The sequence below is a fragment of the Lacerta agilis genome, chromosome 6 (genome assembly GCF_009819535.1).
Source record: "Lacerta agilis isolate rLacAgi1 chromosome 6, rLacAgi1.pri, whole genome shotgun sequence".
In the NCBI taxonomy this organism is placed as follows: domain Eukaryota; kingdom Metazoa; phylum Chordata; class Lepidosauria; order Squamata; family Lacertidae; genus Lacerta; species Lacerta agilis.
The window spans coordinates 6,149,361-6,293,539 of record NC_046317.1 but is presented as its reverse complement, the minus strand read 5'-3'; the positions used below and the strand labels follow the sequence as shown (position 1 = coordinate 6,293,539).

Genomic DNA, 144,179 nt, shown 5'->3' with positions numbered 1-144,179 from the left:
ATCCCCTTCTCCTTGTGCCCTCCATCTTTCCCAACATCAGGATCTTCTCTTCTCATGAGGTGGCCAAAGTATTGGAGCCTCAGCTTCAGGATCTGTCCTTCTAGTGAGCACTCAGGGCTGATTTCCTTCAGAATAGATAGGTTTGATCTTCTTCCCTTCCATGGGACTCTTAAGAGTCTCCTCCAGCACCATAAATCAAAAGCACCAATTCTTCGGCGATCAGCCTTCTTTATGGTCCAGCTCTCACTTCCATACATTACTACTGGGAAAACCATAGCTTTAACTATACGGACCTTTGTCGGCAAGGTGATGTCTTTGCTTTTTAAGATGCTGTCTAGGTTTGTCATTGGTTTTCTCCCAAGAAGCAGGCGTCTTCTAATTTCGTGACTGCTGTCACCATCTGCAGTGATCATGGAACCCAAGAAAGTGAAATCTCTCACTGCCTCCATTTCTTCCCCAGGAGGTGATGGGACCAGTGGCCATGATCTTAGTTTTTTTGATGTAGGTGCCCTATGAATCTTGAAAGGAAGGCACAATTGTGATTTGTCCACCTTGTTTGGTGTTCCACTTCGGTATCACGGCTAGTAGTTCCTGATAGACTGAACCTTCCTGAATTTGTCTAATCCTTGTAAAAGACTTGTAAATTAGTTTTCTATGCCTGCACATCCATAGAGCAAACCTTACTTGCCTGGCACGGGTAACCAACCAAATGGCTGCATCCAGTATAGTTGAAAATAAATGTCAAACCACAGTGGGATTAGACCCTGTGCAGTAGAGTTTCCTGAAGATTCAGAGATCCATGGTTTACAATGAAAGAATAAGGTTTCAGATCTGCTCCTAAGTAAATCCCAGTGTGGCTGCAGACCCTGAAATTATCTAATCTGATTACAACATATCCCTGACCATCTCAGTGCATTTCCGGGTTAGTAATTTGCCCTCTGTTAGGGCTACAAAGGTTAATGGTCTGGATGATTATGGGCATTAGCATCTGCCAACTATTATGATAAACGGTGTGCTTATTTGTATCCTGTACATTTAAAATCCATGCATGTTTTTAGATGGCAATGCATTGTTTGGATTAAGATTAAAAGCTCTCTTTCCCTGTCTTTTGCAGCTGGGCTTTTGGGCAGGGAAATGTAACTGAAGGCCGCAAGAAAGGCATTGTTTTAGAATACATCTGTACAATGCAGCAGTACTTGAAACATTACCACTAAAAACTGAGGTGCGCAGGAATCAATCTTTCGTGTCAGATATCAAATTGCATGCAAAATTGTTTAGGTGTAGAGTCATACATGTTTGTATAGCTTCATTGCCATTATCTCCCTCTGTTCAAATTATTCTGAAATTGATTTCTATTTCTCTACCATGGGAATGTGCTTTATTCACCTTTATGCTGTGGGCCTCCTTCTTACTGGGGTGGGGAACTTCGCTCTTTTATTTTCCAAAAGATGACCCCCCCACCCACCCCCTACTCACTGCGTGGAACAGCTCTACGTGGAACGGAGACAAGGCAGCAGTTAAACATTAGGAAAACCCACTCTCCAAGTCTTTCATTCAAGGGCTTCCTAATGGAAAAGGTGTGGGAATGTTTAGGAGTGTGAATGAGTATATATTATTTATATATCTCAATCCCAGCTTGTGTGAGCAAGCTCCAAACTTAGCAGAGTTACATTCCCTTCTAAAACACAGCAGAAAACGGTTACATAGGCTTACTAAAGCCTCTATAAGAAATATATATTCCTGGTATATCCCCCTTCTTCCCTCTTAAAAGCAAAGACACAATACAGTACTGATTATTAGATATAAAAGAGTTTACTTACAGACATCCAAGAGTCACAGTACAGGCTGAAAGAGGCAGATAAACTTAGATAAACATATTTACATGTGGTGAAGCTGATTCCATAAGGAAAGAAGCTTCACTTCTGCTCCTCTCAGCTGCAGGCTGAGAGAGAGCATCCTGCTTGTTCAAAGGATGAGGCAAAAAGGGAAGGCTTCTTTTGGGATCTGGTTCCCAGGTAAGACCACACCTACATCTGGTTCCTGTAACTTAGTCCAGGTAAACAGGAAGTTAAGCCTGGAGGACTGAGTTACCTTCATGTCCTCTCTAGCAGTGTTGGGTTTGGCTGCTCTGTGTTTACATCCCACAAAATGAAGTACTGTACTCACTGGGGCATCAGTGGGTAGGACAATCAGCCAGCCAGCTCAGGAGCATCAAAGCTCACGACTCTTTGCTCAAGTCAACCTGAGGGTCAAAGCATGCCATCAGAGCACCCAGAGATCGAAACTCCGATCCACCGGGAATCGACCCGCAGCCTTTCCAAGCATGGAGAGATCTAGAAGTCGCCTCTCCAGGGGAAAGGAAAACCACAGTGTCTCTCCTTTTTGGCAAGAAGCAGCATCCAGCCCTCCCTTAAGTGCATTAAGACATATTATATAATTCTAATTTATCTCTTTCTCTCTCGCTCGCTCGCATGCACATGCTACCTGCAGCGAGGGTCGCAGCTCTCTCTAAATGCAGCTGCATCTTGGCAGCAGAGCTGCAAATCAATCACCTAAAAGCAATCCAAGCAACAGCTATGAGAATCAGACAGCCACTCGAGAGCCATTGTTGCCTTAGGAGCATATGCCAAGCCACTATATACAATTGCTTAAAAATTAAAAACAAAAGTTAAACCAAAATTCTACACCCAAGGCCATAGCCAAAACAAATCATACAAATTAAGAACATTTGCATATATGTGCTTATGCAGCTTATTTTATTCTGCTAGCTGCGAGGAGGAGCAATGAGCTGAAGCCAGGCCCCTGAGGAGGAGGAGGAGGAGGAGCTTGGATTTGATATCCCGCTTTATCACTACCCGAAGGAGTCTCAAAGCGGCTAACATTCTTTTCCTTTCTCCCCCACAACAAACACTCTGTGAGGTGAGTGGGGCTGAGAGACTTCAGAGAAGTGTGACTGGCCCAAGGTCACCCAGCAGCTGCATGTGGAGGAGCGGGGACGCGAACCCGGTTCACCAGATTATGAATCCACCGCTCTTAACCACTACACCACGCTGGCTCTCAATGACAGGAAGCTGCCTCCACTTCCTGGCTTCTGAGTTTTGTTTTGCTTTTAAAAAAGGGATTTCCCCATATGTCTGAGGCTCCTAAGGTTCCCTCCAAACTGAGCTCACAACCATGAACACTTTGTGAAGGATGGCAACTGTGCTTTCAAACTTCCATGCATTCCCCAGAGGAAGCTTGGAGAGGCATATCTAACTTTACATACAGTCAGGGGCGTGGTAAATTGGTACCCAGGGACAAAAATTTTTTTGTCACCCCCCCCCCCCCGAGGAGTAGGAAGGTCAAGTGGTTCCCGGTGCGGAAAATTTCTTGTCACTCCCCCCATTGATTTCCCCCCCTGCAAAAATGGTTTTACATTATTTCATATTTTCTTGCAAAGGAATAATAACAAGTAATAATAATAAAAAACTTTTATTTATATCCCGCCCTCCCCGGCCGAAGTCGGGCTCAGGGTGGCTAACATCAGATACATAACACTGGTATAAAATCAAACAATAATTAAATTACCTCCTAAAAACATCGCAGAATCAAATTAAAGTCTAATTAGATGGCTTTCTACAGGGTTAGGGTTGGGAACAGTAAGCCTTCACGACATAGGAAAACAGCCAAGTGAACAGCTATTTTGGTGGAGGAGGGTCAAGATATTAACTGATATGCATGAAATTTCATATATAGCTATATAATCCCTAGTATAGTAAGATAAGACCTTCGGAGCAGGCATTTTTTTTAAAAAAAGTTTTTTTTTAATGAACCACCCTAGTAGGGCAGTAATTGTTCCTTGATAATTTGTCACCCCCTCCATTATGGAACCTGGGGCGGTCCTACCCCTACGCCCCCCCTTGCTACGCCCCTGCATACAGTACCCCAGGTCAGAAGAGAACGAAGCAATATTGTATATTTACAATTACTATAAGAAGATCCAGTTATGTAGAATTTTCATTTCCAGTTTGAAATAATAATAATGCAGTCTTCAAAGGAAGCAAATCGACGACAACAACTGGGTAACAGGCCAGTCATAGAAACCACCGTTTAACCTTTTTAGCTAGTGTCTTAACACGGAAAATGCACTTTCAATTGTTGAATCATTAGCCTGTTTTTAGCCTGACCATTAGACAGAGTGGCCTTTATGAGGAGTGACAAACCGGATCTCACAGCAGCACAGCGGTTCGTAAATATATATAATCACTCTTGACCTGCCTCATTTTTTTCTTTAAACTACAGTAATCCAAAGGAGTCCATATAGAGGTAATGCATTTTACATTTTGAACTTCTCTGTCTATTTATCCCACATAACTTTTGAAGAGGCGAGATTTTGGTGTGTGTGTGTGTGGTCCTAGGCCTAAAAGTTTCCCCAAAAGACATTGGGGAAATGTAGTTCTTGGAATTCTTTATTTTTACCAGACCAAAATCTCCTTAAATAAAAACCTTTATATTTTCTTAAACAAAACCACCCTATGAACAGGACCCAAGAAATTACCTCGTGAAGGAGGTTCAGGGGTGACAGTTTGAGGTAAGTAGGGCAGAAGGGGGTTTCCACAGCAGTTTCCCCGTTCTTTCTAAAGGGAACGTTGCTGCTGTTTTCTTTTGTATGGGAAAAAAGCTCCCTTCGGAGATGGCTTCTGTGTTGCTCTCCTTGCTCCTGCATCGCAGCACAGCACTGAGTAATATGGACCAGGGCAGAGGGTTTATATCAATCTAGCAAGGCAGAAAAATGAATGAAAATTGAATTCCCTGGGGAGGGGGGAGGGAGAGCTGTGCTCCAGACAGAAAGATAAATCAAAGGATGCCGGGGAGGAAGAAGAGTGATGAACCAGCTCTCCGTCAGAATGGAATAATTAGGGGAACAGGTTGGAAAGGCGAAGGGTGCACGAAAGTGGAGAGATTGGGAGGACAGCCTATCCGTGTGCCACAGAAGAACAAAACATGTTTACCCAGGAGATTCCAGAAGCCCCTGTTTTTAGCACATATTAGACCCACAGGAAGCGATTCCCCAAATAAGCAGGTAAGGCGTACCAGGGCACACACGCTGCCTCCGCCCCCCGTTATATTATGGATGGAGAAGACTGAAAGGCAAGCTATTCTCCATACACGTTGATCACTTTGTTTCTGTGCTGATCCCAGACAATAGGGGACTTCCTGTCCAGTTTCCATGTGTGTGCAATAAATGCGCATTTATTAAGGCCGTCCCAACATCCTGTCTTGATGTTGCGTTCCTGTTCTGGCTATTAGGCTGAGAAGTAAGAAATGTACTTCGAGGGGAGAATCTAGAGCTTCTCTCATTTGTGCCGGAGGACGGTTTTGCCCCCACAGAGGTAAAGAGAAGGATACTAATATGTTGGTCTTTCAACAATGTCTCTCATTTCCGGAACAGCTGTCTGCCAACACTTTCGCGGTAAAGGAAAGGCAAAGCGAGCCCTAATTTGGCTACAGGAATCAGGATGAGAGGGGAAACCACGGACATAATAAGGAGTGTATTGACAAGACAGAATAACTGCCCCAGGAATAAATCAGGTTCCATGACATTGTTACATTGGGAGAGTTCACTTCCACAATGTATGTTAATGGCAGCTAGGTAAGACAACATGAATCCATGGTGGTAAGTCGGTCACTGGCTATTTGCCATGTTGGTGAAAAAGGAAACCTCCACAACCAGAGGCAGTTTACCAGATGCTTAAAACTTAAAATAAAATAAAACAAAACAGTCACCCTGTTTTTGTGAGCTGAGGTATTTGACTGATAGGGTGGCCAGGTGAAAAAGGAAACACAACACGTTACACCTGCTGGAATTTCCTCTTCTCCACAAACTATTAAAGGTGAAGGCGGCTGCCCTCTTTTGCCTCAGTCCACCATACTGTCTGGAAACTGGATGCTGGCTTAAACAGGCCCTGGGTCTGATTAAGCAAAGCTGTTCTCTAGTTCCTAAAAGGAATCAGCTCTTAGCTCTTGCTAAGGAGAAACCATGCAGACAACAACTTATTTGTAAGCAATGCTGCTTTGTATTATTTCTGCTTCTTTCTAAAAACAAATATTAGCTGGAAGGGCGGGGAAAGGAATTGGCAATAATGGGAATCGCAGAGGTTTGAGTAGGGGCGCATGACCGAGGGCCACAATGGAATGCACTCACAAACTCTAAAAACCACTGGAATCTTTTGCAAGCATCAGTTACATACAGTGCTGTTTTCATAGAAAAAGAAGTGCTGGAACTCACTGTGAATGCCTCTCTTGTTATAATGGCAATGGCGCCCACCTGAGGGGCCAGTACCGAGTTCCAGCTTAAAAAAAAAAGAGCCCTGTTTACATGATGTAAAATGAATCTCCCCAGCCACAATTTGCATGCACTACTTCCTGAAGAATCTAAATTCTGTGCCAGGGACATAATAGACTCTTGTCTATTTTACCTAGAGATCCAGCAGGAATTAAAGTTCAAATGTCTTATTTACTCATCATTGCACACACACACACCCATATCTGGCCACAGTCTTGTATCATTTACATACACCCATGTTCAAAATAAGCAGTAAATACACACACACACACACACACACACACACCCTTTTGGGACCAACTATAAATCTCATAGTTTATTTATTTAAGGGTGCAAATCTTGATTTTCCCCTCTCTTGTAACTAGAAAGTATATTTTTTTAATTATAAAAAAGGAGTTAAAAAGTGAAGCTGTCGCCTTTTTAGAAGTTGGGGTGCCGAAGATCTGGTGTTATGATTAAAAACTTGCAATCAAAGCATAGGAACTAACAATGTGTCCACACTGAGAAATCAAACCAACGCATACCTAGATTCTACTGGGGTTGCAGGAGAATCTCCCGCACCTAACAGAGGGTGCAAGTCCTGAAATGGCTATAGGACAGGAGCTCCTGGTCTTTTAACAGCTGCACAGAAGAGGAAAGGTTGGTAGGCAATGCTTTTCCCACTCCTGTAGTCCTGTGGCAGGAGAAGCAGCAGCATCCGACAATGTTTTTTCACTTTGTGTCATTCTCGAAAGCACTGTGTCTCACTTGCCAAATCCAGCGACCACACTGGACATAGAAAGGCCCTTTTTAGTCCTAATGAGAAAGCTCCTTCTGCCTTGATGGCTAAGACCTGGGGGCACAAGGGTGGCCCAGTGGAGGAAAGGTCTGGGCAACCTTTGACAGCTGAACTGAAGTCAGCGGGAAATCCCTGCAGCAGGTGTGGCTTCTCATGCAAGCTACACCCCTTGAAATTTCCTCTGACTTTATGACATCTTCCAAAAGAACAGCAATTATCAACACCAAGAGAGAATTTAGAAAGACTTGATACAAAGGCCTTGAAGCCAGTGGGATCATTCCAGCACTTCAGTTGAAGAGATGACCTTTTTTTTCACTCTTAGGCAGGGGAACCAAATAAACCGAGTATACAGTATGCAAGTTGTGCAGTTCTGGTGTGGAGAAACAGAAAAAGATAAATCCCGGCTGTTAGGAAAAATCAAAACTGCCCAAGACTGTGCATTCCATGCCCAGTTATCAACAGCCGTACCAAAATCAAGGAACCCCGATCCGCAGCCTTGCCCTTTTTCATTCTGCTCTTGTGATAATATATATGGGGATTTTATTTCACAAAACAGGAAGCAATACAGTAGTTGCACACTCACAATGCATTCAGGAATTATATATCGCTAAGTTAATACAGCATCCGTCTTTCTTCGTAATAGAGGAATATACCAGATGTGCAGTTACAAGCTGATGGAAACAGGGGACACAATCCACCAGAAAGTTCAGCAGCACAAGTCCCATCAAAATGCACAGGAGCTGTGCAAGAGTGCGATTGCGTGATTGTGCTGAACTCAACAGCAACTTCAATTCATTTTAAGGGGGCTTGTGCACCCAAGAACCTCTTGGCAGATTTTTTCCGTAAATATTTACACATAAGTAAGATTGGCTGTACTTACCAGAGGCAAAAGCAAGATGGGTCTCTCATTTCAAGACATGGAGAGGAAGTTAACCTGACCTGAAAACAATGAAACCCATTTGTAACCAGCTGCACCCACTGTCTGGCATCTAAGTCCCCTTCGTCCCCTGGGCAAGGGCCTGTTTCCGACGGGAGAATGAATGGAAGGCAAAATAAATGCGTAAAGGAGATTCCCAAACGGGAAAGGGAAGAGGAACTGAAAAGAGCAGAAGTGAAAGGGGAAGAGGCTAAGGGTGCCAGATCTCTTGAGCGGAGAAGGTACTGCGATCTCTACAATGTGGAGCCGAGAAAGTGACTCTGTGTGTGGGTCAGGGGAGGAGGGGGTGATGGTGGAAAACAACCTCAGAGAAAATTAAATTGCACTTGAGGGCAAATTCTATTAGGGAATAGCAACTGTCTCTCAACAGCCTGCGTCCATTTAGGTAATTAGCTGCAGGATAGGAATCGCCATGCAGGAGCAGGACTTCCTGCAGGTCTGCGTCGACCCACCTCCTTTCCCACTGCAGACAGCAGAACCAGGCTTCATCCAGTTACAGGTGGGTAGCCGTGTTGGTCTGCCATAGTCAAAACAAAATCGAAAATTCTTTCTAGTAGCACCTTAGAGACCAACTGAGTTTGTTCCTGGTATGAGCTTTCGTGTGTATCTGAAGAAGTGTGCATGCACACGAAAGCTCATACCAGGAACAAACTCAGTTGGTCTCTAAGGTGCTACTAGAAAGAATTTTCGATTTTGTTTAGGCTTCATCCAGAGGTTCCTCACATAGGGGGTGCCCAGGTGGCTCTGGTTTAAAGCAACCTTTGCTTGTGGGTTGCCCTCCAGATCTTGTGTGCTGCTGCTGAGAGCTGCAGCCCCAAACACCTGGAGGGCACCAGGTAAAAGTTGGCTCGGGGAATCAGGTGCGGCCATGTCGGCATTAAATGGTAGGTAGCCACGTTGGTTTGCCATAGTCAGGGCCGTCTTAGAGGGATCGGCTGCCGTGGTGCGGCGAGCCCTCGGCACCCCCGGCGTGCCGCCTCTCCGCCCGCTGCCCCTCGGGAGGGGGGCTGGGCGAGCGGGGAATGAGGGGCGTGGCGCTGGAGCGGCGCAGGGCTTTGTGCGCCCTTCCAGAGCTCCAGCTGGGGCTCCAGGAGGCGAGGCTGGCTGGCATTCAGCCCGCCCGCCCATGGGGGCGGGGGCGGGTTGGGGAGGGGGCGCCCGGTATGCCGGCGGGCTCGCGGGGGCGCCCCTGGGGGGCCCGGCACCCTGGCGCAGCGCGCCACCAGCCCCTATGGACGAGATGGCCCTGGCCATAGTCAAAATGCACACAAAAAGCTCATGCACACGAAAGCTCATGCCAAGAACAAACTTAGTTGGTCTCTAAGGTGCTACTGGAAGGATTTGGACTGGATGGCCCTGGGTTGGACTGGATGGCCCTTGTGGTCTCTTCCAATTCTATGATTCTATGATTTTTTTTTTAAAGCATTAAATGGGAAAGGCTTAGAAGCACAGAATTGTCAAGTTGGAAGGGACCCCAAGGATCATTCTAGTCCAACCCCTTGCAATGCAGGAACCCTGCCCACGGCTGTCCCTGAGTGGGCATGAACCACCAACCTTCCAGTTAACAACCAGACGCGCTGGCCCATTGAGCCACAGAGACTATCGGGGAATGCAACACTCCTGGTAGGTAAGGAAGAAAGACAGGCATCTTCAAATATCTTAGGGGCTGTCATATGGAAGTGGGAACAAGCTGGTTTTCTCCTGAGAGCCAGTGTGGTGTAGTGGTTAAGAGCGGTAGACTCATAATCTGGGGAACCGGGTTCGCGTCTCCTCTCCTCCACATGCAGCTGCTGGGTGACCTTGGGCAGCTGTCACGTGAGCTACCCTGGTTGATATTTCCTCTACTGTGTCACTATTAAAAAGTGCAGGAACTTGTTCATACCAAAGTGAGGCCATGTCTGGACTGTACCACTTCCTGTCGTGGATGGAGGGTGATCTGGCCCTGTTCTCCTGACCCAGATCAGGTCTCTATGCCAGTTCCTGGCCAAAATTCCTCCCTGCCAGCTGCTGTTTGCCCCCAAAGGCACTATTGAGTGTGAATAGAAAAATCCTGCAAACAAATCTTCGGAGAGCTGCAAGTTCGTTCTTGGTATGAGCTTTCGTGTGCATGCACACTTCTTCAGATACCATGTGCATGCACATGAAAGCTCATACCAAGAACAATCTTAGTTGGTCTCTAAGGTGCTACTGGAAGGATTTTGTTTGTTTGTTTGTTTTGACTATGGCAGACCAACACAGCTACCTACCTGTACCCTTACAGAAATTGTCTTATTGACAAGATCAGTAATTCTGGATAAGCTTTCCGGAAGTAAGTTTGTCTACTGCCTCCTGATCTGCTACAATCAGAGGTGTAGCGAGCCGCTTTGCCGCCCGGGGTGGCAAACTTGAAGGCACCCCTCCCCGGGGGGGGGGGCAGTGCACCGCTCCCTAGCGCACGCGCTCTGACGTCACGATGCATGCGTCGTGACATCACAACACGTGTGCAGCCTCCTGGGTGGACTGCGCATGTGTGGACATGCGCAACCCACCCAAGATGGCGGGCGCGATCAGCCGGCACCCCTTCCGTGAGGTGCGGCAACCTTTAAGGTTGCAGGGCGTGAACAGCAGCACAGCGCGCGTTGCAGCCTTTAAAAAGTTGCCGCGCCGACGGTGTCAATCGCAGGGGTGGGGCCTGCTCCCAGAGTGTCACCCCCCAGGGTGGTACCCAGGGCGAACCGCCCCCCCGCCCCTTGCTCCACCCCTGGCTACAATCCTCCATCACAGGTGAACACCAAATCCAGAAGAGGAGAGAGTGAATCCCAAAAGGTCCCACGGTTCCTTGGCAGACAGTTCAACAAAGAAAAATATTCCCTGAAGGCGGAATGTTAGAAAACCACTGCTTTACACCCGGAAGAGCGCCAGTTGTGGGTGGAATGAAGTCGGAACAGCTGAACTGTGGTTTGTGGTCACCAGAGCCTGAGTCAACGCAAGCCTGCAGCATGGATAATAACTGAAATACTAACATGCAGAATAAAGAAGGGCCTGTCAGTGTTTGTGCACTAATATGCTGGGAGCAAAGACCATGACAGAAATAATAATGAAAAAATAACCCCTGAGTTGCAAAACGGGCTTGGCAGTGATGCTGAGCCTGAGAGCTTGCTGTTCTTTAATGTAAGAAGTATTAAAATGAATGACAGCTTTGAGAGTGTTGGGTGGGAGGGGCCACTTCTTTGAATTCCACCCGGTTTTATTTTAAATATACTATCGATCTCTCCTGCTGTAGTAAGCAGCAGCAAGCATCCTTCCTGCTTTTACGGGCTCTGGATATTTTTTTCATTATCACCATTATTAGGATCTCTCAAAACATTACATAGGAAAACACCCTTAATGTTGGGTGGGTGTTAGTTGGCAGGGCACACATTTGACATTAAAAAATTAAAATATCACATTAAAGCATATTTTTTCAACAGCCAACCCAACCATATAATGGTATGAAGAGGGCACCATCGCATGGAAATGCAAAATCCTAGGCCAATGTACTGGGGAAAGAGACAATTTGAGGATGTGAACAGAAGCATCTTTGCAGCTTGTGGGGTGGGGTGGGGCGAAGGGATACACCCTGCATTCCAGCTGGGGCTGCAATGATTGCCATGACATAGATGAGCAGCCCACCTGAAAAGGTAAAGGTACCCTTGACTGTTAGGTCCAGTCACGGACGACTCACATTACTGGCCGAGGGAGCCGGCGTACAGCTTCCGGGTCATGTGGCCAGCATGACTAAGTCGCTTCTGGCGAACCAGAGCAGCGCACGGAAACGCCGTTTACCTTCCCGCCAGAGCGGTACTTATTTATCTACTTGCACTTTTTGGGGTGCTTTCGAACTGCTAGGTGGGCAGGAGCTGGGACCGAGCAACGGGAGCTCACCCCGTCATTGCGGGGATTCGAACCGCTGACCTTCCGATCGGCAAGCCCTAGGCTCTGTGGTTTAGACCACAGCGCCACCCTAGAGGACTGGAAATAAAGACGCAACAGTTGTTTGAAATGAAAATAAATGAGGAAACATCATCCTGGTCAGCTCTTGAGCTTCAAAAGTGGCATTGTTAATACTGCTTGGCATAGGAAAAGCCCACAGCTTGGGGTGGAGTGGGGAGGAACAGTCCTTATTGATAGAGATCTACATTGGCTCCCAGTACGTTTCCGAGCACAATTCAAAGTGTTGGTGCTGACCTTTAAAGCCCTGAACGGCCTCGGTCCTGTATACCTGAAGGAGCATCCTCCACCCCCATCATTCAGCCCAGACACTGAGATCCAACGCCGAGGGCCTTCCCTCACTGCGAGAAGCAAAGCTACAGGGAACCAGGCAGAGGGCCTTCTCGGTAGTGGCGCCTGCCCTCCCATCAGGGGTCAAAGAGATAAGCAACTACTTGACATTCAGAAAATACCTAAAGGCAGCCCTGTTTAGGGAAGTTTTTAAATCTGTGACATTTTAATGTATTTTAATATTTGTTGGAAGACACCCAGAGTGGCTTGGGGGACCTAGCCAGATGGGCAGGGTACAAATAAAATATTTATTATTATTATTATTATTATTATTATTATTATTATTATTATTATTAGAGCTATGGCAGCAAAAGGTCACAGGGGGCAATCCTGCTGCCACCATCTGCACAGAAGAGAAGATATGCATGTGGCTGGATCTGAAAGCGCTCTTGGACCAGACCAGGTGTTCCAGAGGATTGGGAATGAATGTACCAAACAAGATTACCGAAAGGCCACTTACGGGACATTCTTTCTCCTGCCATTCCTGGCAGCTGCAGCTCCCGCACTCTTAAATCTCTATACTCTGCCAGATTGTTGTTGCTGTTGTTGTTGTTCAGTTGTTCAGCCGTGTCCGACTCTTCGTGACCCCATGGACCTTCATGGATCACTGTGGCCTTGTCGTTGTGAAGGGGCTTGAATAACTCAGAAAAGCTATGAGCTATGCCATGCAGGGCCACCCAAGATGGACAGGTCATAGTGGAGAGTTTAGACTAAACGTGATGGAACTGGCAAGCCACTCCAGTATCCCCACCAAGAAAACAACATGGACAAAGACAAAGACTCTGCCCGATAGGAAAATACAAATCCAAGCCACCTTCCCGGATGATTCAACTGAGCTGCTTTGCCCAGCTGTTGCTTCACACTGCTTGGCTCACCCCCCTTTTCGTTAAGTAGGGCCACCCCTCTCTTAATCTGGATCGGGACAGCTTGGCCGCAATGGTTCACGCAGTGGGAACTGCACGGTTGGATTACTGCAATGCGTCCTATGTGGGGCTGCCCTTACGGTTGATTCAGAGGCTGCAGCTGGTGCAGAACATGGCAACTAGGTTGCTTGGGGTTGGGGAGAACTAGCACCAGCATTTAACATCTTGCCTGCATCATTTGCACTGGCTCCCAGTTTGCTACTGGACCTAGTTCAAGGTGCTAGTACAGTGGTACCTCCGGTTACGAACGGGATCCGTTCCGGAGGCCTGGCCGCATCCCGAAAAATTTGTACCTGGAGGCGAGTTTCTGCACATGCGCGCTGCATGCAGAGCACTTCCATGCGTGTGCATGCGGCGAAACCCACACTTCTGGGTTGGCCGCATTCGCAACCTGAAGTTTACGTATCCAGAGGGACACGTAAGCAGAGGTACGACTGTACTAAGAAACTACTCTGTTCCCAACTTTAGAATGGAAAGCGAAATGCCAGTTTAAAGAAACTCTCGAGGCAAATCTATGCACAGACAAGCCTGCAAGCGCTCCAATTGGAGAATAGCCTCTACCCAAGGCACCATGGACTTTGAAGAAGCACAAACTCAGGACGAAAGGGAGAAAGGCACATTTGGCAAAACTTCACAGTGATCAACTCCTGCCCGGAAACCTCTGTCCACACTGTGGAAGGACACGTGGATCCAGAATTGGCCTCCACAGTCACTTACGGACTCACTGTTAAGACTGTATTCATGAAAGACAATCTTACTTGGCTATGTAAAGGTAAAGGGACCCCTGGCTGCTAAGTCCAGTCATGGACGACTCTGGGGTTGTGGCGCTCATCTCGCTTTACTGGCCATGGGAGCTGGCGTTTGTCCTCAGACAGCTTCCGGGTCATGAGGCCAGCATGACTAAGCCGCTTCTGGCGAAACCAGAGCAGCGCACAGAAACACTGTTTACCTTGCTGCCGGAGTGGTACCTATTTATCTACTTGCACTTTGACGCGCTTTTGAACTGCTAGGTTGGCAAGAGCAGGGACCGAGCAACGGGAGCTCACCCCGTCATTGCGGGGATTCGAACCGCCGAACTTCTGATCGGCAAGCCCTAGGCTCTGTGCTTTAGACCACAGTACTGTGGGATGTAAACAGAGAGCAGTCAAACCCAACACTGTGGACATGAAGGTAACTCAGTCCTCCAGGCTTAACTTCCTGTTTACCTGGACTGAGTTACGGGAACCAGAAGTAGGTGTGGTCTTACCTGGGAACAAGATCCCAGGGAACAGTCACCATTTTGCCTCATCTCTTGAAGAAGCAGGATGCTCTCTTGGCTTGCAGCTGAGAGGAGCACAGGTGAAGCCTGTTCCCCTATGGAATCAGCTTCACTACATGTAAATACATTTATCTAAGCCTGTCTGCCTTTCTGAGACTGTATGCTGTAGCTCAGGATGCCTGTAAGTAAACTCTTTTATATCTTATAAACAGTACTGTGTTGTGTCTTTACTTTTAAGAGGGAAGAAGGGGAATATACCAGGAATATATATTTCTTATAGAGGCTTTAGCAAGCCTATGCAAGCGCGTCTGCGGTGTTTTAAAAGGGAATGTAACTCTGCTAAGTATGGAGCTTGTTAACTCAAGCTGGGATGAGATATATAAAATAATATATCATCATCCACACTCCTAAACATTCCCACAAGTACCACCCTTACTTGGCTACGAGGGATCACCAAAGAAGATAAGTCCTGATACAGCTCAGGACTGGGTTACTTGAGAGGCACCTCATCGCAAATACACCCAGTAATCCACTGTGGACTGAAAGGACTGTCTCTCCAGCAAGTTCCAAAGATCTTGGAAGGGTGGACCAAAGGAACTCAGAGCAGGGCTTTTGGTGTGGCTGTCCCTGTTTGGTGGAATAGAATTCCTGTCGAGAAACAACAGGCGTCCACTATCTGTACTTTCCGGAAACAGTTGAAGACATTTTTGTTCCGACAGGCTTTCCCAGCTGGTTAAATGGGATTTTACCCCAAGCGTCCAGTTGTTAGGGTTTTAGTCATGTTTTAAATGTACCGGTTTTGCGTTTTTAATTGTTCTTAGTTATCCTACGTGTAAACCATCTTGAGATTGCGCTTTAATTCCCCCCCAATAAATTTCATTAAAGTTTGAAAGGAAGGGTCAATATCAAATATTATCAAAGATAAAAGAAACTAATATAAATAAAAACAAAAACCGAAAGGAGGAAGAGAGAAAAAAAAGAAAAAACAGAACTTCTCGTTCTTTGTTTGCCAGTTATATATACAAAATTATTTGAAACACCCACTCCAAACAACCAACAATTCCACTTTCTATAAAACCAGTATTTTCTTCGATTCTCAAACCCAGATATTCTAATTACAGGTAGGTAGCCGCGTTGGTCTGCCATAGTCAAAACAAAATCAAAAATCAAAAAAATCCTTCAAGTAGCACCTTAGAGACCAACTAAGTTTCTAAGTTCATTTTCTTTTTTAAGGAAAAAGTCTAAAGCGTTTCCAATCTTTAGAAGATATTACCAATGATTTTTCTCTGATTGAACATCTCAACTTTGCCATCTCAGCTAAATCCAACAATTTTTGCTTGATTTAAAATTATTGTGAAAATGATTCAGATGGTGGTTTAGTTAGAAGAAGCAGTTAATAATAGGCTAATTGTAAATTACAGTAAGAGCAACTTCAGCGCACTCAAGGCAGCTGTGCACATAACCAACACAGATGTCACACATGTGCACGCATACTTTCTGGGAAATCAACTGGGGAAATTCTGAACCAAGTGCGGCACCAAGATGCACAGATTCAACTGTTTACAGGTGAAACTCGAAAAATTAGAATAGGAATAGGAATAGGAATAATTTATTATTGGCCAAGTACATTTTCCAACATACTTGGAATTTGTTTCGGCTACATTGCAATACAGACACTGTTCCTCTCACAATACAAAGAAGCAAAGAAACCCCACCCATATTTTACCTCCCCTTAAGCTATACAACTACGAATTTAACAATTTAATGGCACAAGGAAAAAAACTATTCTTGTGCCTGGCCGATTTTGTATATGAAGTCCTGTAGCGACGTCCAGATGGAAGTAAATCAAGCAGATGATGACCGGGATGTAAAGGATCTGCTACAATTCTCTCTGCTCTCTTCCTAACTCAGGTAGCATAAATTGTCTCTATTGAAGGCAAGCTAACACCAATTACCCTTTCTGCAATTCTTACAGCTCGTTGGAGCCTTTTCTTGTCTCTCTTGGAGGCTGTACCGTACCAAGCTGTTATACAATTACAGAGAACAGTTTCAATGATGCCTCTGTAGAATTGGATCAACACTTCCTGGGACAATTTAAATTTCCTTAGTTGACGCAGGAAATACAGCCTCTGGTGGACCTTTTAAATAATACTATTGATGTTGCTTGACCAATTTAAGTTATAAGAAATTATAGAGTAATAGAATATTGTGGAAAGGTTCGTTTCTTTCAGTAATTCAACTTAAAAGGGGAAACTAATGTATGAGATAGACTCATGACATGCAAAGCGAGATATGTCAAGCCTTTATTTGTTATAATTGTGATGATTATGGCGTACAGCTGGTGAGAACCCCAAATTAACAAATTTCAACTTTGGGGTTCTCATCAGCTGTACGCTATAACCATCACAATTATAACAAACAAAGGCTTGACACCTCTCTCTTTGCATGTCATGAGTCTATCTCATATATTAAACTCCAGTAGTTAATGAAAAAAATTGCTTACATAAATGGACTTTTCCACAATATTCTAATTTTTCGAGTTTCACCTGTATATAGATAAATATCCACACACATGTGGGGGGAACAAACTTTGCAAGTTTACTGCAAGAAACACCGGTGGTTTCTAGCACTGACTGGAATGCGTGGACATGCAGGCCTCCGCCTTTGGTGACAAGAAAAGGAGGGGGAGGCAGCTCAATATTTGAAGTGGGGGGGGCAAAGTTAAAGGGGGATAGACTGGATAGATCAGAGAGGTTTGGTAATGAGATCTAGTTCCCGGACCTTTTAGGTTGCTGGCTCAGAGCCAAGCTGGGTTATTACTGAATGCAAACTGTCGCTTGGCAGGTGTCTGATGGTCTGGGGGGTAGGGAGAAGGGGGGAAAGAAAAAAAAGAAGAAGGTTGACTTTTGTTATTTGTTCATTTCCTAGTTGACAAGTGTCCAGATTTTCACAGGATACGTGCCCCCTCCCCAAATAGGCAGCACCCTCATATCATCATTACTAACGCAGCACAGATCTATGCACATCTACTCAGAAGTAAGGCAATTTAATTTAATTTAATGGGGCTTACTCCCCCATACGTGTGATTAGAAGCACAGCCTGGTTGTAACAGAACAGTAATTGGAAAACCCTCATTCTGAAGTTACAATGTCCAGTTCTGGGCACCACATACTACTTTGAGGGATGTAGACACACTGGAAAAAAGGCTCAGATGTCAGCTGCAAGAAGAAGAGGGTTTAAAAATTTGTAACACAAAGAAAAAAATTGAAGGGAATATGCTTTGCTTAGAGGAAGGAAGGTTATGGGGAAGGTATGGTGACATAATTAAAATAGTTGTTTTTTTAATGCAAGAAAGAGGAGGAAAAATTGCTCACTGCAAGTTAGAACAGAAAGTACACATTTAAACTACGTGGAAGTAAATGCAAGTCAAAACTTACTATGAGAAGCATTTCAACAACAGAATTAACTTATTCATTTTTTTTACATAGCCTGACATACCTATTTATCTACTTGCACTTTGACGTGCTTTCGAACTGCTAGGTTGGCAGGAGCTGGGACCGAGCAACGGGAGCTCACCCCGTCGCGGGGATTCGAACCGCCAACCTTCTGATCAGCAAGCCAGAGTCCCACTTGGGTCAGGTTACACTGTGCTAATTGTATTTTAATAATGTATTATTATACCATAAGCCTCTCTATCTCCAGGGGAGAGACTGGTGGAGAGTGCCCCAGGGAGCAAATGGCTCTAAGTACCATTTTGTAGCTCTTAATTATATCCACACACATACACAATCCCCAACCCCATTTTTTCCCCACATCACACACACACACAGCACCTCCTAAGAAAAGTGGCTGGGTGGGGGTGGGGCAAAAAGGGTACTTGCCCCATTCATTATGCCTCTCTTGCCCACTCCCCACCCCCCAAGCCACCCTACACACCAGCACAAAAAAATTAGAAACAAGACTTGGACAATCATGTCACCGTTATGAAACTTTAAAAACAAAACAAAAAAATGGCACCCCCATGTGCTTTCAACCACCCAAAATACAAGAATTTGGCACGTTACATGGGTTAAACCACAGAGCTTAGGGCTTACTGATCAGAAGGCCAGCGGTTCAAATCCCCGCGATGGGGTGAGCTCCCATTGCTCGGTCCCAGCTCCTGCCCACCTAACAGTTCGAAAGCATGTCAAAGTGCAAGTAGATAAATAGGTACCACTCTGGCGGGAAGGTAAACGGCGTTTCCATGCGCTGCTCTGGTTCGCCAGAAGTGGCTTTGTCGTGCTGGCCACATGACCCGGAAGCTGTACGCCGGCTCCCTCGGCCAGTAAAGCGAGATGAGCGCCGCAACCTCAGAGTCGTCCGCGACTGGACCTGATGGTCAGGGGTCCCTTTGCCTTTACCTTTTTATGTTTCCATGCTTTTAAGCATCTCCTGAAGAAATGTCTGTGTGCCAAGCTCTTGGCAAAGGCTTAAGTGTAGAGGGAGTAGAGGGAGTGAGGCGTTGGGTTATCTTACTGACTTGGACCAATAGCACAACCCCCCCCCCCCCCGCGCACGCCACCCATATCATTCATGGTTGTGCAGAAGAGATCATGTTGGCAGGTGTAGGTTTTGTTTTCTTCAACCTCTCTCTCTCCCTAAGCTGTGTGACGTGGCAAGCAGCCCTTGCCAAATTTCCTACCCAGCTATGAAAGGGACAAGATCCTCAACCACTACTTCCGTCAACAGGGTTGCCAACATATGAATAGGTCACTCTCTCGTTTAACAGACAGTGGTTTTTATCTCCTTGCCAAGACAATCTGCATCTGCTGCTTTTTTGCCTTCAAGATGCTGTTGAAGGAAACTCCGAGACCAGAGGGAAGAGAAGGTGCAAGAAGATTGGAAGAAATTTAAAGAATATCTGAAACGACGTGAAAAGTTAAACGTCTGAAATTGAAATCAGTGGATATTATAGGTGATAGCATTAAAATGTTAGTTTAAAATAGAACATAAGAAGATAGAATTGTGATTTTTTTCATTTTTTGTATTTCTGTTAAGAATAAGACGATAGACATAAAATGATAGATAAGGATTAAGAATAGTTGTAAAAGTAGAGTTAAAGTAGTTATAAAGTTACTACAGTATATTTGAAATGAACGCAGAAGAGAGGACGTGAGGAAGTCCCCCAAGTAAGATTTTAAATAAGATTAAATTAGTTAAATGGGTGTTTTGTTGTTTTAGGTGTGTTTTATGTATTGCATAAGTCTTTTTTTGTTTTGTATTTTGTAGTCTGTATTTTGTATGTACCTTTTCTTTTTCTTTTTCTGTATTTTCTCTAAATACCAATAAATTTCATTCATATATATATATATATATATATATATATATATATATATATATAAAACAAGATGCTGTTGAAGGCGCATGAGCAGGCCAGGTCAGCCGCCAACACCTTGCCAATCAACAATTCTACTTACTACCTGAAAACACATTGCATGTTTTATCCAAGGCGATCACCGTCAACAAAAGGTGAGGGTATCCTCCCAGGATTCTCTGTGCTGTGTGCTCCCTCTCCACCCCCTCTTTCTCCCTCCCTCCTGTCAATCCTCAAAAACCAGAAATAGGATGCACAAGAGAGAAGGGACCCTGTATTTTCAGTAGTTTGGCAAAAGAGGCCATTCCGACAACTATGGCTGTTCTCATCCCTGCATGACAAGCTGTACCTGCCAAAATATTCTCTTCTAAATAATTCCAGTTACAGGTAGGTAGCCGTGTTGGTCTGCCATAGTCAAAACAAAATAAGAAATAAAAAAAATTCCTTCCAGTAGCACCTTAGAGACCAACTGAGTTTGTTCCTGGTATGAGCTTTCGTGTGCATGCACACTTCTTCAGATACACTGAAACGGAAGTCACCAGACCCTTATATAGAGTGAGAGAGTGGGGAGGGGTATTACTCAGAAGGGTGGTGGGAATGGGTGATTGGCTGATAAGTCGTCAACAGGTTTTCCCGCACCTAACGACTGCAATTAGTCTTAAAGGAAAAAGCAAGGGGTGAGATGGCTAAAGATAGCTTTGTCATGTATAATGAGATAAGAATCCAATGTCTTTGTTCAGACCATGGAGAGAACTGGGCTGAACAAACACATTGGATTCAAACACATCTCGCCCCTTGCTTTTTCCTTTAAGACTAATTGCAGTCGTTAACAGTCATCAACAGTTTTCCCACACCCATCATATTCTTTTTTAAGGAAAAAGTCTAAGGCGTTTCCAATCTTTAGAATATACTTACCAATGATCAGGTATCTGAAGAAGTGTGCATGCACACGAAAGCTCATACCAAGAACAAACTTAGTTGGTCTCTAAGGTGCTACTGGAAGGATTATTTTATTTTATTTTTTATTTTGTTCTAAATAATTGTTAAAGGTACAGGAGAGACACCTCTGTATTGCCAACTCAGTCGCTCTCGTTATTTCCTTCTGCGTTCCTTCCTCGCTGCTTTGCACATCCATTTTAACATTTGGTCAAAAAGGGGCAGATGCCTCTCTGGGTTTCTGCAAGTGAGAGCAGTTCAGTGTGGGGGGGTGGGGCAGGGCAGGGCAAGGGGCAGGACGCAAATACGGAACAGGGCAGGCAATTGTGAAAGGGTCCAAGAGGGAGAGGCAAAAGCAAGAGCGGCAGTCGGTTGGGTTGGGTAGCGGAGCTGGACAAAGATTGATTGGGGTTAAAATGGCAGGACAGCTGGGGGGGGGAACACAGAACTCAGTCAGGGGGAATGTGTTACATCTGGCCCACAAAAGTGTAAGAAAGAGAGAGAAAGAGAAAGAGAGAAAGAGAAAAAGAGAAAGAGAAAGAGAGATAGTCAGGTTTTTGAGGAGGACCTGGATGTTAGGGTAAAAGATCAATATAGGGGTGATGGGGTACTGTGTATGGGCCTGTGCTGTGAATGTGACAAGGAGAGAAAAATAAAAGACAATTAAGAACACAATCGAAAGGGCAGTAAGACTTTTTTCAGGGACAGGCATGGACTGTGGCCTCAGAAAGTTATTTGTGAAGGAAGCAGCAGAAAGATTTTGTGTGTGTGTGTGTGTGTGTGTGTGTGAGAGAGAGAGAGAGAGAGAGAGAGAGAGAGAGAGAGAGAGAGAGAGAGAGAGAGGAGGGGGTTGAAGAAAAACCCACATTCTGTGAACCGACAATGATGCAAATGAGTACTATACTATTCCATTTCTAGAAAAAAAGTAGCAGCTGGTTTTCAATTTCTTTTCTTTTCTTTCTTTTTTCTTTTTTGCATGAAACAGTGTCACGCCGGTGAGGGAAAGCAACATGTTTTCCGAAGTGAAAAAGTGCATAACTGAGCAGGAAGAATGAAGAACCAGCACAGTTAAGATGGGCAGGGCCTCAGAGGAAAGAGGGCAGTGAAGGGATGATGGGCCGGTGTGGCATACTGGGACACTACTGGAGAGACTCCGCCATGAAGCTCACAAGCTGACTTTAGGCCAGTTGCTGCATCTCGATGGAAGCAGCAATATAGGGTTGTTACGAGGCTAAAATGGAAAGGAGGAGAGAGGTATGAACACTGCCTGGAGTTGCTTGGAGGAATGGCAAGATATAAATGTAACATGCAATACATTCCAGGAATTATCACATGATGCAGGGTAACATTAGTGTGCTGTAGAAGAAACTGCATGCTGTTAAGATGTTCGCGAATGAAATAATTAAAGGCTTCTGTCAGCCCAATTCCCCACCCACAGAGGAGACTGCCCACTGTGTCTCTGTAAGATTTATTAGTCTGGCCTTGACTCTTTCCAATCAGATTCTGCACAAGGGGGGAAATTGTGCTGAGTCTCTGCATCAGCCATTGGGAATGATCGGATCATTCAATCACTCTCAGGGCAGAGTTGCAGCAGAATTATTCACCCTCAAAAGGGGCTGTCATTGTGCCTCTTTGTGAATCTCTGCTCTAGGCTTGTCTCCATCTGCTCACGTGATTCACCCAGTTTTATTACCCATTGTGGGTGGATATATCCTTTTGGGTTATAAGAATGAAGCATGCCTTAAACAATAATTGAGGGGGGGGGAAAGGTGTGCAGGAATATTTTGAAATTGTTTTTACAAAGGGTCTCCAAATATCTGCACTCAAAACAGTTGCTCGTTACTTCCTTCGGCTAAAGCCTTTTTGCAATAATTATGACCATTGTCAGACATCTTTCTTATTTATTGTGCGTTTATGACAAGCCTCAGGGACTGTGTCCTCTTACAGGTACTTGCAAAGTTGCTTGTATAGTCATAGAATCATAGAGTTGGAAGAGACCACAAGGGCCATCCAGTCCAACCCCCTGCCAAGCAGGAAACACCATCAAAACATTCCTGACAGATGGCTGTCAAGCCTCTGCTTAAAGACCTCCAAAGAAGGAGACTCCACCACACTCCTTGGTAGCAAATTCCACTGCCGAACAGCTCTCACTGTCAGGAAGTTCTTCCTAATGTTTAGGTGGAATCTTCTTTCTTGTAGTTTGAATCCATTGCCCCGTGTCCGCTTCTTTGGAGCAGCAGAAAACAACCTTTCACCCTCCTCTATATGACATCCTTTGATATATTTGAACATGGCTATCATAGCACCCCTTAACCTTCTCTTCTCCAGGCTAAACATACCCAGCTCCCTAAGCCGTTCCTCATAAGGCATCGTTTCCAGGCCTTTGACCATTTTGGTTGCCCTCTTCTGGACACGTTCCAGCTTGTCAGTATCCTTCTTGAACTGTGGTGCCCAGAACTGGACACAGTATTCCAGGTGAGGTCTGACCAGAGCAGAATATAGTGGTACTATTACCTCCCTTGATCTAGACGCTATACTCCTATTGATGCAGCCCAGAATTGCATTGGCTTTTTTAGCTGCTGCATCACACTGTTGTCTCATGTCTCTGCTTTCTTGATAGATACTCTTTTCCTGTCCAAAACTAAAATTTCTACTCCAGTTTCACAATGCCACCCTTTCTCTTTTACTGTCCCCTTCATCTGAAGTCATTACCACCCTAGACACACACCTCTTCCCCGCCTAGGTGCCTATAAACAGGAAGCACCAGACAACATCTATATTCTCCTTTAATCTCTAATCCAGGGGCGGCTGACCTGTGACTCTCTAGATGTGGCTGGAGATCCAACTTGCATCAGACCTACCCAGTATAGCCAGTGGCCAGGGCTGATGGGAACTGCAGGCTAGCGATATCTGGAGGGCCAAAAGTTCTACACCAATACTCTTAAGGCCCATTTAAAGCAGTATCCTGCTTCCCCAAAGAATCCTGGGAACTGGAGTTTGCCAAGGGGTGCTGAATCCCAGCATACCCGGAGGTAAATCCTGTTAGTATACACAGTCCCTGGGGCACCGCTAGAGGGTACAGGCAACGACTGTTTTAGGCGCGTCCACTTGACATGTGACCACACATGTGTGCATTGGGCCAACCCTGTAAGTGGCTGGAAAAGGAAGTGGGGCAGGCTTACACGGCCTCCAATGACAGGCGTGGGGCTCAGGAAAGCTACCCCCATGGAAAGCGGTTGTTACCTGTAGTCATAGAATCCTAGAGTTGGAAGAGACCACAAGGGCCATCCAGTCCAACCCCCTGCCAAGCAGGAAACACCATCAAAGCATTCCTGACAGATGGCTGTCAAGCCTCTGCTTAAAGACCTCCAAAGAAGGAGACTCCACCACACTCCTTGGTAGCAAATTCCACTGTCGAACAGCTCTCACTGTCAGGAAGTTCTTCCTAATGTTTAGGTGGAATCTTCTTTCTTGTAGTTTGAATCCATTGCTCCATGTCCGCTTCTCTGGAGCAGCAGAAAACAACCTTTCACCCTCCTCTATATGACTTCCTTTTATATATTTGAACATGGCTATCATATCACCCCTTAACCTTCTCTTCTCCAGGCTAAACATACCCAGCTCCCTAAGCCGTTCCTCATAAGGCATCGTTTCCAGGCCTTTGACCATTTTGATTGCCCTCCTCTGGACACATTCCAGCTTGACAGTATCTTTCTTGAACTGTGGTGCCCAGAACTGGACACAGTATTCCAGGTGAGGTCTGACCAGAGCAGAATATAGTGGTACTATTACTTCCCTTGATCTAGACACTATACTCCTATTGATGCATCAGACAGTCAGACAGTCCAAATGGTCAAATACCGGCACAGGTCTAATCCAAAGAGCATGATCCAAAGTCAATCTGTAAGGTCGGGTTCCTACCTCTGCAGAAGATCCAGGGTTGGGACACCTGGGGTCCCAAAGTCACCGTCCAGGGCAGTTCCTGAAGCAGGAAGTGGAGCAGATAGAGAGTTCGCTTTTACTCTTCCCAGTCTGGGATGATGCACCTGAGTTTGCTCCAACTGTGCCTCTTTACTTGATGAAGCCTGAGATCCCCACCTGCCTTGAGCCTGATCTCCACCCAGACCTAACGAGCCTCATTATCTTCATCTGGTGCACTAGTGAGCTGGGCTGTGTTCCTTTGCCTGCCTCAGTCTCCTGGAGTGCACTTACTGATGCCTCAGAGCCCGCTGTGTCCACAGAGACAGGGGCCCCTCTGATTCTCCTGCTATGTCTCCTTCCCCTGGCTCCGATGAACTGCCCCCTGCCCCTGCAACATCCTCTGAGTAACTCCCAAGTCCCACGTCTTGAACTTGTCCCGATGTGTACCAATCACGGCTACACCCCTTGCTGGGATCCTCCTCCCCTTCCCCGGTGCCCTGCCAACTCATGATCTAAGTGTGCTGGGAGTTTTTAGGAGACCCCCTGTTCCCCTCGCAGGGCTGCAACGCTCAGAGTGGTTTAACAGCCAATTCCTCTTCCCAGGGAATTCTGGGATCTCGATCCACAACAGTTAAGCAGTTAAGAGCCAGTGTGGTGTAGTGGTTAAGAGTGGTGGACTCGTAATCTGGGGAACCAGGTTTGCGTCTCCGCTCCTCCACATGCAGCTGCTGGGTGACCTTGGGCTAGTCACACTTCTCTGAAGTCTCTCAGCCCCACTCACCTCACAGAGTGTTTGTTGTGGGGGAGGAAGGGAAAGGAGAGTGTTAGCCGCTTTGAGACTCCTTCGGGTAGTGATAAAGCGGGATATCAAATCCAAACTCTTCTTCTTCTTCTTCTTCTTCTTCTTCTTCTTCTTCTTCTTCTTCTTCTTCTTCTTCTTCTTCTTCTTCTTTAAATGTTGTTTTATTACCCACTCTTCAGTCCCAGAGCAGGTTACAACAATTTAAAATGCAGCATTAGGAACAATTTCGAACATACAAGGAATACAGTCACAAATACATCCGCCTCTCAGGTGTCAGAAAGGCCAGTGTAATCCCTTTTATGATGTGGGTTCTGTAAAAAAAGACATTCTAGCAAATATTCTCCACCTTTGCATTGCCAGGGGTGGTGGTGGTTGTTGTTGTTGTTGTTGTAAACTTCACTGCTGGTGGCGGACAATGTAGGAGTTAAGGAAACTAAAACCACGTACAGCTAAAGTTGGGGGGGGGGGGTTTATTATCATTGAGTTAATTCTCCCCTCCCCCCCCCCGCACCATTTTTTATGGAGAGCTGGGTTGGGTAGGGGAGGAGACCAGTTTGCTGAAAGGAGGACAGTTGGGTGGGCATGTAAAACCCTTAGGCTCATTATTACAATTTCTAACATGTGCCCAGGGGAAATCAAGGTGAAAGGCAGCGGCGGAGCTTTGCTAATGAGAAGGAGGAACAAACACACACACACCATTTATCAATCTAAGGGTTGAGGAGGGGACAGGGCACTTCAGAGTCCGCAAAACAACCCGTTGTACAATGGGAATTGTCGCAAAGATATTGGGTGCTCACCACATTCCCTCATGCAAGGGAAGCACTTGAGGACAGCCTTGTCTAAAGGGAGGGCAGTTCTGAGTGCCAAAATATGAGAGCCAGTGTGGTGTAGTGGTAAAGAGTGGTGGACTTGTAATCTGGAGAACCGGGTTCGCGTCTCCGCTCCTCCACATGCAGCTGCTGGGTGACCTTGGGCTAGTCACACTTCTCTGAAGTCTCTCAGCCCCACTCACCTCACAGAGTGTTTATTGTGGGGGAGGAAGGGAAAGGAGAATGTTAGCCGCTTTGAGACTCCTTCGGGTAGTGATAAAGCGGGATATCAAATCCAGACTCCTCCTCCTCTTCCTCCTCCTCTACCTGCCAGCCACAAATGCAGCTTTCTTTTTTAAAAGGAATGCAGTACCTTCTTTCCACTTGTCAGGCCAACACACAACATTAAGCAAGTGAAGCTTTCCCCACTACTTACCCTTTTTTTGGGGGGGGGGACACCCTTCATCCGCTGATTTTTTGTGAGCCAGACTCTCTGTGTATATTGGCAACCTTGGAGAGAAAATATGCCAAGCTGGCTAGACTGTGGCGCAACGGGTCAGTGCACCTGGCTGTTAACTGGTGGTTCAAGGGCGCTCAGGGACGGCTACGGGCAGGATTCCTGCACTGCAGTGAGTTGGACTTGATGACCTTTGGGGGGGGGTCCCTTCCAACTCTATGATTCGATGATTCTCAAGCTACAACAAGAGCTGCTGTGGCCTTTAATATCAGATGTAGCAAATTGCTCCCTTGCTGGAAACTAACAGGTGAGGCTTCCTGGTAAGTCTACAGCACAATGCATCCCATTTTATTTATTTATTTATTTATTTAAAAAAGGGATGCTGTATTTCATAGAATCATAGGGGTGGAAAGTACAAAAAGGGACCTTCCAACCCAACTGTCAAAATGCCCAGGACCATACAGCATCAATTTATACCTTATTCAGTTTACTTTATGGGGATGCAGGTGGCGTTGTGGTCTAAACCAGTGTTTTTCAACCACTGTTCCACGGCACACTAGTGTGCCGCGAGATGTTGCCTGGTGTGCCGTGGGAAAAATTGAAAAATTCGAAAGATTTTTAAAAAACCAGCCAAACAGACCCAGGTTGCGCACTGAATAAAGTATTTTATAATTTTTCATATTTCTGTTTACTTTCTATTTCATAATAAAGTAATTATAAAATACTTTCTTTGTGTTTATTTGATTCCTATTCAAGAGAATTACTTTATATATAGTCAATATATAACAGAGTTAAATTTTTTAACATTTTCTAATGGTGGTTTGCCTCGTGATTTTTTTCATGAAACAAGTGTGCCTTTGCCCAAAAAAGGTTGAAAAACACTGGTGTAAACTACCGAGCCTCTTGGGCTTGCCGATCGGAAGGTCGGGGGTTCGGATCTGCTTGACGGTGGTGAGCTCCCATTGCTCTGTCCCAGCTTCTGCCAACCTAGCAGTTTGAAAGCACACCAGTGTGAGTAGATAAATAGGTACCACTGCAGCGGGAAAGTAAACGGCGTTTCTGTGCGCTCTGGTTTCCGTCACGGTGTTCCGTTGCGCCAGAAGCAGTTTAGTCATTCTGGCCACATGACCCAGAAAGCCATCTGTGGACAAACACTAGCTTCCTTGGTCTGAAAAGCGAGAGGAGCATCGTACCCCGTAGTTGCTTTTGACTGGACTTAACCGTCCAGGCGTCCTTTACCTATACAGTTTATAAAAGCCAGGCCTCAGTATTTCAGAGGGTAATATCAGATCAAATGAACCCAGATGAGTAGCCCAAGTCATAACACTACAGAAGAGGGGGGAGGGAGAGAGAGAGAGAAAGGATGTATGTTTGTGGTGGGGGCACATTCTCAGGTTGTAAGAGGCAAAATTATGGAAGGGATCTATTACAGAGAAAGAGACAATGGCAACAGTTCTGGGCAAGGAAAATGTACATCTCAGCTTCTTCCTACTGGTGCAGAATTTCAGCTGTTGGCTTCCAACAACCCTCCATCATTACACAGTCCCTTCTTTGGCACAGATAAACTCAGGTCAGAAACCCAGCCAAAGCTTCTCCTTCTGCCACCTACACAAGAATTTGTCTCTCTCTTAAAGCTCCTTCGAGATCTAATGCAAGGGACAAAGTTGTAAGGGGGGGAAATCGCACATCTCCCCATAGAATTCAAGGTTTCCGATTAGCTATGCTTTAATGAATTTTTATAGTTTTAGGCTGCCATAAGGCTCCGGCAGGAAGGTAAACAGCATTTCCGTGTTCTGCTCTGGTTCGCCAGAAGCGGCGTAGTCATGCTGGCCACATGACCCGGAAGCTGTACGCCGGCTCCCTCGGCCAGTAAAGCGAGATGAGCGCCGCAACCCCAGTGTCGTCCGCGACTGGACCTAATGGTCAGGGGTCCCTTTACCTTTTCGGCCCTTTACAGTTTGATTTCAAGAGAGAGTGCGCATCATCACCTCATGATATTTTGGAATTGGGCAAACTCAAATCCCAAATTGGCCACAGACTCAGGGAGTGGCTTGTTACTGTCTCCCTCAACCTCTCATTCTGAGTGTCTGTAAAATGCGAATAATATGTCATAGTGTTTCAGGGGTGATTAATGAGATACAGAATATGGTTACTTTTGCAGAGACTTAGGGGGAAAGCCATGGTGCAAATCTTTATGTAACATTGCTGTAAAAAAGAAAAAATCACCTTGCAGAACACAGAACTCTTACAAAATGCACAAAAGTCCTAAGTTATTACTTACCGCTATGGGTAGGTGGGAATTAAGATGTTTGATATTAACTTCTCCATGACCCAGGGCTGTCCTCTTCCTACTCACACATCTGGCTTGGATTTAGACAGGTTGGCTTTCAATAACTGCTCCCCCTATCTCAATATTATCCCTTGTGTGCCCTTGTAGCCACCCTGCTGATAAAAATGGAAGCCACAACAGCAGCATGGTTTTTCAGTGTCACCAAGAAAGAGAAAATGCCCCCACCTGTCAAACAGATGAGTTGGCCATTATAATGCTTGGTGAAATGTCTCTCTTCTGTGCTGCTTTGGATTCTGTCGTGGTTTGAGAGACCTACTGTATGGTCAAATGCCTGCTCAGCCACAAATGTGGGGTTTTTTGGGGGGGTGGATAGCTGTTACTCCTTAGCGTAAGCTAACTTCATAGCGTTGCTGCAAAGCTGCATGGTGGCCTGCCTTGACACTGTGAAATGGAGAAAAGGAAGACATTGAAATGTTGTTGTTGTTCAGTCGTTCAGTCATGTCCGACTCTTCGTGACCCCATGGACCAGAGCAAGCCAGGCACCCCTATCCTTCACTGCCTCTCGCAGTTTGGCCAAACTCATGTTAGTAGCTTCAAGAACACTGTCCAACCATCTCATCCTCTGTCGTCCCCTTCTCCTTGTGCCCTTGTAGCCACCCTCGGATTGACATCGAAATACAATACTTAGAAAGGTTTTACCGATGGGAGTCTGAACCGCAGCACTGTTAAGCAATTGTTTTTAGGATTATGAATAGCATAAATTGGAATTGACTAAATCCTAATATATGTATGTATGTACACACACACACACACACACACACGTTTGATTTGATGTAGTACATGGGTGTGGTCAAGATATATGGGAAGATCTTCTTTGTATCCTATCCTATATCATGTCAGGCCAAATCCTGAAATTTGGCATGCCTCCCCGCTCCAAACAAACAAGTCTGTGGCAGAGAGCCATGTGGGATTTTTTAAGTACGGGTGATGTTAGTTAAAAAGATGAGGAGGATGCAGAAAAATATGAGGGAAAGAGAAATAAAAACGCAGTCGCATAATTACATAATACCACCACTCTGAGATGCATCAAAACTTTACTGAAACCAATTTAATTGCCTCAAAATTTGCCTTAGGAGAAATTTGGTGGCAGATTTTAGAAGGAAGGAATGGGGAAGACATCTAAACCTTTCATTGACACCTGGTCTTTTCTTTCTTTCTTTCTTTCTTTCTTTCTTTCTTTCTTTCTTTCTTTCTTTCTTTCTTTCTTTCTTTCCTCCCTCCCTTTCCAGCATTTGATGGCTGAAATGCATCAAAATATATCCCTCTAAACAGGGGCAGTGAAATCTCCCTTGTTGTCTTGGTACATCTGGGTCTCCCGATGGCCCCCTCCCCAACTCCATCCTGTAAAGTGAAGATGTAAGGTGGGGGGGGGGAGAGAGAGGCCAAATCGGATTGACACCCACTACCCCCCTTAATAAAGTTTATTATCAGCGGTCTGTAATCCCTTTAAATCCCCTGCAGCGGGGGAAGGGCTGGGATTAGGGGAGGTCAATGTAATCCCAATGAATTGGTTACAGGAGGATTTAGCTAGTGCCAGGGGAGCAGATGGCCAAAGTCCCAGCTATGGAAAACAACCATTTTCTTTAATGATTTGTAACAAGGATAAAAGGACAAGAGAAATGGGAGCAGCGGTTCTGGATTTTGTTTTGGGGGGGTGGGGTGGGATGGGCGTGGGGGGATTTAATGAAAGGAGGCAAGCTTTTGCCATATCCTCAAAAAAAAGAGGAGGAAAAAAGAAAATAAAAAGGCGCTAACCTTTGCATCGTTCTTGTAAAATGGGATTTGGGTCTAGTTCTCACTCTGGCGTCAAACCTATGTCACTCCGGCCCCCTTGTAAATGTGGGGGGTTCTTATGATCCAAAGCGCCTTTGTTGGGGCTGGGGAGAGAGAATAGTCCATGCACACAAAACTGGTGCGTTATGGAGAAGGTCATTTCTATATCTTCCCCACAGCCGGCCCCCCATCCATGAAAGGCAAGGTGAAGCAAATGCCTCGGGCGCAGGATCCACAGGGGCAGCAGATCCTGATGTAGATCGCTATTCGCCCCTGTTCCTGATGTAGATCGTCCCTAACCCCTTCTTCCCTGGTGGAGTGTGGGGTGTGTTTGTGTGCCATTTTGAGGTCTGCCTCAGGTGCCAAAATGTCTTGGGCGGGCCCTGATCTTCGTTAATATACCAGTTCTCTCTATGGATAAAATTCTTTTGGGCATTCCAATTTTATTTTTTATTAAAGATTTTCTTGATTTACAAAAGTGTGTGCAATGTGTCTCTCCTGTTTTTCCCCACGTAACATTTTTACAAATCAGTTTTGGTTGTTGAGACATTAGGGAGAGAAGGGGGAAAGAGGTGGGTGGGGATGGGTGAGGTAGAGTGACGATGTTTCTGTTTTACTTAATATTTTATGTAGGGTTTGGTGTCAGCGTTGTTTGTGTAGGATCTCTGTTTTGTTTTTTTTTAAGATTTTATTATTTTTCCATATGCATATATAAAGAGAACAAAACATACACCAATACACTAAAAATACAAAATACAAAATACAATACACAATAAACAACTCAAACAACAACACAATAAACATAAGAAAAACACATACAAACCTGTCTAAACACTAATCTTTATCTCATTCTTCTTTTTTCTTCTAAGCATAAGGGGACTTCCCCCACACCCTCCACTGCATTGTTAATCCAAATATACTTTAAGTAGCTATATATCTACTTTCATAACTAATAACCATCTTAATTGTCCTTAGATTCATTTACTAAAAACATAGTTCTTAATCTATTCCCAAAATCTTCAGACACTCTTATTTGTATCTTATACTGTAAAATTCTTACCAAAATTTTAACTTATATTAATCAAGCTAAAGCCTATTCAACAGCTAATTCTGCTCAAATATTCAATTTTACACTATTAACTAAATAATCCTTAAATTTCTTCCAATCCTTCGACACCTTCTCCTCCCTCTGGTCTCGGATTCTCGCGGTCAGTTCAGCAAGCTCCATAAAGTCCATTAACTTCATCTGCCATTCTTCCACCGTTGGGATCTCTTCACCCTTCCAGTTTCTTGCCAATAAAATCCTAGCTGCTGTCGTGGCATACATAAAAAATACTCTGTCTTGGCTGGGTATCTGTTCATTGGTCATGCTCAAAAGGAAAGCCTCTGGTTTCTTGCTAAAGGTAATTTTCATTACCTTTTTGAGTTCATTGTAAATCTTATCCCAGAAGGCTTTAACCCTTGGGCATGTCCACCACATATGATAAAAGGTACCTTCCACTGATTTACATTTCCAACACAAGTTAGTCATTGACGGATTCATCTTAGCAATTTTAACAGGTGTTAGATACCATCTATATAACATTTTCATAATATTTTCTCTTAAATTATTACAAGCTGTAAATTGGATACCTTCCTTCCACAATCTTTCCCAGTCCTCTAACATAATGTTATGTCCCACATCTTTTGCCCAATCTATCATTGTTGATTTAACCATTTCATCTTTCGTATGCCACTCTAGCAGCAAATTATACATTTTGGAAAGGTTTTTTGAATTCGATTCTATTAGCTCTGTTTCCAGGTTTGTGTAGGATCTCTGTTGTTCCGCTTGTGCTTCTTTGGCGGTGAGAGAGGTCGGGATTGGCGTAGGGTGTGATTGTTCATTTGTGGTTGGCTGTGGTGATCTTTGGTTTCCTGTGTCAGTGGGGTGGATGGGTGGTTTTGATCAGGTTTTGTTGTTGTTGTTCAGTCGTGTCCGACTCTTCGTGACCCCCATGGACCAGAGCACGCCAGGCACGCCTATCCTTCACTGCCTCTCGCAGTTTGGCCAAACTCATGGTAGTAGCTTCGAGAACACTGTCCAACCATCTCATCCTTTGTCGTCCCCTTCTCCTTGTGCCCTCCATCTTTCCCAACATCAGGGTCTTTTCTAGGGAGTCTTCTCTTCTCATGAGGCGGCCAAAGTACTGGAGCCTCAACTTCAGGATCTGTCCTTCTAGTGAGCACTCAGGGCTGATTTCTTTGAGAATGGATAGGTTTGATCTTCTTGCAGTCCATGGGACTCTCAAGAGTCTCCTCCAGCACCAGAATTCAAAAGCATCAATTCTTCGGCGATCAGCCTTCTTTATGGTCCAGCTCTCACTTCCGTACATTACTACTGGGAAAACCATAGCTTTAACTATACGGACCTTTGTCGGCAAGGTGATGTCTCTGCTTTTTAAGATGCTGTCTAGGTTTGCCATTGCTTTTCTCCCAAGAAGCAGGCGTCTTCTAATTTCGTGACTGCTGTCACCATCTGCAGTGATCATGGAACCCAAGAAAGTGAAATCTCTCACTGCCTCCATCTCTTCCCCTTCTATTTGCCAGGAGGTGATGGGACCAGTGGCCATGATCTTAGTTTTTTTGATGTTGAGCTTCAGACCATATTTTGCGCTCTCCTCTTTCACCCTCATTAAAAGGTTCTTTAATTCCTCCTCAGGTTAGCCATATTGATTTGTATGCTGTCGGTAGATTTTTGTCATTGTTGGGCCTTCCATTTGATAGGAATATGGCCTACTTCCGGGGGGGGGGCACCCATGTCCAGGCCCTTCCACTTCAGATGGGCGGCGGCGGGGGGCACAGTTTGAAGTGGAAAGGCCTGGATATGGGTGCCCCCCCCCCCCGGAAGTAGGCCATATTCCTGTCAGAAGTTTGAGAGCAGGGTTCATGCTCGGCTTTGCAATAGCCCGAAGGGAGAAGGGCCCGACCAAACACAACAGGCTATGGAGAAAAGGTTGCTTGTCGCCAAGAATCTGAATGCCCGTGGTAGAACCTGCATTTGTGGCTTGAGTTTGGAGTACAAAATATAGCAAACGGAGCTGGAACGACTCTGAACCGGTATTGGAAGTCGGCATTTGTGAATATAATCCTCTGTGTTGAAATACAAGGTGCAAGCAAAAGAACCATCCTATTAGGGAGAAATGTTCCAAGGCATGTCAACTGCTGCTGTTATTTTTCAACTTACCAGGAATTCGGTTTTTCCTAACCAGGGGAGGGGGGTCGATATAAATTGTGTTATGTTTATTTGTATTAGGAATAAGATTATAGGTATATGATGTTTATGATATATAAAGATTAAGATTAGCTGAGAAGGAAGAATTTACAATGTTATAAAGTTACTATAGTTAATTAGAAATGAACGCAGAAGAGAGGACGTGAGGAGGTCCCAAAACAATGTGATGAATAAGATAAGAATAGGTAAATCAGTGTTTGTTTATTATGTTTTTTGTATTTGTATTTTTGTAGTATTGTAGTTTTGTTGTAGTGTTTTGTTTATTTTGCATTTGATATTTTTTGTTATATTTTGTTAAAATTTAATAAATTCCTTTTTAAAAAATGATATAAACTTTGTTTTAAAACGGTGAGGCAAGCTTTTTAAATACAAGGGAGTAATGTCCCCAATGACTGATCCCACGGTCACAAGTATCACGTGGCACAAGCTGTTTTAAGCTAGATTGTGTGGTTCACACTGCGGGCAGCTCAGATTTGAAATGGTCCTCCCCCCCCCAGCCACTTGTTTTACCAAAACAACAACAACAGCAAAAACCCTCACCCTTAACATGTCAATAAAAGGGGGCTAGGTGTTCCCCCACTGCTGGAAATATGGCAAAGGTATTTCAGTAGTGTCTAGAGTATTGGCTGAAGAATGGCTTAAGTGGTGGGGAATTTTCCCAAAAAAGGCCCAGAAAGCAAACCAACACTTGGCACTTGAAACCTGCCATGAGAAAGGCAAAAATATCCAAAACAGGATGTGACGCCCCACCCCCCCAGAACACTTCCAATATATTTTACTAATCTTGCTGAAATCCTCTTAGCATTCCCCAAAATTCCTACAAAGGTTTCAAAGGAGCAAATTCACTTTAGGAAAAATTGCAAGGCTATTCCAGATTTATTTAAACAGTTTTAAATAAATCGCGCCCCCCATGCATACTTAGAAACAAAAACTTTTGGTCAGACGCACACCAATATTTATTAGCAAAAATAAATTTATTCCACTTATGTAGTTAGACACAATGACAGCACGAGAGATCAGATGCTCCTTGGATCATTCCTGTGCAGTAGCAGAAATGGAGAAAGACGGAGGAAAGGCAGTGTGCCAAACTCATTTGGATCTAAAGAAGTGACAGCAAACTTTCATTTATTTAAAGAAGCTGGTTCTTCGCTGTTCCATTATAAAATGCTTTATGGGTTTGGGGTGCAGAGAAGGGGGTACAGAATAAGTAGCATATGCATTTATTAGCATGGTGTAAAACAGGCATAGGCAACCTTTGGCCCTCCATATGTTTCGGCCTACAACTCCCATGGTACCTAGCTAACAGGACCAGTAGTCAGGGATGATGGGAATTGTAGTCCAAAACATCTGGAGGGCCAAAGGTTGCCTATGCCTGGTGTAAAACAAGGAGGGGTAGCCTATTTCCAAAATGGCTTCGGGGTAAACTGCTGGAAAAACATGTCACCAGTTCATACCCTCCCTTTCCCCAGTTCAGAGTGTGGTCCAAATATATAGGTCTGGGTTTTCTCCTTCTCCCCACTTTTTGTTAGAAGTCAGCACATGAAAAGTAGGTCAAAAGGAGGTATCACCAACAGGCCTGACCCACTTGGGGCAGCAAGTTTCTCTCATGTAGTATTATGGTAATGAAGTGGGTCAGACTTGCCCCAAATGAATTGTGGAGTTAGTAGCCACTCATTCGGGCAGATGATGGTTGGACAGTGTTCTTGAAGCTACTAACATGAGTTTGGCCAAACTGCGAGAGGCAGTGAAGGATAGGCGTGCCTGGCGTGCTCTGGTCCATGGGGTCACGAAGAGTCGGACGCGACTGAACGACTGAACAACAACAACATTCGGGCAGATATGGCAAAAGAAGACTGAGCATGGAGATGGGCGTACGTTCCTACTCTTAACTAAATTATTTTTCTTTGCGATGGGGACGAAAAGGCACGAAGCTCCTCACTCAAGGATGGCCAACTGGCAGGTCCACTGAAATAGTATTTATCAGGCCTCTAGTGGCATTAAACCAGATTTCAAAGTCATCTGGAGGGAGAATGCCTCTGGTTTCACTCATAAGGACAATAACCACCCCACCACCTTCAAGCGGTTTAGTAGGAGATAGAAGCAAGTCCCACACTATATATCATCAGATTTTGTACATATTTTAACAATCGAATCATACCAAATTGCATAGAATCATAGAATTGTGAAGTCGGAAAGGACCCTGGGGGTCATCGAGCTCAACCCTCCGCAATGCTGGAATATGCAGCTGTCCCCTAAATGCTGCCAACTTTATTACAGAGTCCGAGAAACTATGATGTCAGTTTGTGCAGTGAAACACATTTCTAGTCTCTTAGCAGAGCATCCCACATGCAATTCCTTTGCAAACTACTACTAAGAAAAAATGGCCAAAAGACACTCCTTGTTAATGCCATAGCCTCCTCCATCTTCTCAAAGCTGCCATTTAAACACAAGCAATTTAATTTGAGAGCTGGACCATAAAGAAGACTGATCACCAAAGAATTGATGCTTTTGAATTATGGTGCTGGAGGAGACTCTTGAGAGTCCCATGGACTGCTAAAAGATCAAACTTATCCATCCTTAAAGAAATCAGCCCTGAGTGCTCACTGGAAGGGCAGATCCTGAAGTTGAGGCTCCAGTACTTTGGCCACCTCATGAGAAGAGAAGACTCCCTGGAAAAGACCCTGATGTTGGGAAAGATGGAGGGCACAAGAAGAAAGGGACGACAGAGGATGAGATGGCTGGACAGTGTTCTCGAAGCAACTGGCATGAGTTTGGCCAAACTGCGGGAGGCAGTGGAGGATAGGGGTGCCTGGCGTGCTCTGGTCCATGGGGTCACGAAGAGTCAGACACGACTGAACAACTGAACAACAACAACAATTTAATACTTAAGGCCCTGCAATTGCTGTTAAAAGACATACAAGTACATTTTTTGGGGTAGGGTGCAGAGATCCTTGTAGCAATAGGGCTAGGGCACGCAGAGACATTCATACAATCTGAAAGAAAACCCCAGGTCCTTTTGAAGAGAGAAAAGGCAATCTAAGGCTTTCGGGGTCATTGATAAGCATACTTAAACGTGAGAGAATCTAAAAGCAGCATACAGGCAGGGATAGACAATCCTGTTCTTTTTACACACAAATGTAGCCATTTCCCCAACCACACAGAAAAGCTTCTCTGCACAACCTGCAGCCCAGAAGGCCTATGTTTGCGTTCTGCCTACTGACTAAATAGGCAGATCAAGGGAGGTAATAGTACCACTATATTCTGCTCTGGTCAGACCTCACCTGGAATACTGTGTCCAGTTCTGGGCACCACAGTTCAAGAAGGATACTGACAAGCTGGAACGTGTCCAGAAGAGGACAACCAAAATGGTCAAAGGCCTGAAAACGATGCCTTATGAGGAACGGCTTAGGGAGCTGGGTATGCTTAGCCTGGAGAAGAGAAGGTTAAGGGGTGATATGATAGCCATGTTCAAATATATCAAAGGATGTCATATAGAGGAGGGTGAAAGGTTGTTTTCTGCTGCTCCAGAGAAGCGGACACGGGGCAATAGATTCAAACTACAAGAAAGAAGATTCCACCTAAACATTAGGAAGAACTTCCTGACAGTGAGAGCTGTTCGGCAGTGGAATTTGCTACCAAGGAGTGTGGTGGAGTCTCCTTCTTTGGAGGTCTTTAAGCAGAGGCTTGACAGCCATCTGTCAGGAATGCTTTGATGGCGTTTCCTGCTTGGCAGGGGGTTGGACTGGATGGCCCTTGTGGTCTCTTCCAACTCTATGATTCTATGATTCTAAATATGATTCAGTTAATGCTCAACAGGGTTATTTGTTCCACAAAGCTGTCCTTTTCCTTCCTTTTTTTTTTACTGCATTGTTATCTCAAGCATCCTCTGGAAAGGCAAATGACTGCAGGAATGGCCAGTCTTTTTTCAAGGGAGCTTGAAAGAAGCACATTAGTTCCTTGAGATGCACGCACACTGCTTCAAAGGTTTCGTATAATTTTAGCTATCGTATTATCCAGAAGGGGGTTAGACCAGTCCAGTCCCCACGTCTAGGGAAAGCTAAGTGATGATTTACCCCCTTCGGGTGTTTTGTCAGGATATCCCTCCTTTCCTCACTTTTTCCCAAAACATTTAGATGCCGTAACTGAACATAATGTGGCTGAATAAAATTGCCGGCACTCAAGAGAGAAACAAAGGAGAAGGGGTCAAGCCGAACACCAACAGGTAACAGGAGGGAGTCTCCCAGAAATGAACAAAAGCATTTAGATGCATCTGGAAAAAATAGGTCAGTCCCAATCATATTAATGCACATCTATGTAAGTGGGTTTCAAGTGTTCAAAGCATTTCACATACGTTAAGCACCTCAGTAATCCTGACCAGTTTTTGTAAAACAAGCCGGTATTACCATTCCCTAGCTGCAGGTGTTGGGGGTTGAGGTTCTGAGAAGACGGTTTGCTTAAGGCCACCTTGCAAGTTCTGGTGGAACAAGAAGAAGAAGAAGAGTTTGGATTTGATATCCCGCTTTTCACTACCCAAAGGAGTCTCAAAGCAGCTAACATTCTCCTTTCCCTTCTTCCCCCACAACAAACACTCTGTGAGGTGAATGAGGCTGAGAGACTTCAGAGAAGTGTGACTAGCCCAAGGTCACCCAGCAGCTGCATGCGGAGGAGTGGAGACGCAAACCCGGTTCCCCAGATTATGAGTCTACCACTCTTAACCACTACACCACACTGGCTCAGACTGGACTGAGGCAAGATGTGAATCGTGGACTTCTAAGCTCACCCCTTGGCCACTGAAGCGGCCATGCTGCCCAATAGGCCAATGGGGCTATTCGAAGGCGGGATGAGATGGTGCAAGGCACTTGCGCGGGAAAAAAAACGAGCGGCTCAACTTTCAAAGGAGAGCGGGGAGACACCAATGAAAGGGAGTGGTGGCAGTAATGCAACGTGGGGTGAAGGTGGGGCGGTTGGCGGATTGCGGTTCTTTTGAGGAATGAGTCTTCTTCAATTATTTGCCTGTGCTTTATTTCTACGTGGCTCTATCTCCATACTTCTCCAGAGCAGAGCTACCTGCTATTCTCACCAGTAAGAAACTGGGTATCTACCATGTCTTATTTGAAAACCAGGTTCTGTTATAGGGGTGACGGTTCTGCTGCCATTATCTCTGCTACCATTAACTTCGCCTCGCAATTCTTAGTGAACAGCCAGGCTCGTTCACTTGTTACGTTTCCACTCTAGGTGTTGAAACCGCCAGTGATATACGTCCAGTAGCACCTTAGAGACCAACTACGTTTGTTCTTGGTATGAGATTTTGTTTGCATGCAGACTTCTTCAGATACACTGAAACAGAAGTCACCAGACCTTTAAATATAGTGAGGGAGTGGGGAGGGGTATTACTCAGAAGGGTGGTGGGAATGGGCGATTGGCTGATGGGTGTGGAAAACCTGTTGATGACTGTTAACGACTGCAATTAGTCTTAAAGGAAAAAGCAAGGGGTGAGGTGGGTAAAGATAGATTTGTCATGTATAGTTACAGGTGGGTAGCTGTGTTGGTCTGCCATAGTCGAAACAAAATAGAAAATCCTTTTCAGTAGCACCTTAGAGACCAACTGTGTTTGTTCTTGGTATGAGCTTTCGTGTGCATGCAGTTGGTCTCTAAGGTGCTACTGAAAAGAATTTTCTATTTTGTTTCGACTATGGCAGACCAACACAGCTACCCACCTGTAACTATACATGACAAATCTATCTTTACCCAACTCACCCCTTGCTTTTTCCTTTAAGACTAATTGCAGTCGTTAACAGTCGTCAACAGGTTTTCCACACCCATCAGCCAATCACCCATTCCCACCACCCTTCTGAGTAATACCCCTCCCCACTCTCTCACTCTATATAAGGGTCTGGTGACTTCTGTTTCAGTGTATCTGAAGAAGTGTGCATGCACACGAAAGCTCATACCAAGAACAAACTTAGTTGGTCTCTAAGGTGCTACTGGAAGGAATTTTTTATTTTGTTTTGACTACGGCAGACCAACACGGCTACCTACCTGTAACTAATAATATACGTGTCAGGGATCTCTTCCAGTCTCTAAAACTGAAACCCAGCTGTTTTCCCCTGCATTCAGGAGCCTAAGCAGCTAAGTTGGAAAAGGCATGCTAGTTCCCCAAAAGGGATGACGTGGACCAGAGCTGGCGGGCTCCCGAGGAGTCTGAGGAACTGGTCAAGAATGGCCTGTTCAGTCAACAGCCCTCCTATGTTTGAAGTCTCTTCCCTTCTGAACAAATGGAGATAGTTAATCTGCGTCTCAGAACCAGGTCCACACATGCAACTTGTCCTGCTACCACTTCCACCTTTTCTCTTTTACTGGCAATGAAATCATAGGCCGCTGGGTGTTGATAGTGACAAGCGCGGCTTGGAAGACAGGGGTGTCCCTTTGGGGCGACGGTGAGGGTCTTAACGTCACAAGCTGGCTTGGAAAGAAAGCGAAAGGGAAGCAGCGGGCAGGCTGGCTGGTGGGGAAACAGGAAAATGTGAACAGGAAAATGCTTGCTGTGAGGTTCTTTGGCGTGGGATCTGCACTCTCCTTTGCTCAGCTGTGACTGTTAGGAATAGCATTTCTGCCTGTTGCCATCCCTAGCACCCTTCCATTTCTTTACAACATCGTTCAAGTCCAAGACCAAGACCGTATGAGGCAGTTTTTAGCCTTTGCTGTACTAATCCAGGGAACAGGAGGTGGTGCTGTGTGGGTGAGGCAGACAAGCCTGGCTATGCCCTTCCTCATAGGAAGGGCTGCAGAAGATGGAGACAAACCTTTAAAATGCCTGTGCCACTCATATATACCCAAAACTACAGGTGAGTTCGAAAGCACGTCAAAGTGCAAGTAGATAAATAGGGACCGCTCCAGCGGGAAGGTAAACGGCGTTTCCGTGCGCTGCTCTGGTTAGCCAGAAGCGGCTTTGTCATGCTGGCCACATGACCCGGAAGCTGTCTGCGGACAAACGCCAGCTCCCTCGGCCTATAGAGCGAGATGAGCGCCGCAACCCCAGAGTCGGACACGACTGGACCTGATGGTCAGGGGTCCCTTTACCTTTACCTTTACAGGTGAGGTTGGTGGTAGAGATAAGAGTTCTAACTCTCTCTCTTTTTTTTTAAACAGCTGCAAACATTGGCTTTATTGAAGGTAGTTTCACAATGGCTCAGAAGCTTTGGAATCCAGTTTAGTAAAAAAACAAAAACAAATCAAGGTTATCTCCCGGCGGACTATCGTGGAAATGAGCTTCTTACGCCTAAATTCAAGAAATCAGGGCTGAGTTTTCTTCCGGGTAGGAAAGGTCTCAGAGATACCTCAAGACACCAGGCACAAAAAGTTCTGCTTCATATCCGCAAAGTCCATCATGTCAGGGAGCCACTTTAACCTGGAACAAAACCAGCTTTTACAAATCATACAGGTCTCCGATTCATATTTGAAAATAGTCATTTTGCCGCCGCTGCCAAACCAGCCACATAAAAACTCCGCAAGGACCTTGTTACAAAACTCTGATATTCTGAAGGAGGAATATGCTACATTTCCATGGCGGGGGTCAGAATGTGTTCAGCTAAAGATCCCACAAGGAGAGGCCCCCCCACCCCCTTTTAAAGCCTGTTCACTCCCCAGACAATCGCACTATCCGTACGTGGTCTGAAATGGAAACCAACACCCCTTTCGACAACAAAGTCAACGTGTTGCTCAACAATTCGTACTCCGTTATAGATACAGAAATGAAACACACACAGATATACACACTGCGGAAATGGTGGCATTATGAGCAGGCCTGTCTATCTTGCCGTGGGTGGCGTTCAACTAAGTTTTACTCAGAACAGACCCAATTAAATGAATGAACAGAACTAAGTCGCGCCCATTAATTTCAACAGGTTTACTCTGAGCAAAACTTTGATTGAATACCACCCCTTACTTCCCTCCATACACAGGCATGCCAATTCTTTACCTGCCGGTTGCACACTCGGTAGGGTCAAGCGCCACACCGCATGTATGTGCTTTTACAGCTGAGATACCTGCGTGTTTTTCCGCATTTGTGCATCCATAAACCAGAGTATGAATTGTTGCTGAGGAACGAGCATAGTGGGCATGCAACCCACCCACCCACCCACCCCCCTTCTCCAACCCGCTACCTGCTGCCGCTCTGCTTGTCTCTCTCAGGCTTGGGTGAAGCCTGGGCGGCCCTTGCGGTACCTCATGCGCATGCGGAAGAAAGTGTACATGCCCAACAGGCACATGGAGGAGAGGAAGTACAAGACAATGCACAAGCTGACGTCCAACCTGGAGAAGCCCGCCCCCAAGATGTGGAACCACTGGCTCCTCCTCCAGGTGACCCCGCCCTCCTTCCCAGACTCCTCCATGATGCCCACGATCTGCTGGGCTCCCAAGCCCTTCTGCTGCAGGAGCCCCCAGGCGGCATCATAATCATGGGACTGGTGGCCCCGGTCTTCCATCAGCACCAGCCCAATGTCCCTCTTACTGCGGCTGTGCCTGCCGCCGGCCTGGCCCGCCATCTTCAGCGCCTTGCTCCTGAAGTGATGCTCGCTGAACGTATCCAGATCGACAATGTTTTCCTCCAGCTCTTTGGTCTTGGTGTTCATCTTGACGATGGAGGGTTTGTGTGCCTCCAGGGAGCCTGAACGTTCGAAACCAGATTTCCTCCTCTCTGTCCTCTTCTTCTCTTCCTCGAAGGCGTCTTCATCTCCTCTGCCAGTCTCCTGTCCTCCTCCTCCTCCTTCCAGCTTCCTGCCAGCTTCGTAGTCTCTCTCCTCAACATCTCGGCCCTGTCTGACCCGAAGCCCTTTCTCGGCTTTTAGGAAATCGAGGTAAATGTTGTGCCGCGAGAAATGACTCTTGAAGAATCTCAGGATGGCCCTCTCGTCCCACATGAGCCTTCCGTTGACGGTTATCTGGCACGACCAACACAAATCTTTGGGAGGCCACTGGATCTTGGGGAATTTGGGGTCCTCACTTGCAGTGCCTAAACAAGGAAGATAACAAGTGAAGTCTTAGATATCCTGACAAGACAGAAGTACTGTTTTTGGGGGACAGGAGGAGGGCAGGTGTGGAGGATTCCCTGGTCCTGAATGGGGTAACTGTGCCCCTGAAGGACCAGGTGCGCAGCCTGGGAGTCATTTTGGACTCACAGCTGTCCATGGAAGCGCAGGTTAATTCTGTATCCAGGGCAGCTGTCTACCAGCTCCACCTGGTACGCAGGCTGAGACCCTACCTGCCCGCAGACTGTCTCACCAGAGTGGTGCATGCTCTGGTTATCTCCCGCTTGGACTACTGCAATGCGCTCTATGTGGGGCTACCTTTGAAGGTGACCCAGAAACTGCAATTAATCCAAAATGCGGCAGCTAGACTGGTGACTGGGAGTGGCCGCCGGGACCACATAACACCGGTCCTGAGAGATCTGCATTGGCTCCCAGTACGTTTCCGAGCACAATTCAAAGTGTTGGTGCTGACCTTTAAAGCCCTAAACGGCCTCGGTCCTGTATACCTGAAGGAGCGTCTCCACCCCCATCATTCAGCCCGGACACTGAGATCCAGCGCCAAGGGCCTTCTGTCGGTTCCCTCACTGCGAGAAGCAAAACTACAGGGAACCAGGCAGAGGGCCTTCTCGGTAGTGGCGCCCGCCCTGTGGAACGCCCTCCCATCACAGGTCAGGGAAATAAACAACTACCTGACATTCAGAAAAAACCTGAAGGCAGCCCTTTTTAGGGAAGTTTTTAATGTTTGATATTTTTGTATTTGATTTCTGTTGGAAGCCGCCCAGAGTGGCTGGGGAAATCCAGCCAGATGGGCGGGGTACAAATAATAAATATTATTATTATTATTATTATTATTATTATTATTATTATTATTATTATAATATTACCATCTGTGCATATTACCAATAAACTATATTGGAAACTAGCAGTATCTATAAGCAATTTTGCTCTTAGGACAAAAGGAGAGCAGCAAGTTTTGAAAATCAAATCATTAGTTGTCTAGGCTCTGCGGAAGAGGAAAAAAAAATAGGTTCAGCTCAGTTTTTAAAAGTTCATTGGATACATGATATATCATGAGTTAAGAAAAATGTTGAAATATAATTTTGTTAAGAAACCTGAAGCCTTTTTACTAGGTATTGTAGGTACAGACATTGAAAAAAAGGACATTAAGCTTTTTCAATATGCAGTGACTGCAGCTAGGATTTTGCTAGCACAAAGGTGGAAACAAGAAGAATGACCGACGAAAGAAGAATGGACAGTGAAATTGATGGAATATGCAGAACTGGATAAAATGACGGGAAGAATCCGGGAACAGCGGGACCAGAAATTCATCAAAGACTGGTTAAAGTTTACGAACTATTTGAAAGACAATTTGCAATTGAATACGCTAATAGGACTTCAAGAAGTTTTGTAGTTAATGTGTAGAAATATTATTGTAAGTATGGTTTTTAAAGTATGCATGAGATTTACGATAATGTAAGCAATGGTTGATTAAAGAAGTATATTACTAAGATAGAATTTTGAAAGCCATGTGGAAGGTCTGAGGGAAGTCACGGCTATGTTAGCCCAAACTGGAAAATGTATGTGAATGTATGTTTGATTTTTTGTTGTTGTAGTATAGTATAAAATAATAAAAATTATTATTTTTTAAAAAAAGTTCATTGGATACAATGCCAGAAATTGTTCAGCAAATGGTAGCACAATGACCACAATTCTATATGTGCACGTGAGCAGTACCCCATAGTGCAGGCATGTCCAACAGGTAGATCGTGATCTACTGGTAGATCACTGGACGTCTGTGGTAGATCACTGGTAGATCAGTGGCTCCCCCCAAAGAAGCTAAAAAACTTTGGCTCCCCTAAAAAACTCAACATGTTTGTCCCCCACCCCTAAAATGACCCGACCCACCAAAAACAGGGCTTTCCTTCCCAACACAAGCTCAATGTCACTTTCCTCCTCCCTAAAGAAGCTCAACAATTTGTACGTGAACCCCCCCAAACAGGGCTTTCCTTCCTTAAAAAAAAGCTCAACAACTTTGACCTGAACCCCCGCAAAAGGAGGTAGATCACTGCCAGTTTTTAACTCTGTGAGTAGATCGCAGTCTCTTGGAAGTTGGCCACCCCTGCCATAGTGCAATCCTGGCCATGTCTACTCATAATTAGGTACTATTTAGTTCATCAGGTCTTACTCCCAGGGAATTATGTACTGGATTTCAGTTTTAGTTATGAATGACACACCTCGTGTTGGCTTGATCACCAAGGACCACTGAGCCCAGTATTTTGTTTCCAATCAGTCAAATTGCCTCTGAAAACTCACAAGCACAGGGCATGCAGGAGATGGCCAGCCCTTGTCATTGGTCCCCACACAGCTGATATTCACAAGCAGACTGTCTTTTAAAGTGCATCCAGTTATACCAAGTCAGCATTTAAATCCTTAGCACAAAACACTGCCAAGACTACGCTAGGAGAGGCAGAGGAATCTGCCTTCTAGGCGCTTCCAATTTTCTGAACCAAGTGGAAGGTTAGCGCGAAAGTATGGAGGCAGGTATGCTTTTACATGCATGCATGGCTGTGTTACAGATCGTATCCTAAATGTGGACTCCGCTGACAACCACAAAGGAACGCCAGCAGCCTGAAGGGAACGTCTGAGATTACGGTGTTGCCGCAGTAGTGAATGTTGACAATGGCGACTTGCCCATGTTCGCTGCGTTGTATTTTATGTTTTTAGACAGATGTGCCCTTGCACTTGTTGACAGTCCCAGCATTTAGAAGATTAACCAAAACACGCAGCCACCGAATGCCGCGGTGAAATTCCGAAGAGGATTTAGCATGTTTCAAGTGGCTGTTACCTACCGTGGGTATTAAATATTCAGGAACAGTCAGAAGCCCAATATAACTTCGTTTATTCAACAGCTCACTTCCATATTAAAACAAGAACACACTCTGAAAGCCCAACAAGAAGAACTGCCAGTTGGCAGTTGACAGTTGACAGAGCTTGCCATTAGAACTTTCATCCACCTACGCTCTGCAATTGGTTAGAATCATAACGTGTTAAACCCAATACATAACACTCCTCCCCCCAACTTCCTAACAAAAGGAACAAACATAGTCATCAAAGTGTGCTGGCCTTTTCCGCTCCCGCTGGGACCGTCGTGGTTCCTGTGCCCGAATAGGTGACCCAGGAGGTTCCTCCTGTACCTGCGGTCTAAGTGGGGAGGCCAGCTCTGAAGGGGTAATGGCCAATGGCACCATTGAGGACTCCGGCCTGAAGTCACCTTGCTGGGGTAACTCGGTCACCGGCAACCCATCTGGTTCCCACCCTGGCCTGGGCACAGATTCTCCCAAAGTACCCATTTCTCTGTACTCTGGTTCCGCTTGAAGTTCCCTGTTCGGAGGTGTCCTGGTTCTGATCTGGTCAAGGTGTCTCTTCCAAACCAGACCCCCCTCCAGCCCTACCTCGTAGGAGACCGGACCTGTACAGCGGGCAATGGTACCTGGGACCCAACCCTGTCCGGGCCCATAGTTCCGGACGTACACAGTGTCCCCAGGGAAGAACCCTCTAGGAGCCCCCCGCACCACAGTCGATGGCCGTTGCTCAAGAGCCCGGTCGGGGTGCATACGATCAAGGAGGGTAGTGAGCCTCCTTCCCATAAGCAACTCCGCTGGGCTCCGGCCAGTCACTGCGCTTGGAGTGGTGTGTTGGGCCAATAAGAACTCCGCTAACCGGAGAGTCCAGTCACCATGCACTATGCGCCTCAGTGCGTCTTTGGTAGTACGGACCATGCGTTCAGCTTGGCCATTAGTGGCTGGGTGAAAAGGAGCGGAACGAATGTGGCGGATTCCATTCTTTGTTACAAATTCTTTGAATTCCCCCGAAGTAAAAGCAGTCCCATTATCACTCACCAGTGTGTCTGGCAAGCCATGTGTTGCAAATAGCTTCCTAAGCGCGTTTATAGTTGCTCTCGTGGACACGGTTGAGGTAGGCACCACCTCTAGCCACTTGGACTGAGAGTCGACCACTATTAGGAAGAGTTGGCCCTGAAAAGGCCCCGCGAAGTCCACGTGCACCCGGGACCATGGGGACTGTGTGGACTCCCAGGACTGTACTGGAGCCTTGGGTGGATCCGGCCGGGAGACCTGGCAGGGCTCGCAACGTTTCACCCAACCCTCTATCTCCGCATCTATGCCTGGCCACCACACATAGCTACGGGCCAATGCCTTCATCCGGACAATTCCCGGGTGAGACACATGCAGCCCTTCTAAGACTTTTTTTCTTAACGGGGTGGGGACTATAACACGGCTACCCCATAACACGCATCCTCGGTGAGTAGACAGCTCGTCTTTGCGGGCTGTGTAACATGAAAATTCTGGACCCGGCTTCCCGGGCCACCCCCTCCCCACCCAGTCCGAGACACGGGCCAATAGTCTGTCCTTCGCGGTTGCGGCAGCAATGTCCTTCACATGCAGGGGCTGGTCAGGTAAGTCTTCCAGGCGCAGGATCTGGTGGGCAGGAGCAGGGTCAGGGCCGCTCTCCGGCAGTGGCAAGCGGCTGAGCGCGTCTGCGTGACCCATGGCTTTCCCAGGTCGGTGCTGTAGTGAGTATTGGTACCCGGCCAGGAAAATGGACCAGCGCAATACTCGTGGCGAAAGCATCTGGGGTGTCTGGCGGTCGGGCGCAAAGAGTCCCAGGAGTGGCTTGTGGTCTGTAATGAATGTGAAAGGCCGACCATAAAGGAAGTCATGAAACTTTTTGACTCCTTTAACTATTGCCAAACCCTCCTTGTCGATCTGGGAGTAGTTGCGCTCTGCCGACGTGAGAGTTTGGGAGAAGTAAGCCACTGGAACTTCCCTCCCATCTGGGAGCTGGTGGCCCAGTACTGCGCCCACTCCATAAGGGGAAGCATCGCAAGCCAACACCACCGGAAGCTTTTCGTCGAAGTGTGCCAACACTGAGTTGGACACAAGCAAGTCTTTGACCCCTCGGAAAGCCTTGGCCTGTCGAGGGCCCCCAGATCCATGGTGCTTTTTTGTCCAGGAGCCTGTGCAAAGGCTCAGCTACGGCTGCCTTGTGTGGCAGGAATGCATGATAAAAATTAAGAAGTCCCAAGAAGGCTTGTAACTCTGCCTTGTTCTTTGGGTCTGGGGCATCGCAAATGGCGCGCACTTTGTCCTCTGCTGGATGCAGGCCATCCGCGTCAACCCGGAACCCCAGGAAATCCACACTGCCAACTCCCAACAGGCACTTTTTCTGCTTTACTTTAAGTCCTGCTGCCTGGAAGCGTTGGAGCACTGTCCGTAATCTGGCGGTAAAGTCCTCTTTTGATGATGCGGCAATCAGCACATCATCGAAAAACGGTGTGACTCCGGGAATGCCTTTAAGGAGACGATCCATTAGGCTCTGAAATAACCCTGGGGCCACGCAAACTCCAAACTGTAGGCGTTTGACCCTGAAAGCACCCCTGTGAGTCACGATTGTCTGGGCGTCTGCGGTAGCCTCATCAACGGGCAGCTGCTGATAAGCTTGCGCTAAATCTAACTTCCCGAAAATCTTGGCCTCAGCCAGGGTCGCTAACACGTGGTTCACTACTGGAACCGGGTATGCGTGATCCTGTAAGGCCCGGTTCAGGGTGCATTTGTAATCACCACAAATACGGACTGAGCCATCTGGCTTAACCGGTGTGACAATTGGGGTTTCCCAGGTTCCCGAATCTACCGGCTCTAAGACCCCTTGTGCGACTAAGCGATCAAGCTCCTCATCGATCCTGGGTTTCAGCGCAAATGGGACTCTACGGGCCTTGACCCGGATGGGTTGCACTGTGGGGTTCAGCCGTAGGGAAATCGGGGGTCCTTTGTACAGGCCCAGGGTTCCATCAAAGACTGATGGAAACTCCTGGCAGATTGATTCGAATTCTGCCCCTGGGGAAATCTGATTAAGCCCTGAAATGCTTAAGCCTAATGGCCCGAACCATGCTAGGCCTAGAAGGCTAGTGAATGGGCCTTTAGTTATGATGAGGTTCAAATTCTTGGTGTACTTCTTAAACTGGACCTTGAAGGTGCCCATACCCTTTAGCTGTATTCTTTTCCTCTGGAAGTCCCGCAGAACTATGGGGGCCGGGCGGAGAGGAGGACCGCCGTCAGGACAAAGCTCTTTCAGAGTCTTAGCAGATATTATGGAGTAGGATGAGCCGGTATCCAACTCCATAGTACACGGGGATCCCTCTATCTTGAGTCGCACCCTAAGCTTATTGGGCCCCGGGGACGGAAGTTGCAGTACCCTGGCTGAAGAGGTGGACTGTAACTCCTCCTCTATGTAGGCCTCATGGACACGTTGCTTGGGTCGTGCTCCGAAGGTCTTGGAGCGGCAGACTCGACCAATGTGCCCAGTTTTCCCACAGCGGCGACATGAGGCATTCCGAAACCTGCATGTCCGCCGCTCGTGGTTTTCTCCGCAGCTGGCGCAGGTCCCTTGAGGTGCGTCAGATGATCGCTGGTTCGACAATGTGCTCGTAGCTTGAGAGCTGTGGTGTCGGTCGGATCTGTCCGAAGCTCGGTGGACATCCCCATTGTGGGAATCTACTGAAGGTGACCGGTCTCGCTGTATGCGGTGAGTTCTCACTTCGGCATGTAGGCTGTAGGCCGCCTCATGGGCGTTATCCTTCTCAAAGGCTGTGGCCATATTAATTGCTTCCATCATTGTGATGTCATCTTTTGCCAGCAGCTTGCGGCGGAGACGGCTGTCTCGCACGCCAGTGATGAATCTTTCGAGAAGTCGTTCCTCGATGTCCGTGAATTGGCAATACATCGCAATTGCCCGGAGCGCGGTGATGTATTCACTCGCTGACTCTTGCGCTTGTTGCACTCTGTGCGCCAAGTCGTAGCGGCAGTGGTTCTTAGTTGGCTGAGGCGCGAGGTGTCTTGTCATAGCCTGTGTCAGCTCATCGAAAGTGCAGGCCTCTATGTCCCTGGGTGCCATCAGACCTTCCAGTAGAGTGATGGCGGAACTTCCCAGCACAGTGAGAAGTACATCTACTTTATCAATTTCCCTAGTAAACCCTTGAAGCCGAACATAGCTCTTTATTCGGCGGAGCCATTGTGGCCATTGCTCGGGGTGGCTCAAGTCGAAGTCTGGTGGTGGCCTAGTCTGCCCAGTGGCCATTTTCGTACCTTGAGCTGTCGCTTGTGTTGTGCTGGTTGATTGCAAAGGCGCTGCTGGCCCTTCCTCACTACCGGAGTTCTCCGCAGAGTCCAGCGTGACTTGATGTCGCACTCACTATGAGTGGCAGGGCGGTGCTGCAGTGCCAACTCAGGCCTCAAATCCAGGCCTCCAACTCAAGTTCACTGTGAGTGGCAGGCCTCAAAACCGGGAGGGCCAGCATCCCATCCTCGTCGCCAGTATTAAATATTCAGGAACAGTCAGAAGCCCAATATAACTTCGTTTATTCAACAGCTCACTTCCATATTAAAACAAGAACACACTCTGAAAGCCCAACAAGAAGAACTGCCAGTTGGCAGTTGACAGTTGACAGAGCTTGCCATTAGAACTTTCATCCACCTACGCTCTGCAATTGGTTAGAATCATAACGTGTTAAACCCAATACATAACAGTGGGCTTGAAGAAAGAAATAGGTTTTGGGGGGGGGGTTTGGTAGGAGAGAACCATATCGGATAAACAAACGTCAGAAGCATTGTGAAGCTGGAGTACATGCTTTAGAAAAAGGGGGATTATGTCCCAGGGGGAGGGAAGAGAAGGTATAAAATCCCAAGAGGGACAAAGAAGGAATAATTCCTTTGATTCCTTGGCTAGGCCAATGTGCCCCCTCCTCCCTGCCACAATCATCTGTCAACAGGAATCACCTCCTCCTCCTCCCCATGTCAAAGGAAACAGGCCCGGGGAACAAGGGATTGCATCTGTCTGCAAAAAACTGAACATGTGGGCAGCCGTCTCGGGAGGAGGGTCCTCCCAGGGCACGTGTCGGCCTTTAGACGCCCCCCCGCAGCAGGAAAGGCAGATTAGATATAGTAGCTACATTGCTACCAGCTGCTTGTCCAAGGACTGCGGTTGGCCTGCATTTCTGCCTCACAATTGAACTGCAAAGGCCTCCAGGCTGGTTAAGACGCAGGGAGTTATAGGGACACCAGAGCCAGAAATATGGCACGTCGTTGAGTGTCTTTTCTTCAAAAGCGCGACAGAGTAAGTACAAACTACTGAGAGAAAGAAAGGCTAATTTGCTTCCATCAACGAGGGGCGATTTATCTTAATTCAGGAACACTTTCTCCCTCAATCAGTCACTGACTGCAACACAACAGAGAAGATGAGGGTATCTTGTGTGTGTGTGTGTGTGTGTGTGTATATATATATATATATATATATATATATATATATATATATATATTGCTCCTTCTTTTTACTTTCCCCCTTTACTTTCTCCAGCTGCCCACTCCCCACTCTCTGAATCGTGGCCCAGTAATTGCAGCAAAGAATCTGGCCAGAAAAGGCCGGCGGCCTTAACAACCAAATCTGTGGGCGCAAGGTCGGTTTATAAACCTAAGCTGCGGTCCAAATTTATCAGCAAGTTTTGAACATAAATGTTCTTTCTGGAAAAGAAACCACACTATCTATTTATGGGAAGTTTCCACCTTCAGCAGTTCTGAACCTGTCAGCTGCATTTAGGGTTCCCAAGTATTTTATTTTAATTTACAATAATTTATTATATTTGCATCCAACCCCTTTATCCGTGGATCTCAGGTCTAGTTCATGATGTAAAAATACAGCATAAAAAACACAGGGTACATAATAAAAATAAGAACAAAAACAAGTCAATAACCCCACCCCACTTATTTAGAAGTGCTAGATGTTAATCAACCAAAGACCTAGTTAAAAAGGAACGTTTTCGACTGGCGCCTAAAGGTGTGTGATGAAGGCGCCAGCCGGACCTCCCCTAGGGAGAGCATTCCACAAGTGCGGAGCCACCACAGAAAAGGCCCGCCCTCATGTTGCCACCCCTCTGGACCTCTCATGGAGGAGGCACACAAAGAAGGGTTCCAGTAGGTTCATATGGAGAGAAGCAGTCCTTGAAGTATTGCAGTAAAGGAAAGCTACTCATCAAATGTGGAGACAGAGCAGCTTTTCTGTAATGCAGCAAACCTGCAAATTGTTGACTAGTTCTTTTACTCTGAGGTAAGCTGTGGAAGATGGAATTCAACCAGAATACTGGGATTCTGAACACTCATAGCCTAAGCATTCATCCTCCTGTTTCTCAGTGCCCACTCGGGAGTGACTTAATGAAAAAGCAGGTTTCTATTTCATTTTCAGGTTTCTATGCTTGTGAAATATGGCCCACTTATAAAGGCCATCTCCAACTCCTCGAAAGATTCCATCAACAGTGTCTCCGGGGGGAAAATTACACCTCACTTGCGAAGACAGGTGAACTAATGCCAGTGTACTGGAAGAAGCAAAGATCACCAGTGTCCAAGCAATGATTCTTCAACATCAACTTCGTTGGACTGGTCATGTTGTTCGGATGCCTGATTATCATCTTCCAAAGCAGCTACTCTATTCCGAACTTAAAAATGGAAAGCGTAATGCAGGCAGTCAACAAAAGAGGTTTAAAGACTCTCTCAAGGCAAACCTAAAAAAAATACTGTATACAGGGGCGTAGCAAGGGGGGCGGTCCACCCTGGGTTCCATAATGGAGGGGGTGACAAATTATCAATGAACAATTTTTTAAAAAAAATTCCTGCTCTGAAGGTCTTATCTTACTATACTAGGGATTATATAGCTACCGTATATATGAAATTTCATGCATATCAGTTAATATCTTGACCCTCCTCCACCAAAATAGCTGTTCACTTGGCTGTTTTCCTATGTCATGGAGGCTGAAATTTCAGTTCAGGGAGCACTTACTGTTCCCAACCCTAACCCTGTGGAAAGCCATCTAATTAGACTTTAATTTGATTTTGAGATGTTTTTAGGAGGTAATTTAATTATTGTTTGATTTTATACCAATGTTATGTATCTGATGTTAGCCACCCTGAGCCCAACTTCAGCTGGGGAGGGCGGGATATAAATAAAAGGTTTATTATTATTATTACTTGTTATTATTCCTTTGTAAGAAAATATGAAATAACATAAAACCATTTTTGCGGCCAGGGGGGAATCAATGGGGGGGGGGTTTTGACAAGAAATTTTCCACCCCGGGGAACCAATTTACCTTGCTACGCGCTTGACTGTATATTATAAACATCGACAATTGGGAGACACTGGCCTGCGAGTGCTCCAACTGGAGAACAGCCTTTACCCAAGGTGTCATGGGCTTTGAAGACACTCGAAATCAGGACAAAAGGGAGAAACGTGCTAAGAGGAAGGCACACTCGGCAAACCCTCACGGTGATCAACTCCCGCCTAGAAACCCATGTCCCCACTGTGGAAGGATGTGTGGATCCAGAACTGGCCTCCACAGTCACTTACGGACTCACTGTTAAGACCGTGTTCATGGAAGACAATTTTACTCGGCTACGAGGGATCGCCAAAGAAGAAGAAGAAGAAGAAGAAGAAGAATGAAATAGTAGGTTTCTGTTAGTCTGCCAATAGGGGGGGGGACTCTTCCGTGTTGCCCTGAGACAGACAGACAGCAGCCTACATGCAACCAACCAGCAGCCGTGCCCTTACCTGCCAAGCGGGCATTGACTCTGTTGTGCCTTGACCAAAGCCAGAGGATACTGCCATCTTTGTTCCTCACTTTGTTCATGGATTCTGCCGCCATGGCTTCGAAGTGGTCTGCGCACTGCCGGCAGCCAAAGAAGTAGTGGACGTACCCTCTCATTGTAGGGAGGACCTCCGGTGGTGCTGGGGGGGGGGAAGAGAAGCGGAACCGTTAAAATGCAAGGGGGCAAAACACCCAGACCAACCGCATGCACCCTGAGCCCTCTCGAGATGAATTCAGGTGCTGTTTTCGACCCTAAAGCACAGCTGCTTACTACAGACCACTGAGCAGGGGCTGCGTTACTCACTGTGAGGTTGAGGGCTAAACAGTGCTTCCTGCACCGTCAGGAGATGGAAGAGAGTCCAGAGGCCACACGGGTAACCTCTCTGGCTACCTTGACATCCTACCCAGGTTGGATTCTCTGGCAGCCAGGCATTTGGAAGCTGAAAGAGAGAATGCAAAAACAAGGTGAATATTAGACATCTCTCTCTTTCTCTCTCTCTGTGTTACTATGTATAGGGAAGTTTTTAATGTTTGATGTTCTACTGTGCTTAATGTGTTTTATTTGCTGGAAGATGCCCAGATGGGTGGCATATTAATAATAATCTTGATACTGAGGGATGACTTCCAATCATCGTGGGGAAAAGAGACTTTAAACGAAGTGCAGACCTGCGGACTGTCACATCTCTTCCTGGAGTCTATGACATTCAGTCAAGCTAAAGTTGTGATCTCTCAAAGACTGAAGGATATTGCTAGACAAGAGGACATTGCCCTTGTGAAACCTGGGACGTTTTTTGGGGATCAGATATTCCAGATTTCACCAGCCCCTTATCTGGCGGAAATCTACTATGTGGAATACCATAGACTCCTCACAGCCGCTAGGTTAAATGTTCTGGAATCGGTGGTTTTGTGGGGAAGATTCAGGGGAGTCCCATATGCCCAGAGATCCTGTCCCTGTGCCCAGGGAGCAGTTGAGTCAACTGAACATACCCTTTTGACCTGCCCATTTTATGCAGATCTTAGACAAGAACTTATAGCTCCACTCCTAGGCCAACTTAGCCTAGTAGACAGAGAAAGACAGGTTTTGTTTTTGTTGAACAATTTCACTGGTACCACAACTTTCTTGGTGGCCAGATTTCTTTTTTTTGGCCCGTAAACTTCCATAAGGTTGAAATCGACAGTATTGACATGGGTCTAAATGTATAATCTACCTCTCATTGTATGTTTTAGTGTTAAGCTCCTTGAGATGTTTAGACGTTTTAATTTTTGTATGGATAATGATTGTGTACTGACTGACGGTCAAATAAATTTTATTGATATTGATAATAAGAAGAATGTGTGTCATAGCTGTCAACCTTTCCTTTTTTGTGGGAAATTTCCTTATTATAGCATTGGGAAACAGCAGGGAGGGTTGACAGCTATGGTGTGTGTGTACGCATATGTGTACACACACTCTCTCTCTCTCTCTCACTCACTCTCTCTCTCACACACACACACACACACAAATCCTATACTAAGATTATGCAAAACTAATACAGAACAAGGCAATCCCGGTCTTCTAATTCTAACCCATTATTGACCACTGACTAGCTCTTGGAAAAGAAATATTAGCTATTTAATCTCCTACGCAGGAATTAGAGACTGTTTTACATAATGCGTCCAATTTTGTCCCTCCCCTGATGGAAGGGCTCTTTGATCCAGCAGAGGCTTTGGGAGAAGCACAATTTCTGCAGATTCTCCCTTCCCTCTACTCTACCCCCGAATGAGGGGGTAGCAGCAGTGGCACAAACCATCTCTCCCCTCTCACAGGCGCTTCTGCTGGATCAAAAAGCCCCCCAACAGCAGAAGGACACAACTGGAAACAAACCCATGTTTATTTTCACCATAAATGATATAATTCCATAGTTTCTACACTTTTGAAAAATAGTAAAGCCAACTTCGCCCGCCCCTCCATCCAAATGGAGGCTATGTTTAATTTTGAGGCTAACAAACTTAATTTAACATCCAACGTTTCAGTAACCCCTTTTAAATAGGACAATCTATGGATCACGGAGAATATCTAAGCTAGCCATACATTCAAAGTTGCCCAATGAATTTTAATCATGAGACCAGCTCCCCCAAAAAGTGATAAAGAGAAACATGAATTGCATTGACAGTGTATGTATACTTTAATCTATGAGGAAAGAGATACCACTTAGTGCTCACAGAATCGTAGTTAGAAGGGACCCTGAGGGTTATCTGGTCCAACCCCATGCAATGCAGGAATCTCAACCTGTGGTCTCCCATCCAATTAGAAACCATATCGGACCCTGCTTAGCTTTGTAAATGTGTCAGCAGTTTTACTGCTGCACCACCAGGTCATTTTTTTTTTAAGAGCCAAATCTCCGGGAAGCTTCTAGTTATGAGTTCCCCAAAGTGATGCCTATGGGCACCAATGCACCCCTAGACACCTCTCTCGACGTCCACCCAATCTGTCTATAACATTTTCCTCTCTCTTTTACCTTTGGCAGCTGCTAAGTTTAAACCAAAGTGATGTAAAAAATGAACATTTAAATCTCCTTGATTGTAACCAGAAATGATAAGAAAAAGAGGTTCACATAAATCCAGAATGAGGCAGCTAGACTGGTGACTGGGTGTGGCCGCCAAGACAGTATAACACCGGTCCTGAAAGACCTACATTGGCTCCCGGTACATTTCTGGGCACAATTCAAAGTGTTGGTGCTGACCTTTCAAGCCCTAAACGGCCTCGGCCCAGTATACCTGAAGGAGCGTCTCCACCTCCATCGTTCAGCCCGGACACTGAGGTCCAGCTCCGAGGGCCTTCTGGTAGTTTCCTCACTGCGAGAAGTGAGGTTTCGGGGAACCAGGCAGAGGGCCTTCTCGGTGGTGGCCCTGTGGAATGCCCTCCCATCAGATGTCAAGGAAATAAACAACTATCTGACTTTTAGAAGACACCTGAAGGCAACCTTGTATCGGGAATTTTTTATGTGCTAAGATCATCATCATCATTATTATTATTATTATTATTATTAAATCATTGAGCCATTTTTTGTTGGTGCCTGTGGCGTTTCCTTAGATTTCAAAGTGTGCCCACAGGTCCAAATGGGTTTGGGGTTATTCTAGATGCACATTCAAGCCACTCAGGGCAATGGTCAGCCCCAATGGACTTGAGCCCCCGCCCCGCCCTGCCCCCCCCCAGCATGGACCAAAGACACCTCAGAGCCTGCCCTTGGGGTATTCCACGGCAGACCTGGGGTTTTTTCACAGCTTAGTGTGGACGAAGTTCCCAGAAGACAGAACATTTCAAAACCACCTCAGCAGAAAACGGAAGAGACCACCCATGCTTTTGAGGCAGAAGCAAGGCCAGTTAAACATACCTCGTTTTTATTCCTCAGAGCTTCCTCCCACTCGCTCTTGGAAACGTTTGTCTTTGGCTTCAGCCACCAGTCCAGGTTGCGAAGGTAGTTCATGATCGGCAGGCGTCCAGGAAAGTACTGGTGTAGAGAAGAGGGAAAATGCAGACAGGAAACAGGAAGGATAAGTAACAGAAGCCAACTAATGTCTATTTGTGGCAGGTGAAAGCGAAGGGGGTGGCCACCGACCACAACGCTCTGTGGGCCAAAAGTGTATAATACCAACCATGTGGTAGTACAGACTAAATAGTATGGGGGGGACAGAATTCAATTCTCTTACATCTTCTTTTTCATGGACAAAAAAAATGGATCAAACTTCCTCTATCCCCAGGTACAGAATTATATGCACAGGTACAGAGGAGGAGTAGATTACTCGTGCAGTTTGATTCAAGACAGCAATTCCTCTCAGGGGAAGTCTCTATAAGGCAAAAGGCAAAGGTAAAATACCCCTGGAAGGTTAAGGCCAGTCAAAGGCGACTACAGGGTTGCGGCACTCATCTCACTTTTCAGGCCGAGGGAGCCGCGTTTGTCCATAGACAGCCTTCCGGGTCATGTGGTCAGCATGACTTAAACTGCTTCTGGCGCGATGGGAAACCGTGACGGAAGCCAGAGTGCATGGAAACGCCGTTTACCTTCCCGCCATAGTGGTACCTATTTATCTACTTGCGCTGGTGTGCTTTCGAACTGCTAGGTTGGCAGGAGCTGGGACAGAGCAACAGGAGCTCACCCCGTCACGAGGATTCGAATCGCTGACCTTCTTAAGGCTCGGTGGTTTAGACCACAGCGCCACCCGCATCCCTGGAAGTCTCTATAGCTTTGCACTGAGAGCCAGGTCAATGCACCAGGTGACTGAAATGAATATATGAAGCGAGGCAAGTTCCTTTGCCGTCCTTTGGTTTTCCTGTTGTTGTTGACCTTCTGGGATGACTTGGAGAGGGGAGGAGGTGGGTTATACATAACAACCCCAGCCCCCAACATCCCCCCAGCACTGACTTCGCTTCGCACCCTCCCGTATTCATTGGGGGTGGGGCGGGGAGCGCCTGAACGAGGTTTCTAAGTTCATCAGGATGAACATGGACTGCTCTTTCAAAAACCTAAGCTCCACTGTGCAAATCTAGCTTGGATCAATGGGAGGTGTGGTCATGCCTAATAGCCGTATTCCAGAAATTGACCAGAGCTTTGCCAGGTGTTAAAAAGGAATCTCCCCAACAGTCGTCGGGAGTCCTCGGGCTCCATCTGCCTCCACATCATTTTCTCATGCATGCGCTCTTGGGTTGGGGCAACTGGCTAAAATGTTTTAAAATAATTCGAGCGGTTCTGATTTTGGTTCCTCGGGGTTTTGTTTTCATCAGGTTAATGTTGGTTAAATGTTTAGTTGGGGTCGGCGGTTATTTTAATCTGGGTATAACTGTAAACTGTTTATTATTATTATTATTGTTATTACTGTTGTTGTTATTGGTTTCTACTGATTTATTGGTTTGTTTGTTGCTCGTATAGGATATTTTGTTTTTCACTGTTTGATGTTTTGTTGTTTTTTTTATATATGTTGTAAGGCGCCCAGATTGGCTGGGGAATGGGCAGGATATAAATTTTAAAATAATAATAATTATTATAATTATTATTATTATTATTAATTAATTAATTAAATGCAGACCAAACAGCAGCAGTGAGATGGAAAGTAGAGTTGTAGTGACATCCTCCCAACAGCAGGGGTGCTGTTTTCAGCAGGAAGGCAGGGAGGCTGAAGATACAGAAGTCGGAGGAGCTCTGGGTTGGCGGCATCTGGGCCTGCAGTTTCTGCCAGCCCAGAGCTCCCGTGACCTCGCTATGGTGCCCCCACTGGTACTCCATCCCCTCACTCACTGCTGCTGCTATCAATCCAGTTGCTTTGCATCGTCCCGGCAGGGGTCAGAGGTCTCCTTGATGGTGAAGGAGCCCCAGGCTGCTTGCAGCTGCTGTTTACTCCCAGTGTCAGATATTGCAGAGGTCCAGCTACCGAGCCCTGCCAGTCACAGCAGAGGTGACGGGCAGTTTGACTCCACAGGTCCGGATACTGACAAGCTGGAACGTGTCCAGAAGAGGGCAACCAAAATGGTCAAAGGCCTGGAAACGATGCCTTATGAGGAACGGCTTAGGGAGCTGGGTATGTTTAGCCTGGAGAAGAGAAGGTTAAGGGGTGACATGATAGCCATGTTCAAATATATCAAAGGATGTCATATAGAGGAGGGAGAAAGGTTGTTTTCTGCTGCTCCAGAGAAGCGGACACGGGGCAATGGATTCAAACTACAAGAAAGAAGATTCCACTTAAACATTAGGAAGAACTTCCTGACAGTGAGAGCTGTTCGGCAGTGGAATTTGCTGAAGAAGAAGAAGAAGAAGAGTTTGGATTTGATATCCCGCTTTTCACTACCCAAAGGAGTCTCCAAGCGGCTAACATTCTCCTTTCCCTTCCTCCGCCACAACAAACACTCTGTGAGGTGAGTGGGGCTGAAAGACTTCAGAGAAGTGTGACTAGCCCAAGGTCACCCAGCAGCTGCATGTGGAGGAGTGGAGACGCGAACCCGGTTCCCCAGATTACTAGTCTACCGCTCTTAACCGAGTGTGGTGGAGTCTCCTTCTTTGGAGGTCTTTAAGCGGAGGCTTGACAACCATCTGTCAGGAATGCTTTGATGGTGTTTCCTGCTTGGCAAGGGGTTGGACTGGATGGCCCTGGTGGTCTCTTCCAACTCTATGATTCTATGATTCTAGGTCAAAAACCTTCCAGTCCTGAGGATCTGGGGACCCCGGAGAGCTCATCCTGCACCACAGCCAATGGAATCCTAGAATGGTAGAGTTGGAAGGTACCCCCAGAGTCATCTAGTCCAACCCCCTGCAATGCAGGAATCGCAGCTAAAGCATCCAGGACAGATGACCACCCAACCTCTGCTTAAAAGCCTCCAAGGAAGGAGAGTCCACCACCTCTTGAGGGAGACCATTCCAATGGGCATAGTCCCAATGGCTGCTGCAACTTATTACTAATGGAAGCCACGAACCTATCCTTGGGTTTTCCCTTCTGCCTGCCTGCGGATCGCTGTGCTCCAAGTCCTTCCTCCCTGTCCAACTGTTGGAAGCTGGAATTCCTCAAACCTGGTGCGGCAGAAGGCACGGAGGAGCCCCACCCTGCTCTCTGCTTGCATCCCGCTCTCCCGCTGCTTTCCTTCGGGCGATGTGGGAATTCCCTGTCCGAATTCATCTTAGCCACGGCTAACACAGGGAGATCCTTCTGTTCATTTTGTATCCTTAGATGCTGCAATAAGCAAACAAGCCGGCCCCTGCGGGCCAGCGGCCAAGATACGAATCTTGGTCGTAACTCCAAAATAGTCTCCAAGGAACACGCAAAGCTACTTTGACAATAAGTCAACTCAAATCCGATTAGCATCAGCACTTTAAAACCACAAGCACTCCAGGGAGAGGGGGCCAAAGAGCTCTCAAAGAGGCGATGGAGAGGGGGGGGGGAGAGAGAGAGAGAGATTGGGGGGGCATGTCACAGGAAGGAAGACAGACAAGTGGGGAATTGACAGGTTGAACGGGGGAGGAGAGGGGGAAGGAGGGAAGGAGGGAAGGAAACAGGAAAATTGATTGGGAGGATGAATAAAAGGGTATTAAGAACCCTCTGTTGCTATTCATGAAAGTTCTGCAGATATATCTGCTTTGCTAACCAATCACGGGGTGCAACTTTTTCTAAACAGGAGTTGTTGTTGTTTAGTTGTTTAGTCGTGTCCGACTTTTTGTGACCCCAGAGCACGCCAAGCACTCCTGTCTTCCACTGCCTGACGCAGTTTGGTCAGAGTCATGTTGGTGTCTTCGAGAACACTGTCCAACCATCTCGTCCTCTGCCGTCCCCTTCTCCTTGTGCCCTCCATCTTTCCCAACATCAGGAGAGCAGCCATTAACTTCCAATACACTGGGTTTAACAACCAACGAACCAACCTAGGGAAATACTCCTTTTCGCTTGATTCCTATCTTTCCTAAGTAATCTGTTCTTGCAAAGTTACCCCATGCAGAAATAGACTGAAGCAGGGCCAGATGAGGGCAGCAGCTCTCTTAGGATCTCAGGCACGGCTCTCCCCGACCCTGCTACCCAATTGCCTTTTGAAGCAGTGATGTTGGGGCCTGAACCTAGGATCTTATAGATGCAAAGCTACGGGTCCTCCAGAACTTTAGATTTTTCTTTTCTTTTTTTAATTAAAAATTTATAAGATTTTCCAATTACAAGCACAAATCATTACATGGTTAAACTTTTCATACTTTAGATTTTTCAAGCGTGAACAGTGGCTGGGTGCGTTGGGGTGGGTGGGAGAGAGAAACTCAACTACTGGATGAGAGAAAATTCAAGAGCAATAATTAGTTTAATACTGTGGTTGGATCCTAGTAAGACTGCTCCATCTAGTGGCCAGATCTTGCAGCACACGTTGCATCGGGCACAAAACTGTTGCTTTCATCCCTGTCGCGCTTTTCCCGGAAGGGCAGCTAAACAGCCTGTTACTAAATAAATAAATATTTATTTATTTATTTTGCGATTTACACGACCCAACAATTTCACGGTTGGCACGTCCCCACTAAATATGAGTTTGTTTGGCAGCGTGCATGACTATTTGGTATGAACCTTGTGCAGTATTGGAATTTATTTTACGCCATTCATTATTCTTTTTTTAAAAGCTTCCTATATGATTACTACGGTTGCTATTTTATTCTCTTGCAATTTTATTCTTCCTGCATTTATGACTGTTTTCAATCACGGAGAGGGGGAACCTACAGAATCGGCACGTTGCTGCAATCAGCCCTCGGTATATCCTGGCTTTTTTATCCTGTGTTGAAAGGAGAATGCGATTGGAAAATGTCTGAAGGGTGGTCAAACGCCTAGTCAAAGTGACTTGACAAATTGCTGTGACCTTAATGATAACTGGATCAGCACCAGCCAATGGGAAGGGTTCTGCTATGTTTGGGCAGGTGTAGTTACTGACTTTGTTTCAGTGTTAATGTTTTAAGATAAATCAATTAGTATGCATCGTGATACCTAACAGCAGGTATATAATTTTGTTCATATGTGAGTTGATTTCATTAAGTATGAAGCATAATTAACATGCACAATCATGATCATTGTTTTTAACACTTGATTGGGAGCCGCCCAAAGTGGCTGGGGAAACTCAGCCAGATGGGCGGGGTATAAATAAATTATTATTATTATTATTATTATTATTATTATTATTATTATTATTATTATTCCTTCTTCTCTGTTAGGGCCGCTTACTTTTAAGGAAAGGGCTGGTGCCATCATGTCTTTATGCTAACAATCTGTACGTGATCTTTTATAGGTAGTGTGTGTGTGTGTGTGTGTGTGTGTGTGTATAAATCCATGCAAGAATCTTGTAGCACTTTATTGTCTACAAGATCTGTTCACGCCATAAACTTTGGTGGACTCCAGCTCTCATTGTCAGAAGAACAAAGCTGATATAATAAATCCACAGCTGGCGGGGGCATAAGCATATTTTCATTCTAGGGCCAAAAAAAACCCCTTAATTTAAGACAGGGAATGCAGAATCTGTTACCTTCCAATTGTTGATGGATTTCAGCCACCAGCCGGAACAGCCAATGGTTGGGGCTGATGGGGGAGGTGGAAGTCTACCAATATGCGGAGTGGGAGAGAGAGAGCCATGGGTTCGCCATCCCTTGCTTAAGGTAAGTGTGATGGCCTGGGAGTCAGACTCTGATGCTGAACCTGAGGGATCCCAGCCTGCACAGGATTCCCCGCCTCCAGAACCAGCTGAGCCGGGGCCAGGGCTTGAGCCTGAAGGATCCCCACCTGTGCTGGATCCCCAGGTGCAGGCATCAGCAGAGTCTGCTCTGACTCCTGATGGGAGGGAGGACCCGTTGCCTGCAGGTGCCCCACTCCCAGCCTCTTCAGAGGAAGCTGAGGCATCCCCTGGATCCAGTAACCCACCAGCCTCTCCTGAGCTGCAGAGGCTCAGGACAGAGAGGCGAAGAGAGCTAAGTGCTTTCAGGAGGAGTGCTCGCCTCCAGGCCCGGAGGAGAGGCGAGTCTCCGGAGGATCGGGGCCGCCCTAAGCATAGGGCCAGATAAAAGCCAGCCAGACCCAGCCCAAGTTGCGTGAGCAACTTAGTTGCAAGAGCAACTTAGTTGCAAGCGTATGCTCAACCTGCAACCTCGTGCCTGCACCTGCCTTGGACCTTGACCTGCTCCCTGCCTCGCTCCCCGCCGGACTGACCTCCTTTGGACCCCTAGACCCAGGACTGGACTTGGACCTCGCTTCACGGACAAACCCCTGGGGCCAGCACAGTAAGACTTAACAGTCTTACTGTGGGATGTAAACAGAGAGCAGTCAAACTCAACATTGCTAGAGTGGACATGAAGGTAACTCAGTCCTCCAGGCACAACTTCCTGCTACCTGGACTGAGTTAATTTCCTCTGTAACCAGAAGTAGGTGTGGTCTCACCTGGGAACAAGATCCCAAGACCAGTCACCATTCTCTCCTCGTCTCTTCAATGAGCAACAAGCATGTTCTCCGGGCTCTCAGCCAAGAGAACAAAGGGAGCTACTTTTCCCTATGGAAGTAGCAACCACATGTAAATACTTTTACTAAACATGCCTGCCTTCTGAGAAACGCTGTGTAACTCAGGAAGTAATTTGAGTAAACTCTTTTTATTTATTTAAGATACATTGTGTCGTGTGCAGTCTTTTAGGAGCGATATAGGGGAATTATACCAGGAATATATATATTATTTTAGGCTTTGGCAAGCCTGTGCAAGCGCACCTGGTGTGTGTCTGTTTTAAAAGGGAATGAAACTCTGCTAAGTTTGGAGCTTGCTAACACAAGCTGGGATAGGATATATCTGACAATATATCCTCATCCACGTTCCTAATCATTCCACACTTCCAACCCCTCATCCACTAAAAAGCGTTGAAGCCGTACAGCCTCGCATATTGTGAACAGCTGAAATGTTGCTTCCGTGCCCCCCACCCTCCACTTCCATCTTTCAGCCTCTGTCCCCTTACTCTGCAGGTGGGGGGGTGGGGGACACACTGATGCTCAGGGCACCACAGAGCCCCCTTGTTTCCGTTCCTGCTTTGATTAGGGTTGGAGAGAATGGCATTCATTCGTGGCAACGGTGCGCGGGGGGGGGGGAGAGAAGAGACACACAGATAACTTGATGGATGTAAATTCTATTTCAGCACCTATTTTTCCTCCCAACACCACCTGCCTCTTAAGGCATCCCCGCTCCATCCTTTCCTATCTTCATTCCCTTGGCAGCATATCCTTCCTTCTCTCGACACATACGCCACAGTTTCTGTAAGAGACTACTCAGGCTGGTGACAAGCATTTAACTTCTGGGACAAGGCTCCAGCCAGCCAAAACCTTGCCAGCAATTTCCCTCCTCTCCTCGTTTTGCTTCGTAACCACAAAAGAGGCACGTGGTGTACTATTTGGCCTCGCGTGATTTACGGTTTCAGCTTTGAAACCTCACAACTTCAGACACAGGCGACGTATTGCCACCAAATTGCAGAGAGGGAGACCACTGCAATACCCCGGAAATATCTGATATAGCAGGGAAGGAGAGAATGAGATCACATTTTGGGTTGGCAAAAGCAGGGACGCAAACAATCCGAAACGTTTGGCTTTAACTCATCTATTTTTCACCATCTCCCCCTCTGGTGTTTGGACCCATTAGCTGCAGGTAGATTCTCTGTCTCAAGTCTTAAGATTACTGTATATTCTGGCGTATAAGACTACTTTTTAATCCAGGAAAATCTTCTCAAAAGTCGGGGGTCGTCTTATACGCTGGGTGGAGAATCTGCGGTCGAGTATATCTCAAACTCTATATTTTAACTGGAAAATTTGGGGGTCGTCTTATACGCCCAGTCGTCTTGTTGTTGTTGATGTTCAGTCGTTCAGTCGTGTCCGACTCTTTGTGACCCCATGGACCAGAGCACGTCAGGCATGCCTATCCTTCACTGCCTCTCGCAGTTTGGCCAAACTCATGCCAGTTGCTTTGAGAACAATGTCCAACCATCTCATCCTCTGTCGTCCCCTTCTCCTTGTGCCCTCCATCTTTCCCAACATCAGGGTCTTTTCCAGGGAGTCTTCTCTCCTCATGAGGTGGGCAAAGTACTGGAGCCTCAACTTCAGGATCTGTCCTTCTAGTGAGCACTCAGGGCTGATTTCTTTAAGAATGGATAGGTTTGATCTTCTTGCAGTCCACGGGACTCTCAAGAGTCTCCTCCAGCACCATAATTCAAAAGCATCAATTCTTCGGTGATCAGTCTTCTTTATGGTCCAGCTCTCATTTCCATACATTGCTACTGGGAAAACCATAGCTTTAACTATACGGACCTTTGTCGGCAAGGTGATGTCTTTGCTTTAACTATACGGACCTTTGTCGGCAAGGTGATGTTGTCTTATACGCCAGAAAATATGGTATTATTGTCTTATTTAAATCAATAAATAAATTATCTAACTTTGTGCTTCTGCTGCCTGAGGCAGGTGCTTCACCCTGCCTCATCAGTGGGCCGGCTCTGGCTAGAATGTCAAAATACTCACATAACACAGGGACAAAGGGAGAGGGAGGGAGAGGGAGAGGGAGAGACTCCAGAAAGCACTCAGAGCAAAAGAGCCTGCAGGCTGTAACATTCGTATGCAAAGGTCAAATACAAACCTGAGCTATAACTTAAGAGCTTTGAAAATAAATGTCACAGGCTGTACCCTCTTGCGTTTTATGGCCTTTCGATACCAGGGTTTGAAAGATTTATTGCAGCAAAACAAACAAAACAAAACAAAAGTGACTTTCAGAAGCCACGTTAACTCTTCTGTGGTTTTGTTATTACGACACTCTTGTCACAACCAGAGCAAAACCGTGTGATAATCTCAATGGAAGAGGCTTTGGTGGCAAAGAGGGTGACTGAGAGACTGTAGAGAAGCTTGGCTAATGTGACAAGACTGAAGGCCAGGGAAGAAAATGTATAGCAGAAACTCTACTCCCTAAACGTTGAAGCCCACAGAATACAAGGTCAAGAATCCTTTTCCTTTTCCTTCTTTTTTAAGAAGGGTGGAAGCTAAAGTTTTCAAAACTCCGGATTCTGTGCTATATAACAAAGCTGATACGATTCGCTCCACGTTTGGAACCACGGAGATGGAACAATCATGACTACAATCAAACAAAATAGGATCTGCGTCAAAATGTTGCAGTGCACCTTGTTCCCAGTTCGGGCCTCCTGAAGGGGGAGTTTCAGGAAAGGGGACGGGTTAAAGAACTCACGGCTATATGTTGCTCCCCCGGCTGTGCTGTAACATGCTAGAAGTTTGCCAACCCTAAATTTGAAGATTTTATGGCTATAAAAATATTGTATAGCAAGCAGTTCTGCGGATAGGCAAGGAATTTCCCTTGCCTTAATCCCACCCTCAAAATATTCCTTACAAGTTCTCAGAGGCTTGAGGAAATCGCTTCATCTTTCCCTCAGTTTCCTTCTTCTGTTGTGGTTTTGTTTTCAACGGAAACATACACATCCCATGTCTCAGATTTCCCTCAACCACAGACTTGATTGGTAAGACTCACCCAATCTGGTTTAAGAAGAGTTTGGATTTGATATCCCGCTTTATCACTACCCAAAGGAGTCTCCAAGCGGCTAACATCCTCCTTTCCCTTCCTCCCCCACAACAAACACTCTGTGAGGTGAGTGGGGCTGAGAGACTTCAGAGAAGTGTGACTAGCCCAAGGTCACCCAGCAGCTGCCTGTGGAAGAGCGGGGAAGCGAACCCGGTTCACCAGATTACGTGTCTACAGCTCTTAACCACTACACCACACTGGCTCTAAGACCTTTGTGGCCCCCTCCCTCTTGCTTCCTCTCTGTAGGTGCAACCGCCACCGACATATTATGCAAACTCGCATGTCCCTGTCAAAGCCCACATCCCCCTCAGAAAGACTTCACAAAATAATGACAACTGCGAAGTTATTGCTTTTGTCTCATGAGAAAAGAGGACATTTGACATGTGACTTTTAAGAATAAAAAGAAGAAACCCAGAATTAGATTAGTAGCCCTCACATAACATTAAAAAACAAAAACAAAAGTCACTACCGAGATAACAGGGAGGCAAGTCTGTATACAGGTGAAATTAGAATATTGTGGAAAGGTTCGTTTATTTCAGTAATTCAACTTAAAAGGTGAAACTAATATATGAGATAGACTCGTGACATGCAAAGCGAGGTATGTCAAGCCTTTATTTGTTATAATTGTGATGATTATGGCGTACAGCTGACGAGAACCCCAAATTAACAATTTCAACTTTGGGGTTTTCATCAGCTGCACGCCATAACCATCACAATTATAACAAGCAAAGGCTTGACATTGTTTATCTCCTTGACCTGTGATGGGAGGGCGTTCCACAGGGCAGGCGCCACTACCGAGAAGGCCCTCTGCCTGGTTCCTTGTAGCTTTGCTTCTCGCAGTGAGCGAACCGCCAGAAGGCCCTCGGCGCTGGATCTCAGTGTCCGGGCTGAATGATGGGGGTGGAGACGCTCCTTCAGGTATACAGGAAATTGTTAACTTGGGGTTTTCATCAGCTGTACGCCATAACCATCACAATTATAACAAACAAAGGCTTGACGTATCTCGCTTTGCATGTCATGAGTCTATCTCATATATTAAACTCCAGTAGCTAATGAAAACAGTTGCTTACATAAATGGACTTTTCCACGATATTCTAATTTTTTGAGTTTCACCTGTATATGCAGAAGCTAAGATCCATGAGGAAGAAGGAGGAGAGGCAAGGAAAGAATCCGTCGGGATGAAAGACTTCATCAGAGCTCACCTTGACCAATAGAGCCACATACTGCTTCAGTGCGGAGAGTTGCTCTTTCTCGATGATATCGTATCGTGTTGCCTCTCTCCTTAGAGTGTAAAGCACTGCAGATTCCACGTCAGCCATGTACAATTTTCTCCTGTGGCAGAGAGAGAGAGAGAAAGAAAGAAAAAGAAAAAGAAAAGAGAGCTCAACATGGCAGCTAGACCTTGGAAGTTGAATGGAATCCGTTCCGGAAGTCCATTCGACAACCAAAGCACGGCTTCCGATTGGCTGCAGGAAGCTCCTGCAGCCAATCGGAAGCTGCGGAAACCCCGCCGGGCGTTTGGCTTCCTAAAGAACGTTCAAAAACCGGAACAGTCACTTCCGGGTTTCAATCGTTCGGGAGCCAAAACGTTTGAGAACTAAGCTGTTCGAAAACCAAGGTACGACTGTACATAACTTGCACAGGAAGCATCAACCGGATCCTTAAGGCTAAATCCAGCTCCTCCTTCGGCCAACTGGAGCCACAGAATTTGCAACAATCCACTTTGGAGAAGGGGAAAGGGGGACCTTTGCCCAGCATCTCCCGTTACCTCTTTGGAGTGAGCCTTCAGTAGAGCTGATGGCTGACGCTAGAGAGTCACCCACAGTCTCTTCTGTGCTCCAGAGGAGGCCATCCTTATCTGTTTGCTGTAGCAAAAACGAAGAAGGAAGCACCTCAGCGACTAGCAGCTGAATTGTGGTGTGAATTTTTGTGGGACAGGACTCGGCAGAAGCCTCCTGAGTCCCAATAAAGTTGGCCCCAGAACACGAGCACCTGAAGTCATAATGAATCTCTTGGTTTTCAGAATGCCGCAAGACTTGCTTGTTTGCCTTTGCAGCTTATCCCACCAAGAAACTTGAGCCTGTGCATCAGAATTCCCTCATGAAGAAAAATGCTCTCTTCTCTTGGCCTGAAGGGTTGGTTTTTCTTTTTTTCTTTTTAAAGGATCATCCTTTTCCAACTTAAATTAATATTTTCTGGAGGGAGTTTTCAAAAATTAGGGGCACCGCAAGGCTACTTTATCTGTTTTGTAGCATTCGGCAGATATACAAGATGGCGACGGAGTAACATCTTGAGGTAAAGGCTCCTCCGTAATCAGTACAACTAGACTATAATTAGCTTGAAGCTACCTGAAATCCACTTCTAAATCAGAGAGGATTAAATCTAACCAAGGGAGGACTATATTCAAAGGGGGGATTTATCAAATTTAAGCCTCCATTCTGACAAGGGGGTGGACAGGAGAATAACTAGAAAATCCACAGATGGCAGCCAAGAAGCATTCGGCAAAGCTACAGCGTTGTAAAGGAAGGGCCCTCGGCTAGTGAGTTTGGGATTTCGAACCCTGACAGGGCCTTCATAAGCCGCGAAGTGATGGAGGTGCTGCAAAAACAAGGCTGCGCTGAGCGAGAAGAGAGAGCAGAAGAACTGGAAGCATCATAGTCGGTTCTCACCTGTCTATCACTTTCCAGGGCCCAGGCGTAGTAGTTGGTATTAAAGTTGGCAGCACAGTGGGCTTGAAGGAGTCTCCTCTAACAACCCCAGGCAGTTTCTTCAGGAAGTCTGTGTAAAGTGGTCTCGAGTCCACATGCCTGGATAGGAAGGAGAGCAGACCTTGAGATACCACCTGAGATCATGCGTACTTTTACCCTTCTACCGGGCATCACGCAGCCATTCGGGTTTCAGAAACCCAGCTTAACTTGCACGCAAAGGCGAATCAATCTTGCATCATTAATCTGTGCCCCCTGACCCCTGACGATTAGGTCCAGTCGCAGACGACTCTGGGGTTGCGGCACTCATCTCGCTCTATAGGCCGAGGGAGCCGGCGTACAGCTTCCGGGTCATGTGGCCAGCAGGACTAAGCTGCTTCTGGCGAACCAGAGCAGCGCACGGAAACGCCGTTTACCTTCCCGCCGGAGCGGTACCTATTTATCTATTTGCACTTGGACGTGCTTTCGAACTGCTAGGTGGACAGGAGCTGGGACTGAGCAATGGGAGCTCACCCCGTCGCGGGGATTCGAACCGCCGCCCTTCTGATCGGCAAGCCCTAGGCTCAGTGGTTTAACCCACAGCGCCACCCGCTTTGCAATATTAGAGTATATATTATACTTTATAAACTATAACCTTAGTATATTATAATATATTATAATATTAGTGTGTGTGTGTGTGTGTGTGTGTGTGTGTGTATGTATATGTATGTGTGTGTGTGTGTGTGTGTGTGTATATATATATATATATATATATATATATATATATATACACATATATAATATTAGCAGGGGGTTGGACTGGATGGCCCTTGTGGTCTCTTCCAACTCTATGATTCTATGATATGTGGAGCTTGTTCCCTCTTGGATCCTATGGGGAGGGTGAGATTTATTCCATGGGGAATCCAGCGAAAGGGAAAGGCAGTGAGACACAGATATATATATATATATATATACACGCAATATTAAGAGTATAAATAAGAAAACCATTAGCTGAGGAGGAGGGAAGTCACAGGCCGAGATGGTCAATCGGTTTTTATGTATTATATATAAGATGGGTGTCATGTTTAAAATTTTTTTTGGAAAATTTAATAAAAATTATTATTATAAAAAAGGAAAGCTGCCCACCCGTGGGGGGGGGGGGGTTGATGGTAGTGACAACAAACCCAGAGAGCAACAGCAGCCGCTCTTGCAAGCAGATGGTCAGGAGACGGCATCATCAGGCAAACAATTTTCTCCTCCACCAGCAAGGAAAACAATGGCTCTCCTGTTGGGTGAAGCTGGCATGGGAAGAACAAAGGCGGCCCCCCCCCCCTGCGCCACCACGGCTCACTGCCTCCTCCCTGATTCGTTCTTTGGAGAGGGGCTTGCAAATCCCACGTGCACCAGTGAGGAAGCCGGCGCGGAACAGGCTCCCCCCCTCTTTGGCAACGGGGCGAGCAGAACCGTCTCATCTCCGAGCCCCGTTCCTGAGGAAGACACGGTGCCAACGTGCCCCTTTGCGCCTGCCGCACTCATGCCTTCGCTGCCAGGTAGACATCAATCAAACTGCACAGAGGTTGGGGTGGGTGGGTGGGAGGGAGGGAGGGAGGGAGAGACCATCTGCTTGTTGTTTTCATGCCCTATTCAGCAGCGAGAATCCACCAGAGGGTCCAAGCCCAGGTTCTATTGTTCTCCTTCAGCATCTCCGAACCAAGCCATTGTGTGGCTCCTAATGAACTTTTCCGCAATAAGAGAAGCAGGCAGGGGAGCAGAGGAGCTGGGTGAGAGGAGGGTCAGGAAACCAGAGCCGACCGCTTGCCAGACTTGGAACACCATGCTTGATTATATTCAACGTTTCAAAAACACGTTAAAAAAAAAAATCAAGCAAAGGCTCCTCTGCACAGTCTAGGTGGAGTCTTATAATCTGCAATTCATTAAGGAGGAAAAGACAGAAATCCACAACAGGAAATGAGAGTTCCTTGGCTACAGGTGTCAGCTACCAAGGCCACTGGGACAACAAGCATATCACAATATACTGCCTTATCACAGAGCCTTCCAGTTCAGGTGGGAATATAGCTAAGTGACAAAAGTGTGTATTTTGCATGCAAAAAGTCCCAGGTTCCATCACTGGTATCTCAGCGTAGGGCTGGAAAAACCTTGCGAGGTGCCGCCAGCTTCCTCCGCCCAAACAGTCCAGCCTTTCTCTCTTTTTTTTGTAATAAAAATCTTTATTTAATATTTTCAAAATTACAAAACCAAATATAACAAAAACAAAACAAAAAATCAACACATAAGCAAATAAACAAATAAACAAACAATAAATAATACTCAACTGAACATATTAACAAACTCAAAATCTAACTTTAAAATCCGACTTCATATTGTTTATACACCGATTCCCTATTAATTTCCGCTTCTTCTACTCTACCTTTTTTTTAAATTACTCCTAATCTTCAAGAATATAATTACCAATCATTCAAATACTTTAAAACTAAATCTCCCCATGTGTCTCTCAATCTAAACAAATCACTAATTCCATTTTCATATCTTCTTTTTCCAAATAATCATCTACATATTTCCATTCTGCTTTTATTCTTCGTTTTGGTGTATTTCTTATTGCTGCTGTCATTCTTGCCAAACTCATATATTCTACTAACTTGATTCGCCATTCTTGAACCGTTGGAATTTTTTTTCCTCCTTCCAGTTTTGTGCTATAAGTGATCCAGTCCAGCCTTTCTAAGGTCTCAAGGGTGCAGGCAAATACTATAGAGCAGTGTTTCCCAACCTTGGATCTTCAACTGTTTTCGGACTACAATTCCCATCATCCCTGACCACTGGTCTTGCTAGCTAGGGATGATGGGAGTTGTAGTCCAAAACCAGCTGGAGAACCAAGGTTGGGAAACACTGCTATAGAGGACTCTGTAGGTTTTCGGTGTAGGAGGTTGTGGGACAAAACAGCAAGAGAAGGGACAGACATGCAATTATCTGGTCCAACTGCCTCTCTGTAATGTCTGCTCTACTGGTGCTTCCCACAGGAACATTCCAAGACACATTTCACGCCCTCCATAAAGCGAGAGGCCTCCCTGCTCATTGGTTTCATCGCTAGGAGACATCCATACTTGAGAAACACCCAAAGGAGACATTGACGTTCCTGCCTTCAGATGCAACAGGATCCGCCCTTCCAGTGGAGAGTCTGTCGTGCAGAGCGCAGGGCGGCACATGTGTTCCCAACAAGCGCTCACATGCCCAAGCACCTGGCTAAAAACAGCCTTTCGGCCATGCAGTTGCCACAGATCTGCCCATCTGTGCAGGAGCTTCAGAACCAATGTCCCAGCACATAGATCGACCGGAAGAGGGGATGTCTAGGAATCTGGATAGCTTTTGTTGTTTTGCGGGTTGACCAAATGTGACCTCCCACAAAGAAAGTTATAAAAACCGGAGGAAAGAATCCTGTGGCGGCGGCGGCGGTGGCGGCGGGGGGGAACTTTGGCAAATTTCTAACCATCGTTGTTACAGGTGATCCTGTGCCCCTGACAGTACCGTTCAGATTGCGCCCCCTAGCCATGGACAAATTAGCTCTTCTTTCCGCCTCTCCTCCTGAAGGGGTTAATTAGCTAACCTGTATATATTTACCTGAATGTATTGTTAGTCCAGAAATATAAAAGAACTCTTTAAGCTTTTCTTTATGAAACCTCTCTGTAAAGCTGTGAACTTTGATCTGCATTGCACTTCTTTCTGGCAAGCTATGACTAAGAGTCTGGAGATAACAGTAGAAGGCTGACCTTGCACAGAAAGGAACTGACTGTGTAGGTCAGAGATAGGATGGCCTTGCTGGAGTGCGCATGAACCAACTCAGGGCTAAATGTCCTTTTGCCTTATATTTACAACAGGAAATGTACAACAGGAAATGTTCCTTAAATGGACAAGGATGTACAAGAGGCAGAATCCTGGGGTGGGGAGAGCCAGAGAACTGTCTATAAGAACTGTCTGAAAATTGACTAGTTTTGTACTTGCTTGGCTGTCTGAACACCGCAAGTGCCTCTGCATGCAGAAAAATAAATCTTTCTCTCTCTGAAGTCAGCAGCCTCAGGTGTCTTTTCTGCTTCCATGTTTTCTCACCGGGCGCAACCGTGGGTACCCGTAGGGGCAAATAAGGCTCCACTCCAACCCCCCCCTCCACCCATTCAATTCACCCTCTATTTAAAACCTTTTCTTATGAGGCAATAATCAATATTTTTATTTATAGACATATTTATGGACACACTTTAGCCGATTTTGCGGGGGGGGCTCTCCCCCCCACCTATGCCCCTGACAGGGAACAGTTTTCCTCCAGCATAATTCAAACTAGGTAACAACTGAGTGGAAATTCCTCAGAGAGGTTAACTGGAATGCCTTGAAAGCCTGGGTCATCCGTTCCAACACCAACATTAGTCCCAAGCATAGAAGCCAGAGCTGAGGCTCACTACCAAAGAAGCTGGTACTTTCATCGATTGCAGAAGGGTAAGGCCAGGACAGGGGATGTGGGTGGCGCTGTGGTCTAAACCATTGAGTCTAGGGCTTGCCGATCGGAAGGTCGGCGCTTCGAATACTCGTGACGGGGTGAGCTCCCATTGCTTGGTCCCAGCTCCTGCCCACCTAGCAGTTCGAAAGCACGTCAAAGTGCAAGTAGATAAATAGGTACCGCTCTGGTGGGAAGGTAGACGGCGTTTCCATGCGCTGCTCTGGTTCACCAGAAGCAGCTCTGTCATGCTGGCCACATGACCCGGAAGCTGTACGCCAGCTCCCTCAGCCAGTAACACGAGATGAGCGCCGCAACCTCAGAGTTGTCCGTGACTGGAACTTACAGTCAGGGGTCCTTTTACCTTTACCTATTTCAATATGAGTAGGAAAATCAGAGTACCCCCTAAACTTTTTATATATTTAGAAAAAGGAGCACTGTCTCAAACTCATAAGGGTTAACCCACCCCTAAATTATAGCACTCCAACATTGCAGCAAGGGAGGTCAAGTTATGAATAATCTCACATTCAACATAACCTTGAACTCTCTCTCTCTCTCTCGGCAACTCAGTTAGTACAGGTGAAAGTCGGTGGTTCAAATAAAGTGAGATGAGCACCACAACCCCAGAGTCGTCCGTGACTGGACTTAACCGTCAGAGGTCCTTTACCTTTACCTTTTTAAGGCCAGGACAAGCAGCACACAACCATCTGGACCACAAGAACATGCCCAGTAACCCTACTTCATTTCCTATCATCTCCAGTGCTTGTACTCCTTCCCTCCAAAATCGCTGCATGCCCTCAAAACACACACCAATGGACAAGCAGTGCAGCTCACGACATGTTGGTCACATCTATGCAAATTTGTCTTGCGTGCATAATTGATTGCAACGGTAGAACTGGGCCTTACCCTGATGGTTGAATTCAGAATCATTCAGAAATCCGACACAAAACTTTCAATCCACTAAAGCAGAACTCCCAATCATTGCTATGGGGCTAGCGCAGCAGAGCTGTGTAGCTTTCGGAACCACGTGCAGACTCCTCTGCAATGGTCTTTTAAGAACCATTGATGCTGAGCGTTCCCAGGTTGTACAAATAAGTACTTATTTCTTTGGACTCTCCCCCCCCCCCCCGCCTCCCAGATCCGCTTCTGTATATGGCTCAGAGTGGCGCATGCTCTAGTTATCTCTCGCTTGGATTACTGCAATGCGCTCTACTGCAATGCGCTCTTTATAAATTATATTTTTAAAAATCCCTTTTTGAAACGTGAACCTAATTCTCTCTCTGTGTATGTGTATCTTACTCTACTTTGTGTAAAAAAATATTGCAAACACACACACACACACACACATTTGTGTGCCATTTATTCATATTATATTCACATCTCGCCAGAGTGGTGCATGCTCTAGTTATCTCTCGCTTGGACTATGCACTCTATGTGGGGCTACCTTTGAAGGTGACCCGGAAACTACAACTAATCCAGAATGCAGCAGCTAGACTGGTGACTGGGAGCGGCCGCCGAGACCACATAACACCCGTCTTGAAAGACCTACATTGGTTCCCAGTACGTTTCCGAGCACAATTCAAAGTGTTGGTGTTGACCTTTAAAGCCCTAAACGGCCTCGGTCCTGTATACCTGAAGGAGCGTCTCCACCCCCATCGTTCAGCCCGGACACTGAGGTCCAGCGCCGAGGGCCTTCTGTCGGTTCCCTCACTGCGAGAAGCCAAGTTACAGGCAACCAGGCAGAGGGCCTTCTCGGTAGTGGAACCCGCCCTGTGGAACACCCTCCCACCAGATGTCAAAGAGAAAACCAACTACCAGACTTTTAGAAGACATCTCAAGGCAGCCCCGTTTAGGGAAGCTTTCAATGTTTAATAGACTATTGCATTTTAATATTCTGTTGGAAGCCGCCCAGAGTGGCTGGGGAAACCCAGCCAGATGGGCAGGGTATAAATAATAAATTATTATTATCATCATCATCATCAGAGAGTTTATGCATGCTAAAACATATTGCTAGATAAGGAGGTACGGTAAGAGCAGGAACTCACGCAGGGATGCTGCTGCATGAGCCATTCTTGACAAGGAGGACGCCAGAAGGGAAGGCGGCAACGCTGTAGCGCCTCACGAGCTCTTCGTTGCTCTTTGCGACGCGTCTCACTGCAATGTTCTCAAACTGGAGCATGTCCAGTGTTACCTAAAACCAGATACCACATTTAGTTAGTGTTGTTAATAATAATAATAATAATATTTTTTTTATATACCCCGCCCTTCCCGGTTTAAAAACCGGGCTCAGGGCGGCTAACCATTTTTTCTAGGAGTTGGGAGTTGGGAAGCAGCGAAAAGTAGCCACTAAGAGGAGAGGAGGCTGAATGGGAGATGAACAGCGAACGGCAGCCGAGGATTATTTTCATTGGAGGAAATGCACTTGTTTGTGTGTCCATGTGAACACAAGGGAGAACTTTCTATTTTGCACCCACCCCATTTTCTCTGCCTGTTGGTGGAAGGGCCTTCTGAATTCTCAACAGGCAGAGCTCTTGCTCACCAGAGTTGTGGCGAGCATAATGCGCGCGCACAAGACCCAGTGTTAAATGCGTCCCATGCAAACGGGGTGTTCTCTAACCAGTGCTTTTTTCCCTGGGGGTACGCAGGAGTACGCATATCCTTAAACCTTTTGTGAATCTAAGTTTGGCCTCATTGAGGGGCAGCATTTCAATATGAAGGGTTAAACCACAGAGCCTAGGGCTTGCTGATCAGAAGGTCGGCGGTTCAAATCCCCGCGACGGGGTGAGCTCCCGTTGCTCGGTCCCAGCTCCTGCCTACCTAGCAGTTCGAAAGCACGTCAAAGTGCAATTAGATAAATAGGTACCACTCTGGTGGGAAGGTAAATGGCGTTTCCGTGCACTGCTCTGGTTCGCCAGAAGCGGCTTTGTCATGCTAGCCACATGACCCGGAAGCTGTACGCCAGCTCCCTCGGCCAGTAACGTGAGATGAGCGCCACAACCCCAGAGTTGGACACGACTGGACCTAATGGTCAGGTGTCCCTTATTTCAATATGAGTAGGAAAATCAGAGTACCCCTAAACTTTATTTTTATATATAGAAAAAGGAGCACTGCCTCAAACTCATAAGGGTTAACCCACCCCTAAGTTATAGCACTCCAACATTGCAGCAAGGGAGGTCAAGTTATGAATGATCTCACATTCAACATAACCTTCAACTCTCTCTCTCTCTCTCTCTCCAACTCAGTTAGTACAGGTGAAGCGGGATTGGCACAGGTGTGCCAGCTGAAGGAGAAACACTTTTACCCTCCTCCTCTCCAACAGAACCATGAACCAAACTGGGTGGAACCCCAGCTGCCTCTGAAACCAGTTGCCCAGTGTGAGTAATTTTGCTGAATTTCAAACTGCTAAAAGTACTGGCGAGTCAACAATGTTAAGTACCGGCAATGAGCATCCACAAAAGGAATGAGAAATTCTCCTCGCCGTATGCTTGCTTCCCAACCTCTTTTCCAAGGATTTGGCCCGGTACCGTATGTACAATACTCCCAATGCCTTAGTCATGGAAAACTGCTCTGTTGACACCCGGCTACAGGTTACACCTACCTTGCGAGGGCTCTGCCTGGGCAAAGTTTGGAAGGCTCTCCTGCCAACAGGCAGAGAAAGCTGGAGTGCACTGAAAAACGTGAGCAGGCACAATGAAAGGGGGGGGGGTCTCTCTAAACATCCCTTACTGATCTCTATTCTCAGCTGCTAACATTCTCTGCTCCTCATCCTCCCCCACTCCCAAGTCTTCGGGGAAGTTAGCTGCAAAGGAGAGAAATAAGGGAGAGATAAACAGACTCAGAAAGTGAGCTGGAGTGGGGAGAGGCTGCAGAGAGGGGGGATATTTGTGTGTGTTGTGTGTACATGCAAGTGAATTAGGAGCCTAAAAAAAAAGGTAAAGACCCCTGACAGTTAAGTCCAGTCGCGAACGACTCTGGGGTTGCGGCACTCATCTCGGCACTTAGGTACGAGGGTCCTATGCGGCTTAGGACCCTCATACCTAAGGGACCGCCTCTCCTGGTATGTCCCGTGTAGGACCTTAAGGTCCTCAAATAATAATCTTTTGGAGGTCCCAAGCAACAAAGATGCTAGGTTGGCCTCAACTAGGGCCAGGGCCTTCTCAGTATTGGCCCCGACGGGATTTGGCATCTTTCCGCAGGGCCTGTAAGACGGAGCTATTCCACCTGGCCTTTGGGTTGGTTTCTGTTTGATATTTATGCTTCATTCTTTTATTGGTGGGTTATTTGAAAATGAGACTGCAGTTTTAATATTGAATTTTAAAATTTGTATTTTAATCTGTTATTTTAAATTGATTGTGTTTTTGTTTTTGCTGTGATTTTAATTAGTGTTAGCCGCCCTGAGCCCGGTTTTTGGCTGGGAAGGGCGGGGTATAAATAAAATATTATTTATTTATTTATTTATTTATTTATTATCTCACTTTACAGGCCAAGGGACCCAGTGTTTGTCTGCAGACAGTTTTTCTGGGTCATGTGGCCAGCATGACTAAGCCGCTTTTGGAGAAACCAGAGCAGTGCACAGAAACGCCATTTACCTTCCCGCCGGAGTGGTACCTATTTATCTACTTGCACTTTGATGTGCTTTCAAACTGCTAGTTTGGCAGGAGCTGGGACGGAGCAACGGGAGCTCACCCCGCCGTGGGGATTCGAAGCGTCGACCTTCTGAAGCCTAAGCTCAGAGTTTAGACCCCAGCGCCACCCACGTAGTCTGTATTTATATTATAAAAGGCCTGCGTGACTTGGCTTGCCTGGGTCTGACCTGAAGCCAGAAGTTCTAGCTTAGCCTTTCAGGAAAAGGATGCTGAAGCAGCTCCTTGTGAAAGCACAAGATCCTGTTGTTTTGCTTAATCCAAGTTTGCTTTTGCTAACCGTACAGTTTGCAAAGGAGATTACTCTTAATGCTCTTGAAGAGACAAGAAGTATTGTGAAGAAACCAGAACACTTCCTTCTAGCATGGAGTGAAAGATGAAGAAAGCATCGTTCAGGCTTCCTGCTCAAGTTTATCATTCCTATTTGTCAGTTGACTACATTGCAGACAAAGGTGTCCATTGTGCACTTGTTACACACTGTTACACACTGTTACACACACACACACACACACACACACACACACACCACTTTACCGCAATACCAACCACTACGTATACCGTATTTTTTGCTCCATAAGACACACTTTTTTCCTCCTAAAAAGTAAGGGGAAATATCTGTGCGTCTTATGGGGCGAATGGTGGTCCCTGGAGCTGAATTGCCCAGGGGCCAAAAGAAGATCATGCTTTTTATTTTACAAAGCGAAAAGGGGGTGTTGAAAGGACCCCGCTCAGCAGCTGATCAGCAAGAGATCGGGAGAGAGATGAGAGTCCCGGCTCCCGTTCAGCCCCACCCTCTTGCCCAGGCCTCCATTGTTGAATGTGCTGCAGAGGGAGGTTGTTTGTTTCCCCAGCGACATGGGACTGGCTGATTAGATTATCTGTCTGGAAACTGTAGAAAAGGCTCCCTTTCCTTTAGAAGCTGCAGAAATGTGAGCTGAACCCCATAAAAACGGGGCTTTTCCTCTTTGCTTTTCCCCCTTTGCAAAAGGAGCTTTGCTTTTCCCCCTTTGAAAAAAAGCTGCAAAACTTTTAGCTGATCCTCAAAAAACCAGGGCTTTTCCCTTTGCAAAAAAAGCTGCAAAACGTTTAGCTGATCCTCAAAAAAGGGCTTTTCCCTTTGCAAAAAAAAGTTGCAAAACTTTTAGCTGATCCTCAAAAAAACCCAGAGCTTTTAGAGGAGGAAAACCAGAAAAAATATTTTTTATCTTGTTTCCTCCTCTAAAAACGAGGTGCGCCCTATGGTCCGATGTGCTCTATGGAGCGAAAAATACGGTACCTCTGATTGTAAAGGAGGGAATGTGTGTGTTTATATGTGTAACAAGGTGAGGGACCTTGACCCCAAAGAGGCAGCAAACATAATGGGGGGGAAGGTGGAAAACCCACAAGGGAAGGCTCAACAAAAAGGGAGAGAGTTAGATTCAGGGCTTTGGGGGTACAGTGGCAGCTAGACTATTTTGTGCCAAGCATGCCGACTGAATGCAGTTATCTCCAATTTTCCATTCTGTTACAAAAGGGAGAGAAGATCCAGTTTGTTTTACGTTGGCTCCTCTACTTCCCAATGATGCCTGAGCAGGAAAAGGCATGAAGGAATGTCAAACGTTCCCAGAGGGAATGTATTCGTACAGAGGCTCTGCGATAAGGGACATCTTGTGTAGTTCCATATAATTAACAAACAACTTTTTTAAAAAGAAAAAGAAAAAGTCACCCCGTAATCAGTCAATTAAGAGTCACCTCTCTGCCCAAAAAGGAGTCTTCCTTTTCAAATATCAGGGCCAAATAAGTCACGTTGTTTGTGTGGAAGAAGTCGTGAAGTTCCGCCGCACTGCAAAAGACAAAGAGCAACACACACGCTGAGCAACTCTTGCTTTAAGTACAGGGCGAACAATTATTTCACACAGATTCAGGCATCTCAACTTCCCCGCCGTTGGAGGAGATCCTCCCGGTCGCTCATAATTATTTTCCCGGGCGCAGTATGGAACAGCACTGATCTTTTAAATCTAACTGGATCTATGGCCCTGTGAGGGATTGTTATGGGGTGGTTGGCTCCACACCTTTTCTTTACCAGCCCTATTTTTGTGTTCTTAAGAGAGCCAGCCCAATACAGAAATTTAGCAGGTGGTTCGTTGTTGTTTTCTTGGCGTGGAGATCAGTGGTGCGAACAGTTTCACAGCTGGTGCCTGTGCGTGCCAGGGTGGAATTATACATTACAAGAGATAGGCAGCTGCAGCCCAAAATAGTTCTCCTCCTCCATAATATCAGAGTTGGAAGGGACCCTGAGGATCATCTAGTCCAACCCAGTGCAATGCAGGAATACGCCCTCTTACATCTCCATTGCCTAAGTGTCAGTGCTATGATTTCTAAAGTCACAAAAAGACACCCCGGATACTGATTTTCAGGCATCTCTTGGCGACCTTTTTTTATAATTCAAGACCTTTTAAGGATTACTTTGTACTGCTTTTAATGGTGCTTTATGTTTTATTGTGTGTGAGAGAGTTGTGTTCGAAAGCACGTCAAAGCGCAAGTAGATAAGTAGGTACCGCTCCCGCGGGAAGGTAAACGGCATTTCCGTGCGCTGCTCTGGTTCGCCAGAAGCGGCTTAGTCATGCTGGCCACATGACCCGGAAAAACTGTCTGCGGACAAACGCCGGCTCCCTCGGCCTGTAAAGCGAGATGAGCGCCGCAACTCCAGAGTCGTCCGCGACTGGACCTAATGGTCAGGGGTCCCTTTACCTTTACGTTTTATTGTGTGTGTGAGAGTGGTGTTGTGGCACCCTGATATTTTTATGAGATTGGCGGATGATGAATACTTTTTAAATATAAATAAAATTAGCCCCAGGCGGTGGCGATTCTGGTCTGCTTACGTGATGTGTGAAAGCCTCAAGATGGCTTGTGAACAATTTCTCTAAAAACCAACCATTTTCTGAAAACCGGATAGTTATTAGATGCTTTGGTAAATGGTAAATAATGGTTAGAAGCCAGCCTCTCCAAACTCTCTATACAGCCTGGGCAAGTTAGACTCCTCTGTCATGTTCTGAGTTTGTGAGCCATTGTTGTTGTTGTTGTTGTTGTTGAGTCGTGTCCGACTCTTCGTGACCCCATGGACCAGAGCACGCCAGGCACGCCTATCCTTCACTGCCTCTCGCAGTTTGGCCAAACTCATGTTAGTAGCTTCGAGAACACTGTCCAACCATCTCATCCTCTGTCGTCCCCTTCTCCTTGTGCCCTCCATATTTCCCAACATCAGGGTCTTTTCTAGGGAGTCTTCTCTTCTCATGAGGTGGCCAAAGTACTGGTTGTGAGCCATAAGCCTTCTAAAACATGCATAAAACATGCTCTGTTAACAGGTCAGTTCCTCTAATCTCCCATTTCCTTGCAGGAGATGAATGGAACATCAGCGCATGTACTCTGAATGGATAATTGTATCTCCAGACCAAACGCATAAACTTGGACCGAAGACTAATCACTTAAGATGCGCAAAGAAGGACTGGAACAGGAAGCTGCAGCATTCTGGAACTGAACTGCTCAGCTGACATTTGGAGTTCCAACAGCCTGGAGCAGGTAGCACTAAAACAAAGGCTTGATAGTCATCAATGAACAAACTCTGTTTGCTTTCCCACGCCAGTGAAACACACTTCTCTTCTGTGTGGCTTTCAATATGCGGGCGCTTGATTCTGCATCTCGTTTCGAAATATTTTCTGCTCTTTTCTTTATCTGGTTTTATTATTTTGAATTTTGGTCGTGGACCAGATCCAGGCACTCTCGGAGGAAACGGGTTTTCTAGATCCATTTCAATCAGGGTTTTAGGCCTGATTTTAACACAGGAACTGCCTTGGTCGCTCTGAACGGTGACTTTTTCTGGGAGGCAGAGAGGGGAAATGTGTCCCTGTTGCCGCATTTTTCGCTCCATATGACACACTTTTTTCCTCCTAAAAAGTAAGGGGAAATATCTGTGCGTCTTATGGAGCAAATGGTGGTCCCTGGAGCTGAATTGCCCAGGGGCCAAAAGAGGATCATGCTTTTTATTTTACAAAGAGAAAAGGGGGGGTTGAAAGAACCCCGCTCAGCAGCTGATCAGCAAGAGATCGGGAGAGAGATAAGAGTCCCGGCTCCCTTTCGGCCCCGCCCTCTTGCCCAGGCCTCCTTTGTTGAATGTGCTGCAGAGGGAGGTTGTTTGTTTCCCCAGCAACATGTGACTGGCTGATTAGATTATCTGTCTGGAAACTGTAGAAACGGCTCCCTTTCCTTCAGAAGCTGCAGAAATGTGAGTTGTACCCCATAAAAATGGGGCTTTTCCTCTTTGCTTTTCCTCCTTTGCAAAAAAAAAAAAAAAAAAAAAAAACCTGCAAAACTTTTAGCTGATCCTCAAAAAACCAGGGCTTTTCCCTTTGCAAAAAAAGCTGCAAAACTTTTAGCTGATCCTCAAAAAACAACAACAAAAAAGGGCTTTTAGAGGAGGAAAACCAGAAAAAAATCTTGTTTCCTCCTCTAAAAACGAGGTGCGCCCTATGGTCCGGTGCGCCCTATGGAGCGAAAAATACAGTAATTCTCCTCAACCTCTCAGTGGCTTTCAATACCATCGACCATGGTTTGCTTCTGGAATGGCTGTCCGAGTTAGGGGAGGGTGGTACCGCTTTATGATGGTTCTGGTCCTACTGGAGAAACCTCCCACCTTTTGCACAGCTAGAGCAGCCATGAGACTCTTAACTCAGGGCTGTGGGTTCGAGCCCCACATTGGGCAAAAGATTCCTGCATTGCAGGGGGTTGGATTAGATGACCCTCTATGATTCTATAAGCCAGCTGGGGCTGACACATGACGTCAGATTCATTGGGAGCCTATTGCAGGAAGGGAGCTGAAGCCGTCAATGAAATACGTAAGATATCTATATCTACATATCTCTCTGTGTGTGTGTGTGTGTACATTTCAAAACACCATCGTGGAATGTTACCCGGAAGCCAGCCCTAAATTGCAGCAACACCTATGTCTAGCATTCAATCCCACACATCAAGCAGGAAGTCTTCTGAGAACTAAATCATTTTAATGAAAGGGCTGGTGCCATGCTGTTTTTTTTTTTTTGCAATTATCTGTATGTTTCCAATAACTCACATATATTTTCATATATAGTTTTGATTCTGTGTTTCACTTATGGTTTTTAAAGATTTTCTTTCTTTCTATGCTTATAGCTGCAAGCTGCCTTGAGTCCCTGTCTGGGGAAAAAGGCGGGAAATCAGATGGATGGATGGCTGGATGGATGGAAAACAACAACTCTCCTCTTAGCTGTTACTTCAGCTCACATGTAGAATATGCACGAATTTAGACCTCCCGTTTCCAGCCATATTCAAAAGGCACACGGGCCTCTGGTAAAAAGCAGCTCCTGGGACAGTTATTGTCCTCATGTGGGGAAATGTATGGTTCAAGAATCTAAATATACAGTTATTTACTCATCCTTATCCTCTTTAAAATCCTAAACTTGGGACTTCCTCACATCCTCTCTTTTGTGTTCATTTCTAATCTTCTTTAGTAACTTTGTAACATTGTAAAATCTACTTTCTTATATCTAATCTTAATCTTACAATTATAATCCACGTATCTTAAATCCTAAATCTTATTCTTATCAAATAAAACATCAAATTCCACATCTCCACTTCTTTTATCCTCTCTTCACTTAACTTTGTTGTGCTGTAGCCTATATTTCTTCTGATTCCAATTTCAAATATTTAAAAAAAATCAACACATATTAACAAATACCTAAGTATTTCTTCCATCTCGTAGTCCGTAAATAACTGTTTTGTTTGTTTGTGTGTATTTTGTGTGGTTTTTGTAGTGTATGTATTTGTGTTTTGTGTATTTTTGTTATTAAAATCCAATAAATTCTTTTGGGGGGGGGGAAACAAGAATCTAAATATACAGTTACAAGTAGGTATGCATGCACACGAAAGCTCATACCAAGAACAAACTTAGTTGGTTTCTAAGGAAGGATTTTTAATTTTTAATTTTGTTCTAAATATACAGAAACCTCTGTCATACCTCCTGTTACTGCTTCTTTCCCCACATGGGTGAGTCAAGAATAAATGGGTTGAAATTTGGGAGGTTTGTGGAGGATTTTTAACAGATGTAATCCCCTTGCCTCAAAAGCCTTGAGTCTGAAATTGATTCTCTTTCTTCTTAAGTTATAAAAACCTGCTTTACATAGAAATGCTAGAAGCATCCCAGATAGAATAGAGCCTTGTTGTTGTTGTTGTTGTTGTTGTTGTTGTTGTTGTTGTTGTTGTTGTTGTTAAACATACCAGGACAAGGTTTCCCAATGTGCTTGATATTGACCCCCTGGGGTCGCTGGGACTGCGCAGGGGGCGAATGGAGACCTAGGGGGTCTGAAAGGGGATCAAAAAGGACCTGAGGTGGAAATAAGTTTACAAGGCATAGCGTGTAAAAAATTTTTTTAGAAACAATAAGCTTCAGAATTAAGGGGCATGGGTGTCCAGACTGCACCTCCCTTGTCAATGAGGAACCTCTGTATTTGACCATAAGATTCCACAATACAACAGTATTCTCAAACGCGGGGCTCAAAGTCCTTATATACTTATTAAAGCGCATCAGGTCCAGCCATCTCAGCACAGAGGTTAGGAAGCACGGTTATCATCATTCATTAGAGCTGCTTCCCTTACTTTTTACATTTTATGATTCCTAGTACAGCCATACCTCGGGGTTGCGAACACTTCAGGTTGCGTACTTTCAGGTTGCGTACTCCGCAAACCCGGAAGTAAAGATCGCCGCGCAGGTGCAGAGAGTTTTGCGCAGTTCCCGCATGCGCTAAAAGCGCATCATCGCGCTTTCACGCATGAGCAAAATGGACGCTCCGGTTGCGTACTTTTCGGGGTGTGAACGGCACCCTGGAACGGATCAGGTACATAACCTGAGGTACCACTGTAATAGGGATTAATAAATGCCAACTGGATACTGATAGTTCTTGACTTTATTCAGTTTACCCCTCTAAGAGGGAGTCAGTGGAAATTTTGCAAAGGGTGAGTGAATTCACAAGTCTGGGAAAAGCCCCTGCTAGGCATTGCATTGCTATGCAGTAATTGTTTTTCATGCTATGATGCCCAAATTACCTAATTGGCTCCAGTGGTGGGCAGGCGGGAGGCCACAGGTCTCTGTCGCTCTCTACTGAGGCGATGATGGACTCCCTCAGGCTCCGAATGTCGTCTCCTTTATCTGTACAAGGAAGGAAGCATATCAGGGTCACAATTCAGGCCAGGAGCTCTGCACCGGCCTACATGCCCCCTGCTCTCAGGCACTGCCATATCCTAGGAGATGCACAACAGCAGCTTCTCTCACGTCGGAATACCTTGGGATCATTATGGGACGGTGTTACTCAAAGTCAGGCGTTCTCCTTACTCTACCTTTTGGTGGCAGGAAGCAACCTGGGCTTGGGAATCTAGCGACAAAATAAACGCTGCCTGGATACGAGATTAAACATTGTGCCAGGCTGCAACCCTACGCCTAGACCTAAATACAGCCAGGGAACCACTCCCAACTTAACTCCTACGTGGCTCATGTCAGGCAGATACTATCTTTTCTCCAAAGTGCAATCTTCGGTCTTCATGCCTGAATGGGGGTTCCCCTTCCAGAAAGCATGAATCATTTTGGAGACTTTCCTCATGCAGAATTTCTCAAACTCTGCAATACTGAACCTTCACCAGGTGAGGAAGAACGTTTGGTTCAAATGGAAGCAGCCAAGGCCTATTGGGCGCTTTTCTTTACTTGATAACGGGATTCTCGGTTGTGATTATGTGTGTGCCTTCAGACACACAGACAGGCCCAGTACGAGAGCGAAGGAGTTTCAGGAAAGCCGTTAATCTGCCTAGAAACACAGGGGGACAAAGAAGCCCCTTCTCAAGTTTGATTTGGAGGGGGATATGAATCCTGAGACAAAGGAAGGAAGGAAGGAAGGAAGGAAGGAAGGAAGGAAGGAAGGAAGGAAGGCTTTGATGGTGTTTCCTGCTTGGCAGGGGGTTGGACTGGATGGCCCTTGTGGGTCTCTTCCAACTCTATGATTCTATGAAAGAAAGAAAGAGTGGAATTGGTCTCACGCTGCTGATTGTGAGATGAGGGACATGTTGAGATTTCCCGATCAAATTAAGAGAGTTCACGGAGGGGAAAGGGTGGGAAAGTTCAAAGAGATTGTGCCACTGGAGCTGGATTGGGTGGCTCCTGCGGACCAATCAGACTGCTGCAATCTCAATCCTATTGTTCTGGGACCAATCAGACTGCTGCAATCTCAATCCTATTGTTCTGGGACCAGTCAGACTGCTGCAATCTCAATCCTATTGTTCTAGGACCAATCAGACTGCTGCAGTTTGGATCCTATTCAACTCAGTACATAACACCCATCAATGACCTAGGGGACATTTTATGGAGGGTGACCACCAGCGTTGATTACCGGGGTCCTATAATTCCTCCATAAGCCCTCTGATTCATGAGCTTGGAGGATGGTGAGTGGGTACCCTTCTCTAGGCAGGCCCAGCTTGGTAAACTAAACTCCAGCCGTAACTTCTTGCCTCTAGCTTAGGTAGGAATTGACTTCAGGATACGTACGGTGAAGTCTGACGCCATCCCCGGGCTTCTTGGAGAATGCCTTGAAAAACTGGAAGGAAAGAGACCCTACGGTTAGGTTTTGCTTTTGAAGATTAGCTTTCTGGCAACTCTGTTACCGTGCCTCCAATTGCCTAAGTGGCTGAAACCTAGGGAGATCACCCACCTATTAAACAGATATGGAGCTGGAAAAGAGGAGGAGTGCAGCCAACCCCTGGACATTTTGGAGAAGAATAGCAACGTGGGGCAGGCGTTCCTTGCCCCCCCACAGGGTGCCAAGCCAAGGGGGTGCAAAATGGAGAAGGTCCGTAATTGAGAAGATCCATTTGGGGGCGCCAAATTTTGGCCTCGCACAGGGAGCTGTATTATTAAAGATTATCAGATTCCACCCCTGAGAACAGCAAATTGGGTCCCTCTTCCTTTTCCCCAGAAAAGGGAAGTTCCTCAAGTTCGCCCGCCCCCATTTCACTTTTTCCTGCGAGAGCACTGCACGTTGGAGTATGTGCATAGTATATAATGTGGGTACATTATGCTGCTGTTTGTACACGCCAATGGATCGGTGGCTGGGGTTGGGTAGAGTTTAGATTGCCATTTGGTGGCATGCGGTCTAACTGCTCGATATTGGTTTTGCAAAACCGTTGAATACAGAATGAAATATCAAGCGTTGCAAAATGAGATGGCGAAACCCCTGTTTTTCCAAAACCCTGCTCCAGCTGCAGCCCACCCCTTCCAACCGCCGTTGAGCAACGCAAGAGCACACAGTTTGCTTTGGCAAGTGGGAGGGAGGGATTGGCAAAGGGAAAGCGAAGGAGCAAGGGTGCGAGGAACCGAGCCTGCATCCTGTTCTGAGGCTGCAGCAGATCTGTGAGCGCCAGTGTGGTGTAGTGGTTAAGAGTGGTAGAATGGTAATCTGGGATGTCATCATATCACCTTGAAGTCTCGAACAGACAAAGCCGGGGAATCCACAACCATCTCCAGCCACAGGCTGGGTATGTCCTTGGAAACGGGCCTGCTTGCCATTTTAAAATGGGCAGTGTAGCTCCTGGATAGGTAAATGGAGTGTTTCTGAACCTCTGATACCTTCCCGCTGGAGCGGTACCTATTTATCTACTTGCACTTCGTGCTTTCAAACTGCTAGGTTGGCAGGAGCAGGGACCGAGCAACGGGAGCTCACCCCGTCGCGGGGATTCGAACCGCCGACCTTCTGATCGGCAAGCCCTAGGCTCCGTGGTTTAACCCACAGAGCCACCCACGTCCCTCCAGTTTATTTCCTTTAATAAATATCATGGTTACTAGCCGCTTTGCTTTCAATATACTCTGGTTGGCCTCTGCTTTCTCTCCGACTGATAGAGATCTCCCGAGGGACTCTGTAGGGGCTCTGGGTACCCCATAAGGGAATTAGAGGTATTTTTCTTATATCATAACCACCCAGAGGTTACCTTTCTACCTAAATGCGGAAGGGCTGGCAACCACAACAAGTAGCCTGTGGGCTTTGTTGAGCTTGATGGGCCACAAGCTTTGGCCGGAGTAAAATCCTGCAAGCTCTGAGTTGTGAGCAGGCAACCTCACCCGAGAGGCATGAGCTGTGACCCGCCTCTGCCCTCAAGCCTTGCTGTGTGAATTTTGTCAAGTGCTGCTAATCTAGGACAGCGAGTGCTCGGAGACCTTCAAAAAGGAACAAACAGTCCGAGATAAGGAAGATCTTCCTGTCTTTTTTTTTTTTTTTGTACACTCCTCTAGCGCTGTAGGGATCCTGGCTTGGAGGTCCTAGGCACAGGCTGATTAGGCGTCACAAAAAAGGGAAAAAACAAACAATAAAGAGAGAGAGAGAGAGAACAAGAACTCTCAGAGCCAAAAGGGAGGCCGGGGTGTGTGTGTGGAGAAATAAATCCACTTGGCGGTTTTAACTCCTGGCAAAGGACCCAGCGAACAAACAGAGCTTGTGGCTACAAACGCTGCACGTCTAGAGGCACATAATCGAACCGACTCCAAAGCCGAGTTCCTTTCCCCGCACATATTTAAGCAGCAGCACAAACTGACAGGAGCCCTGACAGTTCCTGTCTTGAGTGCTCAGTGGGGGCCACAGAAAGACTTGAGAAGCTTGAAAGGGGGCTTCTTCGCCTATTCATCTCCCCCAGTCAAATTTTCAAACAAAAAGCACTTTGAGAAACCTTCATCTCCAAAGAACTCTGTTAAAGCAAAATAATAAATAACAACAACAACAATAATAATAATTGGGCGGGGCCAGAATATTGCAGCCCCTACATATCGGAACCATACATAAATAATTTTAACAATACTGCTTGCCTTCGCTTTTCTCCCTTCCTGGATTACTAGGATTACACACAAACCTGCGCCTTCTGCCTAAAGTGCTAAAGGCAGTTGGTGACATTTGCTGGGAGCCTGCGAGTGGGTAAAGTGCTGTTGTGGGGGCTTCTATATGTCGAGGGCCATGTTTGCTCAGGAGTGAGCTATCAAGGGCCTCGTGGTAGCAGCGGAGAGGACCAGAACCAAGAGCGGGCTGGGCAATCCTTTCTCCTTTCCTGCCTCCTGCTTCTCTCACACTCAGGCTTCCGGGGAAAGGAAGCTGCCCAAACTGCTTGCTTGCATTTGGGTTCCCCCGCCCCACGCCCCTACTGCCTCATTAAATTAGGCCTGAGCCCACAGGTTCTCTGCTCCTGCCCTATTAGGCCTAGGAACACAGGAAGATGCTTGTTTCCCAGCCCATCCATCTCACTGCTGTCCGGACCAGTACTGTGGTCTAACCTGCAGCCCTCCCAGGTGCTGCTGATCAGCAACCCTGGCTATTGGGCTATGCTGGCGGGGCCTGATGGGAATAGTAGTTCAACAGCATTTGGAGAGCGGCAGGCTAGAGACCTCTGGGCTAGACTGACAAGCAGCAGCTCTTTCCAGGGCTTCGGGCGGAGGCTCTACCTGGGCCCTACCTGTAGCATCCAAAGCAGATGCTACAGCCCATGCTCCAAGTGATTACAGCGGTACCTCCGGTTTTGAACAGGATCCGTTCCGGAGCCCCGTTCGTAACCCGTGACGTGCGCAACCTGAAGCGCTGCGCCTGCGTGCGATGCGATTCAACGCTTCTGCGCATGACGTCATTTGACATGTCTGCACATGCACGAGCCGCCAAACCCGGAAGTAACGCATTCCATTATTTCCAGGTTCGGCACATTCGTGACCCGTGCTGAAGAAGAAGAAGAAGAAGAAGAAGAAGAAGAAGAAGAAGAAGAAGAAGAAGAGGAAGAAGAAGAGTTTGGATTTGATATCCCGCTTTATCACTACCTGAAGGAGTCTCAAAGAGGCTAAAGTTCTCCTTTCCCTTCTTTCCTCCCCTACAACAAACACTCTGTGAGGTGAGTGGGGCTGAGAGACTTCAGAGAAGTGTGACTAGCCCAAGGTCACCCAGCAGCTGCATGTGGAGGAGCGGAGACGCGAACCCGGTTCACCAGATTACAAGTCTACCGCTCTTAACCACTACACCACACTGGCTCTCATCCTGAAGCATTCGTAACAAGAGGTATGACTGTACCTTGGAAACAGAATGCTTTGGTCCGACCGAGGAAGGCAATCCTTACGTCTGCTAGCTCTTCCGTTACAGAAAACGGTTTATTTTGTGGGAAATATTGTCAGCTCGGTAAGGTCTCCTTGACTACCCTCCCTGGGTGACAGTTCATTCTGCTCCTCTGATTGCTGGCTGTATGTGGGTGCGTTCAGCTTTCGCTCCATCCTCAAAGCGTTCCCTGCCAGCTGTGCATTTACTTGCTACCTGCCTCAAGGTATCCAAGTCAAATGTTTGTTTAATGGGCTGGGCCTGAAATCTGTTTGCAGGAGTTGACAGTCCGTGAGCGAAAGGGAAAACGGAGGCCAGTGCCACATCATCAGGTTTCCCCGGAGATCTCAGAAGGCTTCTAGCAAGCAGCGGAATAAAAGCATTTGCAAGTGGGAGAGAGGGAGGGGGGCATGTCTGTAAAACTAATGCTGGAGATCTCTGAATAGGATCTCCTGCACTTTTAAAAAAACAGGCATGGTCTGCGTCGAGGCGAGACTCTGGACACAGGCCTGTAACCTTTGGCTGAAAGTTCATCTTAACCCTCAGGGCCTTGCCCCATTGATATTAAAAGATAAACATCGCTCCTCTTGGAGCAAAGCCATAGAAAACAAGATGGCGAGCATAGGTTTACATCCAGCTTACCTGTGTTCACATAGTTACAACACAGCAAGGGCATTAGTCAAGCAGAGGCTAATGGCTATCGAGAGGCAAAATGACTTAAGTAAAGTCCCTCTTTTTTGCAACCCCAGAGGAGCGGAGATACTTGCAACTCCCAGCTAGGTATTTTACTCAGCTCGAGGTCCCATCCCACAGAAGGGCGTTCACACTGGCCCTGAATCATGTCCTGCCATCTGCCGCATTGGATGGGAGGCATAGGGGGGTTCCTTTGGGCGACAGACTCTGTCCATGCGGCTCCGGAGAAGTAGAGACTACAAACCACGTGCTTCTCCGTTGCCGCTTTTATAGGGCTTTACGGAATGAACTCATCTCTCCGCTATTATGTGAGTCTCCTGGATGTCCCGAAGAACACTACGCCCATTGGCTCCTCTCAGACGCCAACCCTAAGGTCACAGCCGCGGTGGCAAAGTTCTGTGCTGTCGCTATTAAGCTTCGCTCCGCACAATTAGGTGGCTCCTGGTCCTTCTTTCGACTTAATCTGAATTGTTGATTTTTTAATTAATTTTTAAATTTATTCTTTTAAAGCAATAATTATTCATTTTAATGTACTTTAATTTTAAGACGGCCAACCCCTTTTAGATCAAATCTCAGATCAATTTTAAATTGCATTTATTATTGATTCTGTATGTGTCTTTTGTGTGTGTGTGTGTGTGTGTGTGTGTGTGTGCTGGTCGTCGACCGTAATAAAGTACTTACTTACTTATAACACATTGAATTTAATTATTTAACACTCCTCTGATGGGTCTAGGCGCCAGCACTGGGAGATGAGGATCAGTCCCCACCCTCCTAAGCTGCCATTTGCCTCTGGTCCCTAAAAAAAAAAATACATTTTGGGGGGAGGACTGCCCTGGCCCCTAGGAATTGGTGCCTATGTCCTGAGCTATATCTAGTTTGGGCTTAACCCTCTCCCGGGGATTCTGTAACAACTGAACCCAGATTGTGCCATTAGATTAAAATCGTGCTAAAGTGGCAGGTTTATAGAAGACCTGTCAAGTCCACACCAGCAGCACCCTCCCAGGTCACACTGGGCGATGGATCCCTTTTCTCACTGCCTGCTGCGATGCCAGACAGCATCGTTGGCTAGAAAACAAAACAGCTTTAAAATGTCAAGACATGAGGCAAGTTGCACCCCACGCTGTGGGAATTGGGGGGGGGGGAGCTTTACATGAGCATTTCTTTCCACCGAGGGTTCCACCTTGAAACCCCACCTAGCTCTGGGAGTTTTAAGGTTCTGTTCTGTAATCGCAAGGGCTGACGGCTCATGATTTACCAGTGTGGTGTAGTGGTTAAGAGCGGTGGACTCGTAATCTGGGGAACCGGGTTCGCGTCCCCGCTCCTCCACATGCAGCTGCTGGGTGACCTTGGGCTAGTCACACTTCTCTGAAGTCTCTCAGCCCCACTCACCTCACAGAGTGTTTGTTGTGGGGGAGGAAGGGAAAGGAGAATGTTAGCCGCTTTGAGCTCCTTCGCGTAGTGAAAAGCGGGATATCAAATCCAAACTCTTTCTTTCTTACATGCTGTAGATCAGGGGTAGGCAACCTAAGGCCCGTGGGCCGGATGCGGCCCAATCGCCTTCTAATTTTTTATTGTATTATTTTATGTGCTGTGGCTTGCCATTGTTTTATTGATTAGTTTAGAAATTGTTTATTGTAAATGTTGAGTGGATTTCTGTTTAACTTTTATATGTTGATATTATTTTATATTACTCTAATAATTGTTGAATGTTACTTTTTGATGTAGGTTGCTTATTTTAAAGTTTTGCTTTATTATCATATTTTTGTATTGCATTAGATGGTTATAAGATGTACATTTTTTGTTTCTTCTGCTTGTAAACCGCCTTGAGTACCGTAAGATAGATAGGCGGTATACAAATAAAAATTATTATTATTATTATTAAATCCGGCCCGCTTCAAAATTGGTTCAGTTGCTTTCTATGAAACACAGCTGTTTTCAGCTTCTATCCTCTTAATAAAAATGCTTGCTAAAATAATAATAATAATAATAATAATAATAATAATAATAATAATAATCCACTCTGCTTGCCTGGCCAAGCAGGTGAGTCAGAACCATCTCCAGGTAGCTAGGTGGGGAAGCTTTTGTAAACCAGAAGAGCCTTGGTTCTCCTCCCTGCCGCCATCATCACAGTTGGCTAACACAGGTACGTGAGGGCAGGGTAGTAAAAGTTTATAGGTGCTTCTGACGAAATCGTTGCAAGGGAGATCTTTTGTTTAGGAAGGGTTCCTGGAGGTACACACAAACAACCTTATTTGCTCCATCCATCCTCGCTGTGAGGGAAGTATATGAGCTGACTCCATTACTGAGATGAGATAGGTGAGAAGGACCCAGGGGCATAGCAAGGTGGGGCGGGCCGCCCCATGTTCCATAATGGAGGGGGTGACTAATTATCAAGGAACATTTCTTTTTGAATTTTTTTTTTTAAATGCCCACTCCGAAGGTCTTACCTTACTATACTAGGGATTATATAGCTATATATGAAATTTCATGCATATCGTTTAATATCTTGACCCTCCTCCACCAAAACAGCTGTTCACTTGGCTGTTTTCCTATGTCGCGAAGGCTGAAATTTCAGTTCAGAGAACACTTTACTGTTCCCAACCCTGTGGAAAGCCATCCAATTAGACTTTAATTTGATTTTGAGATGTTTTTAGGAGGTAATTTAATTATTGTTTGATTTTATTCCAATGTTATGTATCTGATGTTAGCCACCCTGAGCCCGACTTCGGCCGGGGAGGGCGGGATATAAATAAAAGTTTTTTATTATTATTACTTGTTATTATTCCTTTGTAAGAAAATATGAAATAATGTAAAACCATTGGGGGGGGAATCAATGGGGGGGTTGAGAAGAAATTTTCCGCACCGGGTACCACCTGACCTTCCCATGCCTCTGGGGGGGGGGACAAAATTTTTTTTGCCCCCGGGTACCAATTTACCTTGCTACGCCCCTGGAAGGACCTTCAACCACTAGGTATTGTGTGTATTCTATGCGTATTTCAATGAACTGAATAGAGTGAAAGATTATAAATCATGGGGGAATGGGAAGTGTATGCATGAACTTAACAGCTATTAGCTCTCCCCCCAGTCGTTATTTTGTTAACGCTGTTAACATTGTTTTATAGATTATAAATGATTTGTTAATCATATAACATGCCTTGCTGCAATTGTGATGTTTAGCTTATTTTTTTTAGCTGCCGTTTCACTAATGGTGTTTTATAGATTGCGATTGTTTTATTGATGATTTCGTTGATTGTTTTATATTATGTACGCTGTATTTGTGATGTTCTCTTGTGTTTTGTTCCGCTGCTGTTATTTATTGTTCGCAAGCCGATTCGAGAAAGCCGCACGGAAATATGATCAATCAAATCTCTCCGTTTAAACAGGCAAGCCAGATTTTCCTGCTTTGCTTTCTGGTTTTACAGAAAGGGCCCTCCCCTTCAGTTTGGGCGCTCCTGCTCTCCTGCTACCCTTCTGCAAAGGCACAGGGCATTCAGCATCAATCCTAAACGCAACAGGAGGATCCAGCAGAACTAGCTGCAGCGCCGTCACCCTTGGACTTGCCCTCGCCTACCCCAAAGGCAACTTTACCTTCAGTGTTGGGTAGCCGGTGATTCCGAAATCCGAGCAGATTTTCTGGTTTTTCGCATCAGCACAGTCTAGGACCCCCAGAGTCACAGCAGGTCTCCAATCTAGAGGGGGAATAAGATACAGACAGCAGGATAAAAATTATTATTTTAGATGATAGACAGATAGAGAGTAGATGATAGATAGATAGATAGATAGATAGATAGATGATGAGGATGATGATAGATAGATAGATAGATGATAGATAGATATAGACAGATAGATAGACAAACAGATAGAGAAATGATAGATAGATAGATAGATAGATGATAGATAGATGATAGATGATAGATAGATAAATAGATAGATAGATAGATAGATAGACAGATAGATAGCGAGATAGAGAGATAGATAGATGATAGATAGATATAGACATATAGATAGACAGAGAGATGATAGATAGATAGATAGATAGATAGATAGATAGATAGATAGATAGACAGATAGATAGCGAGATAGAGAGATAGAGATAGAGAGATGATAGATAGATAGATGATAGATGATGAAGATGATAGATAGATGATAGATAGATAGATAGATAGATAGATAGATAGATAGATGGATATAGACAGACAGATAGAGAGATGATAGATAGATAGATAGATAGATAGATAGATAGATAGATAGATAGATAGATAGATACAGACAGACAGCAGGCGTTATTTCCTTTCTACTCTGTTAAGACATTGGTTTTCAGCCAGTGTGCTGTTGCACCCTAGGGTGCCTTGAATGATGGTCAGGGGTGCAACGGGCAACACTGGCCTCTGTCTCTCTTTTCTTTCCTTCCCTCCCTCCTCTGATGCCCTCTTGCATCTCTGCATCCCCAAGGCTTGCACAGCTGTTTGTTGCAGCAGCCCTGGCTACAGGCTCAGCAGGTGTCTCTGGGGCTGGCCAGCGGGAGCTTCACAGGCTCCTGTGGGGCAGTGTGTGGGGGCGGGGGGGGGAGGGGGACAGCTCGGAGACCAGGGGTGGCAGCAGCGGCTGCCCAGAGGACTCCCAAGGAGGAGAGGAGGCCGAGGGAACAATCCGCATGGGAGGGTGTTTGAAAAAGGGTGGGAAGTTGCCAGCTCTGCAGGCAAGGGGTGACCTAACTGGGCTCCTGAGCCCCACGGGATGCCACAGAAAGAATGTAGTTGGCCAAGGGAGCCGTGGACTCAAAAAGGTTGTAAACCTCTGTGTTAAGAAATACACTTGCTCATTCTTCCACAGTAAAGAAAAATTACCGGAACAAAGTTGACTAGTATTATCTTCCATGCGCTTTTTAGCTTATGACAGAGACTGGCTGGGCCTCCCTAATGTCCCAGAGAGGCAAAGAGTTGGGTAGAAGAAGAGTTTGGATTTGATATCCCGCTTTATCACTACCCGAAGGAGTCTCAAAGCGGCTCACATTCTCCTTTCCCTTCCTCCCCCACAACAAACACTCTGTGAGGTGAGTGGGGCTGAGAGACTTCAAAGAAGTGTGACTAGCCCAAGGTCACCCAGCAGCTGCACGTGGAGGAGCGGAGACGCGAACCCGGTTCACCAGATTACGAGTCCACCGCTCTTAACCACTACACCACACTGTAGGAAGAAAGGTCATGCGAAAAGATGGTAGGAGAGGCAAGAACTGAAGTGAAGAGGAGAGGCCCTGCAGGCCAGCCAAGGTGAAGATTGGAAGAGGAATAAGGAGAAGGATGAAATCAAAGAGGAGGAGGAAGAGACGATGACCTGGGAGAATACTGGAGAGCTTTTAACAGCCAGAAAGGCTGAAGTTGACATGCCAACTTGAATTATACAAATCTATATATTTATCTAGACATTGGGATTGGTTCATCAGGGTGCATGTTGGATGACAAACCTGTCACTCTCCATGAACAGACGTGTGTGTGTGTGTGTGTGTGTGGCAATTTAATAAGTTGTGTAAGATGGGTTCGCCTTATTTATAAAGTTGGTCAAAAACCCCATTCTAATGCATAGAAAAGGTTCAAACCTTCAAAGACCACATTTTAGGAAGCACCAACAATCCAGAAAATCCCTGATGAAGGGCAACGGAAATAAAAAAATATTTAAATATGAAAAGAATAAAGTTTGTGGGGATTGGAAGCCTCTTGGCTTCAGCACCCCACGACTGTTATCATGACCTTCTGAGGCCCCCTCTTTCTTATTTATTTATTTCTTATCATACCAACATATATGATTATAACACAAAATGAATAAGATTCTTAATCATAACTGAACAACAAAACCATGATCTCTAAATAACCACTGAACAATAAGGTTACTAACCAAACGCTTACCCAAAAGATATGCTTTTAATCTTCCTGCCGGCTGTGATCCCGTGTTAAAATAATTCTAAAGCAGCATTCTCATAAGGTCCTTGATCTACCTCGTAAGAAATGATATATATTCCATAACGCCCCTTCACAAATATTAGCACATCATAAATCCATAAATCTTATTCGGCTCAAAACCGTATCTCTTACTATAATCAATACACTTCTGCTGTTTTGCCAAGAAATTGTCTTCTTTCTCGGTCTCTTAGAAAAATATGTTAATTTGGACATTACCGCAGGGATTATTTGACCTGGATTTTCATGAGGTTTCACTGTCCCCGTATCTTATACTTGCAAGAGGCTTAAGAAGAACAGCAGGAAATATAACGGTGTTCCATATGCACTTTTAAAAACCCTAAAGTATCAGGAATTGGGCCTGACAGGGGAAGAATATTGGTCCAGACAGACAGTTGGCTTGACCCAGGTAAGGCTCATTTCATGTGTTACTAAAATGTTAGACTAAGGCCAGGGAAATGTGGCTTCAAGTCGCAGCTTGGACCATGAAGTTCAGTGGGCAACCTCAGACCAGTCATAATCTGCCTACCTTGCAGGGTTGTTGTAAGAATAAAATCGTAGGATTGTCGTATGGCATCTACCAGGAATACCCTGGTCCAGAAGAGCTGGCTCTGAGCTGGTTCCTCAGGCACAGACTGAGCTACTTCACATACACACACCCCACAACCCCACAAGTTTGCTCAACATCTTGCTTGGCTCTGGGCCTCCAGTCTTGACCCTGCCATCTTTAGCCTCATTCCATTATTTCCTCGACATCAGTCAAAACACTGTGTTGCACAGTAGAAACAACAACAGACAGTCACGGTATCTGTACCTCAGATAAAATACAAAACCGTGTATATCTCTGGATAGAAATGTATTAATTATGGAACTAAACAGACAATATCATCATGCAAAAAGTATACACAGATATTTCCTTGACGAAACTGCTGGTGAAACAGGAAGATTTGAAGTTGTATAACCTTCTCTGGCAGAGGAACCAGAGACCAAATTGCAAACATGCGCTGGATTATGGAGAAAGCTAGAGAGTTCCAGAAAAACATCTACTTCTGCTTCATTGACTACGCAAAGGCATTTGACTGTGTCGACCACAGCAAACTATGGCAAGTTCTTAAAGAAATGGGAGTGATTTCTCCTGCGAACTCTCTATGTGGGACAAGAAGCTACAGTTAGAACTGGATATGGAACAACTGATTGGTTCAAAATTGGGAAAGGAGTACGACAAGGCTGTATATTGTCTCTCTGCTTATTTAACTTATGTGCAGAATTCATCATGCGAAAGGCTGGACTGGATGAATCCCAAACCGGAATTAAGATTGCCGGAAAAAATATCAACAACCTCAGATACGCTGATGATACAACCTTGATGGCAGAAAGTGAGGAGGAATTGAAGAACCTTTTAATGAGGGTGAAAGAGGAGAGCGCAAAATATGGTCTGAAGCTCAACATCAAAAAAACTAAGATCATGGCCACTGGTCCCATCACCTCCTGGCAAATAGAAGGGGAAGAAATGGAGGCAGTGAGAGATTTCACTTTCTTGGGTTCCACGATCACTGCAGATGGTGACAGCAGGCACGAAATTAGAAGACGCCTGCTTCTTGGGGGAAAAGCAATGAAAAACCTAGACAGCATCTTAAAAAGCAAAGACATCACCTTGCCGACAAAGGTCCGTATAGTTAAAGCTACGGTTTTCCCAGTAGTGATGTATGGAAGTGAGAGCTGGACCATAAAGAAGGCTGATCGCCGAAGAATTGATGCTTTTGAATTCTGGTGCTGGAGGAGACTCTTGAGAGTCCCATGGACTGCAAGAAGATCAAACCTATCCATTCTTAAAGAAATCAGCCCTGAGTGCTCACTAGAAGGACAAATCCTGAAGTTGAGGCTCTAGTACTTTGGCCACCTCATGAGAAGAGAAGACTCCCTAGAAAAGACCCTGATGTTGGGAAAGATGGAGGGCACAAGGAGAAGGGGACGACAGAGGATGAGATGGTTGGACAGTGTTCTCGAAGCTACTAACATGAGTTTGGGCAAACTGCGGGAGGCAGTGAAGGATAGGCGTGCCTGGCGTGCTCTGGTCCATGGGGTCACGATGAGTCGGACACGACTTAATGACTGAACAACAACAAACCTTCTCCAACATTGGGAAGATAGACCCATACGTCTTACAGACTTTTGCATAACCATCTTTAACATTATATTGCACTTTGTATATTGCACTTTGAAACAGCACTTTGATGTTTTAAAGCATATATAGGCTTTGCCTCTGAGGAAATATCTAGCTATACTTTTTGCATGGTGATATTGTCAGTTTAGTTCCATAATTAATACATTTCTATCCAGAGATATACACGGTTTTGTATTTTATCTGAAAAACATTGTGTTGAGCAAATACAAGGAACTGAAATTCAGGCTCAGGACATGTTACTACAAGGAGCAGCAGAAGGTGTTAACCAAGAGAGCTATTTCTAGGCGGCACATTGCAAACCCTCTGGATCAGGAGACACTCCCAGTCGCCACCCTAGCAGGGAGTCGCAACAGCAGCCCAAATCCCAGCTGCTCCACCCTAGGCTTTTGGTCCCAACTGTCTTGGAGATTAAGGGAGCCCTTGTTAAAATTCCCAATCCTTGCCACGCCTTACTCTTGTTTCATGGGAGTGGCAAAGATGCTCACCCATCTACATGCTTGGTCCACGGCCAAACTACATGGCCCAGACAACCCTGAAGACAAGAGTCTGCACCTGGACCTACAAAGACAGAGTTCAAATCCCAAGCTCAGGCACAGATTTACTGGAACTGCTTTGCTGAACTCATCCAAACTTGGCCTCAGTTACCATACCCATAAAATGGCCCTACACCTAATGTATGTGCAGAGATTTTGGAACCTCACATTCAAGGTTCCTAAGTTGAGGTGCCTGCAATGCAGGGGGTTGGAGACACTTTGACAACCTTTCCACTACAAACTCAATAATCATGCAAATAAAGCAGATCTAGATAAAACTTTTATTCTTCATACAAAAGTATGCATTTTGTGAAGGGTCTTTACACTACTTATTCATTTTGGAGACATGCTCATTTGCAAGCAGGCAGTCTCCAGGCAGAGGCATAGCAAACCCAAATGGTACCCAGTGCAGATTTTTTTTGTCCCCCCCCCTATCTACCCACACCCCTTCCAATTGTATGCAAATGAGGCGCTGCAAAGCATTGTGGGGGGAACGCAAAACGCTCGCTGTGACTGGAAGGGGCGTGGGCGCTCGCTGTGACTTGAAGGGGTGAGCATTTTGTGTCCCACCACAATGCTTTGCGGCACCTCATTTGCATACATTTGCAAATGAGGTGCTGCAAAGCATTGTGGGGGAGATGCAAAACGCTCGCTGTGACTGGAAGGGGTGTGGGCACTCGCTGTGACTTGAAGGGGTGAGTGTTTTGCGCCCCCACAATGCTTTGCGGCACCTCATTTGCGTGTATGCAAATGAAGTGCCGCAAAGCATTGTGGGGGGGAATGTAAAATGATCGCTGTAACTGGAAGGGGTGTGGGCAGATGGTACCCTAGGTCCGGGTAGACCTAGTAAAGCAAGCACAGCTAATATTTTTGCAACGCTGTGGCGAGTTTAAAGCTCAAAGCCAATGGATTTGCTCTGGCTTGTGCTTAAGGCCCTAGGTGGAGGTGCCAAATGTCACCCCTTGAAGATGGCACCTTTGTGCCCCCCTGGTGAAATATGCCAGGTTGCTGGGTGGAGCCCTGGCTGGGCAGAGCTGTGCTTCTGTGGCTCTTCCCAGCAGGAAGGAAAAAGCAAAGTGTGTGCTGTGTAAGCCAGCTCCTGCACTGAGCGAGTTCTGGGGTGGGCATGCTTAGAGTCACTCCCCCTCCCCTGGAACCTGGGGTGGCCTGCCCCCCCCTAGCAAGCCCCTGTTTCCAGGAAAGGCCCAGGAGCATAGGAAGGCAAAGGCAACTCGGCTGCAGTCCAAAACCAACCAAAATAAATGACAAAAGTTGACGGTTGGTCCTAAGGGAAGGTGGGATCAATCCATCAGCTTTGTCAGGGCTCCTCCTTCCCCTGAAATGCGCCAGCTTGCCAACTGTTTTAAAGAACTGGTGCACAGAGTTTGATTTCCGCTTTCCCTTCTGTGTCGTTTTAGTTTGCAAGCCTGTGGGCAGGGACTGTGCTGTTTTAATTTATTGCTGCTCTGGGAGCCTTTTCTGGCTGAGAAGCAGAGCACTGATGCTCTAACATAAATAAACAGAACTGCTTGCTTTGCATTATCCCTAAGCAAAAAAAAAAAGGCAACTTCCCCCTCTCCCTGTTTAGGTTTTTGTGCAATTTGGAGCTTTCGGGTGGGGAAGGAAGCAGCAGCAGCCGGAGAGCGGAGGAAAGAGAGTTAAAAGAAGTACAGCACGGCCACGGAGGACGAGGAACCAACCCGGCACGTAGCACAACTGAAGGCAGCAGAAGGTCTCGAACCCTTGACCTCAGGCAGGAATTCTACCCCTTTTCCACCAGCAAAGCTCTGGAGGGACTGAGAGGAACTGCAGAGAGAGATTGACCACACCCAGCCAAGGAAGTTTCCATGCACCAATGGAGCGTGGTCTAGCGCGTAGCTGTCAACTTTTCCTTTTTTTTGCGGGAAATTCCCTTATTCCAGCGCCGTTTCCCAATGCAAGAAAAAGGAAGGTTGACAGCTATGGTCAAGCGATACCACTAGATCAGGCACGTCCAACAGGTAGATCGTGATCTACCGGTAGATCACTTGACGTCTGTGGTAGATCACTGGCTCCCCCAAAGAAGCTCAACAACTTTGGCTCCCCTAAAAAAAAGCTCATTTTTTTGCCCTGCATCCCCCCAAAACAGGGCTTTCCTTCTCCCTAAAAAAAGCTCAACAACAACTTTGACCTGAATGCCTAAAAAGGGGGTAGATCACTGCCAGTTTTTAACTCTGTAAGTAGATCACAGTCTCTTGGGAGTTGGCCACCCCTGCACTAGATATTCTGCCAGGTCAGACTTGTTTGCTACTCTGAGAAGCGGGAGTCTCTCCTAGTAGCACCTCGGATGTGCGTTTTTTACTTCTGACCACTTTGACAGGAGCAGGACCCAAGCGTTTGGCCCTTAAAACAGGGGACACCAATATAGCTCCCGTGGCTGCAATGGTGTCCCAGGGATCTTCTTCCCCAAAACCCGTGAAGCCTCTGAACCCCTCGCCCTGCTTGCGGCTCCCTTGGTAATGAGGTGGTTGAAAAGTGATGCCTTTTCGGATTCCTCTCTCAGCTCTGTGTGCTTCTCAACGCACACCAAATCCAACGTTTACCCAGATCCCTTGGGGAAGTGGAGGTGGGGTGTGTGCCATTGCCTCTCTATCTTGGGGGGGGGGGGAGGAACTCAGCTAAGGAGGAAGGAGAGATGGGACCAGAGGGAGTGGCTTCCATGTGCCCTAAAAAGGCTTGGTGACCACTTCCTGAGAGCACTTCCAGACAACTCCCACTCATTTTTCATAGGCATAACTGTCAGGGCTTTTCCCCCAGATGGAACTCACTGGAACTGAGTTCCGGCAACTCTTCTGTGCGCTCCGACACCTCTGTAACGTTGAAGTGCCATTCCCCATCACGGCACAGAGGCCTTGGGCGGCAAGGCAATTGGAGCGGCATAGAGACGTGGGTGGCGCTGTGGGTTAAACCATGGAGCCTAGGGCTTGCTGATCAGAAGGTTGGCGGTTTGAATCCCCATGACGGGGTGAGCTCCCATTGCCCGGTCCCTGCTGCTGCCAACCTAGCAGTTCAAAAGCATGTCAAAGTGCAAGTAGATAAATAGGTACCACTCCGGTGGGAAGGTAAATGGCTCTGCTCTGGTTTGCCAGAAGTGGCTTAGTCATGCTGGCCACATGACCCGGAAACTGTACGCCAGCTCCCTCAGCCAATAAAGTGAGATGAGCGCCGCAACCTCAGAGTCGTCCATGACTGGACCTAATGGTCAGGGGTCCCTTTACCTTTACCTAGGTTGAAAAAAAGCTCAACAACTTTGCATCCGGCACTTCTTTTTCTAGGAAAGAAGCCCTGATAGCTGTCATCACAAAAGCCTTACTTTAAAAGAAGAAACTTCTCAGGAATCACGTCTGGAGTAGTTTGTCCACCTTTGTTCCCCACCCTGCACTCAGCTCTCACCTGTGGCTCCTGAAAACTGTCGGCATGCGACAGCAAACACATCCTGGGAAACGGCTTCGACTGGTCGGCTAAACCAGGTGAGGGCAGCCGACGGATCTCAAACCCCCAGTGAATTAGGGACTTCCCGCAGTTCTGCCGTTTGAGCGGACAAGACCAATGGCGGGTCCAATGGTCAAAAAGTTGGTTTCTGCATGTGCCGTAGAGGGAAGTGAGGGGCAGATGGGGCTTTGGGGCTTGTCCTCCTGGGAAAGGAGTCCATCTAGGAGAAGGGAAACTCTGGTCCTAAACCTCCACTCCCTTGTAGGATATCTTCGGGAGAAGAGAAGGCTAAGCAGTAAACCCTACACAATTCTGGAATGGCATCCCTAAGATGGTTAGATCGTGCCTTGTATGCTTGCAGCCAAGCTAGTGCCAAACATCTTGTTCTGCTTCCCTTTGGACCGCATCCAGTGTTGCCTGGGCTGCCCAGGACCTCCATACACACTGCCCAAGCATGCGCCCCAGGGAGGTCACTTCAGTGCAGCTATACAGCAATTTGACTTCACCCCTGAAGCCACACTCCATTGTCTCTCAAGGCGGGTGGATGCCAACAATAACTTAATCGACAGCCTCGGTGTCCACAATAAACATACACGGAAGAACGGTGTTTGCTCCCTGTTATGTAGTGAGTTGAATAGGATCCAAACTGCAGCAGTCTGATTGGTCCTAGAACAATAGGATTGAGATTGCAGCAGTCTGATTGGTCCCAGAACAATAGGATTGAGATTGCAGCAGTCTGATTGGTCCCAGAACAATAGGATTGAGATTGCAGCAGTCTGATTGGTCCGCAGGAGCCACCCAATCCAGATCCAGGTGGAAGTGAATCCGCACTCTGATTGGCATACAGGAGTATCTAGCCAATCACGTGGGGCCCATTGTGTAAATAGTGTATATAAAGCAAACGTTTTGGGGGAACTGCATTCCTCGCTACTATGAGCTGAATAAAGAGCATGAAATTCACACTTGACTCCGAGTATATTTCACTCCCCAAGGTGCTTACAATCCGAATTTTGACAAGGGGATGAGAGAAACACCCCGGAGAGCAGTAGAAGGCAAGATTGGCAGAACACCAAGACGGAGAGGCAAGGCAGATTTCAAAGTCCACTGTGAGTCATTTTGTTTCACTTCTGTTCCCTCAGATTCCAGGTGGAATACAGTACAAGCTGTCCTTCCCACAGGTGACGAGAGCTGTAGCCTGGAACTAAGAACATGCCAATTATCACTTCCTACGGGACATGCATTTGCGTTTCCATCTCTGCCACTGACTCGGCAAGACGTTGGGCAACTCTCTTGATCTCCATTTCCTCACATAACCTAATAGGGGTAGTCATAATGACCCGATGCTGGTAAAAAAAAAGGGCTTTGAAACATACCACGGACGTGCGCCATTCTGAACACAACACATGATTCACCCTTCCCACGAATGGTCCCCAACTTGAGGGGTTCCCAGAGATTATTAGCTTGCCAAGGCAGTTCCTGATGGACAACGCAAGAAAGGGAAAGTGTCGATGTGATACTGGAAAAGATAAATTGTAGGAAGGTGGCAAAATGCCAAATGTGCTTTCAGGGCCACAAAGATAGTTTACCTCAGGGGTCTGCAACCTTTAAGACACAAAGAGCCACTTGGACCCGTTTCCAAAGGAAAAAAAAAAAACCTGGGAGCCGCAAAACCATTGCGACATTTAAAACAAATATAACGCTGCATATATTGTTTCTTACCTTAATGCAATAATAATAAATAACATATAGGAGCCAATGCAAAGTATAATTAGTAAAAACAACAAGAATAAGTTCTTACTTTTTTGCATTGACTCAGGGGCGTACCCAGGATCAAAACTGGGGGGGGGGCAAGCCATGGTCCTTCAGGTTGTGACATTTCAGCACGGAAAGGCGAATGAAACCAAAATTTTAGGGAAATTATATATAATTATAGCAGTGCTTTATTACAGTAGTTATTACAATTATTTGCTTGGTTTTTTAAAATTTTTATTCTAGTTACATGTCTTATACCAGGGGTGGCCAACTCCCAAGAAACTGTGATCTACTTTCAGCAGTGATCTACCCCCGTTTTCTGGGGTTCAGCTCAAAGTTGTTTTGGGGGGGTGTGGTGGGTGGGAGAGAGGGCTTCCCCCTCTAAGATAGGTTGGCAAGCGAACTAAGAAAGAAAGAAAAAGGGGGGTGGGAATGGAAAAGTGGGGTGGAAAAATATAAATTGGGGGTGTGGTGGGTGGGAGAGAGGGCTTCCCCCTCTAAGATAGGTTGGCAAGCGAATTAATAAAGAAAGAAAAAGGGGGGTGGGAATGGAAAAGTGGGGTGGAAAAATATAAATTGGGGGTGGGGTGGGGTGGGGAGAATATCTATTAAAAATATGTAGTAGTTAAAAAAATAAAAATAAAGGGGGGGAATCTTTTTCTTCTTTTTCCTTTTTTTGAAAACAAAAACAAAAGGGGAAGAGAAAAGAAAAAGGGGGGATAGAGGGAGAAAAGGGTAATAATAAAAATTCAAATAGAGTGGCTGCAGCAGCTGTGGGGGTGTTTGTTTATTTTTCGTTTGTTTGTTTGTTTTAAAAATGGGATTTCTCCCCTTGGATTAAAAAAGGAGGGGAGGAAAAAAAAGAGGGGGGGTGGGAGAGCAAGGCAAAAAGCCAAAAAGCAAAAAACAGGGTTTTTTGGGGGGGGGGATCGCGCCAGGCTCTGCAGCGCGCCGGCCTCGGGGCTCCGGGCCCCCAAGCCGCCCTTGGGGCCATCGTTGAGCATGTACACCGCCCGCAGCGAGCGCTGGCGAAGCACCGGTTGGCGGAGGTTTCAGAAGCAGCCCGGACGTTTTCGCCGCCGCCGCCCGGCCTTCCTGTTGCACAGCGGCGCAGGAAGGCTCCGAGTCCCGGCCGGGCCCCCGGGCGCCCCCCGGATCCCGCTGCCAAAGAGGCGCCGGACGGCGAGGCGGAGCAGCAAAGCCAGGCGGAGGCGGCAGCAGCACCATCCGGCGACCGACGCCGGGAAGGTCCCCCGCCCGCCCGCCTCTCCGGGGAGCGGGGAAGGCGCAACGGAGCCAAGCCCCACAAGGACACCCCAGCCGCCCGCCGGGCCCGACACTCCAAGGAGGGAAGCGGGCAGGCGCGGCGGGTCAGGAGGATGGCGCGGCGGGCGCAGCCCAGGCGGGCCAGGAGCGCAGCGCAGTGCCCCCACCACTCCGCGCCACCTCCGCGCCCCAGGCAGCCGCCCCGGAGCCGAAGGAGGAGCGCCTGTTGCGCGCTCACAGTGGCGGGCCACGGCGGGGACTGCCCCGCTCCGCTCCGCCAACTGCGCTGCCGCCGTCGCACCAGGCCCCGCCCCCCGCACCTCCCCCCCGGCTGCCCCCTCCCTCCCTCTCTCTCTCCCCCCTGCAAACCGCCCCTCCATCGCTGGCAGGGCTGGCGCGTCTTCCCTCTGGCCGAGGAGTTCTCAGGCGCAGTGCCCCCACCACTCCGCGCCACCTCCGCGCCCCAGGCAGCCGCCCCGGAGCCGCGGCAGAGCCGCGAAAGAGCCGCATGCGGCTCCAGAGCCGCAGGTTCCCTACCCCCGGTTTACCTAATAAGGCAACATCTCTTAAAAAGCCAATTCAATTCTGGGCTGCATCAATAGGAGCATAGCATCTAGATCAAGGGAAGTAATAGTACCACCGTATTCCGCTCTGGTCAGACTTCACCTGGAATACTGTGTCCAGTTCTGGGCACCACAGTTCAAGAAGGATACTGACAAGCTGGAACGTGTCCAGAGGAGGGCAACCAAAATAGTCAAAGGCCTGGAAACGATGCCTTGTGAGGAACGGCTTAGGGAGCTGGGTATGTTTAGCCTGGAGAAGAGAAGGTTAAGGGGTGACATGATAGCCATGTTCAAATATATCAAAGGATGTCATCTAGAGGAGGGAGAAAGGTTGTTTTCTGCTGCTCCAGAGAAGCGGACACGGAGCAATGGATTCAAACTACAAGAAAGAAGATTCCACCTAAACATTAGGAAGAACTTCCCGACAGTGAGAGCTGTTCGGCAGTGGAATTTGCTGCCAAGGAGTGTGGTGGAGTCTCCTTCTTTAGAGGTCTTTTAGCAGAGGCTTGGCAGCCATCTGTCAGGAATGCTTTGGTGGTGTTTCCTGCTTGGCAGGGGGTTGGACTGGATGGCCCTTGTGGTCTCTTCCAACTCTATGATTCTTTAAAAAAACAAAAACCTGGTAGGTTTGTCCCTGCTTTCCCCTTGAAGAAAGACCCGCACGTTTGCTACTCTGCAGCTGTGGAAACTGGATGGGCCCAGTTGGGGTGGGGAGGTGGATGGCGAGGGGTGCGCAGGCAATCGGAAGCTTTATTAATGCGGGGGAAATTCAAAAGAAGCAGTCGAGTCCAGATCAGCTACCTGAAATAGGTGCATGCAACTGGAAGGCAAAATGAAGCCCCTGGATTGGACAGGCTGGGTATTTGCCAATTTAGAAAGACTGAGAGGATGCTTAATCGCAAAGCTCTTTTAAGCAGAGTACACAATGAAATTACTGATAAAGCACATTTTTAATCGCCCAGAACTGAAAAATGCACACACGTAAGATAATTATCAATAATGCACACACGTAAGATAATTATCAGTAAAAAGATAGATAATACTTTTAAAAAGCAAACATAAATGTAACTAAATTTTATGGCCGTGTAGTCTTGCTGAAATAAAAAGGTTTGCTGCAAGCAAACAAGGTAGCAAGGGTGCCTCGGCCTTGTGTCAACAGCTGACGCCACACGGAAAGATCAGCTCCAACAAATGGGAAACATTATGAAGAGTAAATAATAGCAGAGCCTCCTAACCTTCTCTAGGCTCTATTCTGCCTGCAAAACGTCAGCCACAATCTGCACTACACAGTCATGCCTTTCTCCAAGGGATCCTGGAAACTGTGGTTTGTTTAAGGGTGCTGAGAGTTTTTAGGAGACCTCAACTCCCCTCACAGAGTTTACCATTTCCAGAGTTCCCTGGGGGGTTAAATCACTCTGCAAACTGTAGCTCAGGGAGGTGAATCTGGGTCTCCTAATAGCTCTCAGCGCCCTGAAAAAAAACTACAGTTCCCAGGATTCTTTGGGGGGAGGCCACAACTGTTCAACGTGGTATGGCGTGCTTCAAACCTTAAGTGTAGATGAAGTCCCCGGTCTCTTAGCAGCTAGAGTCCAGCTCCAGCTCCAACTGACCTCAGAGATTCTGGGTTGGAGAACAAACACCACCAGCCCGCTCACACCAGAGTGCACTCTGAGTAAACGCTGACTTTTAAAGTCACTTTAAAAGTCATTTCTCCATGAAATGCACAGAAGAGAGAGAGAGAAGCTTGAGAGGCACTTGTAGAAAATAACTAAGAGCTATTACGGGGCGATAAAATAGGGGATAAATCAATTTTAATGGGGTTTTTTTAAATTAGTTCAGTTGGACTACTCGGATTTCGGTTTGACTTAGACGGAAGGGTGTAAACGGGTCATTTTAAAATTGGTTTTGTACTGTATTGTTTAAATTTGTTAATTTGTTTTATTTTGCGTGTATTATGACGAATGTGTTTTTGCTATGTGATATGGGCCAAATGGCCGAAATAAACTACTTACCTACCTTGAGAAGAAGAAGAAGAAGAGTTTGGATTTGATATCCCGCTTTTCACTACCCGAAGGAGTCTCAAAGCGGCTCACATTCTCCTTTCCCGTCCTCCCCCACAACAAACACTCTGTGAGGTGAGTGGGGCTGAGAGACTTCAGAGAAGTGTGACTAGCCCCAAGGTCACCCAGCAGCTGCATGTGGAGGAGTGGAGACACGAACCCGGTTCCCCAGATTACGAGTCTACCGTTCTTAACCACTACACCACACTGGCTCCCTCTTCCTCTACAGCATCACTTTAAAAGCAATAATAGTCACCGGCATTTGCAAGAGTTAAGACTCGCGGGGCATTTCCATTGCTGAATGGAGAAGCGATTACCCAACGGATTCTTTCAAAACACGCGCACAGAAACACAGATTCTGAAGCGTGGGGTGGAAATCGAATCAGTGGAGAAGTCCAGGGTGTTTCGGCAGCCAGCCCCCCCCCCCGATCCCTCTGTTTCACTGACACCCCATTGAAAGGAAACGGAAAAGGGGACTCCCTACAACAGGGGTCGGCAAGGTTTACCTCACCTGGGCCGGTTCACTCCAGTGGAGATCCCACCGCGGGCCGGATAGCGTGCACGCCTGAAATTTCTGGTGTCTGCGCATACACAATTTCCGGTGCCGCGGAAGCGAGTAACCGTTCCGTGCTGTGCCGGTTTAGCGCAGTGCAGGGTTACTCGCTGAGCAGGCGGCTCGGTTCGGGGGGACGGTTAAACAACCCCTTTGGGCTGCTTGTGGCCCATGGGCCTTAGGTTGCCAACCCCCTGCCCTACAAGGAAGGCAACTAATTGTACCTGTTTGTCTTCCGTGCACCGATTGATTTACTTCCTTTACAAGAGATTATGCTTTCCCCAAAACACAGATGAGACGCACATCAATGGAGCAGAGAGAGAAAAAGATTATTTCCCCGCCAGTTATCCCTGAGGCAAATAAAAGGTTTATGTAGCGCAAATCATTACTAATGAATGCAAGACTGAAAAGCTATGGCCCATATGAATAAGAATGAGCAGCACCAGGACATCAATGGAGAGACATAAAGGTCAAGAAATTACAGCCACTTGTGGGGACCATAATCTGCTACCAAAACACTGAGAATTTTAAATCTGTCTCTTAAAAAAACGAAAGGCACAAGCAGTCACTGGTCCCATTCATTTCAATGGGAGGGTGAGATCACTGGAATCAATGGGCTCCCTTGCTCAGTTTTGGCTGGATCATGTTTTGTGGTTTTTTTAACGGAGGAAGGGAATTGACTGCGATAACGGAGGAAGGGAATTGACTGCGAATGGCCATGGGAAAAGAAAATGTGAGAAGATTCCTATCCCGTTGCTCTTTCATTCAGCCAATGCGAAGGGGCATGGCGAAGTTGGGGTGCTGCAAAGGCCTTTTGGGGTATCAGGTGGGGAGGCGGGACAAGAAAAACTGTTTGTCTGTGGGGTGTCTTGTTGTTCAAGCATGGTTAGCTTAATAAACCATGGTTTAATAAAGTTAAATTATGGTTCAACTTTGGCTTAGGGAGGTGTGTGTGAGAACCAGGCCAGAGACTCCTCTGTAGTTGAAGAACTACCCTCTCCTTGTGATCTCAAAGTCCAAGCCACAGAAACTTTGGAAAGCTGGAGCAACAAAGAGTCTTGCCATGGTAAAGCTAAAGGACACCTGGATGGTCAAAGGTGGCTATGAGGTATGCTTCTCATCTTGCTTTCAGGCCAGGGAGCCGGTGTTTGTCCACAGACAGCTTTCCGGGTCATGTGGCCAGAATAACTAAACCGCTTCTGGTGCAACGGAACACTGTGAAGGAAACCAGAGCAGCGCACGGAAACGCCGTTTACCTTCCCGCCGGAGCGGTACCTATTTATCTACTTGCACCGGTGTGCTTTCGAACTGCTAGGCTGGCAGGAGCTGGGACAGAGCAACGGGAGCTCACCCTGTCGCGGGGATTCAAACCGCCGACCTTCCAATCGGCAAGCCCAAGAGGATCAGTGGTTTAGACCACAGCGCCACCCGCGTCTTGAGACTAACACATTTATTGCAGCATTTTTGTGCACTACAACTGTCATGTGGAGATTCGTACTGTGAGTTTTGATTGACTGATTGAACCCACATATTAGTCAATATGATTCGTAGAATCATATAATAGGAATAGCAGAGTTGGAAGGCTATTCATTAGGGTCATCAAATATAGGGGTCAGCAAACTTTTTCAGCAGGGGGCCGGTCCACTGTCCCTCAGACCTTGTGGGGGGCCGGACTATATTTTGAAGGGGAAAAAAATATGAACGAATTCCTATGCCCCACAAATAACCCAGAGATGCATTTTAAATAAAAGCACACATTCTACTCATGTAAAAACACCAGGCAGGCCCCACAAATAACCCAGAGATGCATTTTAAATAAAAGGACACATTCTACTCATGTAAAAACACCAGGCAGGCCCCACAAATAACCCAGAGATGCATTTTAAATAAAAGGACACATTCTACTCATGTAAAAACACGCTGATTCCTGGACCGTCTGCGGGCCGGATTTAGAAGGCGACTGGGCTGCATCTGGCCCCCGGGCCTTAGTTTGGGGACCCCTGATCTAATACAGCCCCCTGCAATGCAGGATTCTGCCCTAAAGCATCCATGATCTTAAAGCAAGCATTGCCTCCTAGATGAATACAATTGTCACTGGTCATACACTGAATAAAAAAATACTTAAATGCAATTAACTTTTATTCTTAAAAATCTGCTGCCCATTTTTAAATTGGCTTAAGTAAGCTTACAACACTCATAACGAATTTATCTCATCATTCCAAAACACTGCAAAGCAGTTCCAAGCTGCTGGGGTAATCCCATTCCTGCCTTATCACAGCAGGCTCCCAACAGCCTGTGTCTGTAATGATGTGGGCTCCTAAAGTCCAAAATCATGGCGTGTTTATGCTGTTTTTAAGCTGCTTTTAAACTCTCTTTTAATCAATGTTTTTACAGGTGAAACTCAAAAAATTAGAATACTATGGAAAGGTTCATTTCTTTCAGTAATTCAACTTAAAAGGTGAAACTAATATGTGAGATAGACTCATGACATGCAAAGCGAGCTATGCCAAGCCTTTATTTGTTATAATTGTGATGATTACGGTGTACAGCTAATGAGAACCTCAAATTAACAATTTCAACTTTGGGGTTTTCATCAGCTGTGCGCCATAATCATCACAATTATAACAAGCAAAGGCTTGACATATCTTGCTTTGCATGTCACGAGTCTATCTCATATATTAAACTCCATTAGCTAATGAAAACAATTGCTTACATAAATGGACTTTTCCACGATATTCTAATTTTTCGAGTTTCACCTGTATGTTTGTTGTTAGCCGCCCTGAGCCCGGTTTTGATTGGGAAGGGCGGAGTATAAATAAATAAAAAATATTATTATTGTTATTGTTATTATTGTTGTTGTTGTTATTATTAGGTCTGGCAGATAACATTTAAAACTGGTTATTAGAGTGTGGGTGGAAAGAGACATGACCATGTATGCTGACCAACTGGAAGCAGAAATGTATAGGCTACAAAAACTACTGTGTAGATTCCCGATGGGTGAGATTAGGAGGTCTAGGCCTAAAATGTTTGGGCTCATCACCTTGGACAAGCACTGGCACAATGCTCCAGCTATAAAATACAGATTCAGCTCTCTAGGGCAGTCTTCCTCAACCTCTTTTTTTTAATATAATTTTTATTATTTTTTACACTAAATTACTACAATACTACATTTAAACAAATATTCTCATACATTTTCCATTTGGCTAACAAGCCATGACTTCCCTCAATCCCTTCACATGGCTTTCTAAATTATAACTTAGTATTATATTTCTTTAATCAACTATTGCTTACATTATCGAAAAAGAAATTCTTTCTTACTTTTACTACCATACTTACAATAATAGCTCTACACATTAACTACAAAACTTCTTGAAGTCCTATTAACGTATTCAATTGTAAATTGTCTTTTAGATAGTTCGTAAACTTTGACCAGTCTTTGATGAATTTCTGGTCCCGCTGCTCCCGGATTCTTCCCGTCAATTTGTCCATTTCTGCATAGTCAGTCAATTTCACTGTTCATTCTTCTTTCGTCGGTAATTCTTCTTGTTTCCATTTTTGTGCTAGAAGAACAGTCTTCCTCAACCTCGGCCCTCCAGAGGTTTTGAGACTACAATTCCCATCATCCCTGACCACTGGTCCTGCTAGCGAGGGATCATGGGAGTTGTAGGCCAAACACATCTGGAGGGCTGAGGCTGAGGAAGCCTGCTCTAGGGTGAGTGTTTTCTCCTCAGATTCTAACCCTCAGATCAGGAACACCATAAAACAGAAATCTAGTCCCTGATCATCCTGGCTACCAAAACTATTAACGTACCCATCATCCACAAATGTATGTCAACATTTAAAAGAAAAAGAAACACAGCCGTACAGTATAATTACAGCCACCACAACATCCCCTGGCAGCAAGTTCCACAGGTTAACTATCTCTTACCTAAGATAACAAACTTCCTGGTGCCCAGAGCAACACCCATTTGCATTTACCCACAGCTATGCTAAACTCAAGCAGCGATTTGCCATCTCCCCATGGAACAAGGAATGCTGAGCAGAGAGAGATATCTTCTTCAAAGTCTGGGGGTGGGGTGACCATGCCTAATTCTCCATCCTGCAAAAGGGGAGAAAAACCTGTCTCCCTTCTTTGAGGCAACCCATTCACTCATACAATCCCCTTAAGGGCTTTGGAAAGACGGGGTAAGCTAGAAGAAGAAGAAGAAGAAGAAGAAGAAGAAGAAGAGGAGGAGGAGGAGGAGTTTGGATTTGATATCCCGCTTTATCACTACCCTAAGAAGTCTCAAAGCGGCTAACATTCTCCTTTCCCTTCCTTCCCCACAACAAACACTCTGTGAGGTGAGTGGGGCTGAGAGACTTCAGAGAAGTGTGACTAGCACAAGGTCACCCAGCAGCTGCAGGTGGAGGAGCGGAGACGCGAACCCGGTTCCCCAGATTACGAGTCCACCGCTCTTAACCACTACACCACACTGGCTAGGTCCTTTAGCAACTGGGGCGGGGGCATCTTGCTGTTGCCCTCAAGATGTGATTGGACTACAACTTCCATCATTCTTGACCATGAGCCATGCTGGCTGGGACTGAAAGAAGCTGGCATATTCCCCCCCTCCCAACACACACACACCTGTTTTAGCAGGAAGTCAACACAGCAGACACTTCCTTAAAGTTGTTGTTGTTTAGTCGTTTAGTCGTGCCCGACTCTTCGTGACCCCGTGGACCAGAGCACGCCAGGCACTCCTGTCTTCCACTGCCTCCCGCCGTTTGGTCAGACTCATGTTGGTAGCTTCGAGAACACTGTCCAACCACCTCGTCCTCTGTCGTCCCCTTCTCCTTGTGCCCTCCATCTTTCCCAACATAAGGGTCTTTTCCAGGGAGTCTTCTCTTCTCATGAGGTGGCCAAAGTATTGGAGCCTCAGCTTCAGGATCTGTCCTTCTAGTGAGCACTCAGGCCTGATTTCCTTCAGTATGGATAGGTTTGTTCTTCTTGCAGTCCATGGGACTCTCAAGAGTCTCCTCCAGCACCATAATTCAAAAGTAGGCAGCAGGAATTGTGGTAATTAATAAGACCTTTTCCTAATGTACCACTGGGTGCTAATTTATGTTGAGTTTTGATCATGGTTTATGCAGAAGGGATAGCAGAGGACCCACGTTCTGGCCAGCGCTGGCTTTAGAGTCGCCATTACAAACCTGATCGAGACAAGAGTCGCCATAGGCCATTGGGTTTCAACCCACCTGGAAGCGCCAGTTGCCCTAATGACGGAAATGCAGCGAAGGATGCCTGCCACCTCTGAGACATACTGCCAGGTTGCGGGATCGCTTCCCGTAAAGGAAAGAGGAGTGACTCAGTCCGCTCGAAGGCAGAATCAAGTCACAATTTCCTCTTGCCACCTCAAAGGGATGGAAATGTTCTTCACTTCCTGCCCTGACCCAGCACAGCAGCAATGAAGCGGACCTTTTTGATCAGCCGGCGCACTCCACCCCAGAGATGGCGAAACTTCCACGGCTGCAAAGTGGTTCAGACAGTCCTAATTGTGGCAATCAAATAACAAAGCGGTTGGCAATACATTTCTGGAGGACGCAAAGACCTAATTAGGCCATAAGCGAGGAGCCTCGAGATTTGAGGCCACACCAGGCCATCTCTTAGTTTAGAGAATAATTCCAGTTACAGGTAGGTAGGTAGCCGTGTTGGTCTGTCATAGTCAAAACAAAATAAAAAATTAAAAAAAAAATCCTTCCAGTAGCACCTTAGAGACCAACTAAGTTTGTTCTTGGTATGAGCTTTCGTGTGCATGCACGAAAGCTCATACCAAGAATAAACTTAGTTGGTCTCTAAGGTGCTACTGGAAGGATTTTTTAGATTTTTTTAATTATTTATTATTATAATTATCAATAAATATTTTGCATACAAGCAAAGTGCTTAAAATTCAAAATCAGTTCAGTTGCTTTCTATCAAACACAGCTGTTTTCAGCTTCTATCCTCTTAATAAAAATGCTTGCTAAAAAATAATAATAATAATCCACTCTGCTTGCCTGGCCAAGCAGGTGAGTCAGAACCATCTCCAGATAGCTAGGTAGGGAAGCTTTTGTTTAGAGAATAATGGAAGAGATAAATGATAATGTAGCCATACATCAGCAGCCCAGATGCCCAAATTCCTCTACCATGTTTTGGACAGGTGCATTCCTCCTTTAGGGAAACAAAACCTGTAGGATGGAGGAGGGAAAGTGCAAGAAAACTACATCCACTTACATAGGTAAAGGGTAAAGGGACCCCTGACCATTAGGTCCAGTCGCGGACGACTCTGGGGTTGCGGCGCTCATCTCGCTTTACTGGCCGAGGGAGCCGGCGTACAGCTTCCGGGTCATGTGGCCAGCATGACTAAGCCGCTTCTGGCGAACCAGAGCAGCGCTCGGAAATGCCGTTTACCTTCCCGCCGGAGAGGTACCTATTTATCTACTTGCACTCTGACGTGCTTTCGAACTGCTAGGTGGGCATGAGCAGGGACCGAACAACAGGAGCTCACCCCGTCGCGGGGATTTGAACCGCCGACCTTCTGATCGGCAAGCCCTAGGCTCAGTGGTTTAACCCACAGCGCCACCCGCTTTTATATACTTTGTGGCAAAAAAACAAACAAACACATAGCGTAATCCTTTTGTTGCCCCTTTACCACCTTGACCCCACAATGCCATTGATTCACCCAACGCATAAGCTCAATATCAGGTATGTTGCTCAGGTGTGACGTTTCTAAGAGTGGGTGCTGCAGGATGAGAAACAAAGCTACGGACTTCCCCAAATCCCAGCACCTTTTTCTGTGTAGGTCCCTAATCAAATTGCAGCTGGCAGAGGGAGGAGATATGTCTGCACTGGGGCAAATGTGTATCTTGATTCACCGTCTCTCTGGGTGGAAGCAGGCATTAGTCGAGGAAAAGCCGAAAATGGCAGGGCGGAGACATTGTCGCTCATATGCAAAGGTGTCATCATATCACCTTGAAGTCTCGAACAGGCGAAGCCGGGGAATCCACAACCATCTCCAGCCACAGGGTGGGTACGTCCTTGGAAACGGACCTGCTTGCCATTTTAAAATGGGCAGTGTAGCTCCACGATAAATGGAGAGTTTCTGAACCTCTGATAAAAGTTCACCACATTTCACAGGTGTTACAGGAGAAGTTGGGAAAGATGCCACTGAAAATTCAACAGCCAGAGAGCAACTGGTTTTTGACTGGCAAAGTACAATGGCTCCGGTCTGCAACATTCAAACACACGTTCATTGTCCAAGAGGAAAAGGCTCTATTTCATCCACAATGAATAATCTATCCCATTTCTTTTATTGGTAGATCCTTGTTGTGCAAAGGGCCCCCCCCCCCGGTCAAAATGCATAAAGATAAATGACTGAAACTTGGCTGTTCTGCTTCACTGCAGTTGTGACTGCTTTAAACCAAGTTGACAAGAATTTAAAAGCAAAAATATAATGTATTCGACTCTCGGAAATAGAGTCGAATCCGTAAGCAAATATATATGGGTGGAAAGTATTCTGTGCACGTATCCAAACCAAAGAATGGCAGGATGTGCGGTTGGGATGTAGGCATTAAGGAAGTGTGTGAGACTGTCCTGGGCACACGTCGTGCGCCAATGTTGCACACACAACATATTCCCTGGCTGCAGAATTCATAGGCATCGTGGTTGCTTCCATTTTGAAACACAGCATACGTGAAAAGAGTAAAAACTTATTCATCTGCACTGGAAATACACTGCAAACTATAATTCCGGGTGGCACCAACACCACCGGGTTCGAGGCCTGCTGAGAGCATAGAGAAGAAGCAAGTAAGACGTTCAAGGGAATTCTATAAAAGGGTTTTTTAAAAATCCCAAGACTGCATAAAACTGCTAGCTGCAGCATATCAAAAACACATATACGTAACTAATCATGAAGCAGGGAACCGAAGGCTATGAGATTGCACAGATAAAATGTAATGCGGTTGCAGTACAGCCTTGTAAAAAGTAACAGTCTGGATACAACGTTTTAAAGGCACGTGTTTTAATTGCAGCATCGGTCCAAGACGGAGTCGTTTTGCTCAGAGTTAAGTGTGTGGTACAAGTCAAACTGATTAAAATTAAGGAACTGAATCAGGACTTTCAGCTTAGAAGCATAAGTAGACTGATTTATGTGAGAGCATCGTGGTTCAAGGGAAGACTTCTAGGCCACAAGGCAGAGAGGTTGGTTGTGGTTTATTTAAACTACAAATAAAGACCCAATGACAGAACCAAGGCATCAGCTGTCCCAGTACAGATGGAATTGGGAATACAGTATGGATGGCTACTGTCAATGCAGCAAGAGAACAGCACCGCCAAACAGAGCAGGGAGGGGAACCATTAGGAATAATTATTTGCAAGACTGGGATGGAAATTTGATTCTGGGACTTTATGCACCAAATGATGGAAAGTCAATCTTTTATTTTAAAAAAAAAAGATCCATGACATGCTTTTGGACTATTTGGATTATAATATTGTTTGCCTAGGAGATTTCAATGGGACAGTTTCTACTTTGATGGACAGGTCACAAAGGACCAAAATTACAAATGAAGGGAAACTGCCCAAAACCTTTTTTGATATGGTGGATAATTTGGATTTGATAGATGCATGGAGACTGAAGAATCCAACAGAAACTGAGGCAACGTATTTTTCAGAACTACAGAATTCATGGTCAAGGCTAGATTATTTGGATTTCTAGAGCATTGGCACCTAAAATACAGAAGGCAGAAATCTGCCCGAAGACCTGTTCAGATCACAATGCTGTACAATTGGATTTAAAAACTTTCTCCAAGGATTCCTTTAGATGGAGAATGGATGATGCGTAGCTGAGAGATCCCAAGGTAATGGAAGAAGCCACAAAGAAGATGAGAGAGTATTTTCAGATAAATTTGAATACACAAGTAGAGAAAAGAATTGTTTGGGACGCAAGTAAGGCGGTGATGAGAGGGTTCCTTATAAGGGAAAAAGCTAAAAAGAAGAAGGAACAAAATCTAGAAAAAGAAAGATTGTTGGATCAAATAAAAGAGAAAGAGAAGAAGTTGAGAGGTCACCCTCTTAAAAAAAAAAAGAGGAAATCTGGTGGAAGTTTGCCAATTCAGCTTAAATTTGGTTTGAAATGTGCAATGCATCCAGTTGCAAAAGCTAACACATTTATTGAAACATAAACGTCTGTGTGCCAAAGCCCATTTTGTTAGGGAGAGGTTGAGCACACACAGAATGGGCAGAACTGAACACACCAGGCCACTACACGAACTGGCCCTCATAGGTTAGGTAAATGGGGCGCTGGAAAATATGGGGGCCACCCTGCTGATCCCCCGCACCAGCCAGAAACACAAGTGGAAGAGCACAAGTAATAATCCTCCTCTAGCCCTGGAGTCTTCCCAGGCCTCCTTAGAGGGCCTGCACCAGATGGTTTAAGCATTCTGCAGAGTCCAACAGGAAAACTTTTTTCTGGACTGTAGCATTTCAGGCCTCCTAGTTCCCCTTTTGGGACACGGGTGGCGCTGTGGTCTAAACCACTGAGCCTAGGGCTTGCCGATCAGAAGGTCAGCGGTTTGAATCCCCGCGACGGGGTGAGCTCCCGTTGCTCGGTCCTAGCCACTGCAGTTCAAAAGCGCGTCAAAGTAGATAAATAGGCTCTGGTGGGAAGGTAAACGGTGTTTCCGTGCGCTGCTCTGGTTCGTCAAAAGCGGATTAGTCATGCTGGCCACTTGACCCGGAAGCTGTACGCTGGCTCCCTCAGCCTATAGAGCGAGATGAGCGCCGCAACCCCAGAGTCATCCGCGACTGGACCTAATGGTCAGGGGTCCCTTTACCTTGTTCCCCTTTTAAAAATATGATCTATTCAGCCTGCATATCGTACACATTACTTAAAGAGACAGCCAGGCGCTCTCTCTCTCTCTCTCTCTCTCTCTCTGTGTGTGTGTGTGTGTTAAACATCAAATGTCCCAATCTGCATCCTGAAATTCATTTCAGGAAGTCCATTCCCATTTGATAGGGGTGAATGTGCAAACTGGCCCTAAATAATCAGCGTTCTAGACAACCTGAATCTTCTGCCTGCTTTCATCAAACAAGAAGAACAGGTTGCTCCTAGAAGTCCTGCACTGACTTTTTTAAAATGTATTACGTGTTAACAGTGGATGATCTATCATCTAACCTGTAAGGTTAGAACAGCTGATCTAACGTCTATCGTCACTGTAAACGTTTCACAAACTTCCAGGTTGGTGTTGTTGTTTTTTTGGCAAGAGTTGATGCACCTGTCTTGTGACAATAGTTAATCACTTTAGACAGGGCAAGAAAAACCCCAAAGAAAATGTGCTTGTCTTTTTTTTTGTGATAACCTAAAGTGACAATAATACACTATGTATATGACTTTACAGCAGATGCGATCATCATATCATCTTTAATGTTCATACGGGAAGGGATTGAACAAGAAGTCACACCAAACAATCTATTTCATTCAACTGTCTGAGGAAGGAGCCCCATTTTAAAATTGGGGGGGGGGAATTCTGCTTAGCCTTACATGATTATTTTCAACCTTCATCCTTCTACTGCCCTCTTTTTTGGAGCGGGGGGGGGGGGCTATAATCTCCCATTTGCTTTTAGTCTGGAATCTCTGCTAGCTCAGATTAGCAGAGATAAGGGAATAGCCCAGTCCAAAACCAGAGTTCTGCACCTCTCACTTTCAGAATTTGTGCATTAACAATAGCAAACTTTAGCTCCTGGTCACTCACTCCTGACCAGAGAAGTCAACTGCTTTTGTCCAAAGCATATGCCATATTATTATTTTTTATCTCAGCAACGCATGGTATGTCAATATTTTCTCGATACAGAAGTCAAGGTGAAACAGAGGCTCAGATACAGCGGGTTGCCTGAGATCAGTGAGTGAGATCATAGAATCATAGAATCATAGAGTTGGAAGAGACCACAAGGGCCATCCAGTCCAACCCCCTGCCAAGCAGGAAACACCATCAAAGCATTCCTGACAGATGGCTGTCAAGCCTCCACTTAAAGACCTCCAAAGAAGGAGACTCCACCACACTCCTTGGCAGCAAATTCCACTGCCGAACAGCTCTCACTGTCAGGAAGTTCTTCCTAATGTTTAGGTGGAATCTTCTTTCTTGTAGTTTGAATCCATTGCTCCGTGTCCGCTTCTCTGGAGCAGCAGAAAACAACCTTTCACCCTCCTCTATATGACATCCTTTGATATATTTGAACATGGCTATCATGTCACCCCTCAACCTTCTCTTCTCCAGGCTAAACATACCCAGCTCCCTAAGCCGTTCCTCACAAGGCATCGTTTCCAGGCCTTTGACCATTTTGGTTGCCCTCCTCTGGACACGTTCCAGCTTGTCAGTATCCTTCTTGAACTGTGGTGCCCAGAACTGGACACAGTATCCCAGGTGACGTCTGACCAGAGCGGAATACAGTGGTACTATTACTTCCCTTGATCTAGATGCTATACTCCTATTGATGCAGCCCAGAATTGCATTGGCTTTTTTAGCTGCTGCATCACACTGTTGACTCATGTCAAGTTTGTGGTCTACCAAGACTCCTAGATCCTTTTCATCATGCCAGGGAAGAGGTTTGAATTCAAGACCTGATCATATTCATTCAGTTCACAAGCTGCCCAACAACAACACCTCTCTTGGCATTGTGCAAGACAATTGGGCCACATCTGCAAAATACATTAAGGGCAGGATCATGCTACTGTACTTTAAACGGCATGGCTGAAGAATCAATCCCTCTTCACAGGGAACTCTGGGAACTGTAGCTCTGCGAGTTGAGTGGGGGGTCTTCTAACAACGCTTAGGATCCTTAACAAACTACAGTTCCCATGAAAAACGGTAGGATCCTGCTTTAAAAGTATAGTGCATATGGGGTATTAGATCCAAACATTTCAAGATATGAACAGATACCACGGTGTCTCAACAAAAAAAAACCTAAGATCATGGCCACGGGTCCCATCACCTCCTGGCAAATAGAAGGGGAAGAAATGGAGGCATTGAGAGATTTCACTTTCTTGGGTTCCATGATCACTGCAGATGGTGACAGCAGTCACGAAATTAGAAGACGCCTGCTTCTTGGGAGAAAAGCAATGACAAACCTAGACAGCATCTTAAAAAGCAAAGACATCACCTTGCCGACAAAGGTCCGTATAGTTAAAGCTATGGTTTTCCCAGTAGTGCAACCCCAGGAGTACCGGCACTGACTGTTGTGCCACTGGTTTCCTAAACTGGCTTTTCATGGGTTTCCAGGGCTTTAGCGAGTGTTCACAGGCTTCTCCAATGAAGAAGAAGAAGAAGAAGAAGAAGGAGGAGGAGGAGGAGGAGTTTGGATTTGATATCCCGCTTGATCACTACCCGAAGGAGTCTCAAAGCGGCTAACATTCTCCTTTCCCTTCCTCCCCCACAACAAACACTCTGTGAGGTGAGTGGGGCTGAGAGACTTCAAAGAAGTGTGACTAGCCCAAGGTCACCCAGCAGCTGCATGTGGAGGAGCGGAGACGCGAACCCGGTTCACCAGATTACAAATCTACCACTCTTCACCACTACACCACACTGGTGCCCCGGAACGTAACCCCCACGTAAACTGGGAGTTGCCTGTATATATTCTGATTTGTTAGAATAAATTAAATGAGCTACATTTGTTATGAGGTGTTGTCATTAAATTGCAGTTGCACATATAGATAATGCTAATAATAAACATGTGTACATGTCACCAGAAAGCTCTCCCGCTCTAGCCATACTGAATCACACCAAAGCAGAACAAGGACGGGGCAACACAACACAAGAAGCACGGCAATGAAGCTGCAGGGAAGGAACACAAGACGGGAGCACATCCTAGGATGGCCAGTGCTTGATCATAAATAAACACGCGTGTGCTTCACCCACCCCCCTCAAGGAAATCTTGGCTGGCTGCAGCTTCCTGAGACTTATACCCATATCTTTAGATGCAGAAATGTTATAGAAGCAGCTCAGAAGAATCATTTGTGGAAAGCAAGGTAGATTAAAATCAATGTTTTTTTTAATAAAAACAACAACAGTTTTTTTAAAAAAAATTGCATGGGGGGGTTAATTTAAATCAGATTTTTTAATTAAAAAAAATGCTTTTGGAGGAAAAATCTTTCTAAAGATAGTTTTCTATTTAAGTTACATTATAGACCAAAGGCTATTCATCAGGAGATAAGAATTTGTTTTAAGTTTTTCACGCGTGCTAAAACTCAGTCTAATATTTTTTTAAGCACGTTTAACCACATCAGTTAACAAACATGCAATACATATGCTATAATGTTATTGCTTTAGTTAAATAAATTGTTTAGATTGTTATTAAGGGAATGATTGTTTTTCTCCTTCCAATAAAGTACAGCAGAAAAAGTTGTCCAAATATAAACAGTTAACTTATTGAACGTCTCAATAATTTCATAATTATCTGTCTATGTATTTCTAATAGTATAACCAAATCAGTAATTTTTGATAGAACTGTAAAAACAAACTCTGACAATTTATTATTCCAAAAATGAAACCTTCCTCCGGTTGTAAATATTAAGATTATACCAGCAAGAATGAGTCTTTCTGTAAAAAGAAAATGATTTAAATCAAGTCTTACTGACTAGTGATTCAAATGAAGTCTTACTGACTAGTGATTTAAATCGTGATTGAAATCAATTTGATTTAAATCAAATCCACCCTGGTGGAAAGGCCGGAAAAACAGATCGAAACAGGTGTGGCTTAAAGAGAGACACGTAGAAGGTAATTGCCAAATTCAGGTAGCCGCAGTGCTTTTGTGACATGCAACATCTGGAGGTTAAAGTGGTCTGTAGCAGGTTCCTTTCACTTTAACCTCCAGATGTTGCATGTCAGTGTTTTCAGAGGGATATATTTCCAACAGAGTATTTTCAGAGTTCAAAAGAGTATTTTCAGAGGGAATAATTCTTCTGAACTGCACACCTACTATTTGCATGCACACGAAAGCTCATACCAAGAACAAACTTAGTTGGTCTCGAAGGTGCTACTGGAAGGAATTTTTAATTTTATTTTGTTTTGACTACGGCAGACCAACACGGCTACCTACCCGTAAGAGAAAGAAGGTTCTTTATATCATATGTGGTGGTCTTGTAGTAAGCTTAAAGCTTACTGGGAAAGTATATATAATGAATTGAAAAAGATGTTTAGAATAATGTTTTTTTTAAAAAACAAAAAAACCCTGAAGCTTTCCTTTTGGGAATTATAGGGACAGAACTACCCAAACTGTATAGAAATTTATTCATGTATGCAACTACAGCGGCAAGAATGTTATCCAAAAATGGAAAGAAAAAGTCCCAGTGAAAGAAGAATGCATACAAAAACGTGTGGAATATGCAGAAATGGTGAAACTTACTGGGAAAAATAGAAATCAAGATAACAAACTTTTTATAAAAGAATGGAAATTGTTTGTTGGAATATTTACGAATAAACTGTAAACAGTTACATATGCTCTTATAAAACCTGCAGTTTTATAAGAGCATATGTATTTAAAGTAGATGAATAAATGAGTAAATTAAATTAAATTGGAATACGCAGAAAACAGAAAACATATATTCCTTGGAGTACTTTATATTTACTGCTAGTAATAGCACCAGCGGAGGGATGCGGGTGGCGCTGTGGTCACAGAGCCTAGGGCTTGCCGATCAGAAGGTCGGCGGTTCGAATCCCTGCGACGGGGTGAGCTCCCGTTGTTCAGTCCCTGCTCCTGCCAACCTAGCAGTTCAGAAGCACATCAAAGTGCAAGTAGATAAATAGGTACCACTCCGGTGGGAAGGTAAGCAGTGTTTCCGTGCGCTGCTCTGGTTCGCCAGAAGTGGCTTAGTCATGCTGGCCACATGACCCGGAAGCTGTCTGTGGACAAACGCCGGCTCCCTCGGCCTATAGAGCGAGATGAGCGCCGCAACCCCAGAGTCGTCCGCGACTGGACCTAGTGGTCAGGGGTCCCTTTCCCTTTAATAGCACCAGCACTGGTACATGTTCACAGCTGCCTGACAGTATTTTGTGTCAAATCAGCTATTGCTGAAGGACCCAGTTGCCGTTAGTTGCACACAGGAACAGCAAGAGCGGTTCTGGGATGCAGAGAAATGAACTGTAAGCCCTGGCAGGGAAGAAATAGCTGGCTAGCAAATATTGTAAGGAGACCTCTGCTGGATCAAATGTCTGCCCGGTCTCAGCATCCCGTTTCCTACAGCAAGCCAACCAGCCGCTTCCAGGAAGTCCACAAGCAGCACTTGAACCCAGAACCTTAGTGCTCCATGTAGCCCGTGACACAGCGGCCCTTCCCACATTTAGTCTCACGCCCGTTTTAAAGCCACGTAAGCTAGGCTAGCAGCCGGCAACTTGGCCTTGCGGTAGTTTTGATAAGATCCTGGTCATTAAACACAGCATCCTTCCGTGCTTTCTGCTGAGATGTAAAGAGATACACAGAAACTGACATGACAATGGGAGGAGGAGGAGGAGGAGGAAACATTGAAACACCTTAAGTAGCTTATCTGCCACCAGGAGGAGAGCAGAATCAGCCCCAAGGAAAACAGAAGTGCACAGTAAAGAGACACAAAGTTCATGGGGACCCACAAGGGCAGAAATCTACACAACCGAGAGAGGTGTGTGGGGATACAGTTGTTGGCCAAAAAAAAAAAAGTGTTCCTAAGAGCAGACGGATAGGGAGCAGGAAAGAGAGAAAGGGGCAAAGGTGGCCACATGCAGGGCCTCTCTCTGGTCATGTCCCTGCTTTCCCCAACTGCTGGGGGAAGTGGAGGCACACAATTCGTATTAAAAGGCTGCCTGCCCTCACCTTTCGCTCTCCCTTGCTCCCCCCCCCCAAAAGTGAATCTCGACTTCCCTTCCCACGGCTTTCGGCTTACGGGTTTCTACTTTGCTTAAATTTTATCAAGCACCACGTCAGGGGTAGAGAAGAGAGAAGCCTTGAATATTTCGGAAGAGCCGAGTCCCGCAAGTCAACGTTGCCAGTTCGATCCTGGGTGGGCGCAGAAGGGGAGAATCAGAAGTGAACAGGGACTGAGGGAGAAACGCTGGAAGGGGGAAACCGCACCAGGAAGTCAGCGCTCTTGGGCACCTCGAGGCTTGCGCGCGCTGCAAGAGGCGCAAGCCAATTCGAGGGCTAACTGCGCCAAACAGGGGAGGTTTACAAATAAAAACGCAACGGAGTTCCCACGTCACAGGGAGAAGGGCCGGCGCCCCCCAGGGTCCGCAGGGAGAGGGGCACCGGCAAGCAGCTTCTCTGCGTCTCCAAGTCCTCTCCAAGAACCATCACACCGGGCAGCGCGCATCAAGAGAAAGAGCGCCTCTGGGCTCGTGCAGAGTGCCCTTCCTTCCCATTCAGCCATCACCGGCAGGTGTCCCGCCACCCTACCGGCAACCGAGTCGCCGTCCTTACCTTTGATGTCGTTGGCCAGCGCTTTCCAGGTGGGGGCGAAGTGGATGCAGTGGCCGCACCAGGACGCGTAAAACTCGACCACCCAGGCGCTGCTGGAGTTGAAGACGGTGCGCTCCAGGGTGTCCGCCGAGAACACCACCAGCGAGTCGTCGGGAGTGTAGAGGCCGACGCCGAGCGCCCCGGGCACGGCCGCCAACAGCAGCAGCAACAGCCGGAAGGAGGAGGAGGAGGCGCCGGCAGCGGGCAGCCCCGGCCGGGCCCGGGAGAGCCGCTTGGGCATGGTGAGCAGCGAGACGCGAGGAAGGGCACGATGCAGCGCACGGCCAGGAGCCCAGTGCCCAGTGCCCGGCGCCCAGCCGACAAGTCCGTCGGCCTCTCGCAGGAGGAGGATCCGCGGGCGGAGCACGGCCAGCCAGCGCCGCCCTCTGCGCCGCCCACCCGCCGGGAGAACCGCCCCGGCCGGCGTAGCGCACGTGCGGAGGCCCAGCGCGCACGGCGCCGCCTACCCTCTCCGCGCCTGCGAGGCGAGACTGGGGCGATGCGCGCGGAGAGAAATCCCATAGGCTAAAGCGGGCTGGCTCCCGCGTAAAGCGTGCGGGTGATCGGCCTGGCGAGAGGAGAGGAAATGAAAGGGAGCTCTAGCAGAAACGAGGGAAAACGCAGAATTCGGGGCCCCCTATTACTTAGGGGTGTTAGGGGACGGGCAGCTCCTCTGGTGGTGGAGGACACCTTAGGCTCCTGGGGTCGTTTCTGTCCACCTTTGGTTTGGTCCCCACCCTGCACTCAGCCCCTGTGGCTCCTAGGAGCTGGGAAAGGGCTTCGACTGGCCGGATGAACCAAGTGAAGGTAGCGATGGGTATTAAACCCAGAGTGAGATGTGGACTTGCCCAGCATGCAAAGACATATCCGGGCATAGTGAGTGCACAAGACCAATAGAGGGTTCAACAGTCAAGAGCGTGGGTAGGCAAACTAAGGCCCGGGGGCCGAATCCTGCCCAATCGCCTTCTCATTCTGGCCTGCGGATGGTCCCAGAATCGGCGTGTTTTTACGAGTCGAAAGTGTCCTTTTATTGAAAATGCATCTCTGGGCTATTTGTGGGGCATAGGAATTCGTTCACACACACACACCCCAATATAGTCCGGCCCCCCACATGGTCTGAGGGATGGTGCACCGGCCCCCTGCTGAAAAAGTTTGCTGACCCCTGGTCAAGAGGGCAGTACCTGCACATGATGCTGCAGAGGGAAGTGGGGGGCAGGTGGGGCTCCTCCACCTGGGAAGGCAGGGGCCCATCTAGGAGAAGGGATATCTGGAGAAGAAAAGGCTAAGGAGTCTGGAGTGGAGTCCCTAAAATGACTCGATGATGCCTTGTACGCCTCCTTCCAGCAACTCCTGCAGCCAAGCTGGTGCCAGGCGTATTGCTCTGCTTTCCCTTGGACCACATCAGCCACATCAGTCAGAAGGCTGATCGCCGAAGAATTGATGCTTTTGAATTATGGTGCTGGAGGAGACTCTTGAGAGTCCCATGGACTGCAAGAAGATCAAACCTATCCATTCTCAAAGAAATCAGCCCTGAGTGCTCACTAGAAGGACAGATCCTGAAGTTGAGGCTCCAGTACTTTGGCCACCTCATGAGAAGAGAAGACTCCCTGGAAAAGACCCTGATGTCGGGAAAGATGGAGGGCACAAGGAGAAGGGAACGACGGAGGATGAGATGGTTGGACAGTGTTCTCGAAGCTACTAACATGAGTTTGGCCAAACTACGAGAGGCAGTGAAGGATAGGTGTGCCTGGCGTGCTCTGGTCCATGGGGTCACGAAGAGTCGGACACGACTGAACGACTGAACAACAACAACAACAACATCAGCCAGGCTGAGAGGTCTTGTCATCTGGGCAGCCCAGGACCTCCATATGCTTTTGCGCCAGGGAGGTCACTTCAGTGCTTCACCCCCAGAGGTGACCTGTATTGTCTCTTGAGACAGACAGGTGCCAACAGCTTACTTTACTTTCCTTCTTTTTGCTATTTTGCAAGTCCTGTCCAGCTTTTTCTACAGTTTACCTGAGCTGCACCTGTGTGGTTAACTGATGCTGTTGCAGGCCAAACTTTAGTCATCTCTTGTGCTTGCCTTATGGCTCCATAGCTCCAGAATAAAAAAAGTATCTGTCTCTTGGTTGCAAGGGACAAAACACGGTCTGTTTGTTTTGGTTGCTCTCTTATTCCCTCCCTAGGGGAATATACACAGGAAAGGATCCAACTGCAAAGTTTAAAGTACATCACAGTGCTTCCTTCTCGGCAGAGCATGATGTACTTTTTGCCCCAGCAATAGATTTATCCAGTACTTTTGTTGTAAGAATTTTAAGGTATTTTATTTATATATAATAATAATTGTTATTAATGTACCAGAACAAATAAGGCCACATGTCTGAAAACCAGCACAGGAAGACAGGCCTCACTCCCAACTGACCAAGTATTTCTTTGTCTCAGGAACAAAGGGGGGAGGTTGCCCCTCCAGCTACTCAGCAGCCCTCTGCCTGAGTGATAATCTCTGGCATCCTGATATCTGAGTGTCAGACCAAAAGGGTGTGAATAACTTGACTGGGATATAGGGAAATGTAAATATCTTTTGTTTCACTTGATGGGTTTTTGGTGGAGGGCGAGAGGAGACATGGGGGCAGGGTCCAAGATGCTCAGATCATTGCTACCAGACCCTCCCAATTTGTGATGTAATTCTGATGTATGGAGGGGTGGTCTTGAGCTGGGGGGGGGGATTTCAAAAGTCTATATAGGAGCTTGCGCGCCTTTGTTCGGGGTCTTTTGCTTGCAAGACACCCTGCTGCAGCAGTTTCTAATAAAGGGCTATCGCCTTGCTTTGGGAGATTCTGTATTGTGTCTATTTATTCATAAGTGCTCCTGAGAGGACGGGAGCCCTACTAAGGCTCTCTCCCCGGGCTCGTGGACTCCCTTCTGGGGTTGAACCTAATTTTACAACACTTTCCTTACCTAACAGGTGTAGGGAAACTGAACTACAACTCCCATCAGCCTTGCCCTTGATTGTGCTCTGTAGGGCTGGTGGGAGTTGTTGTTTAGCAACCGCCCAGGCTAGCTCAGTCGGTAGAGAATGCGACTCTTAATCTCAGGGTTGTGGGTTTGAGCCCCGCATTGCATGAAATATTCCCGTATTGCAGGGGGTTGGACTGGATGACCCTCAGGGTTCCTTCCAACTCTACAGTTCTGTGAACATCTGGAGGGCCCAAGGTCCTGAGGAATAATCAACAGAGGGCCTGAAACACATGGAGGAAGCAACTGCCCTGTGTCCCCACAATCACCCTTGGCATTATTCTGTATCGTAGGCTTGGGTGGTTTTTTACCTAAGGCAGGGGCAGGTTATGCTTCATTTGCAAAGAAGAGCCGCTTTCTGGGAAGTCACAGCTGGTCTGAGAGCCGTCCTGTCTAGTCTCATAAGTGAGCAACGCTAGCCTGCAGTTTGAGAGAGAGGATATCACACACTTCTTTCTTGCCTGTCAAGCGAGTTTCCTGTGCAAATGTTCTCTTTCTCTTTCTTCCAGGGCCAGGGCTGGCTGCTTATTTTGCAGTATAGTGATACCCTGGTTTACAACCCCAATCTGTTCCGGAGGTCGGGTTGTAAACCAAAACAGGTTGTAACCCAAGGCGCGCTTTCGCCAATGGGGCCTCAAAGAAAAATTGGTTGTAATTCCAAAAAAAGGGACACACACTTCAAGGTTTGACTTGGCTGTAATCCAAAACGGTTGCAAACCAAGGTGCCACTGTATGTTTCTTGTATTCTTCTGCTTGACTCTTGCAAATGTCACTGGAGACACCCTCCCCACAAGAACACAGATACAGGGAAATCCTTTGAATAAACGTCCCCAGACGCAACCTACGGTGTAAGGCACAGGGCCTTCTTGGTGGTGGCGCCCGCCCTGTGTTATGCCCTCCCACCAGATGTCAAGGAAATAAACAACTACCTGACTTTTAGAAGACATCGGAAGGCAGCCTTGTTTAGGGAAGTTTTTAATGTTTGATGTGTTATTGTATTTTTAATATTTTGTTGGAAGCCGTCCAGAATTATTTATTTATTTATTTATTTATTTATTTATTTATTTATTTATTATTACAGTGGTACCTTTGGTTACTAACTTAATTCATTCCGGAGGTCCGTTCTTAACCTAAAACCATTCTTAACATGAGGCGCGCTTTCGCTAATGGGGCCTCCTGCTGCCGCCGCACCACCGACGCATGACTTCCGCTCACATGCACACTATATTTTTAAAGCACATTTGAAGCACGTCCCCCCCCCCCGAAGGATTCTCAGCACATTAAGGGATGCTGGGAATCGTAACTTGAGGAGTAAAGAACGGTACTCAGAATTCTTTGAGGGGGAAAACATGCCTTAAATGTATAGTGTGCACAAAGCCTTGGGCCATATTTTTGCTAAACATTTCAAGCAGTATCATGCTACTTCAAATAGTCGTGGCTCCCCCCCCCCCCAGATTCTTGGGAAGTGTAGTTTCTTAAAGGTGTTGAGCAGGCATAGGCAGACTCAGCCCTCCAGATGTTTTGGGACTACAACTCCCATCATCCCTAGCCAGCAGGACCAGTGGTCAGGAATGATGGGAGTTGTAGTCCCAAAACATCTGGAGGGCCGAGTTTGCCTAGGCCTGGTGTTGAGGGTTGTTAAGGGGACCCTCTATTCCCCTCACAGAACGACAATTCCCAGAGTTCCCTGGGAAGAAGGATTGACTATTCAGTTTGGGAATTGTAGCAACAAGCAACTGGAATCTGTGGGGCAACGCATGACCAGGCCAAAAGGGTAAAGGACCAGCTTGAACTCAAGGAAACTAATAAAGGAAATTCCCAGAAGGAAGACAGCAAGTTGTACCCGTCTGGCTCCATTGCGTGATTACTTCCTTTACAAGAGGTGGTGTTTTCCCAAAAATGCAGATGAGACACACATCAATGGAGCAATAATAATTTTTTTAAAAAGATTATTTCCCACCACTTATCCCGGAGGCAAAGTTTTTTTTTTTAATTTTTTTTTTTTTTACATAAGACAAATCACTGCTAACGAATGCAGACAGCCAGCAATTGAGGCCAAGGACATCTCGCAATAAAATTACAGCCACTTGTGCCGACCATAAGCTTTTACCAAAGCATTACGAATCAAAGACACTTAAGTCTTAAGTTTTAAGTCTGACACTTAAAAACTAAGGGTGCAAGCAGTTTCTGATCACTTTCGTTTCGATGGGAGAACTAAATCGGATCGCTTGCTCACTTCTGGCTGGATCATGTTCTACTCTTACGCCCTTTGCAAATTGCAGGGAGAACATCTGATGCTATGGTTTCCCCAGTAGTAATGTACGGAAGTGAGAGCTGGACCATAAAGAAGGCTGATCGCCGAAGAATTGATGCTTTTGAATTATGGTGCTGGAGGAGACTCTTGAGAGTCCCATGGACTGCAAAAAGATCAAACCTATCCATTCTCAAAGAAATCAGCCCTGAGTGCTCACTGGAAGGGCAGATCCTGAAGTTGAGGCTCCAGTACTTTGGCCACCTCATGAGAAGAGAAGACTCCCTAGAAAAGACCCTGATGTTGGGAAAGATGGAGGGCACAAGGAGAAGGGGACGACAGAGGATGAGATGGTTGGACAGTGTTCTCAAAGCTACTAACATGAGTTTGGCCAAACTGCGAGAGGCAGTGAAGGATAGGGGTGCCTGGCGTGCTCTGGTCCATGGGGTCACGAAGAGTCGGACACGGCTGAACGACTGAACAACAACAATATATATATGGAACTGGATACAAGAAAGCTCCATTTTTATATTTTTTGGATACCATAAGTTCAAGGTTTGAAGTAGAAAATAATGTGGAAGTGTTATCCAAAAACGTACAAATTACTTTTAGAACGGCATACAAAAAAAACGAAATAGTTAAGACAGTGGTGACACATTGGGCTAGAGCTTTTGGGTATAATATCCAACTTTCATCTTGGGGAAAGTTATGGAAAGAAGGAATAAAGTTCACTGCATGCTATTCGTGGGGGGGAAACTATATGGAAACGATGTATCATTGGTATCTAACACCGAGTAAAATGGCTAAAATGTACAAAACAAGTTTAAAATTGTGTTAGAAATGTAAAGAGAAGGAGGGTGCTTTTTACCATATGTGGTGGACATGTGCATTGGTATAGGCTTTCTGGGAAATGATATATAATGAACTAAAGAAAATGTTTAAAAATACATTTGTATTTTTAACTAGGTGTAATAAGTGAAGAGTTACCAAGAGAAGAAAAAAGGGTTTTTATTTATGCAACAACGGCAGCAAGAATGCTACTAGCCCAGAGATGGAAGGAAGGAAGAAGTACCAACGAAAGAAGAATGGCAGATGAAACTGATGGAGTATGAGGAGATGGAGAAACTGACGGGGAAGATCTGAAACCAGGAAGACCACAGTATTTTCTAAAGAATGGAGTACGGTAAATTTGTAATTTATTTAAAAGACCACTGTAAACAGTTAAAATCTTTGGCAGGGATGTAAAGACATTTGTAATGTGGAGCTATTGATGATAATTATGGTTATATAATAGATCAGGGGTAGGCAACCTAAGGCACGTGGGCCGGATGCGACCCAATCGCCTTCTAAATCCGGCGCGCAGACGGTCTGGGAATCAGCATGTTTTTACATGAGTAGAATGTGTCCTTTTATTTAAAATGCATCTCTGGGTTATTTGTGGGGCCTGCCTGGTGTTTTTACATGAGTTGAATGTGTGCTTTTATTTAAAATGCATCTCTGGGTTATTTGTGGGGCATAGGAATTCGCTCATTTCCCCCCCTCCCCCCAAAAAATAGTCTGGCCCACCACATGGTCTGAGGGACAGTGGACCGGCCCATGGCTGAAAAAGGTTGCTGACCTCTGTAATAGATGGATAATGGTAAAAGATGCAGCAAATTTAAACTCAAACATGGAACCCATGGAGGGAGGGAAGGAGGTCCGACGGTTCAAAAGAACCTTGTATCTTAATGTCTGAAATGGTTAGGTTTTATGTGTATAAAATTATCAAAAACCCAAACCCAATCACCCATTCCCACCACCCTTCTGAGTCATACCCCTCCCCACTCTCTCACTATATATAAGGGTCTGGTGACTTCTGTTTCGGTGTATCTGAAGAAGTCTGCATGCACATGAAAGCTCATACCAAGAACAAACTTAGTTGGTCTCTAAGGTGCTACTGGAAGGATTTTTTTATTTTATTTTTTAAATTTTTTTTACTTTCCTTTGTATAAAACAAGCCTGAAGGAGGCCCCCAACCCACTCACAGGTCCTTGTATGATCAGTGGAAACAGTTGGCCCTGTCAAGTATCAACCACTCTCAATTCCAACCTGATAATTGCCACCTGCCCAGATTTTAACTTGTCTGAATTAATTTTAAGATGTATTTTAATTAATTGATGTCTGGTTTTTATGCACATTGGTTTTTATGATGTTAGCCGCTCTGAGCCCGGCCTCGGCCGGGGAGGGCGGGATACAAATAATTTTTTGTTATTATTATTATTAAATAATAAAAATAAATTTTATTGTTTTTATTTCTCAATTAAAATATTTGTTTTTATTTATTAATAAATTATTATTTATTGTTAGAGGTGGGTAGCCGTGTTGGTCTGCCATAAAAAGGTAAAGGTAAAGGGACCCCTGACCATCAGGTCCAGTCGTGTCCGACTCTGGGGTTGCGGCGCTCATCTCGCTCTATAGGCCAAGGGAGCCGGCATTTGTCCGCAGACAGCTTCCGGTTCATGTGGCCAGCATGACAAAGCCACTTCTGGCTAACCAGAGCAGCGCACGGAAACGCTGTTTACCTTCCCGCTGGAGCGGTCCCTATTTATCTACGTGCACTTTGACGTGCTTTTGAACTGCTAGGTGGGCAGGAGCTAGGACCGAACAACAGGAGCTCACCCCGTCGCAGGGATTCGAACCGCCGACCTTCTGATCGGCAAGCCCTAGACTCTGTGGTTTAACAAAATAGAAAATTCTTTCCAGTAGCACCTTAGAGACCAACTGAGTTTGTTCTTGGTATGAGCTTTCATGTGCATGCACACTTCTTCAGATACCAGATATTATTTTATATAATAAAAAATTATATAAAAAAGAAAGCTCCATTTTGTGTCCAGAACGCTTCATGTCAAACGCAATGTATATTTCAAGAATGGTTTCTGCACTTGACTGCGACATTTTGATTTATTTTTATTCTTAAACAAATGCAGCGACGTTGGGTTTGGCAAGCCGTGTCCTTCTGATTTAAATGTATAATGCGGAAGGCGCCTTACTGTATTTTACATTCCTATCCTGCCTTTCTTCTCTTGCGATATTTAAGGGTTTCCAGGCATAGGCCCCCATCTAATGAGCTTTGGCGCTACTGCCTCATCATGTGTTTTCGGACCATGAGGATGTTTCCCGGGAAGACGGGGATGGGCTTTCAGGATGGGCAAAGAGTGGGTGGGCTTTCAGGAAAGACAGCTTAGTCCAGCACAGCCAGATCTTCTCTTGCATTGTACAGCTTCCCACAATGGAATATTATCGAGTACTTGCCCAGAATGGTATTAGCTAAGAATTGGAAGTCACAAAAGACTCCAACAAAGGAAGAATGGATAAATAAATTAAATGAATATTTAACCTCAGCTAAATTAACAGCAGGGACCCAGGTGGCGCTGTGGGTTAAACCACAGAGTCTAGGGCTTGCTGATCAGAAGGTCGGCGGTTCGAATCCCTGCCACGGGGTGAGCTCCCGTTGCTCGGTCCCAGCTCCTGCCCACCTAGCAGTTCGAAAGCACGTCAAAGTGCAAGTAGATAAATAGGGACCGCTCCTGCAGGAAGGCAAAGGGCATTTCCGTGCGCTGCTCTGGTTCGCCAAAAGCGGCTTTGTCATGCTGGCCACATGACCCGGAAGCTGTCTGCGGACAAACGCCGGCTCCCTCGGCCTATAGAGCGAGATGAGCGCCGCAACCCCAGAGTCGGACACGACTAGACCTGATGGTCAGGGGTCCCTTTACCTTTACCTTTACCTAAATTAACAGCGGCAATAAGAAATCAGTCTATCCAAAAGCTAAGAAACGAATGGAAATATTATGAAGTTTATTTGGCAAAGTATTGCTCCAAAAATAACATGCTAATGTGCCTAGATTAAAACATGAAGTATAGAAAGTAATGTATAAAGTAGTATTTAAAGGAAGACAACAGTATCCCATAAAAGGGGGGAAAGGGGTAAGGAGGAGTAAGGAACGCGAGTTGAAAACAATCTAAAGATCAAAGGAAATTGAGTTGGAGATGGAGGGAAGTGATAAGGGTGAAGGGAAAAGGGTGGGTGTGGGTATGTTTATCTCTTTTGTTATTACCGATATATACATGTGGTGTTAATATGGATTGTAATGAATAAGGAATGGAAATAAAGGTGGTGGTTGTTGTTCGGTCGTGTCCGACTCTTCGTGACCCCATGGACCAGAGCACGCCAGGCACGCCTATCCTTCACTGTCTCTCGCAGTTTGGCCAAACTCATGTTAGTAGCTTCAAAAACACTGTCCAACCATCTCATCCTCTGTCGTCCCCTTCTCCTTGTGCCCTCCATCTTTCCCAACATCAGGGTCTTTTCCAGGGAGTCTTCTCTTCTCATGAGGTGGCCAAAGTACTGGAGCCTCAACTTCAGGATCTGTCCTTCTAGTGAGCACTCAGGGCCGATTTCCTTGAGAATGGATAGGTTTGGTCTTCTTGCAGTCCATGGGACTCTGAAGAGTCTCCTCCAGCACCAGAATTCAAAAGCATCAATTCTTCGGCGATCAGCCTTCTTGATGGTCCAGCTCTCACTTCCATACATGACTACTGGGAAAACCATAGCTTTAACTATACGGACCTTTGTTGGCAAGGTGATGTCTTTGCTTTTTAAGATGCTGTCTAGGTTTGTCATTGCTTTTCTCCCAAGAAGCAGGCGTCTTCTAATTTCGTGACTGCTGTCACCATCTGCAGTGATCATGGAACCCAAGAAAGTGAAATCTCTCACTGCCTCCATTTCTTCCCCTTCTATTTGCCAGGAGGTGATGGAACCAGTAAATAAAGGTGGTAAATAATAATAAAAAAAGAGTACTTGCCCCGTGTGAAATGAGCTTGCAACCATATTCTGGAATTCCAGCCACCCAGCGACCTAGAATCCTCTTGAATGTACAGAGGAGGCCTTACGTGAAAAGAGTTACCTGGAAGAAATACTTGAGGGGGCACACTGGTCCAATAGCAAAATGCCACCCCCTGTCTCCTCATCCCTTTTGGTGAAGCAGGACAGTACTTGCAAGAATGAACGAGCACAAGATCTTGAATAATTCAGCGCACGGCATCACTTAACTGCATGCACCACTTTGCCTGGTGGATTTCAAATATTAGCTGTGGTTTGTTTGTTTGTTTGTGTATAATTCAGGACGGCTGCAACAGGAGAGGGCAGGGTTAGGTGCATTTAACAACCCGACTGAATTTCTCAAGATCTGAAGAACTTCTGCACGTTGTTCTGTTGTGCGGAGAAACCTTACATTGACAGACCAAAATATCCTTTTGAATTATATGCCCAGCACGTGGATCCTTACAAAAGGTGGACTCTCTGTGCCCTTACCACAGCAAAAAGACTGATACTGGTGAATTGGAAAAATAAAAATGCGGCTCCCTTCGACTGGATCGAAGACTTCTACAAACTCGCAACATATGAACAACCTGCAGATAAACGCAGACTCGCCATGGACAAATTCAATTATATTTGGAATCCATTCTTACAAATACCGTAGGTTAAGATCTGGTGACGTACAATAACAACTTTGTAAAGTATACAGTTTGGGGGTTTTTCCCTCTCCCCGCTGTGCCTTTAGAAATGTGGCTTAATTACACACATTTACAGCTTTAGTCTACATAGAAGGAGTCCAGTTCTTTTAGCATGGTCAACTCTAGAGGGGCTTGTTCCCACTGCAGCGCAGTGCAGGAATCCAGGCCACTTCTGCCTTCAGCCACCCAACCAATCACTTTTTGCTCTTTTCTCAGCCACTCAAGCCCCAAACTCTTCTTGTGACATCACACCCAAACCCGAAATTGCAACTCATTACCAAACTTAAAACCATGGAGAGACCTGGTCTGAATAGAGACACTGGATTCCTATCTCATTATACACGACAAAGCTATTTTTAACCTCCTCACCCCTTGCTTTTTCCTGTAAGACCAATTGCAGTCGTTAACAGTCGTCAACAGGTTTTCCACACCTATCAGCCTATCACCCATTCCCACCACCCTTCTGGGTAATACCCCTCCCCACTCTCTCACTATATATAAGGGTCTGGTGACTTCTGTTTCAGTGTATCTGAAGAAGTGTGCATGCACACGAAAGCTCATACCAAGAACAAATTCCTTCCAGTAGCACCTTAGAGACCAACTAAGTTTGGTCTCTACCAAGAGAAAGCTCATACCAAGAACAAACTTACCGGTAGTTGGTCTCTAAGGTGCTACTGGAAGGAATTTTTTATTTTATTTTGTTTTGACCACGGCAGACCAACACGGCTACCTACCTGTAACTCAAAGCCTGTTTCTGTCTTCACCTCAGGACAGCGGGGAAGGACAGTTCTCTTGCATTGCAATGGCCCTCAATGGCCCTGCATTGTTTATTAATGGTCCTAACTTGGCTCTTGAGAGTCCCATGGACTGCAAGAAGATCAAACCTATCCATCCTTAAAGAAATCAGCCCTGAGTGCTCACTAGAAGGACAGATCCTGAAGTTGAGGCTCCAGTACTTTGGCCACCTCATGAGAAGAGAAGACTCCCTAGAAAAGACCCTGATGTTGGGAAAGATGGAGGGCACAAGGAGAAGGGGACGACAGAGGATGAGATGGTTGGACAGTGTTCTCGAAGCGACTGGCATGAGTTTGGCCAAACTGCGAGGGGCAGTGAAGGCTAGGCGTGCCTGGCATGCTCTGGTCCATGGGGTCATGAAGAGTCGGACACGACTGAACGACTGAACAACAACAACAAACTTGGCCAGGTCAGGCTTTTTTCTTTTTCTTTGCATAGGCTAGCCCAAGAATTTCCCTGCAGCTGCTTCCCCCCTTCATATCCCTAAAAATAATAATAAACCCCTACCATTTGTTAATTTCTACTGTTCACTAAAAGACTCTGCTACCATCTATCAGTAGCATTATGATTAATGTGTTACCGTCACGTAGCACATTTTCTCAGTATGCTTCAGCCACCCTTTACTAGAAGGGTGGTGTCCTTACTCTCTGTGTGCTGAATGTGGAAACAGAGATCAAGGAAGCCACCCAAGGTGCTTCTGAGTCAGAGGCAAAGGCTCAGTCTATGGTGGTGGAGAGAGCCCTATTGTACTTGGTGTGGCTTTTAACTTTCTGGGCCTGTGGTGCCTGTGCCTTGGCTGCACCTTCCCACCCTCCCAAATCCTTAGCGTTGTTATAAGCAAAAAATCTGCCCTTATTCCCTTATGGGGTACACAAGAGCCCTTGTAAAGTCCTTTGCAGGTTCTCCATCGTTGGGAGTAAAAAACAGAGGCCAACCAGAGAAGATTGAGAAGCAAAGCAGCTAGTAAGCTTGATCTTTATTGTTCTGTTGCAGCAGGGTACCTTCCTCACACACAGGTGAGCAGGGAAGGAACCTAGAGTTTGGATTTGATATCCCGCTTGATCACTACCCGAAGGAGTCTCAAAGCGGCTAACTTTCCCTTCCTCCCCCACAACAAACACTCTGTGAGGTGAGTGGGGCTGAGAGACTTCAAAGAAGTGCGACTAGCCCAAGGTCACCCAGCAGCTGCATGTGGAGGAGCGGAGACGCGAACCCGGTTCACCAGATTACGAGTATTGTATAATTTGCATTTTTCTTCGTTGTATATTTGTGTGTGAATGTGTTCTTTTAAAATATTTTGAAATAAAGATTTTTTTTAAAAGGTTAGCAGTGTCTATATGAGTTGACTATTGCTTTTCTTAACTTTGGGGTGTTAAAATGATTAGCATCCAATAGAGAATTAGGCACACGTCAACCCATTGAAGCGGATGGGTTTCAGCATATCCAAATCTGGGTTAGACGAGCCCAATTATTACATAATTCTGAATTAATAAATTGCATCGTCTTTGTCAGCAATGCTTCATTCCCCAGAGTAATTATTTCTAGTTCTGTTACAGCTAATGGTCGTAATTATTGTCCACGTAATTTCAGACATTCCTATTTGTGATGGAGGTTTCTTCCTTTCCTGCTTCCTGTGCTACGTTCTGGGAGAATATTTCAGGGGGTCCAATTACAAATCTATCCCACAGGGTCGAGTTTGTGCTTGTGAGAATTTTCCCTGGCTTGGTTGGCCTCATTCACCTGTGCCACCTTAGGAGGGTAGGGAGAGGAGGAGTAAAGTCTGGTGACCTCAGTGACCACTGGTAATGAGGATGTTGAATGCTTGTGGCAGATGAGTTAATAGTTCTGCACTGGGTCCCAGCCAGGTTCAAACCTTGGCATCTGTACAATTTACCCCCCCCCCCTTCTTTTTTCAGTTCGCAGAAATATTAACTCAGCCTGCAAAGACTGAGGAAGGAGAATATAGTGATAACGCATGCTATTTGCACTAATCTGCATGCGATTTGCACTGATATTTTTAAGGCACACTTTCAACTAGTTATATGCATTTTTGGGGACATCCCTTGGCTGGAAAACTGCATTGCAAATTTCGGAGAAGTGCAAATTTCGAAAGATTGCTGTTTGCGTACTGCCTCGGAAAGAGTGCATTGGGTAAGCTCACTGTTAAATGTGAACTGAATTGAACTTCTGCCCCATTCCATCCTCTGGACAGGAGGATCTGATTAGCTCCCCCCAAGGTGCTCATTTCCATGTGGAAGACACCAAGGAAGATTATTGCCTTGTGTCTTGAGGTTGAAGGAAGGGAGATGGAGCAAAGTCTCCTGTGGAGACCAAGAGAAGATGTGGAATGACAGATGTCCAGTTTGAATCACAGATAGTCCAGCCCTACAGACAATATGGGATCCCATAGCATCATAGCTGTCAAGTTTCGGATTTGAAAATAAGGGATCAGCACCCTCACCTGTCCCGGGGACAGTCTACGGTTCTCAGGGACAGTCCACGCCGTGGTAACCCCCCCCAGGCTACAAATTAATCTACACCAGGAAAGAGCTCCCAGGAAAGAGATATCAGGGCAGAGAAAAGAAAGCACTTATTCACGCAGCACACAGTTAACCTCTGGAACTCCCTGCCACAGGGAGCAGCGATGGCCACCAACTTTAGAAAAGGATTAGGCAAATTCATGCAGGTGGAGAGGACCACTGATGGCTTCTGGCTAGGTGGCTCTGCTCTGCCTCCAGTTAGGGGCAGCAATGCTTAATCTGAGAACCTGTTGCCGAGAAACATTCGTCTATTTTATCTTCTTCTTTATATATCTGTCTGTTTGTTTCTTATTAGGTATTTATATTTCACCTTTTTCTCCAAGGAGCTCCCTGGTCCTAGCCCTCATTTAATCCCCACAACAGTCCTGTGAGGTAGGCAGGCAAGCAGGCAGGGCTGAGAAATGCAGGGACCCAAGGAGTCCCCGGACTCCCAACTCTCCTTCCCGGAAATAAGGGAAATTCAAGGGATATCAACAATAAGCGATAGCAGCGGGAAACGGCTTGGAATAAGGGAGTTTCCCGCAAAAAAAGGGAGAATTGACAGCTATGCATAGCATGCACTGCCACCTCCTGCGGTGTCCTGCTTCAGTCACGGCTAGCCTGAAGCTGTGCTTCAAGATAAGAAAACATTTGAGTTGCCTAAATAATAGATTGCAGGTGTTCTCCATCTTTTCCATGGGCCAATTACAGCTCAGTGCCCTTTGGTGGTAAATCTTCCAAGAGAAGCATCCACTTCCTTAGGAATTTTCTGGTGGTGAGGTAGAAGTTGCTTTGACTTCTTATTCTTGAGTAGCACTTGGGACAAAGTCCAGCTCTCATCAAAACATTTGATCCACCTCAAAAATATTTCCCTGCAAAGACACTCCTCTTGACACATACATTCTCACTGCGTTTATCTGCAGTCCCCTAATAACATACACACCTACACAAAACATCCATTATGCTATATTTTCATCACCTTTGAGGCACGTTTATATATATATATATCTAAAAGAGCACCCAGGACTAAGGTTGTGACATACAATGGGCTAAATTTAGTCGCTGCATATTTGCAGATCTGTCAGCACTATCCTCCCTGGTCCTGATCTCTCCCTCGTTGCAACCCTCACCCACTGGAACATGCGCCAACTCACACACACTTTCAGTTAGCTGGGCCATAAACCCTCTAACCATAACACCTCATGTTGCACACTCTCTGTTGAAGCACTGGAAACATAGCTGTCAAGTTTCAGATTTGAAAATAAGGGATCAGCACCCTCACCTGTCCCGGGGACAGTGTACGGTTCTTAGGGACACAGTCCACGCCATGGTAATCCCCCCCAGGCTACAAATTAATTTACACCAGGAAAGAGCTCCCAGGAAAGAGAAATCAGGGCAGAGAAAAGAAAGCACTTATTCACGCAGCACACGGTTAACCTCTGGAACTCCCTGCCACAGGGAGCAGCGATGGCCACCAACTTTAGAAAAGGATTAGGCAAATTCATGCAGGAGGAGAGGACCACTGATGGCTTCTGGCCAGGTTGGCTCTGCTCTGCCTCCAGTTAGGGGCAGCAATGCTTAATTTGAGCACCTGTTGCCGAGAAACATTTGTCTATTTTATATGTCTGTCTGTCTGTCTGTTATTAGGTATTTATATTCCACCATTTTCTCCAAGGAGCTCCCTGGTCCTAGTCCTCATTTAATCCCCACAACAGTCCCGTGAGGTAGGCAGGCAGGGCTGAGAAATCAGGGACCCAAGGAGTCCCCGGGCTCCAACTCTCCTTCCCGGAAATAAGGGAAATTTAAGAGATATCAACAATAAGGGATAGCAGCGGGAAACGGCTTGGAATAAGGGAGTTTCCCGCAAAAAAACAGGGAGACTTGACAGCTATGACTGGAAGATCATGAGCTGCAATGAAACTCTGGGTCACACAGACCAAGTGAGCTCCCTGATCCGTCCCTCAGCATTCAGCTCCTCCCAGCCAATGAGTTCCTGGGACTTGTTAACTGTTGTTAACACAGCTTTGTTTATTTGCTAGGCCTATTAACCTCCCGGGGCTCCACCCAGCCATTCAGTGCAGACAGGTTCTGTTTGCTGCAGGAAGGCAGATTTTTTTTTTAACACGGCAATTAGAATTCCAAAAGCCACCGAGAGGCTAAGCCAAAACTATTGCCTCCCGCAGCTGGCTGTGGCAGGAGCTGCTCTACCAAAACTAAGTGGCTGCACTCCTGGTGCCTCTGGGGCATTCCTGAGTTACACAACATCGTTGCAGACATAAAAGGATGGACTATTCCCAGAGATGAAGCGGAGAGGAACTTGGAACACGGTATATTCCGGGATCTCATCTGCAATAGAACCAAGAGGAAGGCGACAGCAAAGAGTTCACTTGAGGCCAGGAATGGACTGCATACTAAAGTCAGTGCAAAAGAGGAACATCAGCAGCACAGCAGCCTGATCAGAGGACAAAAAAATTAAGGGATGTACAAGTGTAACGCTCAAAAGAGCACATTGGTTTTGTTATCAATCCATGTGCTTTATTGTAGAGCAGGAATTCCGCTTTCTGCAGAATCTTGCGATCTGCGCGCTTTAAGGCCCTGTGTTTCTTTCTTTCTTTTTAAAATTTATTTACTTTATTACATCTATACAAAAGAAAAAAGAACATTGAATAAAAAAACAAACAAACAATAACCAAAGAATAACAATGTTAAAAAATTACATGTTAAATTCTTCCTAAAAAACCACAAAATGCATTCAATTAATGCCTTCCTATATTCCCAGTAATTCAGTTGTAAATAATACAAAGCAAAGCATAACATCCAATTCTATATTTCATATAAATCAATTCCATTAACCTTTAGTAATACTTGTTTCTTTCTTACTTCTGTCCATACTTGTCTATTTCTACTATCTGTTACTTCCCCTTCCCTTACGGCTTCCACTTGTCTTCATCCTAGGTTGTCAGTCTGTCTCTTCTAGTTTACTACTTTAGTACTCTTGTGTAGTTCTTCTATTTTATTTTCTTGTATTTTCCTTGCTAACTTTAGCTCCCAATACAGAGTGCTTAGAAACGGAGTCAGCATTTCACAGTGGGGCATTGCTTTTTCAGGTAGTCTCCAAATTTTCCCCAATCTTGTTGGAATTTTTGGTCACTACTTCCTCTAATTTTATCAGTTAATTTAGCCAGGTCTATATAATTAAATAATTTTTCTTGCCAATCCTTAATTGCCGGTACCTCTTTCCTTTTCCAATATTGGGCGATCAACATTTAAGGCCCTGTGTTTCAACAAGGTGAAGGATCAGGGCTGTCTCGTCCATAGGGGCTGGTGGTGCGGTGTGCCAGGGCGCCGGGCCCCCCAGGGGCACCCCGCGAGCCCGCCGGCATACCGGGCGCCCCCTCCCCAACCCGGCCCCGCCCCCATGGGCAGGCGGGCGCTCGCTCGCTGGCGGGCGGGATGGTTGGAAGCCGGCCGCCCTCGCCTCCCGGAGCCCCAGCTGGAGCGCTGGAAGGGCGCGCAAAGCCACGCGCCGCTCCAGCGCCACGGCCCTCATCCCCCACT

General features: G+C 46.2%; 1 protein-coding gene across 1 annotated transcript; it reads right to left on the bottom strand.

Moving 5' to 3' along the window:
- Positions 1-42,332: 42,332 nt before the first annotated feature.
- On the bottom strand, positions 42,333-126,828 carry QSOX1 (quiescin sulfhydryl oxidase 1). The gene is made up of 12 exons (XM_033151310.1): positions 126,450-126,828; positions 95,254-95,354; positions 87,411-87,459; positions 85,925-86,027; positions 80,546-80,636; positions 76,217-76,362; positions 69,659-69,796; positions 68,192-68,321; positions 57,295-57,411; positions 54,225-54,360; positions 53,884-54,060; positions 42,333-43,202 (listed from the first exon to the last, which is right to left on the bottom strand). Exons 1-12 carry the CDS (start codon positions 126,727-126,729, stop codon positions 42,379-42,381), a joined length of 2,292 nt encoding a protein of 763 aa, XP_033007201.1. The 5' UTR covers positions 126,730-126,828; the 3' UTR covers positions 42,333-42,378.
- Positions 126,829-144,179: the final 17,351 nt, after the last annotated feature.

Coding starts and splice junctions, on each gene's coding strand:
- QSOX1 (XM_033151310.1), bottom strand. CDS start 126,729: ATGCCCAAGCGGCTCTCCCGGGCCCGGCCGGGGCTGCCCGCTGCCGGC. Junction 68,322..69,658: donor CCCTGGAAAGTGATAGACAG/GTGAGAACCGAC, acceptor TCTCTGCCACAG/GAGAAAATTGTACATGGCTG. Junction 57,412..68,191: donor ATGTGGCTCTATTGGTCAAG/GTGAGCTCTGAT, acceptor TCTCTACACCAG/TACTTTCCTGGACGCCTGCC.